Source organism: Cannabis sativa, chromosome 9 (assembly GCF_029168945.1).
Source record: "Cannabis sativa cultivar Pink pepper isolate KNU-18-1 chromosome 9, ASM2916894v1, whole genome shotgun sequence".
Taxonomy (NCBI): Eukaryota; Viridiplantae; Streptophyta; class Magnoliopsida; order Rosales; family Cannabaceae; genus Cannabis; species Cannabis sativa.
Window position 1 is genome coordinate 579398 of NC_083609.1, and position 143414 is coordinate 722811.

The window sequence follows — 143414 nt, forward strand, 5'->3', positions numbered from 1 at the left end:
TTGGTAAGAATTGACAAAGAAGTACTCTCAACTCCAAATAAAGTTTTTTTTTTATTTATTTAATTCTCTTCTTTCCAATCTGTCTGAGCTGCCTCATTTTTATATGTGTATATATATATATATATTATATATAAATATAACTCTTTGCCCAAGAAAACTGCCTATATTATATATATGGGTGACTAGTTACTATTGCCCATACTCTTCTTAATTAGATTATATACATTTTCTTCACATTCCCATGTGTGCCTCACTTACTAATTTATTGCTATGTTTCTACTCTTCCTCTTCTTCCTTTTTTTTTTTTTCAATTAAAAATCAAATTCACTTTATTCATTTATTTATGTATATATATTTTTATTCTGAGGTGTTATAAATATCAAGAGACACTTTAAGGTAGTAAGTACAAAAAAAAAAAAAAAGACTAATATTAAATTTCACATATATTTTAATTTAATAAATAATATTAATAATTATTAACTATTGGGATATCTTAATAACAATATTTTGAAGATATATATTTATATTATTAGTTTTATGACTTGAAGACCAAGACATTTGGTCATTGGACATATACATGAATTCAATCAAATACAATGTCCTTATTATATATATTTATATATAATTTAATAAATAAAACTAACATATATTCAAGATTTTTACAAGAAAAAAAAATTAAATCTTCACCAGTGTTTATAAGAAATATATTATATCAATAATATATATTCACGTAAGCATAAAAATGAAATGTGATTAAATAATTAATTTTTTAAAAATATTAATTTAATTAATATTTAGTCTACACTCTAGCTAGGCTCGGCATGAGAAAAGGAATAATAATCTAAAAAAAATAAAGTGAAAATTTGTATTCTTATTTTCACACTGTTCATATTCAAAAGAAAAAAAGGTTAATTATTGAATCCACTTTCTACAGAGGAATAATTATTGAAAGTACCTTAATTTCTCTCTCTCTGTATATATATATTGCATATATAATTAAGATTAATTAATTAAAGCATAATTCATCATGTTATAATAATATGTAATAATCACGTTAATATCTTAAAAAATATGACGTAGATAATTATAATAAGTACTAGAAAAATGTAGTAATAATAATTTAGAGACACATCACTCAAAATATCAATTAATATATATTATTCATATTAGTTAATTTATTTGTTTATATATATAATTTGGTTGGTTTGGTACTGATGCTTGAGCCAAACATTCTCAACTAATTAATTAATTGTTTAACCAATATTAATCAAAGGGGTTCCTTCCTTCATCTTTCGATCCATTTATATAATGCTGTGATTATTTACATACATAAATATGTCTATAGACTACACTACACACCTTCTAAAAGATTATTTCGGTAAATTTTTTTATCTCATGTTTTGGTATTTAATAGAATTTTTTAATCTATCTTTTTATGATCGTATACATATTATAATTATTTAGAACTATATATGAATTTTTAAAAAAATTTAAATAATTTACGATATGCTAAATTTTGTTATATGTATTATTAATTTACTAGAATAATCTTTTAATTAGGGTGTACTACGTGTACATAAATTTTCTTATATGTATTATTAATTAACATGATAAATTAATTATAATTAAAAGTAAAATAAAGTCAGCAAAAGTTGGGAAACTTTGGAGTTAAAGTTGGGAGAATAGTTTCTTAGAGCTAGGGTTAGAATTAATTCACATATGAGGCCTCAAACTTTGACTAAGTTTCTAATTATATATTTATATATATATATTTTTTTTAAAAAAAATTGATTTATATATGTATTTTATTTTTTCTTATCAAATATTTTTGTCTTTCTACAATTATAGTCAACACTCAAGAAAATGGAACCAAGCCCTTTCTATCTGTCGGTTCTAATATTAGTCATATAATTTTCTAAAGAAAATTATTATTGTACTATATATTAATTCTACTTATTAATTATTCCACACATATATTTGACTTCTTAAATAATTTGTTGAAATAAGAATCCAAACCCCTTCTTTCTATAAAGATTATATATATATATATATATATATATATATATATTTATAGTAGACCCACATGGATCTTCAACATATCATCATCATCATGATGAATAATCACATATATATATTTTATAAAAATCAATTAATTTTTTGTTATCGGTTTTTAAATTTATGATGAAGTGGTTATCAATGTAATTTTTTTTTACGTCAATAAATAATTGAAGCAAAAGTTCTACTTTTATTTTTTGTGAGTAGTGATATGATCCTCTCCAAAAACAAAAACAAAAAAATAAATAAAAAAACAATTTGTCATGTATGTATATTATTCATCTATATTTATAAAAAGAGTTATGATTTAATTTTAAGATATACATACAAACGATTAGGGTTAATTATGTAATTTGTTTTGTTCTTAGAATTTCTATCACTATTAGTCTTTATAATAAATATTTTGTAAATATTGTAAAAGAGATCATTTAATTTAAAGGATATATATTTTTTGGTTAAAATTAGGAAAAAAAAAATAAAATTGTGGGTTGCATGTGGGTTCAGAGTGAGAGACTTTTAGGTTTATTATTATGACTGAGAATAATGGATATGAATTCATTAAAAGTCAAGGTTTTATTTAATTCTTCTTGTTTATTATGTATGTGTTTGTTTTTTTTTTGGTGGTGGGAAAAATGGGTTGGTAGGGTTGGAAAATCATAAAAAAAGAAAAAGTATATATTTCTTAAAGAGAAAGGGTTAAAAGGTAGTGCCTTGTCATATCGTTATCAATGTAATTAAATATCGAATCTCATATAATTTAGTGTAATAATTTTAATTTAGAGAATATGGCTAATTAATTATACAATGTCACTCTAAAAAATATTAGACACTACTGATACCCAATAGCAATATTCTTTCTAGTATCTATATATAGCACTTTTACATGAGATTTGCTAAAAGGTACTATTGATATTTAGTAACCTTTTCAGTGCCATATCAATATTAGTATAATTAAGTATTGGACAGGACGTCACTTATAGAAGGTACTAGGCATAGTAATGCTCAATAACAATACTCATTTTACATATATAATCTGAGCATTTTAATTGTTTCTATAGATAAATGTATTTTTACTCTGACAAAATTTATTTATATGATGATATTTATTATAGATAGGTTAATTAGGCTTTTTTTAACTATGCTTTCTGAATTTTTTAGAAGATTAACAATTTCCTCTAATTGTTAAAATTGTTAAGGATTTTCGTCACATTTCTTTTAGTTTTATTAACGTAAAATGACAATTGTCAGGATTCGAAAAAAATTTCAAAGGTCTAAAAAATTTAAAAGTATGATTTGATATATGTCATAATTTAGGAGACAAATCTAAATTAAATAACTCATCAATTTTTAATAAATTCTAAGTAATTTAAAATATAAAAAATGATATTTGAAAAAATAGTTACACATATCTGCATTATATGCTAATGTGTTCACTATCATATATATATATTTATATTATTAAATTTGAATCTGTGTATGTATTAATTTATTATTTTTGTCTATTAATTAAGAATATTATTTGAAATAGAAGATTAGCATTACTCATCTAGCTAGTACTACATTTAATTCATATATAAAAAATAGAAAATAAAAAGTATAAGTGAGTCATAGTCAATAATGTGAGTGAAGAAACCAAGAGAAAAATGTCAAATTCTTAGTCGTTGGGATCAATACAAAATTCAATTTTTGACCACAAATTCCTACCATATGACCACCCCTTAAATTGAATTATTATTATATAATTTCTCTTTGAAATTGAACATGTTGACTATATATAACTTATTCAATTGGAAAATTCAAATTAAAGTACAACCTCATAAATACACATAGAAATCTCCTTAAACCAAACTACATTGTAGCCTAGTTTAATATTGTTTTAAATTCTATATTTGTAAAAATTATCAATGTTATCTATTTTGTTAAATGATCATAGAATAAATTTTATATTTTAAAAATAGTACAAATAAATTTTAAATTCAATTTTTGATAATTTTGTTTTTAAATATAACTAATTTGAAAATAATTTATACCACGAACAAATGGAAGAAACGTCAATAGTTTTGTCATAACATTTTTATATTGAGTTATTATTCAATTTTATTTTTTTAAAAAAATTAAATTTAGAGTCCTATTTAGTATTATTATTTTAGAAAATACAAGGTTAATTTTATTATTTTGGTATTTTTTTTTATAAAACGCAAGTCTAAAACAGTATTAATCTTTGTACAATTAGTATAGGACAAATCGAATTTAGTGAGCTAATTAAGCATGGCTTACTCTACTAAAAAAACTAAAGAAACAATTTGGTGCACACAAAAATAATATAAAACCCAAATAGAATGTGATAGTGTACACTCATTAAGTTATAATGAGAATTAATGTAGTTACATTTAATTAATCTTAAGATTTAATAAAAGAATAGTATTTCTTATTTCTTTCTTTCAATTATATCAATATCCCATTTGTATGATTTTTACTCATGAAAAACCTTTGTTGTTGCAGCACTCATCTAAGTGAAAAATAAATTTTATACTATTTATTTGTATTTGTTCTAACTAATGTTATATTAAACACCATTATACTTAATTTTTAATTATTGTATTGTAATTGAGCGAAATGTAATTGAGTGACATATTTATTATAATTACTATATAATTCATGAGAGATTTTTTATAAGATCAAAAAAAAAAAAAAAAAAAAAAGAGTGAAAATTCTATTTGTAAAATAATAATAATAAAAAAATTAAAACTCAACAACAAGTTTCCATGTTATAATATTTATGAGTAGAGAAGGATTGAATAAAATAAATAAATAAATAAATGGACCCATGAATAGTTGTAAAAGCAATGAATAAATATCTGCCATATTATTTTATTTTATGGATTATTAGGTTATTGGTCCCCTATAGGTATTGATATTGAGAACCAAAACCCCCCCAAAAAATATATAAATAAAAAATAAAGAAAAATAATGAAAACGTAAAGCCATTTTTAATGGCTTGTGGTAAAGACCTGCCCAAGTCCAGGCTAATACAACCTCTTTTTATAGTATTCCATACGTTTCACTTACATTTATTAAAAACACACTTGAAATAAATAATAAAATAAGAGACACTACAACTATCGAGAAAAATTGACAAAAAAAAAAAAATGAAAAAAATAAGTGGTTTTCATAGAATTTTACATATTTTAATCTAGTATCGAGTTATATTGTTATATAGAAATTTTTGATTGAGTCTCATAGATTTTGATTACATAAAAAGAAATAATAAAGTATTAAACACTATAAAAATGACATATCATTATTGGCCTCATAAACCATTTAGTTCCACAGCCACATATTTTGATTAAATAAATAATGTAAGAAACTCCTAATAGTTACAATAGTTAATATACATATAGTAACATTTTTTTTGAGAGAAAACAGAAATAACCATTAATATATAGGCAAATCATATAAAGTCTATATTACATAAAGATATAGCTAAAAGAGCAAAATTATCGAGAGTAGACTTATCAAGCCGTTTACAACAAAACGGAAGAAAACTTTAATATCAACCTCAACTAAGAATTCAATAAGCCACAAGCAGTCAAACATCGAAAAAGTATAAAGTAAACTGGTTTTCGAACCAAATGAATATCTAATATAATCCACTTACCAATGACTATAAGCTAATGTCTTCCAATAAAAATTGAGACATAATAACCCTAATTAAATCACAAATAAGAGAAATAAAATCACCAACCAATGCTAAATCGAAAAAGATTCGAGCACATAATAATATGAAAAAATATATCGATATAATATCGATCACCCTTATAAGATGCTTAATAACAATATTTTTAGATAAATTATATGAGAAATTATGCCATATCATGCTCATTAAATAAAATATATATATTAGGCAACACTAATAAGTAATAATAGAAAAATTTATAGTACACTCTAAATAGTCACTCATTTAATAAAATATTTAAACTTTTAAATTATTCAAAAATTTACTAATAATTTTAAATAATTACAACATCTAACCATAAAAAATAACTAAATTAAAAATCTTTTCTGGATAGATAGGGTATGAAAACAATCATCTTAGGTGGTTTAATATTAAATTAATTATTAAATATGAACAAAATAATTTATCGTGTGTAGAAAGATAAAAAGAAAACAAGAGTAGTCCTAACTCCTAATGCAAATCACCAACTACGTTCTCTGCCTTGTTCAGACTTACACTCATATAAAATTAATAATAATAATAAAAAAAAAAAAGTCTTTTTAATTATTAAATATATTTTTCAATATTATATTTAGTCATATCATGTCCCCCCCAACCCCTATTTAATCCTCCACACCTGGTTTTTTCTCACTTCTTCTTCTTCTTCTTCTTCTTCCTTTCTCAACACAACAACCCTTTTCTAATCTCACTTCACATCTCTTTTTCCCATCTGCCTTTCCCCAAATTCCCACTAAAAATCCAAACTTTCCTCTCATATATATACATACACATATACATATATATATATAACCAAGTTTGCATGAAAGTTTGTTCTTTTAAGATCCAAAAATCCAAACCCATATCACACATATATTTATATATATTATACATTGAAAGATTGTTCTTATAAGATCTAAGAACAATCCAAACCCAATACCCAAAAAAAAGATAGGAACTTTTCTCTCTTATATATATATATATGAAGTTTGCATGAAAGTTTGTTCTTTTAAGATCCAAAAACCCAAACCCAAAACTCAAAAAGATCGAAACTTTCTATGGATTTTGTAATCCATAACTCTGTTTCATCAATGACAAGCCCACAAAACTCACTACATTCCTCTTCTTCTTCAGATACAAGTTTTCCGATCATAGCAATTGCCGTGATCGGAATCTTAGCCACAGCTTTCTTATTAATCAGTTACTATATTTTCGTTATCAAATGCTGTTTAACATGGCATCAAATCGACATCCTCAGACGTTTTTCTCTTTCAAGAGACAGAACCCACGAAGAATTACTCATGGTTTACTCACCAGGAATCGAAACTCGTGGATTAGACGAATCTGTTATCAGATCAATCCCTGTTTTTCACTTCAAAAAAACACAACTTTCCGGCGAAAATGAAGAACAAGAAAAACAAATCTCCGATCATTGCGCAGTTTGTTTAAGCGAATTTAACGATGAAGAGAAGCTAAGAATCATTCCTAATTGTAATCACATCTTTCATATCGATTGTATCGATGTTTGGCTTCAAAACAATGCTAATTGCCCACTTTGCCGGAGAAGTATTTTGCCGGAAAATCGTTTCGCCGGTAAAAATCCAATCTTTGCAGCTCCAACTTCTTCACCTGTAGATCCCACCGGAAATCTCGCCGGCGCCGGAGAAGATGAAGAGGACTATCTCGTCATCGAAATCTCCAACCCCAACAACAACAACAACAACAACAATGTCAATAATCATAATTATCAAAATCGAAATCGAAATCGGAAAAAACAGAGTATGGGAGATGAGTGTATAGTAATGAGTAGAGAAAAAGATCACCATGAAGAATTTTCAATGATTCAACCCATTAGAAGATCTTTCTCCATGGATTCCTCCGGTGATCGGAAAATGTTTCTGGCCATTCAAGAAGCTCTTCAGTTACAAAGACAAAGATTAGAGGTTAGTAGTAGTAATAGTAATAGTAATAGTAATAGTCCTATTGTTGAAGGTAGATCAATTCGAAGGTCTTTTTTTTCTTTTGGTGGTCATGCTAGTAGAGGATCATCTAGGAGTAGTAGTGTTGTACTACCTATTTATTTGGAATAATGAAGAAAAAAGAACAAAAAGATTTTTGTTTCTTTCTTTATTTATTTTATTTAGTTGTAGAGAGATTTTTATAGTTTTGTATTATTTGTAATGTAATTATGAGTTGATTCAATTCAAAATTTTAAAGATAGCATTTTTATGTATGTTTATGTGTGTTCTTATGGGAAATTAGAAATTAAGTAGCTTTATTAGATTTGTTGTGGATGGTTAACGATTTTTATAGGGTATTAAGGGTGTGTAATAATCGGTTTGGTCGGTTTTTTACACACAAAAAAATTCAGAATTCAGTTTTCGGTTTTCATGGTTATAATTCGAGAACCGATCGACTATTATATAAATGTAAAAATACCCGACGATTTTAATCTACAGTTTGGTTGGTTTAAACCGACCAAATTGAGCTTTATCTTTTTTTTTTTTTTTTTATAATATTTAATAAATTAAAATAAGTGAGACCGATATTAAATTACATTATCGATAATATCTCTCCTAAGGGTGTTAGACACCATGATTATCTTCTAGCATTTCTCATTTTTTTACGATAGTATATTTGATATCGTTCGTTGGTGTCGTCTTTTATAATTAATTTCAAATACCATTTAGAGCATTATTATTAGATATTTATAGTGTCTAGCACTATAATAATGTGACACATTGAATAATTAGCAGTTTTTTATAAAATTTATTAAATTAAAATATGTGAGACTCAATATTAAATTGTACTTTCATCTCTTATGATGGGAAGGAATGAAAAGGAAAAAGAATTGGTTTTTAAGATGTTGTAACATAATAATGAGTTGATTCAAGTTAAATTATAAAAATAGCATTTTTTTATGTGTACCATTCTTGCAAATTAGAAATTGAATTGCTATTAGTCACACCATTAATATGTACATTCTTATTAGATTGATACTAAGTAGTGTTGGACATAATTTTATAATTTATCTTAGAAAATCTTTTTTTTTTGTATAAGCTATGATTAGGATGAGTATAACAGCCATTGTTGATCACTACTTTTTTTTTCTTTCCCACCAATATTGATTCTTTTTTCTTATTTCAGATTTAGAGATTCTAGTTTTGTATTATTGAGAGAGATTATAGGCTTTTGTAACATGATTATTATGAGATTCAATTGTAAAGACAGCATTTTTTTTTAAAAAAAAATTATATAGATAAATATTTATATATATGATGAGTATAACAATGATTGTTGAAATCACCAACTTATCTTTTTCTTTTCTTTCTTTCCCACCAAGATTGGTTCGAATAGCTTAATCTTTCATTTTTGCTTCTTTCTTAGAAGAGACACACTAACTAATAATAATAATAAGCCATCAAATATTTAATTAATGAAAAAGGAAAAGAAATTGTACTAACCCACCATGGTAGGAAAAAGGTCCCTCTTAGTATTGAAAATACTAGTTCATTAGAATCCAAAGGTTTAGAAGAAAAGAAAATCAATCTTTTTCCTATTCATAAAGTTGGTAGTGAGAGGGGGTCCTATTAAAGTTGAAAATATGCTTGGTTTTCTCACCAATTAGTTTGTGTCAATAAATGCTACTTCTATTCTTAATATAAAAATAAATTTTATATCTAATCTCGGTGTGAATATAGAATGGGTCATTGTTGTTCTAAACACTACCTAAACGTGTTATATCATTGCTAGCGTTATTTAATTTAAAAAAATCATTAATCACTTGTAAAAGCATCATTTTATAGTAATATTAAATAATACTGGTGTATGATAGCAATGCTCGATAATAGTAATAAAAAAAAATATATATTTTATGGTACTAAATATATGAGTACTTTTGTCTCATTCAGAGGACGACACAAATTAACGATGTGGCATTGCAAAAGTTGATCGAGATCGACTTCACAAGTAACTCCCAATTGAGAAGTGCTTGTGCTACATTAGGTTACTTGTGCCACATTTTCAAAAATATAATTAAGTTTTGACTAAACATGAAAATGAAATATTGAAATAACCTACACAATAAACTCGAAAATATAAAGTTTAGAAGTGATAGGATTGGGTAGTATATACTATTAGAGTTGAAAATATAAAATCAATCCTTGTCTTATTTATTAACCTATTATGTTAAGTTGAAAATAAGCTCACTAATGCTTTTTTTGTCAATACAAGCTATTTTTTTAAGTGTAGAATTGTAATGATAGGTGCATCAAAAATATGTACTTAAAAATTATACAATTTCGTTTTCAAAAATATTATACCATTTCAATCAACTACAATTACTGTTTTAGAAAAAAGTATCCCTTCATCACTACAGAAATTTTTGGAATGATTTTGAATAAAAAAATGATTAAGTGTGCAAACTCCTCTCCCTCCCTTTCTATATCCTACCAAATAATGGTTAAGTGTCAAGTCAATATTCACGTAATAATTTTTAATTGGTCCAGGTCATTAAATTTTTATTTTTATTTAAAAGTTAATTTAAATATATTAATAAGAAAATGACATGTGGAAAATAACTTAACACTTAACGGTTAGATTCCTATAGAAATTTCAGAAATATAACTTTAGGTATCATCCGTAAACAAATAAACTTAGGTATTTATCTGCAACTGAGAGTTAAACTTAAGTATTTATGTCGCAAATTATTCTTTTAGTCAGTGCATCACTATGTATAACATTTGAATGTATATTTTGGATGCACATATCTAACGTTTTGATACATATTTTGAATACACATATCATTACTCAATGTAGACCGTTTTGATGCATAACAAGCATAATATGGAATAATAAAAAAAAAAGAGTGCAACTGTTAGATTTTTTATTTGGGTTTACATTTTTTTTTGTTTTAATAAAATATTATTATTTTTTAAATAAAATATGAGTTAATTGGATAGTTCTTTATTGTATTAATCCATATTATTAGTGATCAATAATTAACGGGTCAGGCTTAGCATCTTTCGATATAAAATAGTTGAAGCAGACTTTGATGATCAGACCAAGTCTAACTGTCTAACTAGAGTTATGTAGCTAAGTCCCCTTCTAAACTCTAATACATATTGTCTCATCACACAATTGTATATTTTTGATAATTAGATAAATAAAGAAAATTGCTTCTCATTTAGATCTAGAAACAAAGAATTAATTGATAATATTACACTATCAAATTGAAATAATTACTATAAATCAATAGATATATATAGCTAATTATTATAATATACTTTATTATATACAAATTTGTTTACTTTTTGCACAAATACAAAGACTTAAAGTTTTGATAGCACAAAATGTTGAGCATTACACTACACACCAAACTCTGAAAATAGTTAGGTGTGTGTTGTAAGGTTGGCAATTATGGTTTAAATGAAAAGTTTGGTAATGTCATAGGGTTGGCAATGGCTGCTATAATAATTATTATTATTAATTTCCAATATGTTACATATTGTTTCATTTTATTATATGTATTTATTTATAGCTCAATTATTATCTTACCTAAACTTAATATGCTTAGACAAACAAAGTATTATTTTTATTTTGTCAAATTTTTGAGCTATTGCAACAACAAACTATACAATAGTGTAAAGTGAATAGTATTATTGCAGAAAGAATGAGTAGAGTGATTGGTGAGTTGGAAAAATTAGTGTATAAAATTGTTGCAGAAAGGAACAAATTCTCTTTTAAAACAGAAAAGTTTATGTGAATAGTGAGTGGTGTGACTGTTATGATGTTTCATAGAATTAGTGACAATATTTCTGGCCAAAATAGTGCAGAAAAAAGGACCATTTTACTGTGATAAACATTAATATAGTGAGGATGCATGTACTCTTATAATACATATATATATATTTAATAAAATTCAAATTAAATTGCATACTTTGGGATAAGTTTACAGTACATCTCTAAAAAGATATTTCGATAAAATGTATCTCTTATTTTTTTTTGATATTTTTTTAATCTACACGTTCTAGTTATCAAGAATTACCTATAAATTTTAAGAAAATTCTGAATAAACATAATTGTTTTTTCTTATATGTGTGCTAAGTACTGTTTAAATTTTATTTTTTGATACTATAAACTATTCAAAAAATTTAAATATTTACAGGTGTAACTAAATTACTACAATATACACAATTATAAAATAATAAAAAAACTACTAAAACTATTTTTTAAATGTTGAAACAGATTAAAGTATATCGAAACATTTTTTTAGGGAGTGTACAATAATTTTTTTCTATATTTCTAAATATTACTATTAGACACTATTAGTGTGCAATATAGTTACAAAATGTCATCTTTATTAAAATTAATTAAAATATGTAAGATTCAATCTTTATTAAAACAGCTTTTAATGATGTTGAATACTATTGGTGCACTTTTTAGTGATTGGAGAAATTGTTTCATCAACTCAATGATATGATAGTTGCCTTTTTGTTAAGTGTCAACTTCTCCACATGATGTTTAGATAAACATAATAATAAATAAGGATGTCAATGTTTGTTGAATACAATAATAAAATTAGCTATTGGGAACTTGATATTGATATTTCTTTTCTAATCAAAACCATGTGCCTTTATGTATGGGCAAAGGAGGACCACTGTTCTTCCCATCATGTGTCTCTACTTTCATCTAAATAAGCCAAGAACACTAATCAATGCTACATACCTATTATACATTAGTTTATGTTTAAAATTCTGACAACCATCTATGGTTTTACTTCAAGTTTTCTACAAAATGTTCTTGCATTTTCGCGATCCTAACTATGTCGGTCTTGCTAAGAGCATACCAGTTCTGGGTTTTCTTAATTCGAGGAGTAGAGAAGTTCATCGTTGTCGCTTTTGAATTTGAATTTGTTTGATACAACATTGCATTGTTTCCGAAACATGCATGGATATGGATATCGGTTAGGCTCAAACAATTAACATCTATTCAACACGCTTATAATCCATTTTTATGTTGGCAAATGCAGCAAGAAATTCGCGTAGCTTTAATGAAAACGTTGCGATTTAAACAAGCTTAAGATATTGTATTTCATTGAAAACGATATCTTTAAAAGATGATACCAAACAAGAGACATTTTGCCTAAAAAGCTCAAAAATGAAGGATGTTCTTCATGCTTAAGTGGATGACTTGTCAGGAATTTCGGCAAAAATAAAACTTTATGGTTAAAAAATTTGACTGGGATAGAAAAATTCTAGAAGAACCATAAAATAAAATCGAGTATAAGCAACACAAATGTCTTTTGACAGCTGAAAGTTTAGGTTGGCCCTGAGATTTGTGAGGATTTAGTAAAAAAAATATTATTAGACCCTTATTTAAAATATATGTACTATTTTCAAAAATCAATAATAAAATCCGTATTTTTAAAAGGGAAAAAAATTGCAGGGCCCTTGGGTTGAGTGGGCCCTAAGCGCAAGCCTAGCCTGTCTTAGTCCAAGACCGACCCTAGAAAGCATATGTGAGGGGAATGCATGCAATGCCCAACCGAAAACAAAGAACATTCATCGATATCTTAAATTTATCATGAAAATCAAGACATAAGTTGGAAGTTAAACTTGAGTACCCTCAATTTGCTAAGTTTCATATCACTTTATCTAAACCACCATACAAATCTAATTTCAAATTGTTCAAAAAATATATACACAAATATTAAGAGCAAATTTAGCTACTTTCAAACCAATAAAAAGAGTTACTAATAATCAAGGTAAACCAAGAATCATACTTTAGTTTCAAGTGATGTTGAATCTCTTCCTTTATATACAAAAATTGGAACCCGAAGAACTGTAGGTAAGCAGGCATTTTCGATTTTCAGTACTGACCCGCCAAGAGATAAGAAAATGGTATGCAAAATTTTCTTTAACAATGAGAAGGAAAACATGTAACTTACTTGATAACGATGAAAAAACTTGTTTCACAAAATTATTAGGCGAACTAGCTGACCGAGAAGCTTGAATGACTTCGATGCTTCTCTTAAGCATTTGTTTTTCACATCTCTAGACCAATGCTGTATTGAAAATTTTGATTGTATCATAAAAATTCTATCAATAAAGTATTCACAAGCACGAGAAAGAACGAAAGAACGTTTGTAATGAATACCTCTCCAAGCATGTTAAGCTTTTCCCGAACACCTTTCAACAACTCGGGTACCTCTGCTTCCCATTTGCAAAATTCGAGTTCCACTCCATCGAGAAGATTCTCAGAAACCTAAAGCAACAATTCATTATCAATTCTTGACATAGCATAGTGAAACCGAAAAAGAGAGTAATGCTTTAGAGACATACTTGCTTTGCTATGATTTGACCTCCCGAGATATGGGAGAAATATATGTTATAGAAATGACAGAGGAACATTGGAGCATTCTTCTCAGCTAGCTCTTCAAGATACTTTCCATAAGAAACTCCAACATTGGTAGGCTCGGGAATCGCCATTCCCTTTTGTCTAAACCACTCTAAATCTTTCAAAATCGCTTCTGATCTTTCTAACCCGGTTTTTCTAAAGTAAGAATCTGTTCAGTTATTAAGCAAAAAGCTAAGATTATAGAGTGAAAACCTACAAACAGAAAAGCACTAAGGAACATAAGATACTCACAAGAAACATCATCAGACTCATCAACAATGCGCTCAATGATGTTGAACACGAGCTGGCTATCAACCAAGTATTTGAGGAAACCTTCCATGCTAGGCTTCCATGTCCCCGACTCATCATCATCACCTTCTGATTCTGATTCACTAGCTCCACTTTCCTCGTTTTCACTATCACTGTTACCATTGTACTTCTTACCATTAATGTTGCGAAGTCTCATGGCCACGAACCTCATTTCCTCGGTGATGCCCACATTCTCTCCCGGGTACTGCCTCCTATACCTCAATCTCTTCTTAATTACCGGTGGAGCTGAGCCGCTGCTTGGCGTGACTGCTGAAGCCGATGATGATCCAGACGCTGCAGCAATGATGAAACTGCTGCGACGCAGAATTAAGGCTCCCCCGTGTCCTATCATAGACTGGTTCGTTGTAAGTGTGGATGGCCTAAACAAGTGAGGGGGAGGAAGAGAGAAAGGCCATGAAACCGAGGTATGTATAGGAGATTGTAGTACTGCTTTTGCCATTGATGACATCTTCAACAGAACAAGGAATGAGATTGACTCGGCCAAACTATGGTGGTTCTGATAAGGCAATTTGAAAGAGAAATTCAAGAAAACAAAATACTATTCTTCATTTATTGATAAACAATTTGTTGGATGACAATATACAGATTCCGAAATCAACACTGTAATGAAATGAAATGGGATCACTTCTTATGCACTCGTTGAGAACGATTCTGATCTAGTGATACATATACAATCCAACACATAACAAGAGTAGAGATTAGTACCTATATTCTCATAACAAGTTATTATAGTTAAAATATTCAAATCAAAAGTATTTTATGCAGCTACAGAAATTGAACATAGTATTAAATCTAGTTTTCCCAATCTTTGCTCTTATCCCCAATTGGGTTTATCACAAAAGTTCCTATACATTGTACAGTGATCTTAATTAGCTAAGCAGATACAAATTAGAGCAGTTTACAATATCAACGAATAAACCATTTTGAATTTGAGCAAATGGGGTGTTCAGTAGAGCATTTCTTTTCTCTAATCAAACAAATTCAATACTAAAAACTGTTAAAATTGGCACAATCAAGTTCTTAAACAATCAAATCAATAAAAACCCAAACTTGAAACAAACAGACAACATGAAAGATTTACTTCAAAAAATCAAAAATTTAGATTAAGGGCATGTTTGGAATGTAGTTAAAGAAACAATGGATAAAGATGAAAGGGCTAAGTAAACAGAAACCATATATCCATAATGAGAATGATAGTTAAATGGGTGAACTTTACATACTTGCGATACCGGCCGGCGGTGGAGCTGAGCTGAAAAGGAGTGAAAGGAACAGAGAAGCTAAAGGATGAGCTCTCTACAAAAGAATCATAGGAAAGAACAAACAGCTTCTTCTTGCCACGTAGGCTAGTGAGTTTTCCCATATAAACAAAAAAAAAAAAAAAGAGAGCATTTTTATCATTCCTTTGGATAAAGATGACATTTTTTCTTGTCAATATGAGAAAAGTGGTATTTTTCTCCATCTAAAATGATTAAAGATAGCATTTTTGAAAACATATTTACAGAATTTCTAAAACCCCTCACTCTCTCACACACACACACTTTGAGTTCCTAAGCCGCCGCCGACCCTTCTCTCTGCTCTTCATTTGGACACTCTCTTCTTCCTCAGGTCAGTCCCCTCAATCGTTCTCAGTATATAATTACATATATAATCATTTTTTGTTTTGTTTAATTTAGATTTTCTCCTATTTGTGTGGTTAAAGAAACCGTTTTGGGGTATTGATCTAATCTAATCTTTAATTAACTCAATTTCTTTAATCAGTGTTTAGTCCCTTTTATGATGATGTTTTTCATTTTTGGATATAGGCATTGACAGGAGGAAGATAAAGAAGATTTATATTCAATTGGGTTCAGAACAATGGCTGGTTTTTTAGCTTCAAAGTGTTCTCATGGTACCATCTTATTATCTCATGACACCCTTTTTGGTTTTCACTTTGATCCATTCAAAAATTATTAGACATTTAAAGATTTGATTTTTGAACTATCATGGCTTCCTTCCTTGGACATTGACCTAATGTGTTGAGTCAATGTGGAAGAAGATAATTTTGGTCCAATTTTTTTGGGTTTCTGAATGCATATTCATAGTTCTCACTTTCTTGGTTTTTGATGTAATAGTTGGCCGTTCATTGTTGGGAGGTCTTGGGAACAAGTTGTCTGCAACAGTAAGCACACAACATGAGATGGCAAACAACAGTTTCTTGTCTCAGGTTAGTGCATTTGTTTCGGTTTTGAATTTCGTGGATAGCTCAAATGGTTAGGCATGCGATTTGCTCTCTTGACTGAATGAGGTTTCGAGTAACTTATGTAATATAAGGTGTTTGATTGTGTTAGGATAGTGTTAAAAACTGTTGAATTTCTTTTGAATTGACTCATTGTGTTCATTGTTGTTATCATTGAGTTTACTGGATGATGATAGAATGTAGTACTTATATGGAAGTGAGGTTAATGCAATGGAATGGAAAAGAATCAATTTACATCCCATTCCTCTGTTTGGTAGTACTGAAATGTCATTCTCATTTTCATTCTTGTTTCTGTGTTTTTATTCTTCCCAACCAAACCTATCTTAACCGATTTTACATAGTAGAAAACATAATTCATAATCTGCTTATCAGTTGAGATTCATTTGTTTCATTCCCTTTTTATAGCAGATTAGGAGTTTTATACAGATGAGGACTGTACTGAAAGTTGTAGACAATTCCGGGGCGAAGAAAGTGATGTGCATACAAGCTTTGAAGGGAAAGAAAGGAGCAAGACTTGGAGACACTATAGTTGCATCGGTGAAAGAGGCCTATCCCAACGGTAAAGTGAAGAAAGGAAAGGTTGTGTACGGAGTTGTAGTTCGTGCTGCCATGCAAAAAGGCCGTTGCGATGGAAGTGAGGTCAAGTTTGATGATAATGCCGTCGTGCTTGTTGACAAGCAAGGTCAACCTATTGGAACTAGAGTTTTCGGTCCAGTTCCTCATGAGTTGAGGCGAAAAAAGCATGTCAAGATTCTTAGTTTGGCCGGTCATATTGCCTGAAACACCGATTTTCGAGTGGTGTGGTGTTTAATAGTTTTGATCATCCAAATGGCAAAGATTTTGGCTTGATGATAATGTCACTTGACTCTGTTGGAAATAAGGAGTTGAACTTGAATGTAAAAGCTTATCATGAACTGAGTGAGAAGAAGCTAAAGATCATAGAACTATTGTAGATTGGTATTGATTATAATTGTGAACAAGAAAGGTTTCTACATGTTCTAAATATGCCCGAACAAAATTTCTGAATCCGCCATTGAAATGTTATTTCAGTGTTTATGAATAATTTGCCATACCGAAAATAGAATTTAAACTGTCTATTTCTATTTTACATGCTAATAAAATAAAAGAAATTGTCGTACAATTTACTGCTTAAAACTTATTTTTAGCAAGTTAAATTATTTTAAATCTTTTTAAAATTTACAAAATAACTTAATAACTATGTAAATCTCTTTTTATATTAAGATTATAACTATTTGGGTAAATAGTGGCATAAGTACCAAAAATTTTATGTTTGTAAGCGACATAAATTCAATGTTTATTTTTAGCAGCATAAGTACCTAATGTTTGTAAAACTGTAATTTTTTTCCAATTTTATCAGTACAGATTCTGATTTGAATTTATTAAAAGAAAAGTTATATGTACCCCGACAATAATAAAATTAATTTTGGGTACTTATGCCGCTATTTACCTCAATTAAGATCTCAAAAATACGACCATATAATTTCCCTAAACATGTTGTTTGGATAAAAGTGGACAATTTTAATATGAAAAGTAGTATTTTGTTAAATTTCCCATCTTTAAGAAAAGATGGCATTTTTCATAAAACCAAGATGATCATTTGGATAAAGATGAGTTTTTTAAAAAATAAATAGGAAAGTTTTAACAAATTTGTACACTTTAATATGTACACGTCTGATTGAGTTGTAGAACTTAGCCAATTAATCTCCATTCTATATAAATAACTTACTCAAATTCTTTCTTTTCTCCTTCAATTTCAGAAAACAACGATGAAGATAATGGTGGCAATTAAGCGCGTAGTTGACTATGCCGTGAAAATCAGAGTCAAACCCAACAAGGTACGAACAATCAATCAAAACCCAATTATGAATTGTCTTTCAAATCGTTTAAGTTTCAATCTTTTGTTGTTTTTTTGTAGACTGGGGTTGAGACCCAGAATGTGAAAATGTCTATGAACCCCTTTTGTGAGATTGCACTGGAAGAAGCTTTGAGAATGAAAGAGTCAGGTTTGGCTTCTGAGGTGGTGGCTGTCAGCATGGGTCCAGCTCAGTGCATTGACACTCTTAGGACTGGTTTAGCCATGGGAGCTGATAGGGGTATTCATGTTGAGTCAACTGAAGCTTTATTCCCACTCTCTGTGGCAAAGCTTTTGAGGGCTCTTGTTGAGGTTGAGAAACCTGGGCTTCTCATTCTTGGCAAACAGGTTCGGTTTTCTTTTGTTCATTGGGATATTTGCAGTATAAATTTCAAAGTTTTGTGTTTGTAACTGTAACCGGCATAAATTTGATGATTTTTTTAGTAGCATAAGTATCTGATGTTAATAAAACTATAATTTTTTGTGTAGTTTATTTGGTACAAACATTAGTGTCTTAAAGAGGACACATTTTAGACCTAGATTCTAAATCATTCGGTCTAGATAGAAACATGTTCAACAAATTTGAAAACTAAGTCTGATTACAAATTTAAGACACTAATGCAGTCCATACTGACGGTGGACAAAAATTATAATTGTTGCGGCATAAGTTCCAAAGTTTTGTGTTTGTAATTGTAATCGGCATAATTTGATAATTTTTGTTAGTGGTATAAGTATCTGATCTTAATAAAACTGTAATTTTTCGTCTAGTTTCGTTGGTACAAACTTTGATGTTAGACCTAAATTCTAGTCGTTCGGTCTAAGATAGAAACATGTTCAACAAATTCGAAAACTAAGTTTTGTTACAAATTTAGGATACTAATGCAGTATTCCATACTGATGGAGAACTCGACAAAAAAATTACAGTTTTACTAATGAGTACTTATTCATCAATTATCGTTTGTTCATTCTTTTGGCTGCGTTCATTAACTTATTCTTTGTTGGAGAAAGCTAATTTGGTATTTAATGGGTTTTATTTAGGCAATTGATGATGATTGCAATCAAACTGGACAAATGGTTGCAGGGCTCCTAAATTGGCCACAAGGGACTTTTGCTTCTAAGGTTAGTTTTCTGATAAAATGTATGCACTTGTATTGAGTTTCCTGTTTTGTTTGAATTTTAGGATGTAATCATATGATTTTGACATGTTTGTTACTTAGCTTAAAACCGAAAATGATAAGGCTTCTTTGATAGTTAGAATGAGAATATGTTGAGATGTTAATACGAAATTGTAATTGTTAAGACTGATGATTCGTATATGAGTTCATACAAGTCTGCGTTTTTATGGATATTTCCTATGAACTAACTGCTTGTTTCCAGTAGGTTGTGCTCGATAAGGAGAAGCAAGTACTGACCGTCGATAGAGAGGTAGATGGCGGTCTTGAGACTTTGTTTTTAGACTTACCAGCCGTAATCACGTAAGTATTGCGTCTCTCTCGTGTTTTGTCTTTCGCTGTTTACAAAATAAGTTGTTGTTATGAATAGGCTGAGCCTAACTAACTTTTGTAAGACAGTTCTAAGCTTACCATACTTTTGGTTCAAGTCCTTATCGAGTCTGGCTCTAATCGAACTAGGCTTAAATACTGTTCGGTTTAGATCAGTTGGTACCAATTTGGCACTTAAGAACCTATTAAGGTAGAGGTTAAGGGTTCAAACTAGGGATGCACAATACATAAGCATAGCGAATTTGTGTTTACGAGCCACAAGTGTGTGGGCTAGGCCGAGTAGAGACTTTGAAGCGGGGTCGTTACAATAAGAGTATAAACACCATAGGAAACAGTTTCAACAGCTTTTAACTAAAATAACAGAATTCGAACGATTATCCAAGTCTTAACTACCTAGCAAAGCAAATGACTGATCCTTTGTACTAGGCCGGTCCAGGACTAAGGTGGGCTAGGACTGTGTATAGGAATCGAAGATTTCAACTTGTCTAACCTTTGAGTCTGTGTCATAATCCATGGTTCCATGATCATATCTTTGACAAGGCTTTTTTCGCTTTACCTATCATAACTCACCTCTTTTCCTGTTGCAGCACCGATTTGAGGCTGAACCAGCCGAGGTACGCCACACTCCCCAACATAATGAAAGCCAAATCGAAAACCATCAAGAAGTACACTCCAAAGGATTTAAACGTCGAAATCAAGCCAGACTTCGAGGTTGTTCAAGTGACCGAGCCTCCAAAGAGAAAGGGCGGGATTATTGTCTCTTCAGTCGACGAGCTAATCGACAAGCTAAAAAACGAAGCTCGTGTCATTTAGTTTTAACCAAAAAAAAAATCCATCTTCCCTAACCCATCCCACCTACTCTTTTGCTCAAAATAAAAGCCTTTGTGTACTTAATTATCATTCAATAATCACCATTGAATTGAATAATAATAATAGTATTAATACAATTTAGCATCTTAATCATAGTGACATCTTCAATATGTAATTTTCTTATGGTTGAAAATCTAATCTCAGACTCAGACAGAGTCAGCAAAGTTGAGCATCTAAATCTTCATATAGTATATACCATGTAGTAGTGGTTGATTATTATTCAAATTTAATTAATCTTTTTAAATAATGGTTTCTTGATTATAATTAATTAGTCATATTATAAGTGTGATTTTCATAAATTAGTTCATGAATTCTAATAAATTATTTTTTGATGCAAATAATTATTTTAAAAAAAAGAGAGATTTTAATCCAATAATCGATAATAAAATAAAATAAAAAAAAAAAATTTCAAGGGGTTGTTCAGTGCAGTGCTTATCATAATTAAAAAATTAAATAAATAAAAATTAATTAACCACAAGCGTCATAGAAATTTCAAATAAGAAATTGTATATATATTTATATATGAATGATGATATGAGGTAATGAAAATGAAGGAAGGGAAAGAAAATAATATTAATAACTTGACAATTATATTTAAGTCACACTAGTTATTTATATACAAAGTTAATTTTAGTTTTGGTCCCTAAACATTAATGAGTTTGGGTTTTAAGTCCTTTTTTTGTAATGTTAAAAAGGTCTAAGGAAAAATAAGTTCTAAAATTTTAGGACCAAGCCAATGTTTATTCTTTAATAAAAGTTGAATTTTTATTTTATTTATTAGTATCTTCTTGACTAAAGAAACATATAAGATAATAAATGAAAGAAAATAATAGTGATATGGAGTGTTACTGTTAATCTTCTATTATAATTTTTTAGTCAATTTTTGTGTTCGAAAATACATGTTAAATATTTTTTTATTAAACTTTTTATGGCAGCGTATGTTATGCTTACAACATGTAAATTTTTAAAAAAATTCGAATAGTTTACAGTGCAGAAAATATATTTGAAGTTTTTTGAATACACGTAAAAATTGAAATATCAGGAACTCTGTTTTTGGTACGATAAACTATTTAGAATTTTTCAAAAATTTATAGGGATGATACTATAACTATGACAAATATCGCTATGAAAAAAAATTTAAAATAAAGTATTTCGGCATGTGATTTCGGACGTAGAGGTTGACTAAAAAATTATAATTAGCCATCCTCAGTAATCGTTTATGTTAATTATAGCGCTTCACATAGGAGTTATTTCCAATGGAGTGCCAAATAAGTAGTGCAATGCTATATTTTAATATTTTTGTTCTCTAATAGTGTGCTAAAACTTGTGCTAAATTTAATACATGCTAAAAGTTAAACCAAATTTGACACAAGATATAACGCTATGTATAATTTTTTAATTTACATTATTAATACTCATTTTTTAATTTACATTGTTGCAATTTAGCATTAATGACTTACTTTAATTTTTTTTAATTATAATATTGCTATTAATTTTTTAAAAAACGTATTTAATTTATTAATTATCATTAGTGATAATGTCAATTTGCATCTTAATTGTCATGCACAATTACAAAAAAAATGTGCTATATAGTATTTACTAATTTTTTTGTGCTAAATTTAACATATTTTTTACTCCTACGAGATGGTCTAAGCTTCTTGCCCTTAGTTTTTTACTTTTCTCACTAATCACTTTATAATTTCATACTAAAAAAGACAATAAAATAGAGCATAAAAGTTTAAGTACCAACAATTTTATTGATGGAAATTGTCCCATTTGATGTGAAAAAAAATACCACATCAATTTTGTACAAATTTATATCATCCATACCATTTTATAAAATGTTTCTAGGTATCTCACATCTCATTAGGTTATACTTTAATTTGTAAATTTCTTTCACATATTAAAATATTTAGATTCTTCATTGTTCTTTATGTCATAGGTTATTTATTTCAAGAAAAATTCTTGAACCTTCGGATATACATATCTAAACATAAGAATATTCTTACCGTAATAAATGAAATACTTTCAAGAAGTGCAGAATGGAGAAGAAAAAGAAAGTAAGAATGATGAGTATAACTCATGAAAATTGTAATAAACTAAGCAACATATCCCATTTTCATGCGTCAAAGATGAACTTATTTATACAAGCCTAAATGAATACACAACTTTATCATGAATCTCAAATCTTGCAAAAGTTGAATTAACCTTGAGTAAAGTATTGTATTTATAGCAAAGTATTACAGAAAAGGAGAAATGGAGAAAAACTAGCTATAATAGAAAATTACAACTAACTACAAGTGGCTCATTAAATATTTACAACAACTAATAATCAAGTAACTAACCAACTAATAAAAAATAGTTTATTGGTTTTCATCCCCCGACACACACACAATTGAAAGGGTGAGGAGCACACTCTGTGCTTGCATTTTAAGTAGAGAAACAAATTAGTGTTAATGATTTGGTCAAGATATCATTGGTTTGATCAACTGATGGTACATATTTGACTTCTAATTATTTGGCCAAAAGTTGATCTCGAACAAAGTAAAAATCAATTTCGATATGCTTGGATCGAGCGTAAAAAACTAGATTGGTAGCTAGGGAAGCTGCTCCTTTATTGTCCACCCAAATTATTGGAGTTGTTGGAAGAGAAATGTGAAGTTCACGCAAGACAAAAGATAGCCACTTTACTTTAGCCACAATATTTGCTAAGGCACGAAATTCACTCTATGTGCTAGAGCAAGCAACAACTTGTTGTTTCTTTGTTGACCTTGAGATAACATTGTCACCTAAAAAGATATCATAACTTCCGGTTGAGCGCCTGTCATCAGGGAAGCTTGCCCAATGTATACGAATATCCTTGGAGATCCAATCAGACAGTTGGTTTAATGAACAAACCATCATGAATGGTTCCTTTTAAATATTTGAAGAGTCGCTTGGAAGCATCCCAATGTGTTTTGTAAGGAGCACGAATGAATTGGTTGGACTTGTTAACCATGAATGCTACATCAGGCCGAGTTAGGATGAGGTATTGTAAAGCCCCTAAAGTGCTCTTGTAAAGTGTTTGATCAGAAAATGGTTCACCATTGGTTGGAGAGATCTTGTGTGCCGAACTGGCGAGACTGGGACTTGGTTTACCATCTAGTTGAAGTTTTGAGAGTAAGTCATCAATGTATTTAGATTAAGAGAGATACATGCAAGCTTTCGTTCTTATGACTTCAACTCCCAAAAAAGTAATGAAGAGGCCTAAGGTGCTTGACATCAAATTTTATGTTTAACTCAACAATGAGCTTGGAAATTTGAAGTTGATTTGGACCAATTATTAAAATGTCATCGACATATACTAACAAGATAATAAGGTTTTCACTTGAGTTATCTGATCTTGAAAATATTGAATCCTTTTTTGTATAAGGTTTCCTTAAGCTTTTCATTCCATGTTCTTGGAGCTTGCTTTAAGCCATAAAAAGCCTTATTCATCTTACACTATCAATTTTTCTCTAATTTTAGTAAAAAAAAATCTAACATGGATGAAAATTTAGGAGACATGATTTAGTACGTGTCAAAATTCGAGGGGCATGATTTGGTATATATCAAAGTCTGGGGAGCATGGTTTAGTACATAAACAATCACCAAAATAGTAAAATTAAATGGAATTAGACAAAAGTTTTTAAATTTAACAATCTCAATAGTTCAGGGGGCATTTCTAACAACTTTAAAAATTTAAAAGTATAATTTAATACATATTAAAATTCAAGAATCAAAAATTATAATTATCTTTCAATTAATTTAAAGGATATCAATATTTTTCTAATAACAGACCACTTTCTATATAAAGAAAAATAATGAAATAAAACAAAAACTCTTTAAATAATATGGAATAATGGTATTCCACGTTTTTTTGTCATAGACTGTCATTATCATTATAATTATTATAAAATATAAAGCATAGCACTATCTATATGACAAAACACGTGCTCTTCTTATTAATATTTTTTTTTTAGAGAAAAGAAAAGAAATAAGAAATAAAGGTATACTTTTCCAATATTATATTGTTATCGGTATAATTAAATTTCGAATTTAATATAATTTAAAGTAATAATTTTTAAAAAAATATCATTAACCAATTGAAAATGTCACCTGATCTTCAATAACAATGCTCAAAAGAAATTTTTTTTGAAAAGAAATTGATTGAAGGAAAAGTTAAAGTTTCTTATCCAATAATTGCCTATTTACTCCATTACTTCCTTATATATATTTCCTTAATTTCTCTCTAGCTCTCCACACCATCTCTCCTCATCAATGTCATCTAATTTTCTTCACATGCCTATGACAATCACCATGTCCTCTCAAAATTTTCAACATCATGATCACTCATCTTATTTTGCCTCTATAACAAAAGATATAGAGGCCCATCTCAAGCAATCCATCATTGTCAAGCCTCCTTTCACAGTCTATGAGCCCATGTACAATTTGGCCTTTACAACGCCGCCAACTTCAGCACCTTTGCTATGTGTGGCGGCGTGTGAACTTGTTGGGGGCCACAGGAGGCAAGCCGTGGCAGCAGCCTCGAGCTTGCACCTCATGCATGTAGCTAGCTTTACTCACGAACACCTTCCTTTAACCGATAGATCCAATCCAAATCCAATGATTCACCACGCTTACAATCCAAATATTGAGCTTCTTATCCCAGATGCAATAGTCCCTTTCGGGTGTGAGTTGTTAACCCGTTTAGATAACCCGATCGAAGATGATCATGCAGATCGGGTTTTGAAGGTTATTGTGGAGATCACGCGAGCCTTTGGATCACAAGGGATTATTGATGGTCAATTCCATGAGAAGGTAGTCAATAGATCCAATGGTGAGGAAGAAAACAATAATGCTGATTGGATCGATTACACATGTCGAAAAAAGGAAGGGAAGTTGTATGCGTGCGCGGCTACATGTGGTGCCATTCTTGGAGGGGCAAATGAAGAAGAAGAAGAAAAATTGAGCAAGTTTGGTCTCTATGTGGGCATGATTCAAGGATATTCTAAAATTGGTAGAGGGAAAGAAGAGGAGAGACTAAAAAGAGTTGAGGAGCTCACCAAATTAGCTATAAAAGAATTAGAACATTTCAAGGGAAGAAGGGTTGAAGAAATTTCAAGCATTATTCTAGGCCCATAGATTTTTTTTATTATTATTTATCAAATGGCCAATCTTAGTGTATAATTTTTGTTGAAGAAAATTTGAAGAAGATACAATAAAGTGGGACATGGCTTGTCGTGTGATTGTGTTGTGACATGCACTATAATAATTTTTTCTTCAAGGGGATCATGCATGCACTGACATTAAAATATATAGAGAAACTTACAACATCAATTATTATTTTTGGTTTATTTAGAAATATATATATATATTTACGTTCATATAAAAAATTAGGGATAATTGCGGCAAAAGTCCTCAAAAACTTAAGATTGATGCAGATTAGTCCCCAACCTCAAAAATTGGCGGTAATAGTTCCCAAATCACATTTTTTGTGAGTCCGCTGGTCCCTCTTTTTAACTGCTCCATTAAACCCAAATAAAATGCCACGTGTCAAATTTTTATTGGTTCAAATAATAATTTTAATTAAAAAAATTTAAAATAATATAAAAAACAAAAAAAAATTATTTTAAATTCATAAAATAACTGTTTCTTTTTCTTTTTCCTCTTCGTCTTCTTCACACACCCGAGCCATGACCCTCACCCCACCCCATCCCCAGCCAAGTCGACCCTCACCACCGCCATTCCCAGCCACGGTCGTCGACGTTAAAGACAACCAGAAAACAAAACACCAACATTGTTTTGACCAAAAAAAAAAAAAGAAAATCCAACATATATATAAATAAATATGTATACATATACACAGATAAGAATAAATGAGAGAGGGAACCAATTAGATCTAATTGGACCACCACCAGGTTCTCCATTACACTTAAAAAAAGACAAATAAATAATTAGAAAAAGAGATATACTTGAAAATGGAGCTCCATCGTAGTCATCCATTCCTAGATCTCAGCCCCGTCGAACACGAACGGTCAAGAACCACTAGTCGTCGGAGGAGGGTAGGGCGCCGACGTTTGAAAGAACGGAGTAGGGAAAGAGAGAGGGGAACATTGCGCGACTATGGAGGCATTTCAAGTTGAGATCTGAAACTCCTTCCAAGTCACCCATTGCCTAGTGCTCCAGTCTGCCGTCTTCCTCATATTTGTTCGTCCCATTCTGTTCGACCCATGAGTGTTGAGAGAGGTGTTAAAAAGTATGAAAAAGGAAATTAGGGAGAGAGATTGGAATATGAAGATGGGTGGGTGGCTCGATGGTGGGTGACTGGGAATAGTGTACGAAGAAGACGAAGAAGAAAAAGAATAGAACAAAAAAAGAAAAAAAAAGTTATTTTATGATTTTAAAATAATTTATTTTAGTTTTTTATATTATTTTAAATTTTTTAATTAAAATTATTATTTGAGCCAATAAAAAATTGACACGTGGCATTTCATTTGAGTTTAATGGAGCAGTTAAAAAGAGGGACCAACGGACTCACAGAAAATGTGATTTGGGGACTATTACCGCCAATTTTTGAAGTTGGGGACTCATCTGCATCAACCCTAACTTTTTGGGAACTTTTGCCGCAATTATCCCAAAAAATTATTTGCGGTAAAACTTGTTGATCGTCATTGTTATACTCATGACTCAAATAAAAAAAAAAGTAATAACGGTGATAGTACCTTCTATTATAATTAATTTGTTAGTACAATGTAAAATAATTTAAGATATATTACAATTTGATTGTAAAAATAAAATAAATACGAGATTGATTAATATAATGTTACAATAGCATTTATACATTATAATACAATGGTAGAAGAAGAAGAACATTCATTCACAACCTTAAGTGTAGATTAATGAGGATCACCATGATGACTTGAATAAGGTATAAATACTTTTGTCCAAAAACTTATTTTCTCCTATCTGTTATCACTGAGGGAATTCTCATGGAAACAACTTTGAGAATTATCGAGCCTCGTGTTTTCTAGCAAGTGCTTGTTGATAGAAAATTTTATTATCTCTATATGAGCACCTTAGACCTCTTTATATAGTGTTTAGAATATCACTATTTAAAATTTTAACTCACAACTTCCCATGGATATTATGGAGTCAATATTAAGTGTAAATATGAGTAAAAGAGATGTAATTCATGCACACACCATAACTCCTATAGCATGAAGAATTTTAAATTAAGAGGTGTAACACATTTTTACACACTTAATATAGGTGATAATTGTGGAGGTTACACATAGTAACAAGTAACTTCACGGAGTAAGTATCTGTCAACCTGGGCGTTGTGCTCATCTTTAAGGCCCTCAGGTTTGTGGTTTTCTCTCTGAGTTTGCTTGAATCTTTATTATTTCTTATAACAAAAAAAAATTCCCATGACAATTTTTTTAAAAAAACTTATTAGAACTGGCCATGTTAACAATATGTCAACCTGGATGCTGGGTCCCAAATTGGCCCATTGGAATAGTTCCGTTTGGTCCCCAAAAATAGTTGAATCTTAATCTTTACTAAAACGTAGAATATGTCCAGAAGATTTCTCGAAAAACATCCTTGGAATTGGCTTAGGTTGACAAAGAGTAAACCTCGGCACTGGGCCTTGCTTTTGGCACCTAGAAAGTGCTATTTTTTTTCCTCAAAAGTACTTTCTTCCTCATTTTTTATGAAGATGAAGAAGATGCAAAAATTTGATCACCGATCTAATACTTGGAAGTTTTCCAAATTGACAAATTGTAAATTTGGGCGTTGGGTGTCCAAGCACCGGGTGCTCTGGGTGCTCAAAAATGAACTTTCTTCGAATTTGATTCTAATGCCTCAAATATATCTGTGGTATGTGTAGTTAATGTCTAAATGTAAAATTTGACCCATTTGTACTAAGACGGTCTCAAAAACTGAAACCCTAGTTAGGGATGTGAACTTGGGCGTTAGGTGAAACCCTAGGTGCCCAAGTTGACTTTCATGGTGCAAGTTCATGTAATTTCAGCTCCTAGGGCCTATATTTGATTGTTCCATGTCTTCATGGTACAAAATAATAAAAGATAGTGAGTTGAAAATGAGTTATCGAAACCCGAACTTCTATTCTAGAGTTCCTGAAGTCAATATGGGCGCAAGACTAGGGACCCTTCCCATGTCGACTGCTATGACTCGGGACTACTCAACTCCGAAATATCATCTTTCTTGCTACGCATCAAACATTGATGTCCATATCAGTAGAGAAAGTTTTCGAGTTAACAATAACATAATTTGTGTTTTTTATTTATTAATATATGAGGTGGATTAATAATATGCTGACACATTTCATCACTAGTTAGACTATTCAGCACTTAACATATTAGAAAGTTTCCTAACTAAAAATCAATTTATGAGATTAAATATTACACAAAAAAATATAACTCTATCTAAAATAATTAACTAATAAAAAGTCCAACAAAAGAGGACGAATATAAATCCATTTTAACAACAGCTGTTCAAATCTTAGAGTAAATAATAATAATATTAACAACATTTATTATTATTAATTTTTTTTTTAATTGCATTGTTAAATTATGTCACACAACTTGAACATAAAATATTCCAATTAAAAAAAAAAATTTGTTAGGCAAAAAATAAAAATAAAAACATTTAAAATAACCTGACAAGACTGGGTTTACGACCCTATTTTGATGCTTTGCTGACGTGTCACACTCTGAATGGTCAATAAAATATAACAGTCGTAACCCCTTTATTTAATTTTTTCTTACACTTTTACCCCAAACTAATTTCAAATTGCAAAAATACCACAATCTTCTCAACTAATCCTTTCGTTTTTAAATCTCTCAATTTTCGAAACCCTCCATTTTTGGTTTCCAAGATCAATTTTTTTTTTTCCCTTCAATTGTCTTCGTCGGCGGATAATGGATTCATTGGACAACGGGAATTGGGATTTTCTCGACTGTTCATTTATCGGAGAAACACAATCCTCCGATTTTCTATGGTCCAATAACAGGTTCGTCTTTTATTAAAGGTTGAAGCTTTTTGATGTTTTTTTGTCGAAATATATGAAATATATGAAATTTAATGTATTTATTGTTTGGGTTTTTTGCAGTATTATGGAGGTTGATTTCTCAGGTGGTGGTGGTGGTGGTGCTGGCAATAATGGCGAGGGTGAAGGTGATAGTAATTTGCAAGAAAGGGATGAGAAAGAATGCTCTCGTAAGAGGTGAGTAATGGGAATCTCATTTGTTTTGATTCTTTTTTATATATAATGAATGATTAAGTTTTGTTTGTGGGTTTTGATTCATTCTTTGTTAACAATCGATTTGGCTGGGAAAAATTGATGCTTTGTTTTCTTAACCTTTGTGATTGTGATATTGAATCTTGAAAAAAGGGGTTCTTTTTTGGGCTAATTAGGTTTCGTTTCACCGAATTGTGCCCCCGAACTCTTCATGCTCGTAAAAATTACTATGAACTATTAAGATTGTTGAATTCAATAATTTTTCGTTCGTTCAATTTTTACTAACAGCACTTCATGTGGATGGAAGTTCGAGGGGACACAATTGGTACATGTCAAAGTTTGGGTGACATGATTTGGTACATGAATTATTGCCACGTTAGGTGTTCGTTAGTAAAATTAAACAGAATTTAACGAAAGTCCTTAAATCTATCAAATTTTAATAGTTTGGGAGGAATTGTTCATGGTTCACGAGGGAGAAGAGAACATTTCCTTCTGTTATCTATTCTTTATGCTTTGTAGCTTTAGGTCATGATGAATGATTTTTTTACCTTCTTTGTTTTTCGGGTTTGAATTAAGTTTTGTGTTTTGTTCAGGGTACGCACTGACTCTTGTAGAAAGCAAGGAACAAAGGCTTGTCGTGAGAAGATGAGGAGAGAAAGATTGAATGACAGGCATGAATCTTCATTTAGCTCAGTTTATTTGTTTAAATTTTGATTGTTTATGTTATTTTGATCGAATTGCCATATGGGATCTTCAAACTTTGGGCTAAAACTTGATACTTTGTTTTTATCTTGGATTGACTAATTTGTTCTTTTCAGAGTTTTAAATCAAATCTCATCTTAGAATTGAACTTCTGATATTTAGTAACTGATATTCACAATATCCTTAGAGCTTGTTCCTTTCCTACTAATGTAGTCATGAATATTTTTCAGGTTTTTGGATTTGAGTGCTGTTTTAGAACCTGATAGGCCTGCAAAAACTGACAAAACTGCTATTCTTGATGATGCTGTAAGAGTTCTTAACCAACTGAAAAGTGAAAATCAAGAGCTTAAAGAAACAAACGAAAAACTACTCGAAGAAATAAAAAGCTTAAAGGTTAGCTACATCTCGTTTTCATTGATAACATGCCTTCATTTGCCTTGTTCAAATTCTTTTACTTGCTTTTTAATGATTAGTTGTTTCGTTCATCACTCTGCTAGTTGATTTGCTCAACTTAGAACTGGAATATGCCCTGTTTGTGTTCTCAACTTACCCCATAATAGCATGATTTATGATTAGAGTTCTCTTAAAGTATTTTAGATTTAGGCTTTGACAACATACTTAATAATCCCCATTATCAATAGGCGGAGAAAAACGAGCTTCGCGAAGAAAAACTCGTACTAAAATCAGATAAAGAAAAGATGGAGCTGCAATTGAAATCCATGGCAATGCCACATTCTGGATATATGCAGGCTCATCCAGCTGCTGCTGCATATCAAAATAAGATGGCGGTTTTTCCAGGCTATAGTCTAGTTCCAATGTGGAACTATTTACCACCGGCTACTCGTGATACATCTCGTGATCACGAGCTGAGGCCCCCGGCCGCTTAGTTTCTCAACTTCAAACACTCCAACAAGGTCTTTGTTTTTTACATTACCTTTCTTGTCTTAACAATTTATCTCAACTTTTATTGTGTTCTTCTCAAGACATGTAAATATCACTACTGTCTCAATTTGCCTCATATTTTTTTTAATCAATTCAATGGGGTGGCAAATTTAGTGAAAATGGCTAGGAATGTAATGATGATGACATGGGATTTTCTAATAAATTGTTGTTGTTGTTGTTGTTCTTATCCACTCTTTTGCCATTTTTCATGCATTTATTTCATCTTTTGTTTTAAGCTTAGTGACCTAAACAATAGTATATATATTTATATAAATTAAGTACACTTGTAAATTTGGGATTATTTTTTTTCTCCTTGTAGAACCTTACAAGATGAGACTGAATTGAATAATAATTTATACTTTTAGAAGCTATTAATATTGTTTGTTATTGGTTATTAGGTCATTTATTTTTTAAAAAATAATTTGTTATATTATGCTTTTGTGAATTAGAAAGCCATAATTTGAATGTGAAAAATAATATTTGGCCCACACACTAACACAATAAACAATGGTTTGTCTTCATCACAAAAGTTCAAGGGTAAATTACAATACCCACCCCAAAATAAAAAATTAAAAATATTTTTTAAATAAAATAATTGTAATATAAGTACTTAAAGTTGAGTTTATAACCAATATAAACTTAATAATTTTTTTAGTAACATAAAATAAGTATTTAATGTTGGTAAAATTATAATTTTTATCTAATTTTATCGTTACGGATTCTGTTAGTATTTTAAAGAGGATATATGTAAGACTTAAATTCTAAATTAGTGATTTTGGCTAAATATATGTATTATTAATTATTTATAAAAACTAAGTCTGGTTACAAATTTAAGACACTAAAGAAGTTTGTAATGACAAAATCGGATTAAAATTATAATTTTACTAATATTTGATACTTATGTCTTATAAATTTTAAAATTTTAAGTCTATGCTACTTATAAACTTTTAAATTTTAAGTAGTTATGCGACTGTTTATTCATTTTAGTTTTAAATATGCAGTTTGTAAAAATAATATAGTCCCTTCTTTCTTCTTCTTCAATGGCCAACCATCTCTTACTCACTCAACTCTGTCTTTCTTTCACTACTACTGACAATATCGACATATGCTGGCCAAATGTGTTTGTTGGTTGTTTAAACCCTAATCTCTAGTTTCGTACTCATCATCGTCGGTTGTTGTGGGCGAAAAATATTATGTTTCGCTCATATTTTTTACATAAGCTAACACTATGTTTGGTGAGAAAGACGGAAAGAGGGATTGACAAACTAGAAAGGGAAGAGAGGAAGAATGAAAGAAAAGAAAGTAACCATCTCTTATTTTGTTGAGTGTATTGCGAGGAAGAGAATGTATAGATCTATTTTTTATGTTTGGTTTTTTTTTTTTTTTTTTTTTCAAATCAAGAATGTAGAATTCCTCACATGTTTTATATGACTTGAAACACATGAATGGTCTTTCTCTTGCATAGTAGTACCCACTATGTAAGGTGTGTTCAAAACAAATATTGATCTTATCTCACATAAGTCCAATCTCTACCTTGCTATATTTTCACACTTCATCATCATTAAAATCCATTTATATTAATTGTGACATACAAGATATATATCAAGTAGAAATAATAATCAACATTGATCATCATAATATATGTATAGTCTTGTTTGTTCTTACAAAAGCTAGCTAAATTAGGGTTTAATTTATTATGATAGTAGTAGTGCAATTTCAAGGTTCAACAACATGTAATCCATTATTGTCTTTTATTTTAGGTGCATTAATATTATAATGATCAATATGGTTTGGCTCTTCTTCTTCTTCTTCTTCTGAGATTATCATTTCAACCTTCTCATCTCCATCTTTTCCCCATAGCAACATATATAGCCCAACAATCACAATAAGTGCTCCAAGTATGCTGTGATAAAAAAAAATCAAAAATAAAACTTAAATATAAATATTTATATACATATTATATCTACTAGCGAGAAAAATTATAATAATTCACTTCTACTTATAATATATGATCTGGCCATTCATTATTATATTATTGTACTAATTTGTACTAATGATTGATCGAAATTGTACACTACTAATAAATTTGTATGTTATAAAAATGTTATGACTTTTGAGAACGAATTACTTCTTAAAATATGTATATTTGTAAAAGAAAAATAATTTTTTTAACCTCAGGGCTAGGTGTGCCCTAAGTGCAGGACCAATCTAGACTATGTGGTAGTACTAAATAGGTCAGAATCGCTACAAAGTTGTGATCAACAACAACTCTTAACCAATCTCGTGCTGCCACGAAACTAGGAATAGAATTATCAACATTAAAATGTTATGCTTCTCGAGAATGAGTTTTATCCCAAGCTACATATAGAGTGATTCTGAGATTAGATAGGTTTTTATAAGATAAATAAAAAGTTATGGCTTTTTTTTTTATCAAAACACGTGTGGTACTAAAGGAAAATATCTTTCCAATCTCTCAGAGCTAGGTGAGCCCTAAATACAGACCCGAACAATGTGGTGATGTGGTAGTACTAAATTGGTCACTCTTGACCAATCACGTGGTGCCACGTAATTAGGGATATAAGTAAATAATGAGTATATATACAGTACCTGCCGGTGTAGAGTCTTTCCCCTAGGACAAAGTAAGCTAAAATGGCAACCAATATAGTACCAACTGGATTGAACATTGTCACAAAAACTGGTCCTTTTTGTTCAGTGCACCATAGTTGAATGAATATTATTAAACCTGAACAAACTACTCCCTGTGAAAATTTTAATAATTAAATTAATTAATTAGTGTTTATAATATTAATTAAGTAAAGTAATTATAAATTAATATGGAAATTAATTAATTTACTATATATATATACTTACTCCATATAGTATGGACCACAAGTCAATATCAAATCCAATAGTCCAAGCAGAAGGACTATGCTGTACAAACACTGTGAACACAGCTGATTGTGCTCCACCAATGAAACTCATCCACGTGGTCAATGATAATTGTGCTGGGTATCTTTTTAATGTGTATGCCTATCATTCACCAAATTATAAATGGAAATTCAGATAAATTTGTGTCATATATCAATTATTAGGGTAAATATTATTTTAGATTTTATGTTTTGTAAAAATTACTAATTAGATTTTTTGTTTTGTTAAATGATAAAATGGACTCAGTATTTTCTAAAATTGTATGAACTGATTTTTTGTCAAAATAAAACTGAATATGACAAAACTGATTACATTTTCTGTATCTATTCGTATTAGAATCTGTCTTAAAGTTGGTTATATTAAAAAATAAAACTGTTGAAAATTGAGCTCAGGGTCCTATTTTTACTATTTTGGAAAATACAGGGTCCATTTTGTCATTTAACAAAACAGTGGGTCCAATTGGTAACTTTTGCAAAATTAATATAGGGTCCAAAATAGTATTTACCCTAATTATTATGATTAATTTAGAGGGATCATAATATATAATTAAGAAGAATAATTAGTAGTAATTAACCTGCATTATGTACCAAATAGACCAAGTGATGCAGCTTGAGACAGTGAGAAGTGAACCCTTTAACCAATGCTCATGAGAGCCATTGCTACCTTGAATTTTGATCAATGGAGGCCATACATTTCTCACAATTGGTCCCTTGTACAATGTCATGGTCATCACACCACCTAATGAGATTAGGGTTCCAAGAACTTTGGCTATACCCCTCGAATTTCGGAGATTAATTATCTCTAATCTGTGATTATTAATTAGTTAATTAATCATCAACATAACAACAAGATCTTACTAATTAATTAATGTATTAATTACCTTAGAACAACAGCAATTATAAAAGTTAGGGAGGCAATGGTGTTGACCATTGAAGCAACAAAAGTTGGAGATGTGTATTTCAAGCTTGCAAAATATGTGTTTAGTGTTAAACCAACCCTGTCATTAATTATATATATAATTAGGTGATTAATTAATTAATAGAGATATTCTTGTAAAAAAAAATCTATTGGAAAGGAATATATGCATATATTCTATGTGTATTTAATTTTGTTACCCCAAGAGTGAAAGAATAAAAATCTCAACAAATAGAGGGAATGTTAGCTTTGGCCTTTGTTTTCTGCAACACAAAGAAGAATCAAATGAGTGTCATTATTAAAAATAATTTGGGAAATTTACAAAATATTTATATATATATATGCACTTAAAATATACCTTTTTTTATTTTTTCTTTTCAAATTATGTATATATTACATTAAATAGAATAAATCTATATATATCTTGTATTTTGTACACATAATAATAATAATAATAATAATAATAATAATAATAATAATAATAATAATAATAAATTTTTGATGAAAATAATAATAAAACAAAGCTATGTATAGTCATACAAAATTAGTATTTAATTTATCTTGTCTAATATATAAATAGGTATATAAATGAAAAGCTTATAAAGTATACATATTGATAAATCTAATATAGGTATATAAATAGATATATAGATATATAAATATGTATGTAATATATAGTACCTCTCAAGAAAAAAGGCAAAAGGAAAGATGAAGAGGGCAGCAACAATATGTCTATAAGTGATATAAACATGAGGATTCATTCCATTGTTGAAAGAAGCTTCTGTAATGAAATAAAGAAATGTATAACCAAGTTGTGTTGATATCATCAACACTTGAGGTTTCAACTTCTTCCAAATATTACTATAATTACCTAATAATAATTTCTTCTTATTCTTATTATTCATCTCTCCCATTTAATTATAATAAATATGCATGTCTTGCATATATAATTCTATATATTTATAGATAGAGAGAAAGAGAATATAGAAGAGAAGAGAAAGAGGGTGTGAGTAGTACTGTGTGATGATCTAGTTGAATAGTACATGCAATAACATATATATATTTATATATATATATAGATATTTTATTCGTGTGTACAATTTTGATCATGAGAATCATGTTCTCCCATTAACTTAGTAGTACATGACCTTAACGTTACTTACATAGTTGGTTGGTATTTTATATAAAAATGTAGTTATGTAATAGAATTTTTTGGTCGATATTTTTTGAGTTCTTATTTCGATTTTAATAGAATATATATCCTATTATTTAATAGAATATTTTTTATTAATTGTATAATATTATTATATATATTTAAAAATAAAAATTATATAGATATTTTATATAAAGAAATTTTTATTTAAATTTAAAATATTTAAAGTATTATAAATATTTTTAATTATATTTATAAATTTATTAGTTTAACTTTGAATTAAAATAAAAGGAAAAATTATGTATATATTTTATATAAAAAAAATTAAATTTAAAATATTATAAATATTTTTAACCATATTTTTAATTTTATTATTATTTATTTTATATTTTAAATTGAAATTATTGTAATAAGAAATTGATGCTTTCCATTTTAATTATGGTAAACTGATTTACATATTACATTTTTCGTAAAGTTTAAGAATAAAAAACTTTTATATTAAATTTACGAATCCAGCCTATATATATAGACACTCTCAAATTTTGTTATGTGAGTTTTGCTTAAGAATATAATAAATTACAATATATGTATTATCAAATACGTTACCTAATTAAAAAAAAAAAAATATAAAAAATATGTATATATATAATCACATTCAAATGACACAATAATGTAGCAATAGCTAAAAAAAATTCTTAAAGATCAAAATCTCAAATCCCATTTTAAAAATTAAAAAAGAAAAAAAAATTATTACCTATTTAAAAAAAATTAAACATATATGTATTACACTTAACATCACCTAATTGAACTAGATAAAAAGAAAACTAATTATACGTATATTGCACGTAATATCAATCTAGTAAATATATATATTTTTTATTTTGCATGATAATGAAATTAATTAGAATATTTTATTGAATATATACATATATTTGTTCAAATATTGCACTGTAATATATATATATATATATATATTTTTATATATTTTACACTGATTATTCTATATTTATATTGTAGTTCATTTTTGAAAAAATTAAAATAATTTACGATATTAAATAAAATTCAAATATATAATTTATTATTATATATATATTAATTTTAGCAAGTATAAATTAGTATATTTGAACTCGAATTTTAGTATTATAAATTATTTGGTTTTTTTTTTTAAAAAAAAGTGTAACATCCTCGTTTCAAACTTTTATTGAATCTTCTGCACGAACTAATGACTCTTATACACAAATGTTTTCAACGTGTTTTATCCTCACTCATATATTTCTTGAAAAAACTTTCCAGGAAGTCAGCTATCATGAAATTACCCCAGGTCAAGTACCTGTGAAGTTCTTTTGTGATGAGCTATCAGAAAATAAAATGCACCTTATTGATATAGGCAGTACCAACTAATCTATTTAAACTCTCTTCAATTGTGTATTCCCATAACTATACAGTTTTAGTTAAAATCATCACACTTGACATTTTTCAAGCGATGTTGAATAGCACAACTTATTCAATATTTTTCTGTATAGATCCCGAGACTACTTACTGTCACAAATTTAATGAAATCTGTACAGTATGTATAATCAGAATATACATATTACATAATTTTTTTTATAATTAAATATCAAAAACACAAAAGAATACACACAATTTATTTGAGTATATAGTGACAATTAAGTTGGCAATTGCCACACATGTATTTTTTATTTATAGAAATTGTAAGTGATCTAATTATTGACCAAAGAGTATTTGAGATGATGATCACTAGATAGAGTGAAACCATTACTAGACATTTTTGTTTTATATAAATATATAAATATAGTGCTTATTATTCAGTCTTTTTAGTGGCATTATTTTTCCAATTACAACTTTTTTATTATTATTATTTTAATATAAATTTTCTTGTCTTGCTTTTCACTTTTAATTAGTGGTCACAATCCAATTCTACCAAAATTTTAATATATATATATATATAAATATATATATATATATATATATACATATACATATGTGGCTGAAATTGTCACACCCCAATAATATTTGATAGAATTATCTTTTAAATATTTTATCTTGTATATTTTGTTCTAGAAAGACCAATATATAAGATAGAGGATTCAAACTTTTCCATATATATTTAGAGGTTGGGGTGTGATTACTATTATATACTAATTATAATAATAAGCTTAAAGTAGCATAAATATATATATTTTTTCATAAAATAAAAAATTCCAATTATAATCCATTCTCTCTACATTTTCCTTTCATGCATAATTAATTATATTAGAGTAATTGCTAGTTATTAGTTCTCTTGTGTTTTGTTAAGTCAAGTGCATTGTTGAGTGGTTTGGATACTAAGATATCACACTCTTGAGAAAGCCAAATTTTAATGCCTTATTTTTGGTGGATAAGAATTAGTATGATTATACATTAATCCATTAATACTATAATGCATGTTAATCCTATTTTCAACTAATTAGTTATGTCAAATTCATTGGCCAGGTTTTCAGCATGTCATGTTCAAAAAAATAGTTTAAAATATATTATATAATCATCACTAAAAAAGAATACAATATTAATTATAAGCATAGTGATTCCTTCATAATTATAATATATTAATCGAAAAATTCCATTAACACACTGTTATTATATATTAAGAGTGTGTTTGGAAGTAACTGTGTAATTACTAAGTAGGGTAATTACTAGGGTGGTAATTACACAGTTTAATAATTACACTATATTTTAAAATACAAGATGTGTTTGGATATGGGTTGGTAATTACATATGAATTCCTAATATCTTATTTGGCAAAATAGTTAGTAATTACATGGGAAAATAATATTTTTTTAGTAGCTAATGTTTAATATGGAAAGTTTTTAGTAATTACACAGTGTAATTACATCCAATTCTCATGGGAGGCCATGAGAATTGGAGAGTGTAATTGGAACCCCTCAATTACTTCTAATTACACAGTTACAGTGTAATTACATGGTCAGACAAACACGTCAAATTGTGTAATTACCTCCAATTACACACAAATCCAATTATATTGTGGCTTTCCAAACGCACCCTAAAGATTATTTATTTTAATACAAATTATTCTACAATCAATTAATAAATAAATGGATTAAATATAGGGGATTTTTCAATATTATACTTAAAATTGATTTTATTTATAAAAATACCTTTAAGAAAATTATTTGCACAAATACCGTTATGCCACGTCAGCTTACATACCAAAATTCAAAACAATTACCGAAAATAGAAAAAACTGGAAAAATCTCGTTTCCAAAAATTTTCGCTTTTTGGGAGTTTTGAAAAAAGCAACCATTTAGTTGCTTTTGATTTGAATAAGATATCAATTGGTTACTTTTTTATTAAAAAAATTATTTCAGAATCGTACACATATATAAATAATAAAATAATTATTTTAATATGTGAGAAACATAAAAGGACCACTAATATTAAGAGAAACTTTTTTGTTTCTTTTTTTATATTTTTAGACTATGTTATGTTATTTTATTGTTTAAGATACCTTAATGTTACTTTATTTTTTTTTAATGTAACTCATATAATGTTGTAGATATTATTTAATTTATTTTCAAATTATTTTATAAACTTATTAAAATATTTTTATCAAAATAAATTTATTTTTATATAATCTACAAATATAAAAATAAAAAAAAATTAGCAACTTATTTAATTTATAAAAGAAAAAAAAGGAAGAGAAATTATTTTTTTAATATCAACAATATAATGTACTAAATGTTGTAAAATTGAGAAGCTTCAGGAAAAAATAAAAGTTGAAAAAGAAAAAAAATGATGATGTGAGTGCGTGTGAATGGAGAAAAAGACAAAAAAAAAACATATTAATGATGTGCAGTGCGTGAATTGACAGAAAGAAAGAGAGAGAGAGAGAGAGACTGGAGAGAGAGAGAAAACACAAAACATTGAACAATAGTTTCGGTATGCCATTCCGGTATTAACATTAATAAAAAAACTGACAACAAATTCTTAAATAATTTGAGATAAACGTGTTGTTATGCAATTATTTCTTAAATATATGCCTATAAATAAACATAAAAAATAATATTTATATTATATTGTATTATTACACTATATAATTATATATATAGATACCTTGAATACTTCATCCTTTCACGATAATTTTAATAATAATAATAAAATATTGTCAACTTAAAAATTAAATTTGTGGACCAGACTTGTTAATGTTATTATTATACCACAACTTGAAATATATATAATAAAATATAATGTAAAGGAGATTATGCAGTTGATTTATAATATAATTAATTAACTAATATATAATATAACTACTCATTTCTTGTTAATTATAATTTCTTGCTAAAAGCTGCTTTTGGAAAAAATTGTGATAAAAAATGTGTTTGGTAAGCAGTTAAAAAATAACTTTTTAAAATTTTTTTGAAGAAGTTACAGCTAAAAGCTAAAGCTGCTCCAACCCAACTTTTAGAATAAGTTGTTTTGATTAAAAGTCTATAATAATTTTTTTTGTACTAAAATCATATTTACTTATTTATTATATATTAAAAAATTTTAAAAATAAAATAAATAATTATTAAATCTCTTATTTTTTTAAAAAAATAATTTATATTTTATTTTAATATTAAAAAGCAACATCAACCTAAAATTTTTCTTATACATTTGAGTTTTTAATATTTTTTACATTTGATAAAACATAATAAAAAGTACTATAATTTATTTTTATTAAATACCTATAAATTTATATTTGAAAAAAAATTAAAAATATATAGAAAATAAAATATTATATAAAATAAATTTTTACATATTTGTTATTATAATAAACTAGATTATAACATTATCATTATCATTATAATAGATTTTAACAACTCACAGTACTTTAAAATTTATAATTTACCAAACACTTAGCTTAATTTTTTTTCATAGTTTTGCTACAACTATTTTTTCCCACAGCACAGTTGTGCCAAACTGACCCTAAGTACGACCACACATATATAATAATTTATATTTCAACTTTCATCAATAATTTATTTACTTTTCATTTGATTCCACAATTACTGATGTTACTATTTTATATATATATATATATACTAGCAAAAAATTACGTGCGAGACACGTATATTTTATGCTAGGTTTTTTCTATGTTATTTGAAAGTGAGATTATTATTGAATACTGAATGCAATATATTAGTGTTTAAGAAAGCTTAATGATTTAAATATATTCTTAAACTATTACTTAAATGGGGGTAAGATAAAAAGAAAATTAAAAAAGTATAGATTGCAGAACGTAATAATCGTAATAATATGATCACATAATAAATAAAGAATAATATAAAATGTTTATTTAAAGCTAATACATATATGTATATATGAAGGAAAAAAAATATAATTAGAAATAATGGGAAAAGTAACCTTAATATCCTCGTTTGAAACACCATATTTCAAGATTGATATGTAAAGCTTTGTCCCTGTTTCAATTGGGTTTACCACAATTACAAAAAGAATAACAGCTTAGTAGAAACCTATGTTGGTTTATGAGAAATTGGGTTTACCAGCTACTAAGCTATGATTAAAGTCTGACGGCACGGATCAATTGGGTTTACCTCAAATACCAGGAGCAACTGAAAAGTTGCACGCATCCCATTATCTCTCAAAGTAAAACGAAATTCTATAACAATAAATTCCTCAGTGCATTCCAAGGACCAATTGGTTATGTTATATTGTATATGATGGCCATTACTTTTATTTTGAAGTGGGAAGAAAAAAGAAGGTAAATTTAATATGTGATTGATAATTTGATATCACAAAAGTCGGGGTTGACAGCGGCTTAAGGGTTTAATTTATATTTATATATAAGTTAACAGCTGGGTTAATCTCTGTTAAGTTTACCAAATGTGTTTTCATTTTAAATAGGATTAATAGGATTTATATGAATAAGATTTGTTTTATTATATATGTATATATTTATATTAATATATAAATATTTATAAATATATCAGTTCAAATATTTATATATTTATATTAATAGGATTTGTTTTATTATTATTTTATTAAATAAAAATTAAAATATCAGTTCAAATATTAATAAGATTTGTTTTATTATTATTTTATTATTTTATTAAATAAAAATTAAAAGTGACCCATAAATTTCTCATAAACCAAGAATTTTAGTTATATAGACACACTTTATATAGAATAGATATATATATATATATATATATTCAAGGGAGAAGATTCGAACTTATGATCTCTTTTTTGTGTCGATTAAATTACTTTGCAATCATGTAAAAATAAGCTAAAAAAATTAGTAAGTCCATAACAATTGAACCAAGTAATATAAAAATGATGACAATTGTGAGAAAGTAATTTTTTAAAATTAAACAAATAATTAAAAATAAAATGTGATCAAAAAGTGAAAAAGAAAAAGAAAAGTATACTCATTATGTATATTTTATATTTCATCAAAATATATTTGGTATTGTATGCTTTCAATAATATCTATATGGTGTCATACATTTTAAAATTGCACATATTAATTTAAACATTAATAAAATTTTATCATATAATCAAACTATTTTCAATTATATAAAATCAGAATTTATTTTTTATAATTTGATATATTACATATAAATGAGAAAAGTATGGTCAAATTGCTTAAATTTGAGTTTAAATAAAAAGGTAAATGATCAAATATGGTAACAATTAAAATTAAGTAATGAAAAGCTTTAACAATTAAACGAAAGACATATTTTTTCGTGTTGGGTCGTATTCGTATCGTGTCAAAAAGCCTGACCTATATTTATAACACTAGCTGAAGCCACTTATTACAATACAGTAGTCCATTTTATGTAAATATTTAAATTTACACCTTTCAAAAAAAATTCTCAAACTTTAAATCTACACCCAATATCATGAAGATTTTCTTGGTCCACCACTACCCACACAAACATCCATTTTAATAAATTAACTCTTTATCTTACCTTTCCCTTTCAATCACCATGTATTGTAGTAGCTTTTTGTTAGGTTTCCAATGTATATTGCATATGTTTGGGTTTTGTTATGGGACAAATATGGTTATGTATTTATGATGTTTTTGTATATAATTATTATATATTTATGTAATGGTAGGTGAGCTTGCATTTATTTAATTAAGAATTTGTTTGTTTGTTCATTTAGTTATTTATAATGTCTTCCATAAATTTATGATAACTATTTGATTAATGATCTAAATAATGACATATCTATACTAAGCCAAATAAATTTTAAATGAAAACTCATTTTTATTTTAAAAATACCATTCATTTTTGTGTTGATAAAAATTGGTTCAAAGCTTTGAAAATGCACTCTCACTTCACTTGTATTGTATCTAGTCATGACTCATGTCGATTTGTCTAGCACAATTTGGTCATTCTTATTATGACATTCATTCGATTATAATAAGCACTAAGTCACTTATAATGAATGAATAATTAAAGTCCAAGAAAAGAAATTGATTTGAGATTTCTTAAAGTACAAGTTTTATGGGTCCCAATATAAATAATTATGTTAATCTCATATGAAAACATGACTGTGAACACAACACCCTTGAAAACAAATGGATCTTTGTATGATAATTTTGAAAAATATCATAAAAATATATGTAAATACTATTTAGGGTTCTTAATTTATAAAAGTTATTGGATCTTCTGTTTTATTAAATGATAAATTGGACTATATATTTTCTAAAATGGTACAAAATAATATTTTAAGCTTAATTTTCATCAATTCTTTTTTTTTTTTTTTTAACATAATCAACCAAATCCAATTTCCAGTACAAACAAATGTAGTCATAAACACCTCCAAAATAGATTTTTATTAAATTTTATTATGATGAAAATTGAGCTTAGCATTTTATTTTGTATTATTTTAAAAAATATAAAATCTAATTCGTCATTTAACAAAATAAATAATCTAATCGGTAATTTTTACAAAATACAATATCTAAAATAATATTTACTATTTTTTTTTTTGGTCTGAACAAGTAGATCCTAGGCACAGGCCTAGTCTATTTTAACCCAAAGTCGGTCTTGCAATCAATTAGGAGTAAGTTGAAAAATACTACTTTTTTTAATCAATATATCAAATTTACCTCTAATTTTATATTTAATTGAAATATACCTCTTTTCATATGTATTATACCCAAAATACCCTAACATAAGAAAATTACATAGAGAGTATCTTGAAGTGACAAAGGCAAAATTTATACAATGTATAAAAAAAAAAGTAAAAATAATAGACTTTAAAAAAGAAGATAAAAATAAAAGAAAACAATATAAAAAGGGTATAGAGTGTAATTTACTCAATCAATTATGACTTTAGACATAGGTAGGCTATGTTCGTGCTTAGGATCCCAACTTAATGAGGCCACTAATTTTGATAAATACTACATACAAAAAATAAAACCCAACATACTATTTTACATACAAAAATTAGAAAGATAAAAAATTTAATCATTTAAACAACTGAGAATAAATCCTTCCACCTAAAAAGAGAAAAAAAAAATACTTCACTAGGCAAATGTATCACCATTCTATTAAAAAATTAATCCAACATTGTACTTCTTTTGTCTAAACTATTTTCCCAACTTTGACACTTTGATTGGAATAACATGAATATTGCAATGGTATGCTTCTTTTGCTATTGTTTCCTATTGACTCAAAATGAAAAAAAAAATGACAAAAATGATTTAAATATTTTCTACTAGAGAAAAATCTACAACAATACAAGTAGAATGAAACAAATACAATTTTTCTATATACAAAAACCAAAGACTTCTTCTTCTTATTCTTCTCTACCCTGCAGCCAAAAGCCAAAGCATGATTAGAGAAGAGGTAGCTATGGTGATCCAACTTAGATAGGCTAAACCAACTGACATTTGGTACTTTTGGCATTCATTTCCAAAATTACATCTTCCCAAATCACTAAAGTACAATACACTTATGCCGGCCGATGAAGAAGCAGCTGCAAGAGACAGTGTTGCTGTAACCTGTTGTACATTTCATTCATTGTTTTAATGTTAACAAAGGTTGAAAACAAATCACAAATACATTTTTTTGAGTAAAGTTTGTGACTTTTTAAGTGTTCATTACCTAATCTCAAAAGGGTAGAGAATAGTTTTTCGAAATGAAGGGAAAAATTTAAGGATAGTGAATAGAGTCTAACCCAATAATGACAACATTTGTTTTTTTGGACTAAAGATTGTGACTTTTTAAGTGTTTATTAGCTAATCTCAAAAGGGTAAAGACTAGTTTTTTGAAATGAATAAAAGAAAGGATAAAGAATATAGAGTTCTAACCCAATCTCCAACTACAAAGAGGCTAACCAAAACAGGGTTATGAAAGGCCTTCTTTCTCACTAAGGCATATGCATCTAATAATGCAAGAACAAAACTCCATATCACTTGAAGACCCATTGAAGCAATGAGATAGCTGAAAAAATGAAACAAAAACAAGATGAGTCAATGTCAACAATGGTTTTCGGTTTGACATGGTCTAACACTCTTAAACATCAGAAACATATGTTGTTAAAACTATGATCTGTCTCTCAATATCAATTGCAGATTAGACTTAATGATCTTCAAGAAAAAGGATAGCTAATCGCGCCCCTAAAACCTAATCACCAATTGAGAGTAATTAAACAAAACAAAAGAACAACCGATCGCACACAAAGTTTATAGCTGTCCAAATTGCAATCCTTGGTTAGACAGCTATGTTTCAAAACCGATTTTTAGATCATATCGTGATTTTAAGACCATGTTCATCAAGATTAGATTTTTATTTTAGCTTTACTCGAAATTATTCATTTACCATTATTCCTTGGAACCATGTTTTGGGATCCAAAACAAGGAATAAAGAGAAAACAGAAAAGATAAGAAGCCAAACAACTAGTTGTGGTCTGGTCCTCATAATCACAGAGTGGTTTATATCAACATGAGAATATCCCTAATTCAATCTATATCACAAACATGTTAATTTTACCAATATATACCACATTGGAACAAGTTACAAGCATCTTTCTAGTTTTATTCTTTTACTTTCCAACAACTAGGGCTACTACTAGCCATTCTTGGCTGAAAAGAACTAATAATGCTAACAATAAAAGTACTAAATCGTGTCCCCCGAACTTTTATCTAGTAACCTTCAACGACTTTGAAAGCTCGGTGACAAAAATCCTAATTAGCTAACTAATAAGACATAAGTGAAATGCAATGAACCTGAAGCCAAATCAAGTAAACAATAATTTGATTCCCTTAACAAAAATCCCAAGTCATATTTTTTTTGAGGTGATAGGTAATAAAACTCAACTAAAATATGATCTTTACACCAATTTAAGAACAATTAGGGAATATTATTATATACTGCAACTACAAAATTAGCTCATATGATCTAATCAAACTTTCCCAATATTTTTTTTATACCAGAGTATATTTCAAACCCCAAAACCAATCAAATCTAGCAATAAAAATATGATCTTTAAACATATAAAAGAAGAAAGGAAAGTATTAAAGTCATACCAGAAAGCAGTGAAATTGAAAAAGCTTGAAGTAGTAGCCATGGAAGCAATTGACCCAGCTGCAAAAACACATTGTGAAATCCTAAGAAGAAGCCCAGTCAAAGTCCCTGGTGTACCAGGAAAATCCTTCATTTTTTTTTTGTTAAGGGTTTTCAAATAAAAATGAGGAAGTTTCAGTTTTAGATTCTTAATGGGTCTAATAAAGTTCCCATCTTTACAAGTAAAAATGATAAAAAGAGTGAGAAAATAAACCAAATCATGAAAATAAAAAACACCCAATTCCCACTTTTTGCTTTTATTTAAGAATTATTATTAATTAATGAATTATTAAAATAAATAATTAAAATGAAGAAGAAGAACAGGGAAAGCTCAGATTTTTATTTTAAATCAGAAACTAAAAAATTGAAGTGAGATTTAGAAAGTGGATAGCTTGAAATTTGTGTTAGAAAAGCTCAGATTACAATAAAGAAAGAGAGAGAGAAAATAGATGAAATATTAATATTAATAATAATAATAATAATTAAGAACAAAACAAAGACAGCTAAACTGACATTGTGTTCTAATCAAAGTCATTAACCAACACAGTTATCAACTTGGCAGGTTTTTAACAAACATTATAGAAATAGAAATACTCACGCGCCTTTTAGTGGCGCGTAAATGGCACTCCTATAATTTACAAAAGTTTATCTTAGTGTTCGCGTGTGCGGGTGGTGCAGTTTTTTACTATTTTCTCAAACTAATATGTACATGTGGTTTATCCAATTTTCCAAACTGAACTCGCACTGCGAAATTAAAAATTATACTGCATAAAATAGTGTGATGCAGTACGTTTTTTTGCGGTTTTTACGGTTTGGACTATCACTAATAATTCAACTATCACAAATACAACAAAGTTTGAGCAACACTTGTCAAAAATACCACAAGGCTTAAAAATAAATATGAAAAAAAATTCAAGTTTCAGTAATATAATAATTAGTGGGCTTTAGGTTGAACATTCACATATTGGATCTAAATAAATATAAAATTAATATTTTTATAATGTGCAGTGCGGTGCGGTTTAAATCGTATATTAACAATTCAAAACTGCAAACTGCATTTTATCACGCGGTTTAGGAAACATTCAAACTGTAACTACACTATAAAAAATTTCAATCTCTATTTTTTTTTTACAATACGAGCAATTTGAGCGGTTTAATGAACACCCTTAAAATTGTCTGATGCTATGATTTATTGGCACGTGAGGTAGTGAGAGTGGGTTTGGTAAAGGTCTTTATCAACTAAGAAACGAGAATCTGAATGTGATGCTTTGTTTTGAAGAAATAAATAATTAATTCAAAACTTTCCTTTATTGTTAATGAAAACAATAATAATTAAAATTATGTCATTTATGTTAAAAAAAAATTATGTCAGTTTTTTGTGCACGCTTTTTTTTTTTATTTCAATTATTCTATTTTTAACTTTTTCATTAAGTTTGATATTTACATTTGTCTATGAGCATATTATATGAACTTTAAAATTGTTTCACATTATTATTAAATTCAATTTTGTTTGTAGTATTTGTTTTAGATTACTTATATTAATTTTTATCAATTTTATTAAAATTTAGATTGATTGAATAATTTTTTATTGTGTTAGTTATATTGTTAGTGATGAATTTTAATAGGTTTTAACTATGTATAAAGTTTAGTTGAAACAGAAATAACAGAAGTGTGAGTTTTTTTAACTAACTGAAACATTTGATGATAATGTTTGATAAAACTTTGTAAAACCTTGTAAACAGATTGATAATATTTTCTTTTCTCATATTAATCGGTCTGTTAACTGTATTGCTGATGCCTTAGTTGCTTGGGCCCGTTGTGCCAAGGTAAATGCGAAGGGTCGTCTTTGGGAGGTAGCCCCCGTTGAGGCTACTACTATGTTCTAATTTTCTTTCGTAATATATCGTTCTTAATTATCAAAAAAAAAAAAATTTAACATTTGATGTAGTTAAGTCTCATCCCTAACTTTATAAATATATATTGTTATCATAATTATATATTTGTTGATCATTAGATAAATAATATTGTAGTTTCGATTTAGAGATCTAAAAAGAAAATTTATTTGATAGTATTGCACTATTAAATTGTAATTATTAAGAATTAATTAAATTCGTATATTTAATTATTATCTAATTATTATTATATTTTAAATTATATATAAATTAATATCTTGGGTATATTTAATTTTTTAACATTTGTATCCAACTTATATTTGCAAAATTCATATAATTTTAAATTAGAGTTGATTTTTAGATTATGAGGTGAAATTAGTTTATGTTATGTGTAAAAAAGTATATATATAAGAGAGCTAATAAAATAAAATAATGGGCCACAATTTCAATTTTGATAATATTAAAAAAAATAAAAATAATTATGGTGTATAATATGATTTAATGTTAAAAATGGAGGATAAGGAAGAAAACCAAGAATGGGACGTAACATGGAAAAAGACAATGAAAGTTATTTTATTCTTTGTTAGGTTTCTATTGATTGATATTGAATTAGATCATAATATAATATGATCTTGGCCGTCCAAATTAATAAAATGGTTGGTTGGAAATTGTTGACCAATTTAACCAAATACATGGCAACACTAAATCATAAAGTTGAAATCCCACAATTTACCCTTTGAAAAATAAAAAGAAAACAATAATATTAGAGAATATTATTCCATATATCGAACAAAAAATACGAAGACAAATACAACTCTATTGCAATAAGATCACAAGAAAAATGTGATTTTTTTTTTGCTAAGAAACTGAAATTCATTAAGCCAAAACGCAAAGTGTAACATGCCCGCTTCAAGCCTCCATTGGGCCCTTACACCCACGAACTAATGGCTCTTATACACGAGTACGCCACTCTAGCTGCTTCCTGGATTGATGACTGAACCTACAGACCAACACGAGTGTTTTCAGCGTGCTTTGTCCTCACTCACACGCATCTTGGGAAAACTTCCCAGGAGGTCACCCATCCTTGAAATTGCTCCAGGCCAAGCACGCTTAACTGTAGAGTTCTTTCGAGATGAGCTACCGAAAAACAAGATGCACCTTGTTTATATATGTAGTATCGATCAATCTATTTAAGCTCTCTTCAACTGTGCAGTCCCATACCTACACAGTCTCAGAATCATCCCACTTGACCTTTCCCAGGCGGTGTGGGATTGCACAGCTTACCCGGTGTTTCTCCTTACAGATCACGAGACTACTGACTGTCACACAAAGTTTGGTGAGCACATGGGGACTCACCTCCCAAAAACGCAATAAACCATTACAAGAATGGGACAGACTTCATCTAGCAAGAGCATGCGCGGCCTTATTGAAAACACGAAAAATCCAACTAACAGTACAGTCGTATCTAAGCAACAGAAGCAAAAGTGAAATGAGAATGCCAGGAAGGAGAATTTCTGTCATTCAATCCCTTAACCAACATAGTGTTGTCCGTGTAGAAGTCCACCCCTTCAAGCTGCAGTTCAAGAGCCAAATAAAATTACAATACATGTGTATTAGTTACAAGTAAATAGATTATACATTTTATTTATCTATGACTCTGTTACTTTTATCTATTAACTGTATCCATACTTAAAAAATATAAGTAAATAAAATATGTAAAAAAAGATTGTAAATATTACAACACAGTGCTATAAAATACAAATAAATAAATTGTAAAAATAATAGTTTTAGTAATTCCTTATAATAGTAAAGCTTTTTAAAACTTGTAAGAGTTCATGTTCAATATTTTTATAACTACACAATAAATATTTTTTTAAAAAATATAAAGAAATAGAAGTTGAGAATTTATTCGTTGACCTCTTAGCTTGAAGCAAGATTTTTAACTACTACATCATAAAATATTTATTATATTTTTTTATTATTAAATATCTTATCTATATATTAATAATTTTTTTTTTCACAATTTTGAGGCTTGAGACGCACGCTCACTCACCTAACCTCGGGATCGACTGTAAGTATATAGCAGTGAGAATCATCAAACTTAAAGATATAAAATATTTGTCTGAAAGTTTATTTCCTCCACGTGTATCTGATATGTGTCTAAGATAGTGGAGACCTATGTCTTTAGCTATTGCAAAATAACCGAAGGCACATCTATGCAATTTTTTTTTCTTTTTCTTCTTACTTTTATCTTCGGTTTTTATTTTTTGTATAATAAAAAATTGAAAATATACACCATATTTCTAGTAGACATTCAAAAAGTCCCAAACCATTTCGCTAGCTTCGAGTGTCATAGGTAGTAAAATGAGGTGTACATTTAAAAATTACCAAAATTAATTTTATAGTATTACTCCTAAACAAATCCCTTGTGTAATAGACATTAAACCAACATGGAAATCATCAATAAAATGATATAATGTGTATATTTTTTGTATTTGACTTTATGAAGTACATCACAATCACATTACACAATATATTGTCACAAAATTGTAAGAGTACTAATTAATATATAGTATATAATCAAAGTAGAGTACTTATTTATACACACAAAGTGACCTTTTTTTTGTATTTTTTTCTTGGCATAAGTTTGACATCATATGAGTAGAAGTTAAGTTAATTAATATTAGAAATCCTTAAATGGTCAATGCTAGGTTTTTAATCAAGCCCTTTTAAATGCACATGAGAAACATAATCTTTCAAAGTGGTATTGTTATATAAATTGGGGAATTTTCTTGTGATAATAACTCTTTTAAGGTTCGTTTGGAACACCGTATTAGGTCATATTGTATTGTATTATATTATATTGAATTGTATTTTATGTAATATTTTTATGTAAAACTATATGTGGTATTAACTTTTATGAACACCTAAATATATAATATTTTAGTATAAATTAAAGTTTAACATAGTATTATATAAAAATATGATATATAATCCAATTCAATATAATACAATACAATACAATACGATCTAATACGGCGTTCCAAACAAGCCCTTATTGGTCCATAGAGTCTTGGGCTCATATTTCTGAAAAGAATGGCCACAAATATTCTTGGACCAACTTTTTGTGCCACCACTATGTGATATACACTTGCTCATGAGCTGAATCACAATAATCACAAATTAATTAATTAATACACTATATATTAATAGAACTTTATTATGAGAAATGCTAATTAAAGAACATCTTAAAATACATTTCGAATGAAAGATGTAAAATTTGTATTAAATTTCACATAAAAAATAAATTTGTACTATATTAGATTCATTATTTATAATTCAATATAAAGTAAAATTTTGAAAACAATACAGTAATGATCCAATTAATATTTTACAGTGATATCCAACTAACATTTTACATTTGTAAAAAAAAAAAAGTAAATATTAAAGGAGTTTTGTCACTAAAAAATATATAAGAGAATTATAAAATCATAACATAAAGAGTTTCGCCGTAAATAACCCTTATAAATTTGTATCTCCCTCAACTACAACAAAGTACACATAATTAAGTACATACCAACACTAAAACACACCTAAATTAATATTATAAGCCACCCAATTAAATTATTCTTCATAGCTTGAGATGCTCTAAGGCAGAGATTCCATTGAGGCCTTTCATATAGTAATGTGTAACAAAGTCTTTAACAGATGTTTCTTTGTAATGTGGAGGATTTTGTTCTGAAATCAACTCTTTAAGAGGTCCATAAACCCTAGAACTCATTTCTTGTTGACCATATGTTCTGAAAAAACTTGCTATTGATATTCTTGGCCCAACATTTTTGGCCACCACTCTATGAGTCACACTTATGAACTTGTCATTGGAAATCAGCTGCATAAATTAATATTATAGCTAGGGTTAATTAATATTTGTTTCAAGGGAATAATATAGCAAAGGATTTGATTTTATAAATGGAATAAAATTGTACAAAAAAACATGTATTCCATGCATAAAAAATCAATAAAAAGACTACTCATCTTAGGTAACCAGTTACCTTATATTGTTTTTCTAATTTTTTAAAAAAATTATAAAAAAAATTTCCTTAATTTTTTTCAAAAAAATGATATTTTTGCAAAAAAAAAAAAAAAAAGATAAAAACCATACAAATGAAAATTCCTCACAAACTAGTTTATATTGACTCAATCAATTTGACCTACATCACATTTGTGTACTCTTAGTAACAATAATATTAGGCTAATTAATAATTTTTCCCCCCGAATTTTGACATGTACTAAATCGTGCCCCCTGAACTTTTTTGGCCGTTAAAAATTCCCCTCAAACTATTGAGATTGTTAAATTTAAAGACTTTTGTCTAATTTTAGTAAAAAAAATTCTAACATGAAGAGGCATGATTTAGTACATATCAAAGTTTGAGGGGTATGATTTGATAGATATCAAAGTCTGGGGAGCAAGGTTTAGTACATAAACAATCACTGAAACAGTAAAATTGAATGAAATTAGACAAAAGTCCTTAAATTTAACAATCTCAATAGTTCAGGAGGAATTTTTAACGACCAAAAAAGTTCAAAGGGCACGATTTAGTACATGTCAAAGTTCGGAAGGTAAAATTACTAATTAGCCATAATATTACTTTGATAAATAAGTTCTCTCTAATAAAAAAAATTAATGTCTACTTATATTTTTTTTTCTTTCACACTAGTATGATATAGTTACCAAAAGTTCACAAGTTGTTATGTTTTTTTTTTCTCAGTCTATTCAAAAATGAACAAACAACATCTCATCAATAAAATATCAATAAAATATTATAAAAGTAGTGCATTGTTATATTTTAAATAAATCGATTATTGTTTGCTAGTATTACCTGCATTAAGTCTCCGAGATTGATGACTAGGGCACCAGGAATAGGAGTGACATTGTACCAATGATCTTGATGAAGAACTTGGAGACCACCAAGTTGGTCTTGTAGGAGGATAGTGAAGAAGCTACTATCAGTGTGTTCAGTAGTGCCTAACACCAACTCTGGTTGTGGACATGGTGGGTAGTAATGCCCAAATGATATGAGTCCATCCCCACAACCCATCTCTATAAGGTGGTTTGTGCTTAGTCCAAGTGCTTCCGATATCAGTTCAAATAGAATAAACCCTAATCTCTTTACTTTCTTCGAATATTCAATAATTATGTCCCTATATAACAATAGCAATGCAAAAATGTATTTTTGTGAAGTAATTTCAATAATTGATTGGAAAATCTTATGTCAATTATGTATAGAATTTAGGCTGTGTTAGCTTATAAAGTTTGGTTGTATGGAATACACTTTCTAAATTTCAAAAAAAAATAAAAATAATAAAATTAATTAAGGATACATTTTTGTGTTATATAAAATTTTACTTCATAAAAATATCGATGGTTAAATGAAATGAAATATTTTAATATTCTAATTTCAATATCAACTTAATATCAATTAAGATGTAGCTTAAGTTCAACTCTAAAACTAAGTTCTATATATATACAACCATCTATATTATATACTCAATTAAATTAATAATATATAATTATAAGAAATAATATGATCAAACACATTAGTTACTTCACTTAAATTAATATGCAATTAATTAAAAAAAGGGTAAATACCATTTTGGACCCTGTGTTTTGCAAAAGTTACAGATTGGACCCTGTGTTTTGTTAAATGACAAAATGGACCCTGTATTTTCTAAAATAGTAAAAATAGGACCCTGAGCTTAATTTTTGACAACTTTTTTTTTTGATACAACCAACTTGAAGACAATGCTTAATACGAACGGATACAAAAAATGTAAACAGTTTTGTCATAGCACTTTTAGATCGGATTATAATTAAACTTTATTTTGACAAAAAATCAATTCAGGGTCCTATTTGTACTATTTTAGAAAATACAGGGTCCATTTTGTCATTTAACAAAATACATGGTCCAATTGATAACTTTTACAAAACAGAGGGTCCAAAATAGTATTTACCCTTAAAAAAAACCTTCAATTAATTAAAAAAAAAAATACCTGCAAACCTGAGGAAACTCATCATTAGAATCATCATCATCAACATGAGGAGCAAAAGTCAAAGTATCTCTCCAGTTAGTAACCGGACCGGAATAAAGGTCAAAATTGGTATTATACAACACCTTGCGCGTGTAATCACGCGAGTACCATTCCTTCTTCACCTCACCATCAAGCTCGTGAAACTCACGCACCCCTTCTATCATCCTCTCCAAAACGTTGACCGGTATCCCATGGTTGACCACCTGAAAGAATCCCCACTCCTCACAACCACGGCGAACTTGGTCAACCACGTCGCCCCTTTTACTGCCGTAAGATTCCTCGAGGTCAATTATCGGGATGCTTTCGCCGGCGCCGGAGATGGGTTGATGATGGTGAATAAAGGTAGGATCTTTGGTGTTTTGGTGAAGGAATATTCGTGGGATGTTTTCTATGCCGGCGTCGACGAGTCCTTTGACGCCGGTTTTGGCATCGTCTAAAGCTTTGAGCTCGATTTTTCGGTCGTATGTGGCAGAATTTGCTTCCGTTGTAAGGTTGCCGGCGGTGGCGGTGGCGGTGGCGGTGGTGGTTAGTACCATTGTTATTATTATTATGTTATACAACTTTGTACTAGCTCTTTAGTGGACTCTTATTATGGAACTTATAAAGGTATTAATTAAACTAGAGTGGTTTATGTTACTAATTATATTAAATTATTCCCTAAAAAAATAGTAGTTGGATTAAATTATAATAAAGATTAAAGAGGTCTCCATCTTAAATTACACCTATATAATATGTGGTATAGATATGATTTATAATATGTAGGAATTTGGCTTGGTGAAATCCCAAATTTACCCTACACCACTCAAGAAAAGAGTCAAAACGACAGGGACAAATCTGTCCCAGAAAAATCAATTTAAACCTCAGTCAACGACCAAAGAACCCTGGTCGTTTAGCCTACACGACAATGGAAACTTGTCGTTCTTCACTCACACGACAAATCGTTTAAACCAAACGATTTGTCGTTCTGGATTGAACAAAACTAAGTTCAATCAGAGCTAACCCTAGCTCATTTGCACCTTCGAACATTCGAGAGTTTCTCAAACTCTCTCTCTTTCTCTCTGCCTTCTCTCTGGTTCTCAAACCCTAGAACCAGAGATCCTTCTCGATCTATTGATCGATCTTACCCAGAAACCTTCCCAGAAACAACCCAACACACACACACACAAATATCAAACATAGATCATTTGGTTAGGGTTAGAAAAATAACACCAGAGATTATAGAGGTTCGCCCTAAATCAGGGGTACATCCTCTTTGAGCTCGCCTTGAAGATCGACCTCAGATCTTTCACTATGAAGCATGAATATTACAACAGGTAAGAAATCCAAGTCACAGATCGACTGGTATTTCTAGGTTTTTCTCTCTTGTGTTTTCTGTGTTTATTTCTCTCTTGTTTTTCTGGTTTCTCACACTAACACTTTTCTGTTTCTTGTGCATGTACTTGAAAAACATCTGGAGCTGAAGAACTTTTTCAGATCTGGTAACCTAGGGCTTTTTGCATCTGGTATATTTTCATTTCTTCTCTTCTGTTCCTTTTATAGTTGTAGTTCTAGGGTTGATCACAGAACTAGGAGTTAGTTACAACTTCGGTTGTAACTAACAACTAGTTCTTGATTCACTAGAGGCGAAGCCACCTAGGATCTGATGGTCTGTTGTATTCTGTTTGCTTTTATTTGTAATTTTCACTTCATCTGTAAAACTGTAATAATAAAGGTTACAGTGAGGTCTAATTTTAACAATTTCCACCTTAGATCTCATCTGTAATCTTTATTATCATAGTTCTTCGTCCTCAAGGGTCTTAGCTCATAGTGGTAGTGGTCATCCACCACTACCAACCCCTAACAAGTCCAAGCAGTGCTTGAACTTGGTTAAGGGTAGCACCTTAGTACCGATATCAGAAGGATTCTCTTCAGTGGGAACTTTCTCTATCTGTACAACCTTCTGTGTCACTTTATCTCGTATAAAGTGATACTTTATTTCCACATGTTTGGTTCTGTCATGAAAGACAGGATTCTTACACAAGTGGATACAACTTTGGCTGTCTGAATAGATTGTAGGTTCTTCATCTAGGAGTTTAAGTTCATCTAGTAGTCCTTTAAGCCAAATGGCTTCTTTAATAGCTTCTGTAATGCCTACATACTCGGATTCTCGTTGTAGATAATGCTACAACAGTCGCAGCTTGTACTTTCCAGTGATACAATTTCCCCATAGTGTAAAGAAATAGGCAGAGGTAGATTTTCTACTATCTCTCGTCACTGCATAGTCCGCATCACTGTACCCGGTGATCATTCCGTTGTTGTCCCTTCTTTTGTAGTTTAATCCCACTTCTGTAGATCCCAGTAAGTATCTTAGTAACCATTTCATAGCCTCCCAGTGTTGTTTACCTGGGTTAGCCATGTACTTACTTAGTACACTAATGGCATAGGCTAAATCGGGTACGTGCATCGACCATTAGGTACATCACCGATCCCATCGCACTAGAATAGGGCACTTCACTCATAGATTCTTTCTCCGCTTTGTAGTTTTAGGACATTGCTCCTTGCTTAGGTAGTCTTGATTAGTCATAGGTTGCTTAGTTTGCTTTGCATTAGTCATAGAGAAATTCTCTAAGACTTTCTTAATGTAGTTTTTCGATGTAGCCTTAGTGTCCCATGTTCCCCGTCCACTAGAGATGTTAATGCCTAGGATCTTAGCAGCCTTGCCTAAGTCCTTCCTCTCAATCTCTTCCCTTAGCCAACCTTTCATTAGGTCAATCTGGTTCTTTCCTTGCTCACAATGAGCATGTCATCTACATACAGCAGTAAGGAGATGACTTCATCAATCTTAGTGCCTTTGTAGTATAGACAGGTGTCATAATAGCTCCTGAAAACCCTTTCTTGATCATGAACTCATCAAACCTTTTGTTCCATTGTCTTGGTGATTTGTTTAAGTCCATACAGGGACTTAATCAGTTTGCAGACCAAGTCTTCCTTGCCTTTTTCCTCATATCCTTTAGGTTGTTGCATGTAGATTTCTTCCTCAAGTTCCCCATGTAGAAATGCAGTAGTTACATCCATTTGATCAACTTCAGGTCAAATTGAGTAGCTATGGTAAGTATAATTCGATGGTTTTATACTTAGCCACGGTGAGAATATCTCATTAAAATCTATCCCTTCTTTACCGTGTAAATCCCTTAGCCACTAGTCTTGCCTTAAACTTCTTAGGATCCGTCTCGGTGAGTCCTTCTTTGTGTTTGAAAAGCCACTTGCATGAAACTATGCTCTTCCCTTTAGGTTTCTTCACTAGTATCCAGGTTTTGTTCTTTCTCAGAGATTCCATCTCTGTGTCCATTGCCTTGGACCATTTCTTGGCATCTTTATCAGTCATAGCTTCTTCATAGGACTTAGGTTCTGTCATTTCCACTCCCATAGCACAAAAGAATGCATAGGCTAGCACTTCTTCCCAAGCTGTGAAGCTGAATCTCTGTGTAGGTCTAGGAACTCTTCTAGTTCTGTCTCTGGTCAGTTGGTAATCTTGTATTGCCTCATTTTCTTGTATTTCTTCAGTAATAGGTTCCACCTGAATGTTGTCATCCTGAGCTTGGTCATTTCCTTCCAAGTTTTCATCTCCCTGAGTATTTTCCACCTGTTCTGGTTCCACCTGAACAGTATTAGGTTGAGTGCTCCTTGTTTGCATGTCCACAGATGTGCCTGCAAGGTTAGTGTCTAAAGTAGGACTAGATATAGCATTGTTATTAGTAATACAAGGAAATAAATCTTCCTTAAAAACAACATCCCTACTGTTTATAGCTTTAAAACCTTGTTTCTCTCTTACCCATAATCTGTAGCCTTTAGTACCTTCAGGATAGCCTAGGAACACACATTTTAGAGCTCTAGGCTCTAACTTACCAACACTCTGATGTGCATAGGCTGCACATCCAAATACTCTTAAGTTTGAGAGATCAGGAGGCTTACCTGACCAGATCTCCTCTGGTGTCTTGAATTCAATGGCACTGGATGGACTTCTGTTCACCAGGTAGGCTGCTGTTAACACAGCTTCTCCCCAAAATCCTTTAGTAAGCCCAGATTGCAATAACAGGCATCTGACCTTGTTCATCAAGGTCCTATTCATTCTCTCAGCTACCCCATTCCGTTGAGGAGTAATTCTCACGCTTCCGTGCCTTTGAATTCCAACGGAACCACAATACTCGTTAAATTCATCACCGCAAAACTCTAAGCCATTGTCACCCTGTGGTTTTAACCCTTTGATTAGTTAAATTTTCCATTAGGGTTTTCCATTGTATGAATTTAGATAAAGCCTCATTTTTATGTTTAAGTAAAAATACCCAAACTTTTCTAGAATGGTCATCAACAATAGACATAAAATACACATTTCCACCATGTGTTGGAGTTTTCTCTGGTCCCCAAAGATCAGAGTGAACATACTCCAATATGTGCTTAGTTTTGTGAATACCAGTTTTAAACTTTAACCTATGATGCTTACCTAGGACACAGGATTCACAGAAATCCACTTTACTTACTCTGTCCTTACCCAGTAGCCTTTGATCACTCATGATCTGTAGGCCTTTCTCACTGATGTGCCCCAGCCTTCTGTGCCATAGGACAGCTTTTAGGTCTTCTGGATTGCTGGTGACTGCATTGTTGCAGTGAGTCACTGGTTCTCCATCTAAGTAGTATAACCCTTCATGTTTGTGTCCTTTGATTATTGTCATAGCACCCTTACTTAGCTTCATTGAACCTGCTTCAATTTTGCTAACAATACCCATGTCATCTAGAACACTTATAGAAATTAAATTTCTAGCAAGATTAGGTACATACCTTACACCAGTTAGGGTTCTGACAATCCCATCAAACATTTTAAAACTTACATTACCTGAACCTTCTATGTTGCAAGTGTTGTTATTTCCCAGAATTACTTTGCCACCATTAGAGTTTCTGTAATCAGTTAGGATTTCCCTAGAATTTGTCATGTGAAAAGTACACCCAGAATCCAAAATCCAGTCATCTTTGAAAGATGTAGATGCAACATAAACTTCACCACTATCATAGCCATCTGAGTAGTTTGCTTCTTGTTGCTTGTCATTTTGTTGCCTGTTTTGATCTGATCTTTCTGGAAACCTTCCACCTTTCTTGTTCTTGTATTTGTTGTTGTAGAAATAGCAGTCTTTCTTGTAGTGTCCAGGTTTTCCACAATAGAAACAACCTGTAGAATCACCAGAATCTCTTGATGGTGATCTATTCTTTCCTTTGTTTGAGTTTCTATGATGATGTGCACTATTACTTCTACCCCTGTTCTGGTAGGATTTCTTGTGAGATGGCCTTCCCCTGCTTAGGTTCATTTCACCATGTCCAGAATTGGATTTTTCACTCTTCATCTCTAAGTCTTTAGATTTTAGGGCAGAGATGACTTCATCAAGTGTGATTGAAGTCCTTCCATACTTGATAGCTGTCTTTACCTCTCTGTATGAATCAGGCAATGAATTCAAAATGATTATTGCCTGATTTTCATCACTTAGAGCTTCATTCTCTCCTGAGTTTGCCAATTCAATGTGCATTCTGAGAAACTCATCAAGATTCTGATCTAAGGTTTTAGTGTGACTCATCTTAAACCCAAAGATCCTTTCTTTTAGGTAGATCTTGTTAGTTAGGGACTTCTGTTGAAACTGCTCTTCAAGTTTCTTCCAGATTTTAGCTGGTGTTTCTTCTTTATCAACCAATCTGATAATAGCATCAGAAAGGTTGAAAATTATGATTCCAGTGGCTGTTTCCAACAGTTCTTCTTGTTGAATCTTTGAAGTGTTTTCTGGCCATTCAATAGGGTCTTCAAGAACCCTAAGTAGTTTCTGTTGAGCCAGCAGGGATCTGATCTTTCTCCTCCAGATCCTGTAATCACCAGATCCATCAAAACGATCAATGTCAACCTTGATATTGCTCATGTTAGGAAAATCAAAATTAAATTGAGTAGAGTTTAGAAAGATTTGTTTATTATCAGTTTGTGGAATTTCCACAGGTTTCCCACTGTCCACAACTTCTTGTTGTGTTTCTTCTTCTTCTCCCAGTCTTGATCACTTTCTTGAATCTTTCTTGAGTTGATTTAAGCTTGAACCAAAGCTCTGATACCACTGTAGGAATTTGGCTTGGTGAAATCCCAAATTTACCCTACACCACTCAAGAAAAGAGTCAAAACGACAGGGACAAATGCGTCCTTAAAAATCAATTTAAACCTCAGTCAACGACCAAAGAACCCTGGTCGTTTAGCCTACACGACAATGGAAACTTGTCGTTCTTCACTCACACGACAAATCGTTTAAACCAAACGATTTGTCGTTCTGGATTGAACAAAACTAAGTTCAATCAGAGCTAACCCTAGCTCATTTGCACCTTCGAACATTCGAGAGTTTCTCAAACTCTCTCTCTTTCTCTCTGCCTTCTCTCTGGTTCTCAAACCCTAGAACCAGAGATCCTTCTCGATCTATTGATCGATCTTACCCAGAAACCTTCCCAGAAACAACCCAACACACACACACACAAATATCAAACATAGATCATTTGGTTAGGGTTAGAAAAATAACACCAGAGATTATAGAGGTTCGCCCTAAATCAGGGGTACATCCTCTTTGAGCTCGCCTTGAAGATCGACCTCAGATCTTTCACTATGAAGCATGAATATTACAACAGGTAAGAAATCCAAGTCACAGATCGACTGGTATTTCTAGGTTTTTCTCTCTTGTGTTTTCTGTGTTTATTTCTCTCTTGTTTTTCTGGTTTCTCACACTAACACTTTTCTGTTTCTTGTGCATGTACTTGAAAAACATCTGGAGCTGAAGAACTTTTTCAGATCTGGTAACCTAGGGCTTTTTGCATCTGGTATATTTTCATTTCTTCTCTTCTGTTCCTTTTATAGTTGTAGTTCTAGGGTTGATCACAGAACTAGGAGTTAGTTACAACTTCGGTTGTAACTAACAACTAGTTCTTGATTCACTAGAGGCGAAGCCACCTAGGATCTGATGGTCTGTTGTATTCTGTTTGCTTTTATTTGTAATTTTCACTTCATCTGTAAAACTGTAATAATAAAGGTTACAGTGAGGTCTAATTTTAACATAATAAATAGTTGAAATGAGTCTTAAGGAAATTCAAAAAATATTTTTAAAAATTATATATTTTTAAAAATATTTTTTCTTTTAATCGTAGTAAACAATTTATTTTCTTATTTTTTTTTTTTTGAGAAAAAACGTCTATATCATAGATTCAAATAAGTTAGATTTCTCGGTCGTTACACAAAATATTGTTAGGTACAACCGAAATCAGGATAGACCCAAATACTTGATGAGCAAACGTCCATCTAGCCACATTATGAGCGGCAAAATTACAGGTTCTACTTATAAAAGCAAAATTACAACTAATAAAGAGTGGAGAAGACTTAGAACAAAATGAGATATAGTTTTCAAGCGCCCAGCAAGAATCCTTCCCATTGAGAGCATTGATGACCACACTCGAGTCATTCTCCACAATCACAAACTTAGATCCGATATCTAAGGCCACCGAAATCGCCAAGCAGCAAGCCGCAGCTTTTCCGCAAAGAGCGTCCGAGAAAGCTTCCCGAGCCGTCTGAACTCTAATGACTCTGCCAAAATGATCCCTTGCAACCACAGCCAAGCACATACTACTGGCTCCCACCTTGACATCACAATTCAGCTTAATCCAATCCGGAGAGGAAGGGACCAAACTTCCTTTTGATCTGGAGTGGGAGTAGGAAGCAAAGTAACATGTAAATCTGCATAAGATGTACAAATATTATCAATACATTTTTTTAGATCAGGAGAACAGTTATTATGGATCTTCTCATTGCGCACTCTCCAAATAGTATCCACAACAATCGAAGCATATAAGAAAATATCATCAACACGAACCCCTCTATTGTTGAGATCCCAAATAAACTTGACCCAATTTTTTGACATTATACATTAATAAAAGTTAAAATAGTTAGTAATATTTTATTGAAAGAGCTCAATGCTAGAATAGGAGGAGCCGGCCTTTCTCGATTGTACAATATTGAATTTATTATTTTCAACTTGCTAGAAAATTAAATTTGGTGGTCCCATAATTTTTTAGATATGTTGGGCAAAATTTATTGAGTGCATGACACTCGATCAATTTATCTTTTTGAAATTCACGTCGTTAGTTTTTGATTTGGACGAACATATAACCATTATTATAGTTTTTCTTTAGATGATAATAATTATGAGCATTGCTATTAGGTACCCGTGGTGCTTAGCACCTTTGCGACATGTCGCGTTGCGATTGGCTAGCGATACTCCCTAAAAACTATTATATTAAATTATATGGGACCTGATACTTAGTTGTACCAATAGCGATATTGACACATAGGAAGGTGCTAGGCACCACTGATGCCCTTTAACATTTCTCAATAATTATAGTTTGTCAAAAATAAATAATAAATATGTATTGGGCAGGCAAGGTTGATTTTATTAAACAACTATACAAAGACTTATTATATATATAAAAAATGTTAAAAAAATATCATTAGTGTCTAGTACTTTTTTTTTTAGTGTTGTACTGTTATTGATATAATTAAGTATCCAATTTTATATAATTTTTAAAAAATATAACTAACTAATCATAAAACTATTTATAAAAAATTATAAAAAATGATGGACACCACTCATATTATGAGTAGGTACCATAATATGATATGATCACAAAATAATACAACTTTTTTTTTTTTTTTGATTTAAGCGTTTATATATTACAACCATGTTTTACCTGGGACTCGAACCAGGACCTCCAAGACACACACACCCACTTATGGCCACTTGAGCTAGCCTCAAGTGGTTCAAAATAATACAACTTGATATAGTAAGGTGGGAACCTAATAATTAGGCTTTCTATCTATATGAGCATATTTACTTTATTTCTATTAAGTTTAGCACTATGCCACCACAAGAAATATTAGATTTAGGCACTATGCCCTTTCAGCCAATATATTGGCGTGCCTAGAAATTAGAGATTTAAGGTCGATATACATAGAAAATATTGAGTAAATTCCACTTATAACCAGTCCCTTACAAACAAATATCCACATCAGCAAACTTACAACAGAAATAAACAACTTGACTCAACCTTAGGTGGCTTCGCCTCTACTGTATCAAGAAATAGGAGTTAGTTACAACTGTTATTGTAACTAACTCCTAAATCTGTGATCAACCGACTTCATACATGTATATAAACACGAAATCAAAGCAAATACAAGCAGAGAACACAAATCAGAAGAAAGAGAGAGAGAGAGAGAGAGAGAGAGAGAGAGAGAGAGAGAGAGAGAGAGAGAGAGAGAGAGAGAGAGAGAGAGAGAGAGAGAGAGAGAGAGAGGAGGAGTAAACCCTAGTTCTTTGAAGACCTCAGCTCCAAGATCCAGAGACGAGAATGGAGTTCTCGTGGTGAGGAAACAGAGGGAAGGAAGTACATGCACAACAACAAGAAATAGAGTTAGATCGAGAACAAAATCAGAAGAAAAACAAACACGGAAAATTGTACAAAAGAGAATCGGGTTTACCTGGTCGTTCTTATGTGACAGGAAGCTCCAAAACTTGTAAATCGACATTTTTTGATAGTGGATATCAAGCTAATCTCTGAGACGAGCTTGACAGAGACGTAGCCCTAATTTTTGGGTGAGCTCTTAAATATTTTCTGGTGTTTTCTCTCCTTTACTTTTGTTTTTCATTTACTAAACTTAAATCTCTGTGTGTGTGGGGTGAGGATCCTAGGGTTTCTACTGGGATCGAGCAAGTTCTTGTGAAGAACTTGCTCTGCTAGGGTTTCGTGGTTTTAGGGTTTGAGTGACTAAGTGAGGAGAGTGTTAGAGTCTTAGAGTTTCTAGACTCTTCTTAGAGAGTCTTTAAGCCAGGGATTAATACGGCATAAGTTTTGGTGTCGTAGGGTTAAAACGCTGCCGTTTGTTGTCTAAAATTAATTAGACAAAGGAAAAGTCAAAATTGACCTTGGATACTGATATTAAGTGTTTTGTTGGTGTAGGTCAATTTGGTCAAAAATCTTACAGGAAAATTGTTGAAAAGTATTATTGGTACTTAGTATCATTTTTAGTGTCATACTGCTATTAGCATAGTTAAGTATCGTGTTTCATATAATTTAACAAAATAACTTTTAGAGAATATAACTAACTAATCGTGGAACACCACTTATAAAAGTTATTGAATACCACTAGTTCCCAATACCAATATTCCACATAAAGTCGTGCCAAATATTTTTTCTTTTAAAATTAAAATGTGAGTCTAGCACGACATGGCCTTTTTAGGCACCAAAATTTTTTTCTTTTAATTTTTCAAAATTGCACTGTTAGATTTGGGCAAGAATTTTCCCGGGCTAAAAATTAGGCACGACCAAATTAAGTCGACCTCATTGCTCTGCCATGTCGTGTTAAGTCGGTCATGTTGTTCTAACATGTCATGCCATTTGATGCAATTGGCACGAAATTGCAGAGCAATGGGGCCGACATGTGTTGTGCCCACTTTGCACAGGTTTCAAACAAGAAATTTTCTTCTTCTCCATTCATTCAGCCTAATTTTTTTTTATCTTAGCAACAGTTTTTCTCCTCTTTTCTCGAGACCAAGAGAATCCAAACTTGCGATTACGCACCTAGCTAGGAAGTTGAAAACAAAAACAAAAAAATAATCATGTAAAAATATTAGAGTATGTTGTCCCACATTACAAATACTTAAGAATTTTAAAGTATTTGGCTCATTTATAGATAACATAATCACTCGACTATAATTGAATTGTAGACGTTACCTATATTTTATAACCGAAAAAAAAAACAAAATTACAATAAAAATTGATTAGATTTATATCACTACATAAAAATTAATAAACTAAAATGAAGCACAAGACATATGCGTAACAATATTTAATATTTAGTCTCTTAGTACAATATTATTTAATAAAATTTATAATATATATTTAGTAAATGGTAAGTATGACAATTACAATTAATTTTAACTATAAATCTATATAGCTAAAATTATTCTTGCTTTAACAGAAGAAAGTAGAAAAATTATGCTGACAAATACTCACTATGCTCAGTATGTTGTAAGCGTCAAATCACTTCGATCTTTTTTTTTTTTTTTGATTTAAGCGTTTATATATTACATCAGCATAACCTGGGACTCGAACCCAGGACCTCCAATACACACGCACCTCCTATGGCCACTTGAGCTAGCCTCAAGTGGTCTAATCACTTCGATCTTGATTAGAAATAATTTCACCTAACCAATATCAGAAGGTATCACTTAAATTATACATAAAAGAAAGCTTTATTAAAATATAATTTATAGACATAAACATATATAATAGCCTTAAGAAACATATAGCCATATATGACTCTCACATCTTGAAAGGAACTAAGAACGCCCGAGCTCCTAGGTTAGGTGGGCCGTAAGTACAGACTTAGTCTGCCTATACTAAAGACGAGGGCCTAATCCGTCTATGCCCAAGGCCTAACCTGACCTGAGCTTGAGAAGAAGCCACCAAGTTGGTTGAAAGATTATTTCCATTCAATTTGAACAATCATTAATAGTAGACAAAAGTCATTTTATTCTTTTTTTTTTGTGCTCGGTACTATTTTAGTATATAAATCCTTTTATATATTTAGGAGTTTATTTTATTTTCACACTTCAAAATAGTTTTTTTTTTAGTATTTTTACTGAAATCCACATAGCAACTAACAAAGTAATCTAAATCACAACCCAAAGCTACATATCAACTCATATAGAAACCACCGGAGCAATCCAAACCATAAAAATAATAAAAAAAGGTTTAAAAAAATATTATATGAAGTGATTCTCTTATAATTTATAATCTAAATGTGTGATCATATATACATTATTATAAAATAATATATATATATATATAATATCTCATCAGAGCCTAAAATGGGATAGAGCAGAAGTTGTTCCAAGGCCTTTCGAGTTGAAGTGAGCAACAAACTCTTTAATGGTGGTCTCTCTATACTTGGGAGGATTATCTTCGCTTAACAATTCCTTAATTGGACCATACTTTAAAGACGATTCCATATCTGTCCTAAAAAAGCAAGCAACAGATACTCGAGGACCGTCGTGATTTGCCACTACTCTATGCTCAACACTTTTCAACATGTCATTCGATACAAGCTACAAAACCCAACAATTGATTATTATTGCTTATAAGAATATAATTTTTTAGGCTAATTAGGATTTTTGTCCCCTGAACTTTGACATGTACTAAATCATGTCCCTTGAACTTTTAAGGTCGTTAAAAATGTCCCCTGAACTATTGAGATTGTTAGATTTAAAGCCTTTTTTTCCAATTTTAGTAAAAAAGTCTAACATGGATGAAAATCTAAGGGCCATGATTTAGAACATGTCAAAATTCGAGGGGCATGATTTGGTAGATATCAAAGTCTGGAGAGCATGACTTAGTATATAAACAATCACTGAAATAGTAAAATTGAATGAAATTAGACAAAAGTCCTTAAATCCAGTAATTTCAATAGTTCATGGGGCATTTTTAACAACCTAAAAAGTTTAGGAGGCATGATTTGGTACATGTCAAAGTTTATGGGACAAAAATCCTAATTAGCCAATTTTTTATTATGACATAGATCTAGTGTCGCGATCAAGTACCATTGTTGTTTTAATTCACAGTAGTGTACAAAATATTATTGTAAATTATTCTGAATGAAACAACACTAATACTAAAGTGACACTATATCTAAAACTCGAAATTTTATACATATATAGAAAGATGTCATAAGTCATTTTTTTATGACATACCTGTAGCAAGTCGCCAATGTTAATAACCAAAGCTCCGGGAATAGGAGGAACATCGATCCAACGATTCTGATGAAGAACTTGCAAACCACCAATTACGCGGTCAAGTAGAAGAATTGTAAAGAAATCACCATCGGCGTGCTTGCTTGTTCCCATAGTTAGTTCTGGCTCCGGACAAGGTGGATAATAATGGCACAAAACGTCCAATCCTTGAGCGCATTCCATGTCTTTTAAGTAATTTTTGTTGACTCCAAGAGCTTCAGATAGTAACTCCAACAACACAATTCCTAGTTTCATCACCTCATTTGAGTACTCCAATAGTATATCTCTATTAATTACAATATATAGGGTCACATAAGCATAATGTAAATAGGGATTATATATACTTTCCAATCAATTTAAGCCTAGCTAATTAATACAAAATGGTGTGATGAAATAAAATCTGTTAAGATCAATATAATTACTATATTACCCTCCTTATTTACAATACTAAAAAAAGTACCAGTGTCGCCTAGCATCATCTAATATATCATATCATTATTTTATAAAATATCATTAACTATTCATAAGACTCTAAGTATTACTGGTGTCTAATAGCAGTACTAAAAATAATAAACCCTTTTAAGTTCATAATAAAAAAAAATTAATTTTTTTATTTGTTTTGTCTAACTTCTGACTCTGTTTTGCCTCTTCTCCTTTCTTTATTTTTTTTCTTATTACATCACAAAGTACATTAAATCTTAACTTAAATACATCAAACCACTCAATTTAAACCAAAATAAATAAACAAATAAATAAAATATAGTGTAATACCTCAATGCCAATGGCAACTCCTCTGGCTTAGGAGGATTAGGAGCCATAATACAAAACACAGTGTCCCTCCAATTAGCTGCTGGGGCATTAAACAGATCGAAATTACTATTATACCGAAACTTCCTCGACGAATCGCGAGTGTAAAACTCTTTCTTCACCTCATTTTCTTGCTCAAAAAACCTCCTCACCGCGGTCTCCATTTCCTCAAGAACACTTAGAGGAATACCATGATTAACCACTTGAAAAAATCCCCATGACTCGGCCGCAACCCCGACTTCTTGCACGATCTCTTGGCGTCGAGTCAAATCATTTTCGACATTTTTGAGATCAACAACTGGAATACCGAGTTGGGTTTCCCCCGAATTTGAATCGGGTGATGGAATAATGTTGTTATTATTTTCTTTTGGCTCATAGAAAATTCTTGGGATTTTTGTGATGCCAGAATCAACTAGCCCTTTGACACCAGCTTTTGTGTCATCAAAAGCTTTTAGCTCACTTTTTCTATCATAGTTGAGCTCATCCATAGCTTAACAAACTCTAGAAAGAATTAGTGAGTATTTTTAAGCTATGAAAAAGTCAAAAAGAGAAGAAATAATTGTGAGTGAATGTTAGTTATTGCAACACATTTTGACCATTCATTCTACCAAACTATAGTGACTGTTAGTTATGGCATTGAAATTATTCAAATGCATTAATTGCTTTGGGTTGATCAGAGATTTGATGTAAATAAAATATGAGAAATGCTAAAGGGCACTACTGGTGCCTAGCACCCTCCTACATGTCAATATCGCTATTGGTGCAATTAAGTATCGGGTTCCATATAGTTTAATATAATAATTTTTATAGAGTATCGCTAGCCAATTGCAAGTCGACACATTTAGAAGGTGCTAGGCACCACTGGTGCCCAATAGCAATATTCCAAGTATTTATAGTTCATATTATTGAACTTTTCTACCAAAATCCTGTTTTCTGGAATGGACTCTCAGGGGTACCCGATCTTAGTGGGGCAGAAATTTTCCGTCTAACTGTGAAGGGTTGGTACCGAAGTAGCTCCATCATCAATTAAGGGGGCCAATTTTTTTTTTTTTTTTTCAAATATTTAGTATAATAATATACAACTATTTTTAATTTTATTAGATTTTTTTTTAAAAAAAAAAAAATGGGAGGGGCCAAGACTCCCTTTGCACTTGGCTCTATTCCTGCTTGATTCCCGCGTTTGATACTTTATTTATTTTTCTAATAACATTTCTCATTTTTAGTCACAACATATTGGAATAATACTTTATAATTAGTCATAATTTTTCTATTTTTAGTCACAAGTTTTGTTGTGACTAAAATAATTTTTTTTGTAGTGTTCTTATATTTTTTCTTGGTATATTAGTCTAAGATGGAATTCAATAAAGGGATGGAAGTTTAGATGAATGCGAATATTAATTAGAGAATAATTAGGAGAGTAGAATGTTAGACCTAGTACATATAGATTGGAGGAAATTTCTAACTTTTTATGCTTTTCTTGTTTTAATAAGTAGTACTTAAGAGCATTGCCTAGCACAACTTAAAAGTGACGTTTTGTCATTGGCTATATTTCATTATAATTATTAAGTTAAATTATATGAATTGTTCTGATTGGTAGATATCACTGGCTCCGCCATTCAAACCCCCAATGGTTTTACCTAACTGTCAGTTATGACAGTTAGGATCGGGTTATAACATCTAGGCTATAAATAGCCTACTGCTACAACAACTAAGCAGCAATCTTGGGAGAAATTTTTCAGAGTTTTGAGAGCTAGTTTAGTGTGCAAGAAAGAGAGTTTTTTGAGTGAAGTTGATTGTAAATGAAGTTATGCTTCTTGAGTGAATGTGTCAAGAACACTTTCATGATCAACATTGTAATTCTCTCTTCTAGCTCAATAAAGATTCAAGCCTTTGGGGCTGTTCTTAGGGGTGTTCGCGGTGCGGGTGGTGCGGTTTTTAACCATTTTTTCAAACCAACCCGCACATGCGGTTTTTCCAATTTTCCAAACCGCACCCGCACTGCGATACTAAAAAACCGCAAAAACCGCACCGCAAAAAATGATGCGGTGCGGTGCGGTTTCTGCGGTTTATGCGGTTTGAACTATCACATTTTTTTTTGAAGTCATCACAAAATAATTAAACAATCATTAATATTATTATTCCAAAACACTTAAGAAAATACAACAAACTTGAGACTAATAAAAGTTATAACAACAACAATAAGTTAATAATCTTTTTAAAGTTTCAACAACACACCTAAATCAAAATAATAAACTTGAAACTAATTAAATTCCAACAACAATATAAATGTACAAACACAAACTTCTAACTCCAAATTTTAATATACATGTATGGGCTTGGGTTTGTTGCTAAGAAGAGAGGGTTTGTAAAGAGTTATGGATTTTGTCCTAAGATTTATGGGCTTGGGTTAGGCTCATATGTATGGGCTTAATTAAATAAATATAAAAATTAAATTTTAAAACATGCGGTGCGGTGCGGTTTGAATCGCGGTTTAATAATTCCAAACCGCAAACCGCACCGCACCGTGCGGTTTAGGAAAAATTCAAACCGCAACCGCACCGCGAAAAATTTCAAACCGCATTTTTTTTGCGGTGTGGTGCGGTGCAGGCGGTTTGAGCGGTTTGATGTACACCCCTAGCTGTTCTGGCCGAGGAGTTGGCAAGTGATTCATCATCATTTGTTCGAACCTCGTAATTCTGGTTGTGTTTGATTCTTTCTCCCTACATTCTTGTCTATAATTGCTCATTAAATCTTTGTTCATTTTCTGGTTTTTCAATTACTGGTTTATTCATTGTTGATTCTCTGGTTTTAATTCTATTCGAATTGCATTGAAAACTGTTAGCATTGTTCTGGATCAATCTCTTGTTTTGTTTTGTGTATGAGGTGCATGATCAAGCATTGATCACATTATGAATTTTGATACTTAAATACACCAACAATAATATAATATATTTATGTAATATTAAGCATCATTAGTACTTTTTAGCTACGTTAATATAAAATTACCTGAAAAAGATCTCCAATGTTGACCATTAGAGATCCAAGTTGAGGGGAAACATCAATCCAACTATTGTCATTTAGAACTTGAATACCACCTATGTCATCTTGAAGCAACATAGTGAGGAAGTCCATATCAGCATGCTTGGTTACTCTCATAGTTAGTTCTGGTTGAGGGCACGGTGGATAGTAATGACATAATAACACTAATCCCTCTGTACAATCACTATAAGAAATATCACTTTTGCCAGCACATTTTTGTGCTGGCAAAAGTTAGTATTGCGCTGGTAAAATAGAATTTACTTGTGATGCGTGGCAAAAGGGGGTTGGCAAATCAATGTTGGTATTAGAACTTTTGCCAGCATAAAATGAAAAGCATTGGTAAAGATAATTTTTTCCAGCACGTAAATGCGCTGGTAAAAGTTAGATTTTAGCCACTACACATGTACGCTGGTAAAACTTTAACCTCTTTGACAGCACAGTTTGTGAAATGCGCTGGTAAAAGTTACTATTACCAGCGCAGTAGCGAACTGTGCTGGTAAAAGTTATATTTCTTGTAGTGAATCCATGTCGTACAAGTGATTTGAATTCAACCCAAGAGCCTAAGATCAACTCGAATTGAGAAATTCCTACTTTTATTAGTTGATTTGAGTACTGCAGAAGTATGTCTCTTCATTGGAGAGAAATCAAAATAACCACCATATTAGTTTCTTGAAAACTACTAGTATGTGCACAAATCTATGTACCAAGTTACTTTTAACAAGTATGATCCATCTTAAATAACGACAATTTGTTAATTTTTTTTTACAACATATAAGTGTGTGCCAAATATTTTTGTATAATTTATACGTGCACACATAATTTATCTTTGTAGCACCATACGATTAATAGAAATAAATAATAATACAGAAAGTATAAATTTACACTAAGAGAATTATATTTGATATAATTCATGGGACCACATTTAGAGAATGAAATCAATTAATAAAATATCAAAAATTACAAATGCCATTGACTTATACAAAGTTGGATTCCTCCAAATATTTCTCACAACCTTTTGTAATCCACTTTACTAATCTGATCTGTGAAACAAATCAGGTTGGTGAAATCCTTTCAACCCGTGTGCTCACTTCTTCCTGAAATGAATTTTAAAAAAAATCTTCTCCTAAAAATATGTACTCACTTCCTTCTAAAATGAGACTTAATTAGGAATCTCTTCTTCCTAAAATCCAGGCTTGTTCAAAATTTTTGTTCAAACTATTCTATGAACAATAAGAAAATAATAACAAAGATAAACCTGTAAGAAGACTTAATTGGTAAAAAAATAATTATCTTTTGAGTAGAGCTACACTCCATCTTTAATTTCTTTCATAACACTTTTTGAAATGTTATGGTTGACAATTTTGAAAAACTCTCCATTTTCACAATCTAGGGATCTTTTATGGCTTGAGGTCAACTTTTTAGATAGGTACGTAATTAAGATTTGTATTTTTAAAAAAAGGTTGATCAAATTTTCAGAAACTTGGTAATTAAGACAAGATTATTATAATAAAATGAATATATATATATATATATATATTTTACTTAAGATTATTAAGCTCATATGGCTTAGCACATGGCAAAGTTGTTCTCTTTAAGATCATTAAGCTGTTATAGCATAGCACATGATAGACTTATTATTATTATATTATGATTACCATTTTGGACCCTGCGCTTTGCAAAAGTTATTAATTGGACCATCTGTTTTGCTATTAAATGAAAAAATAGACTCTGTATTTTCTAAAATGGTACAAATATGACACTGAATTGATTTTTTGTCAAAATAAAATTTAATTATAATCCGATCTAAAAGTGTTATGATAAAATTGTTGACATTTTTTGTGTCTGTTCGTATTATGAATTATTTTCAAGTTGATTATATTAAAAAAAAAAGTTATCAAAAATTAAGCTCAGAGTCCTATTTTTACTATTTTGGAAAATATAGGGTCTATTTTGTCATTTAAGAAAACACAGGATACAAAATACAGAGCCCAAAATAATATTTACCCTTATTATTATTATTATTAAACAAAATCATCAATTAAATGTTTTTGGAAAACTCAAAGGAGTGCACATTTTTTGATGTGGTATAGAATGATTTGAAGCCTATATCAATATTAGAGCATTGTTAGTGGGCACTAGTAGTGTTCAATATTTTTTGTAGGTAGTGTCTTACAATATTAGAGCATTGTTAGTGGGCACTAGTAGTGTCCAATACTTTTTGTAGGTAGTGTCTTACAATATTAGAGTATTGTTATTGGGCTCTAATAGTGTCAAACACTTTTTGTAGGTAGTGTCTTATAATTAATTAACGATATTCTCTAAAAGTTATTTTCTTAAATTATATGAGACTCAATACTTAATTACACTATAGCAGTATAATATCGAGGAGGGTGCTAGAACCAATAATATCTTTTAACGATCTATTAATATTAATGTAAGTGTCATAAGTGCTCCATATACAAAATTGTAAAAATAAAAATTTCCTATATATTCTTATTGAGTTGTTTTTTTTTTCTTCCTATTATTGGATATTTGTGATGTTTTGAACTCAATTTTATTTTAAAACACATGTATTAATTGGATATTTTGGATGATACAAAAATACATAAATTATAACTATATTTTTGGAGAAAAAAATTGGTTTTATAAAATTTAACAACAATTTCATTATAAAAGTGTTGTAGAAAAATAAAAGATAAACATTAACAAAGATTTATATTACAAAATTATAACAATCATACAACATAGTTATAATATGTAATAAAAAATTGTACCATTGCATTTAAAAAACCGTAATTAAATGTAACATAAATAATTAGAAAGTTTAAATATATAATGCCATTTTTTACAATATATAACACTATAACAACATTATAATTGTCTATTTAATAACATGTAAAATGTATATAACACTAAACCAACACTATATAAGTCTATTATTACCTCAACTAGACTTAACACTTAATAAAGTGTTACAAATTGCATACGATAACTTAACACTTAACAAAGTAAAGAAGCAATTACTAATGAAAAAAAAAAACCAACAATATTATCAATCTATTATAGTTTATTGCCACAAAATATATTCATCATTTTATTTTGGGATCAACCCTAAAATGGTGAGAAGGTTTAGTCCCATCTAGGCCTTGCTTGGTGGAATGAGCAATATAGTCCTTTACTGTGGTTTCTCTATACTTTGGAGGGTTATTTTCTGATAACAATTCTTTGATCGGTCGGTACAATTTTGAAGTTTGCAGATTACCTGTGCAGAAGAAGCTTGAAATCGATACTCGAGGACCCATATCATTGGCCAAAACTACTCTATGCTCAACGCTTTTGAATCTATCATTTGTTATAAGCTAAACAAAAAAACAAACAAACAAAATTAATAACATTATATGATGAAGAAGAAAAAAGCAATAAGACCATATATATATATAATGAAAAAAAAATAGTTAAATTTCTATTTTTGCTTATAGTTAAAAGTACTACATCTAGCATAAGTGAAAGTTCTTGCTTTTTTCTTTTGTTTGGATAATAGGTTAATTCTGTTTTTGGAGAATCTAAGATTTTTAGTGTTTACTTAAATTTTAACGACGATGATGTGTCAAGAGTAGCAACACGTGTCACAAAAATACTGAGACTAAATTAATGAAGAATATGTAAAGTCATGATAGTTAATCATGAAGGGTGGCCTGACCGTTAGCATGAAAGTCAGACAGTCACCTTACCCCTAGATTGAGTAAGGTGGGTATCTCCGAGAAGGAAAAATGATGGACTAACACCTTTGTAAGCGGAATGAACAATCACCACACACCCATATGCCAAGTTAGTCTAGGGAATATATACTATTACCCCTTACCTTCCAAAGGATTGGTCTAGGGGTATACTCTCACCCCCTACACCCTCGTGATACAAGTCATGCATTTTAGATATAATGACATTCTCAGATGTATATGAGGATATCCACATTACAACATAACTACTGACAACGGACGAGGGATCACCCAACGAAGGTGGTGGTCACCCCCCTCAAGTCGGATCCCGAGGGAGTCACCCAACGATGGTGGTTGTCATCACCCCTCAAGTTCGGTCCCGAGGGGGTTCACCCGACGATGGTGGTTGTCACCCCCCTCAAGTCGGGTCCGGGGGGTCACCCAACGATGGTGGTTGTCACCCCCTTAAGTTGAGTCCTAGGGGTCACCCGACGATGGTAGTTGTCACCCCCCTCAAGTTGGGTCTCGGTCGGGGGTGTTGCCCCCGAGTATGGGCTTCATCACTAAAGGTGGTTGACGACCATGTCACACCCATAAGGGACCCTCATTGTCAGTAGTTCCTTCAAATGTTCAAATCTCACAAAAAGCTCAAAATCAGTTGTCAATCTACGAAAATAGCGGGATATTATCATAAAAATAAGATTTCAACTACTCCAAAAATCAAGGAGACTGATTTACATTAGTTATATTATTATTATTATTATTAAGTGATGATATTTAAATAATTAATAAGAAAGGTAATAAATGTGGAAAAGGTTGTTCTAACTTTTGAGGTTACCGAGAAATAAACGGACACTTAGAGCAGTTTGTTTGGAAAGATTAATAAATGAGATGAAAAAAATAAAAATAGATAGTAATTATTGATTGGAGAGACAGGGTTGGGACTGGAAAATTTGGGACATATGATTTTTTTTCTAAAGGCTAAGCCAAACAAGTATATTTACCTGAAGAAGATCTCCGATGTTCACAACTAAAGCTCCAGGATGAGGAGAAACCTCAATCCATTGATTGTTATTCAAAACTTGAAGACCACCAATGTCATCTTGAAGCAGCACAGTAAGAAAATCAATATCAACATGTTTGGTTATTCCCATAGTTAGTTCTGGTTGCGGACATGGTGGATAGTAATTGCATATAACCACTAATCCTTCTGTACAATCTATGTCATGTAAGTGATTCGGATTCAGCCCAAGAGCTTCTGAGATCAGCTCAAACAATAGAATTCCTACTTTCATCACTTGCTTCGAGTACTCTACAAGTATGTCTCTTCAAGTAGGAAAAAAAAAAAATATTTTAATATTTGATTTTGTTGCAAAAGCAATAATAATACTTATTCAAAAGTGTGTGTACCTGCATATAAGGGGTAAATCCTCTGGCTTAGGAGGGTCAGGAGCCATTCGAACAAGAAATGTATCCCTCCAATCAGCAGATGGAGAGGTATACAATCCATTGTTAGTGTTATAAACCACTGGTTTACTAAAATCTCTTGTATAAAAAGCTTTCTTCACCTCTGTTTCTTGCTCATAAAATCTTCTAACACCATCTTTCATTTCTTTCATAACACTTTCTGAAATGCTATGATTGACAATTTGGAAGAACCCTCCATTCTCTGAGGCTTCTTTTACTCTATCAACGATCTCTCTTCGCTTAACTCGATCTCCATCAAGACCTTCAAGGTCTATAATTGGAATACTAAATTGGGCATCTCTCAGAACAGGAATATCATCATGTTTTGATTTGTGGAAGAAACGAGGAATTTGAGTAATTCCAGCATCAACAAGGCCTTTCACTCCTATTTTGGACTCATCAAAAGCTTTAACCTCACTTGCTCTATCATATTCAGAGTTTGGAGAGACTTCATCTGAGTTTGTCTTCACCATTCTGAATATTTTATCTCAAAACCCCAAACTTGATATCAACTTTTATAGGTAAAAATTTATCATATTTTTAAAAGTGACAAATTGGAATATTTTATGATTGATTTTCCAGCTGTACTTGCATGGTAGACTCCTATAATTACGTATAAGCCATATACAAATCAATCAATCAATTACATGTTTCCGGATATATTTATATATGAGTATTGCTATTAGGCACCAGTAATGTTTAGCATGTTGCGTTGCGATTTGCTACCAATGCTCCCTAAAGTTATTATATTAAATTATATATGACCCGATATACTTAGTTGAACCAATAACGATTTTGACACATAGAATGGTGCTAAACACCACTGATACCTTTTAACATTTCTCTTTATATATAAGAGCAACTCCACCATAACTACTCCATCCACACATCAAATATAATATATGTAGTTCTTTCAAATATATATATATATATATATATATAGTATGTAGCTTGGACGCCCAGTCTTGACCATAAGCAGTCTAGGCCTCTACTTAATACTTACTCAGTCTATAAAAAAAATGGGATAATTTCACAAATACACAAAAATAACAAAAAAATTACAAAAATACGATATCACGGAATTTTAAATATTTTTACGAATTTTTTGATTTTATTTAAAGAATATATAGTTTTTTTTTTAATGTTGTATATTCATATTAATTTGTTTGTTGATTTTTTTGTTATTTGTATTATTGTTTTGATGATATTTAGATGTTATTTTCATGTTACTTTATTATGCAATTTTCTTATTGTTTTCGTGTGTTGTTTTTACGAAAAATCGTAAAAATGTAAAAAAAATTTATCAAACGTAAATAAAATGTATTTTTTTTTACAAATAAATGGTGATTTATATAATTATCTCTAAAAAAATTGTTCCTTTTTAAAAGTATACATTATCTGTTACCAATTTTAAAAATACCATATTTTTTTTTCTAAATAATGTCTAAATATATATATAATTTTTTTATGGCATACTAAATTTTAGGGCTGAGCTACACTATTCATTTTTATTGATATTATTATCATTATATTACTTTTGATAATGTTCAAATTTTTAGGAAATTTATAGTATAAATATTTAAATTAGTGAGTTTGTGTTGTTAATAAATACTCATTGTAAAAATTGCGGCAAAAATACTCATTAAAGGTCAATTTTTAAGATTTGGTTAGTACATATTCATTCCATCTCTTTTCATCAAACACTTCAAAAAAATGATCTATTTTTGTCTTTAAATTTAGGATGTTTTGTAAACATATACTATAACGTCCTCGCTTCAAGTGTCTATTGGGTCTTTACATCTACGGAATAATAACTCTTATACACGAGTACGTCACTCTGGCTGCTTCCTGGACTGATGACTGACCCTACAGACCAACACGAGTGATTCCAATGTATTTTGTCCTCACTCGCACGCTTCCTGAGACAAAGTCAACTAAAAGCATCTCTCCTAGTTAAAATCTTAATTAGCAACCTCTTAAATTGTTTATGCATTATAGATCAACTATATAGTAATATACATTAAAAATATCTTACTAAAATATAAGAGCCTATGCTAATTATGAACAACAATTTGTTAAAATTATAGTGGATAATTTGTTAGATGTACATTAAGTTTGGAAATTTAAGCATATATATATATATACTAGTATATTGTTACGTGCGATGCACGTATGCTATGTTTTATATTAAGTATTATATTATGAGTTTGGAAGGAAATAAATGAATAAAAAATAAATAATATTTAATTTAGAGAGATTTAAATAATAAATTTAAATTAAACTTTTATGTCCAGTAAAAACATATTGGAAACAATAATAATAATGTTATAATATATGTTGCATTTGTTCCAGTTCTTAAAATAATAGCAGCAAGAACATCTTTGACCTGGAAAAACAAATATTACAAAATTAAGAATTAGCAAAGCGTGTGTAAATTTTACCAAAAGCAATGAGAATTAACAATTGATGATTGCATTCTGTTTCAGTAGGTGAAATTGAGAGAGAGGCTTTTGTAAAAATTCTTAATTTTTTGGTTTAATTATTGGGTTTATTTTTTGAAATTTGAATGAAGCAGTGTAAAAAAATTTCAAAAATTGTAGTTTGTTAGAGAGATATGTAAGTTAATCATAAATATTATTTAATTTTTAACGTTAACAGTAATCATAAATATGTAAGTTAACAAAATTGTAGTTTGTTAGAGAGATATGTAAGTTAATCATAAATATTATTTAATTTTTTGGGTTTAATTATTGGGTTTATTTTTTAAAATTTGAATTTAGCCGTGTAAAAAAATTTCAAAAATGGTAGGATTTGTTAGAGATATGTGGGTAAGATATTTTTTTAATTTAGAAAAAGATTGTTTAATTTTTTGGTTTAATTATTGGGTTTATTTATTTATTAACGTTTAACGTTAACAGTAATCGTTAAACCAAGAATCGTTAAACCAAGAATTATCGTTAAATAGACACTTTTAATATATAAAGATATATACTTCACAATATTCGTGACACCTTTTAATAATTTAAGCTTATTAAAGATTTAGTTGGAATTGTTGTTAGGATTTTATTCATTTTTATTCAATGATCGTTATCTTGTTATCTTAATGTATTTGGGTCAACTTCTTGGAAAGGTAATAAGATTTGTATTTATTGAAAAAGGTTCACTAAGGAAACGTAGCAAGATTGGATACTAATAAAGTGAGTATATATATTTTAAGAGAAATGCTAAAGGACACCACTGGTGCCTAGCACCCTCCTACATGTCAATATCGCTATTGGTGCAATTAAGTATCAGGTCCCATATAGTTTAATATAATAATTTTTATAGAGTATCGCTAGCCAATTGCAAGTCGACACATTTAGAAGGTGCTAGGCACCACTGGTGCCCAATAGCAATGCTCATATTTTAACATGGCTTAACACATTGTACACTTTATTATTATTATTATTATTAAAAAAGTAATAAGCAGCATAACTATCGAAAGTTTGCTATTTGATACTCTAAACCTTCCTAAATTAAATTTTTGAGGACTAAACCTCTCAAACTTTACATTTATTTTGGTCTGTATTGTTTCGTTTATTATCTTCTGTTAATTGCCACCGTAGATTATTCTTTAGTACCTTTCTAATTATTTCTTTATCCTTTAATACGGTTGATAAGTATAATTTCGATCCAATTATTAAATTTGTGCACAACTTTTCAGGATTAATAATTATAGATCATTTTTTCAGCCATCCATATTATTATAGATTCCTAATAAAAATTGTAAGAATCATTTTTTCTGGAAAACTTTAACGAGTGAATCAAAAAAATTAATAATACGAACATGAGTTCATGATTACTAAGGATTCATGTTGATCTACTATTGATCATGTTTATGATGTGAATTAAGTCTTTGTAGTAAATAACATGTTTGATAAAAATAGCTTAATTACACTCCAAGTCAAATATAATCTCTATTATATACAATACCACCGAATAACATATAATGTGAATTAAGTCTTTGTAGTAAATAACATGTTTGATAAAAATAGCTTAATTACACTCCAAGTCAAATATAATCTCTATTATGTACAAGTCACAACCTCATATATCTATAACTACTATAAAAGTGAGAATATTGTTTTGGGCTTCCACATATTAAATTACTAAAAAGTCCTCACTTCTCACCTTTAATTTATTATGTTGAGGTTAATCATATACAAAATATGTGGTGATTAATTGCTTTTTTTTATTTTTTATTAATAACTACTATGACAATTTTGTTTTGGGCTTCCACATATTAAATTTATTATGTTGAGGTTAATCATATACAAAATATGTGGTGATTATATTGTTTTTTTTTTTGGACTAAATTATCATTTATATGTGAATGATTGAGTTTAATTGATTAATAAAACTAAATTTTACTCAATATATGTAAAAACATGTTTTATTGTTTTTTTTTATTCAATATAGTTGCATATATATATACATATTTGTAAGAATAATAGTATGCAAAAATAAATATTTAGAGTTTTTTTTTAGCAAACTTAGCCTTAACTTTATCACCCTATATAATTTACTAAGAATTACATATTATAATTTCACATTAAAAAAATAATTTTAATATTTTTAATTTTCTACTTTTTGTAAAGAATTACATAACATAATTTCACATTAAAAAAATAATTTTAATATTTTTATTTTTTTTACTTTTTATAGTATACATTCTTCTATTTTTTTTTTCTTTTGGTCTTTTTTTTAAGAAGAGAAAATAAGTGTTTATTAAAGATTTTTTAGGACCACTATTAAATTGTATTTTTTTTTAAGATTATCTTTGAACTAATCCTATTGTTAAATATAAATGAATTATGTTAGATTTTATCGCATATAGTTAATAAAATGTTCAGATCGTATTCAATGAGAAATATAAAAATTGTGTTATATTTTATACAAACATTTAATTTGTACATGACGCATGCTATACTAAATTAAAATTACCTTGACAGAAAGTGGAGTTGGAGTCAGATTGCTTAGTAGCAGTACAAGCTATTAAGGAAGAATCTTATCTTTTAACTGATTTAGCACATTAATAAAAATTATATATTTACTTCCAAAAAGATTACACGTGCGTAGCACGTGTTGTTGCAACTAGTATATATATATATGAATAAACCCTAACAGATAATTGGTGTGGGATGGCTATGATGGCGATCGATAGGATGAGTAATGTTTGGGAAACCAGGACAGATCATTTGAAGGGTCCTGATTGGAAATCATCTTCTATCTTCCTCTCTATTTTGAATCAACTTTCTTACTTTAAGTTTTAATGATTTTAAATTGTTGTAAAAAGAGATGAGTTGATGGCTGTGAACAATTTGGCTATTCAAGTGAGGAAGGATATATGGTATAGAAGGAATATGTTGGCTAATTAATATGTTTTTTCTAATTCCAGAAAGCTGTGAAGTTCTTTATAAAGAAAAAAAATCTCACAGATCTGACACACAATAGAGACCATGACATCGATAGATCTAATAACCTTCCCAAATGAACCACCAAAGCACGACAGTACTCAAATGATGGTGAGCCAAAATAAAGAAGAAACGAAACTTGCAAGCAAGCCCTTATTAGATCCATATATAAAAGCAATGAAGAAAACAAGTAAAATAATAACCATTAAAAATCATCTTATATATCAAACTCAACACCCCTTCCCCTCAACCATGGCCACACCCGAGCCCGCACGGATAGGTCGGTGAGCCCTGGCCAGAGAGGGAGCACAAAGAAAATGTAAATGCATGGTAACAGAGAATAGGAAACCCTAGAGAGAAACCCTAGAGAGAAACCCTAGGATTCTTTTTTTAGCACTTTTTTTCCCTTCCTCATCTTCATATATATTGTCATGTTTGGCTAGAAGGTTGGTAATTACACAATAAAATACATCGTGTAATAATGTCTATTATTTTGCAAAAAATATTTAAAATAATTTTACCTTTTAATAATATTTAACATAAATAGAAAAAAAAAATTGTCTAGAGGTGATGAATATAAATTGGAAAACTGAAATGAAAAGTGATTTTGGTATAAAATAGTACTACATGTGGCATATAATATACAAATATCATATATATATATATATATTGGGATATTTCCAAATAACTTTGATTGAGTGAAATTGGAAAATTAAATAAAAAAAGACAATTAAAAATCATATTGATAATTAAAATTATTTTTGTTAAGTAATTAAATTCTCTTAATTTTCTCTAATTACACAATTATTATATAATTACGTGACAAACAATCAATATTACACCTTGTTTACTCAAAATTTCATATTAACATAAATCATTTGAATAATTAATGAATCTGCTGTAATAAATATTTAATAATAATTAATAAGCAATGAAGGGGCAATAATGACAAAACAAAAAAAGACCATATTATTATTGATATGCTATAATTTATTTGGTGACACACTTGTAACAATAATAAGTAACAATTAATAATGTTCATCATTCTATTTTGGGATCAACCTTAAAATGATATGAGGGTTTATTCCCATCAAGACCTATTTTATTAGTGGAATAAACAATATAGTCCTTCACAGTTGTTTCTCTATACTTTGGGGGATTATTTTGTGATAACAATTCTTTGATTGGTCCATACAATTTTGAGTTTGACAATAGACCTGTACAGAAGAAGGCTGCAATAGATACTCTTGGACCCATATCACTAGCCAATACTCTATGCTCAACACTTTTCAATTTATCATTTGTTATAAGCTGATCAAAAAACAAAAACAATTAGTATATATATATATATATGATGAAAAAGAAAAAATAAAACTTGTTATGTATTAGTACATATATAGTTTTTTTTTTTTTTTAATTAAACTTTTATTAACAAGAACTAGAGTTTAATACAAATAAAGAAGAAAAGATGAAAAATTCTAAATCAAAGCTAATTCACCATCCACCCTAAGTATATGCACAACTAATTCATGTGAAACAGACGTGAATAGGGATGCCTCAGGAAAACTGGAAAGCAAACTAGCAAAAAAATTGAAAAACTAGCTCATTACAAAAAATCTAAAAAAATCTAGCTCAATACAAAAGAAAGAGCGTTTTTGAAAAGCAGAAACCAAAGCTAAACAATCAGACTCTACATAACTAAGAGGAAGAGCAATCAGACTCCATATAGTTATTACCATTTAAATAATATAATGAATAAAAGTTTATCTTAAGAGCACTATAGCACTCAATCATATAAGTTATTTTATTAGTTCAAACTTTAAAGAATGCTATAGTGGCTTTTTACTATTCATTCTTCTAATAATATTTTATTCATAGTACGTGTGTATATGGTATAATGTAAAAGTTTGAAGTAAAATAAAAAAAATAAAATTTAGAAAAAACTACTTCAGTTACTTAAGAATATTTACCTGAAGTAGATCTCCAATGTTTACAACTAAAGCTCCCGGGTGAGGTGAAACATCAATCCATTGATTGTTATTCAAAACTTGCAGACCACCAATGTCATCTTGGAGCAACACCGTTAGAAAATCAATATCGACATGTTTGGTTACTCCCATAGTTAGTTCTGGCTCTGGACATGGCGGATAGTAATGACATAGTAACACTAATCCTTCATCGCAATTTATGTCATGTAAGTGATTCGGATTCAACCCAAGAGCTTCTGAGATCAACTCGAACAACAAAGTTCCTACTTTCATTACTTGCTTCGAGTACTCTACAAGTATGTCTCTTCAAGTAGGAAAAAAAAAAGAAGACATATTTTAATATTTGGTTTTGTTTCAAAAGCAATAATAATACATATTCAAAAGTGTGTGTACCTGCATATAAGGGGCAAATCCTCTGGCTTAGGAGGGTCAGGAGCCATTCGAACAAGAAATGTGTCCCTCCAATCAGCAGATGGAGATGTATACAATCTATTGTTGGTGTTATAAACCACTGGCTTAGTGGAATCTCTTGTATAAAAAGCTTTCTTTACCTCTGTTTCTTGCTCATAAAATCTTCTAACACCATCTTTCATTTCTTTCATAACACTTTCTGAAATGCTATGATTGACAATTTGGAAGAACCCTCCATTCTCTGAGGCTTCTTTTACTCTATCAACGATCTCTCTTCGCTTAACTCGATCTCCATCAAGACCTTCAAGGTCTATAACTGGAATACTAAATTGGGCATCTCTTAAAACAGGAATATCATCAGATATCGATTTGTGAAAGAAACGAGGAATTTGAGTAATTTTGGCATCAACAAGGCCTTTCACTCCAATTTTGGACTCATCAAAAGCTTTAACCTCACTTGCTCTATCATATTCAGAAGAGATAACTTCATTTGAGTTTGTCTTCACCATTTTGGATTTGATCATAAGACCCCAAACTAGATATCAACTTCTCTTATAGGCAGACAAATCAATTTTGTATTATTTTTTATTGAAAAAGTTGATCAAACTTTTAAAACGTGACAAGATTGGAAATTATTATTATTATTGTCAAAAGTTTCCACTACTATACAACACATGGTAGACTTTTATAGCTATATACAAAATCAATCACATGTTTGTGTGGATAATTCAAAGGGGTTGTTTGGTTGAAAATGACAAATACATTAATACATGCATATATGTTAAATCCCATTGATGTTAACAAACATAGCAATATGCAAGTGGATTCCAAAACAGTAATATTCAAATCATTATTTTAGTCATGAATACAACAATAAATGATAAATTCTTCTAATTAGTTATTATTTCTTCAATGCAAATGTCATGTAGTGATGAAAATAACAAAATTACAACAAAATAATATATATAAATATAAACAATGGACAAAATGAATTTAGGTGACAGTCTATATATATATATTTATTGTATTACTTATATTAAATTTAAAAGGAATAATTTGTTTTTATAATAAATACTTATATTAAATTTATTGTATAATTTAATAAATATTAATCATTTTAATTATTATTTGTATATTTATGTATTAAATTTATTTTAAGATTTTTATTTTTATTATTCTATTTTCTATATTTTTTATAATTTAAAAATTTATAAACGATTTTTAAAAGTAAAAATATTTTAAGTAAATCTAGATAAGTTATTTTTTCTCCAAATTTTATTTGTCTAAAAGTTTAAAATAGGTTTTTTCTTTTATTTATAAAAATAATCAGATAAAAAGGAATTTTTTTTTAATAAATATATGTATATAAATATATATGAAGCTATAAGTTTAGGTTATCATATGCCATGCTAAAATATTTGAGCATATTCTATGATTTTTTTTTATGTTTCATTTTTTTTTTTTCATTATTTAAATTTTAAAAATAGAACATCACTATTTCTACAAATTGATTTGTCTATTTAAATATTTTTGTTATTATTTTAGCTTTTCATAAATTTAGTTTAATTATTTAATGAGCATGATTTCAAAGAGAATTTTTAACGAACTAAAAAAGTTCAAAAAAAATAATTTAGTAGAAGTCAAAGCTCGAAGCGAAAAAAATCTAGTCTTAATAAGGTCAGTTTAGCACAACTGTACTGTGAAAAAAAAGCAGTTGTAACTGTGTTGTGAGAAAAAGTACCTGTAACAAAACTGTAGAATAAAACTAAGTAGAGTATTTGGTAAATTATAAATTTTAAAGTATTGTGATTTGTTAAGATTTTTTTATATATGATAATGATAATTTTATAATCTAGTTAATTATAATCACAATATATAAAAACTTAAGTTATATAAAAATTTTATTTTTATATATTTTTAATTATTTTCTAAAAACGTATAAATTTATATGTATTTAATAAAAATAAATTATAATATTTTTAAATTATATTTATCACATGTAAAAAATTTAGAAAATTAAATATAAAAGAAACTCTAGGTTGATGTAGAATAGTAATATTAAAAATATAAAATATATAATATTTTTAAAGACAAAATAAAAAATAAGAAATTTAAATATTATTTATTTTAAATATTTTATTTTTTAATATATAATAAATAAGTATATATATTTTTACTACAAATAAATTTATTATAGTCTTTTAATTAAGGAATTATTACATAAAAATAAATATAAACTGACATTTTATTTACAAAAATATCTCTATAAGGTGCGGACAATATTTATACTTTTTACGTAATTTTAATTACCAAAATACCACTTACACTATTACTTACACAATCAGACTATGGTTGCAGGGTGGTTGCGCAGTGGTTGCATCAGACGAAGGTTTCAATCAGATGATAGTTGCAGGGTGGTTGCTGGGTAGTTGGCCGAAGGTTGCATCAGATGAAGATTTCAATCAGACAAAAGTTTCTGGGTAGTTGGCTGAAGGTTGCATGCATCAGACGAAAGTTTCAATCAGACGAAATAACTGTTAGCAAAATATTTATGCAACTGTAATGCAACTGTTGGGAAACATTAAAAACTAGAACAGTGTTTCCACGTACGTATAACTCTATCTACATGTCTCTTTATGATTTAATATGAACAAATTCACCATTAGAAATTTGGAAAACAACGAAAATATACCAGGATAAATATTTTACTATAGTATTGACGTAATATTTTTCGGATTATACTTGAGTTGGATTGTTTGGGAACTCCAGTTCAACTTTCTGAGATATGCCTTTCATGGATCTGAAAATTGAAGTCAGGACATTAGTTTTATGCAAATTAAACTAGATTTCCGGTTGAATTTTAGTTTCGTAGTAGTTTTTCTACAATTTTTTTCATGAATTCGAAACAACTCATGTTTTGATTAATTCTAGTTATCTTCTCAGGTTAAGTCACCGAAATGAATGGTGGTTCTCTTTCTGGTTGAATTTTCGTTTAGGTTGTGTTGCGTGATTGCGCGATGGTTGCGCGATAGTTCCAAGAAACATGGATCCTGGGTTGAAGGTGTGTGTAAGTGGTATTTGTGTAATTTTTTTTATTTGGACTGTATATTCGTTTATTTGGCCAACTTGAAGTATTTTTTTGTAATATTGTTACATTTTTTGGTTAAAACTGAAAAAAGCCCTTTAATTAAATTATTTTTTTACAAAAAGTTGAGTTGTAACAGTTTTAATTTTTAGTTGTATCTTCAACATAAATTTTTCTATAAAATGTTTTTGAACTATTTACCAAATACTTTCTATCACAGCTTTTTCAACTTTTAACTGCTTGAAAAATTGTGTCAAGCGGACCCTTAATTACTTTAATAACTATCAATCAAATAGTCCAAGGAGCATGATATATTATCATCAAAGCACACATTAATTTCATAAACAATATAATAGGAGATGAGTACCACACTTTTTGTTATGAATTTCTTGTTTTTTTTTGGCCTAGAAGCAAAGTTGCAACACTTAGTCTAAAATTTCATCATTATGTTTTTGATTGAGCTTGAAATGATCCAAGAGCCTAGTCCCATCAAGGCCTTTTGTACCAAAATAAGCAATATAATCCTTCACAGTGGTTTCTCTATACTTTGGGGGGTTATTTTCTGATAACAACTCCTTAATGGGTCCATAAATTTTCGAGGTTGGGATCACACCGGTGCAAAAAAAGCTCGCTATAGATATTCTAGGACCGACATGGCTCGCCAAAACTCTGTGCTCAACACTTTTGAATCTATCATTCGTTATAAGCTAAACAACAACCAAAAAACAAATATTGTATATAATTAGTACAAAACTACATTGAATAAACTCTTCTATATAAGATTCTTAAATAGGTAAAATTACCTGAAGAAGATCTCCAATGTTTACTACTAGAGCTCCGGGTTGAGGTGGAACATCGATCCATTTATTGTCAATGAGAACTTGGAGACCACCAATGTCATCTTGAAGCAAAACGGTGAGGAAGTCCATATCGGCATGTTTGGTTGCTCCCATAGTTAGTTCTGGTTGCGGACATGGTGGATAGTAATGACAAAAAAGTAGTTGACCCTCTGCGCAATCTATGTTGTTGAAGTGATTTTGATTCAACCCGAGAGCCTCAGAGATTAACTCGAATAGAAAAATTCCTACTTTCATTACTTGTTTCGAGTACTCCACAAGTATGTCTCTTCAAAATTGAAAAAATAGAGTAAAAAATGTTACTCAAAAGGCTGTGATTATTTCTAACATGTTATGAATATATGCATATGATGAACCAAACTAACACTGAATTATTTATATTTAAATTATATATGCTTTTGAATAGTTCATACAAAAATTTATATGAACACCAAAACAAAATAGGATTTTTTTTTCATAAATACCCAATAAAAATAAAAAATATTAAAAAAAAAAGTTTTTACACCATATACTAAAATTTCTAATTTTTTTATTTTTTTTACTGTGGGGCGGATTTTTTTTTTAAAATACTGTGTAAATTTTATATTATGCATTCTGTTAAGTTTTCACAGTTGTTTCATAGTTATTTTTTAATTGTTTCAGTGTTGTTTTAGTTATTTTATTTATTTTTTTTTATTTTACAATTATTTTATAAAAAAATAGTATTTTTGTAAAAAAAAATCTGTATGACAATACAATTATAAACTTTTGTCCAAAATTCAGTATTTTTCTAAAAACCCCTAAAAAATAAGAATCTACAATTCTTCAATATTTTTATGGATTTGGAGTTTTTTTTTTTTTTTTTTTAACGAAAATACAAATATTATTTTGGAATAATTACATAAGAACTATTTTTTGTAAAATATTTACATTTTTACGTTTAAAGAATGTTTTTTTTTTTTTACATTTTTACGGTTTTTCAAAAAATAACACGAAAACAACATAAAATCAACAAAAAAACAACATAAAAGTAACATGAAAATAACAACAAAAAATAACATATAGATAACAAAAAATTAACAACAAATGAACAAAATTTCAACATAAAAGACCGTATTTTATGTAAATAAAATAAAAAAAATCGTAAAAATGTTTAAAATTCCGTGAAACCGTATTTTTGTTGTTTTTGTGCATTTGTGAAATTATCCCTATTATTTTTACCTTATTTTCACAATATTATACTATGTTATTTACACATTACAAATACATAAAATTAAGATCAGATATTTACAAGAATATATATAAGACATGTTTACCTGCATACAAGAGGCAAATCTTCTGGATTTGGGGTATTAGGAGCCATTCTATAAGTAAAGGTATCCCTCCAATCAACAGATGGAGAAGAATACAAACTATTATTGCAATTATACACAAATGGCTTACTCAAATCTCTTGTATAAAAAGCTTTCTTCACCTCACTCTCTTGCTCAAAAAATCTTCTAACACCATCTTTCATTTCTTTCATAACACTTTCCGAAATGCTATGGTTGATAATTTGAAAGAACCCTCCATTTTCACAAGCTTTTCTCACCTTATCAACAACCTCTACTCTTCTCTCAAATGAATTTCCATTGAGATTTTTGAGGTCTATAATTGGAATACTGAATTGGGATTCTCTTAAAATAGGACTATCATCGCATATTGACTTGTGAAAAAAGCGAGGAATTTGAGTAATCTTGGCATCAACAAGCCCTTTCACTCCATTTTTAGTCTCATCAAAAGCTTTAACTTCACTTGCTCTATCATATTTAGCTGAATTTGATGAGCTTGTTATCACCATTTTTTCTTTTCTTGATCCCAATTGAGCTTTGATACCAACAACTTTGTTTGGAATACTTAAACTTTTATGTCACATCACTATCTTTATCATCTTCATTAATTTTTGGTCACATTTTAAGCATTAATCAAATTTAACTAGAAAGCCTTAATGGTCAACTTTGTTGTGCTGAATAGAAAATGAAGATAAGATTAAGAATCAAACAAAGAATAATAATTTGTCATAATGAATAAATGTAGATCTAAAACTTGAAATGACCCCACATTTTGACTTTGTCAACAATTACTTAGTGCTCATTCTAGTAATATTTTCCCATGGTTTTAAGGCTCCATTAACAATTAGTAAGATGTTCTTAACATTTTATAAGACAGTTGTTATACAATGTTTTAAATAGAGAAGTTTCAAAGTGATGATTAAAACTATATATTAAATAGAGAAGTTTCAAAGTGATGTTATTAATGATATTGTCCATATTTGAGATTATTTTAATAGTATATTCCTTACTCATTGTGAAAGGTTTAAGAACATTATTAAAAAATAGAAACTATTACCTATTATTAAATAGAATAGAAAAAATATAACAACATATTTCAAATTTTAAATAAAGCATCTTATCTTCCTAATAAATTTAACTACTCTTAAAGAGTAAAGAGTAAGACTTTCTTATTAATTGATTAAAATATATAAACTAAAAATAATTAGATACAACATTAATCAAAATAAATTCATACTACTAAAACATAAATATGAAGATTAGTTTTACATTAAATTTAGTTAAATGGCTCTCCAAATCAAATATTGAAAATGATTTTTAGGGTTAGTTTCAACAAGTTTTTTTTCTTATTCTTACACTTGTTAGTATTCAAAGTTAAATGGCTCTCCAAATCAAATATTGAAAATGATATATTGAGATTGTTAAATTTAAGGACTTTTGTCTAATTTTAGTAAAACAATTATGACATGGATGAAAGTTCAGGGGGCATGATTTAGTACATATCAAAGTTTGAGGGGCATGATTTGGTAGATATCAAAGTCTAGGGAGCATGTTTTAGTACATAAACAATCACTGAAAACATAAAAATTGAATGAAATTAGACAAAAGCCCTTAAATTTAACAATCTCAATAGTTCGGGGGGAATTTTTAACAGCCAAAAAAGTTCAGGGGGCACGATTTGGTACATATCAAAATTCAGGGGAAAAATTACTAATTAGCCACTTAAAATTTACTAAACTTAATCTAAAATTAATACTAAAAATAACATAAAAATCATAGTACTACAATATAAAAGCAACTTAAACATGGAAACAAATTTTTTTTTTTGAATAAAAACATGGAAAAAATAGATATAAATAAAGAAAACTACTAAAAATTTGATAAAATTCTTCTCGTATCTCTTTCCACATCTCTTTAAATTGAATAAATTTTATTATTTAGGTGCATAAATGAAGGACAATAAATTTGTGTTCGGAGAATCTTAAGATTATATGGTTTATAGTTTCTAGAAATTGCTCAAATTCATAAATGCCAAAAAGATTAATCAAAAAGGGTACATTGTTCTTGTTGTTCTTCATTAAATTTTGCTATTTATTATTTTCAACAATTTCTACTTTAGATTGCTATAAATAAAAGATAAAATAGGCTATTGGTACTTAATAATTAGTCTCCGTGGAAATGATATCGGTCTTACTACATGTAATAAACTATAAAAGTGATCTCGTATACTTACGTAACTCTAATTTTCACAATGTGTCTCTTGCTTATTAAGACAGCAACAGAGTTTAATGGCGAAACTAGATGAAAATTACAGTTCTACTAATATTAGGTACTTATGTCGTTAAAAAAAAATATTAGAATTATGTCAATAATAAACTCAAAATTTTTAGTACTTATGTTGCAAATATCTCTATAATAGAAGTATAAAATAATCATGCATCTGCTAATTTTGTACAATCAAAACTATAAATTAAAAAGTGTTACAATTTTATTTCCGTTATATATATGGTATCAAACATACCATAATTATTTCGTCTAGATGTTAATATTATAACACTATAATCTTCACTTTCACCCTTTCTTCATCATTTCTCAGCTTTGTCAAGCTTGAAATGTTCCAAAGCCGAAGTCTTTCCCCCAAGTCCTTTCGCATTATAATAAGCGCAATAATCAGTCACAGTAGTTTCCTTGTAAATTGGAGGATTGTTTTCTGATAGTAACTCTTTAATGGGTCCATACAATTTCGAGATTGGATTCATACCGGTGAAGAAGCTCGCCATAGATACTCTAGGTCCAACATGGCTTGACATAACTCTATGCACAACACTTTTGAATTTATCATTTGATATGAGCTGAAAAAAAAAAACATTATTAAACCATCAAAAAATTTCTTCAAAGCCAAGTATCCAAAGTATAGTAACATTAATATTTATATTACCTGTAGAAGATCACCAACATTGATCACTAGAGCGCCTTGTTGAGGGGAAACATCAATCCATTGATCGTTATTTAGAACTTGGAGACCGCCGATTTGATCTTGAAGAAGTACAGTGAAAAAAGAGTTGTCACAATGGGATGTTGCACCTATAGTTAGTTCTGGTTGTGGACATGGCGGATAATAATGGCCTAAAACGATTAATCCTTCCGCGCAATCTATGTTATACAAGTGATTTGGATTCAACCCGAGAGCCTCAGAAAATAGCTCTAACAACAAAATTCCCACTTTCATTACTTGCTTTGAGTACTCCACAAGTATTTGCCTGCAATTCTCATAAAATATATGTAAACACACAATGTTGAAAAAAGTGAGAGATTGTAATTAAACACCTCATTCATGTTATTAATATTTGAATAGTTATAATCTTGAAAAATATCCTGTAAAATTTTGAAAAATTTAAAGTAATTTACACTTATAAAAGTATGATTCAAATTGTCTATTTTATACGTGTGCAAGTATAAAATTAAAGAAACTTGTACAACAGACTATTTAAGATTTATTTTTGATATTTTAAATTATTCTAAATTTTTCAAATTTTACATATATTACATAAATATCAATAGTATAAAGAAAATGTATTGATATACCTACTTATATATAAAAAAAATTCCTTTAAATATTACCTGAATACTATGGGCAAGTCCTCTAATTTTGGAGGGTTAGGACCAATATGACAAGTAAAGGTATCCCTCCAATTGGTTGAAACACCACTATAAAGATCAAAATTGCTATTATAGGACAATGGCTTTGAGTAATCTCGAGCATAAAGCTCTTTCTTCACCTCATCTTCTTGCTCGAAAAATCGTCGAACACCTTCTTTCATCTCCTCCAAAACACTTTCACCAATTCCATGATTAATAATTTGGAAGAAGCCCCATGTTTCTGAAGCTTGGCCAACTTTTTCAACTATCACTTTTCGCGTAACATCGCCTTTTTCAAGATCTTTAAGGTCTATGATCGGAATAGTACTCAATGAAGTAGTACTATTCTTGGTGTAACGATGATCATCAAACTTCTGATGATGAAAAATACGAGGAACTTGAGTAATGCCGGCATCAACAAGTCCTTTAACGCCTGTTTTAGTTTCGTCGAAAGCCTTTAGTTCAGATGTTCCATCATATTCAGCCATGATTTTTCTTATTTCTTGATTTTTGATCAAAACTTATGTGAATTTATTAATTTGATCAAAGTTAGTTGCCCTATTTATAACTAGATGTTACACTAGACATGTTATCACTTTGGTCAACTTTGTGGGGTAAAAATGAATGACAAAAAGTTTTGACCAAAATCTTAGAAAGTTTTTTTTTTATTATTATTATTATTTGTATGGAATTTGAACAAAATCATAGAGTTGTCAATATTATCTGCATATTATTATTATATGCTAAGGCACAGAATTTTAGAAGCTCTTGCTTCAATGTTTAGTAATGAAAGTTATCTTTTGAGATGATTTCAATAGTCTTTTATTTATTTAATTATTGATTTATTTTTATAATTTTAAAATATTTTAATAATTAATATAGTAAAATATTAAATTATGATTAACTATAAATTATTATTCTTACTGTGACTAAAAAATCTGTGGCTAAAATGTATTAGTCACAAAAATTATAATTTATCATTTTATTGTAATTAAATGTATTTGTAGTCATATTGTGACTAAAACTAAATTAGTGACAACTTGTAACTAAATACTATGTTTTAATTTAAGTAACATTTTGTTGTGATTAAAAATCACATTAATTAGTTACAAAAAAATTATTTTTTTGACTAAAAAATTGTCACCAAAAGTAACAATTTTTTGTTGTGAATTAGGCAGTCCACTTAATACTTGACAGAATAGTATCAATGGAAAAGTAAAAACCAAAGTAGAATGGTAGTTTTGAGAGTTTTACTACCAAAAAATCGATTTGTCTGTCACAAATTGTACAGTTCAAATAGTATTGTCGTCAATATCCTTTTTGAAAATACAAGATCTAATTTATTATTTAACAAAACAAAAGTTTTAATAGATTAATTTTACAAAATACAAAATTTAAAATAAGATAATAAGAAAATTATTAATTAATTAAAAGGTCACAATATATAGGACAAACTATAGTACTGTAAAACTTATTAATTAGTCTATTTTGCTCAATATCCAAACAACAGTGATACATTCACTCTTGCTTGTTCATCATTTCTGTGTTTTGTCAAGCTTAAAATGATCCAAGACCGAAACCTTGCCGCCGAGGCCTTTCGCATTCAAACAACCAACACATTCAATGACTGTAGTTTCCTTGTAAATTGGAGGATTGTTTTCTGATAGTAACTCTTTGATGGGACCATAAAGTTTTGAGGTTGGAATCATACCAGTGCTGAAGAAGCTTGCTATAGAAATTCTAGGACCAACATGGCTTGACACAACTCTATGCACAACACTTTTGAATCTATCATTGGATATAAGCTGAAGAAATAAAATGTATTATGTAGGTAATTAGATATACATACATGAAATATAACTACTTTTTTTAAAAGATGACTTAGTTTGTGGCTATAACAAATATTCTACTCATTTATGAGAAATTTTGAATAATTTACAGCATAAAAAATAGAGCTCAAAACAGGCAATTGTAAATTAATTATTTAAACTCTATTTTCAGTATTGTAAATTTTTTAAATTTTTTTAAAATTAACACGATGTTCCAAAACGATGCCCCTACTACAAAATTTCCTATACATATTTATATCATGATTAGACAAACTCTTTGTTAGAGAAACTAATAGAAATTAGTGGTTTATAAATTACACTCCAAAAAATCTTACTTTTAGTCACAATAAAATTTGTAACTAAAAGTGAAAAAGTTGTGACTAATTATAAACCAACATTCCAATATGTTGTGACTAAAAGGTCCGTGGCTAAAAGTATTAGTCACAAAAATTATAATTTGTTGTGACTAAAACTAAATTAGTGACAACTTCTATCTAAATACTATGCTTTAGTCACAAGTAAGATTTTTTTGTGACTAAAAATCACATTTAGTCACAAAAAAATTATGTTGTGACTAAACAGTTATCACCAAAAGTAACAGTTTTTTGTAGTGAAGTACAATAACACAAATACTTGCCTGTAGAAGATCTCCAATGTTGACTACTAGGGCATCTAGCCGAGGCAATACATCAATCCATTGATTATTGTTTAAAATTTGAAGACCGCCAATTTGATCTTGAAGAAGTATAGTGAGAAAGTCAACGTCAGCATGCTCGGTTACTCCCATAGTTAGTTCTGGTTGCGGGCATGGTGGATAGTAATGACATAAAACAGACAATCCTTCTGCGCAATCTATGTCGTACAAGTGATTTGGATTCAACCCTAGAGCCTCGGATATCAACTCCAACAACAAAATTCCCACTTTCATTACTTGCTTTGAGTACTCCATTAGTATTTCACTTAAAGGAAAAAAATAAATAAATAAATAAAAACTCATTTATCATTTATGTGACATGATGATCTAATATAAAACCAAATTTGTAAGAATAGATAGAACTCTCTAATTTATGTTTGGCTATTGTGGCAAAAATAATATTTGGTAATTTAAATTACGAAATAAAATAAAAGAGAGATAAAAAAAATTAGAAGGAAAGAATAAAAAAATAAATATTTCTTAGTTTGGAATGGGAATGAAAAAAATTTGAGTAATAATTATAAAATTCAAGTGGCTATAAGAAGGTGTGTGTGTTGAATGTCCTGCATTCGAGTCCCAAATTATACATTATGTAATATATAAAAACACGTAAATCAAAAACTTTAAATTATTAGTATAATTTTTTTATGTAAAAATAAATCGGTATTTCACATTGACACTACTTTAAATGTAAAATTTTTCTCTTCAAATTCGAGGAGAAAAGTTTTTAACTTTTTATGGACCCACTATTTTTTCTTTCATTTTCTTTCTTACCAAACACTATTTTTTTTTCTTTTTTTCACTTTTCTCTATCATATTTTTTCTCTCATTTTTCTTCTCTACTAAATATTGGTAAGAAGCTAGACACATGCAACAAACATCGATCAAATACACACTAACATGTATTTTTTTAAAAAATAAATAAAAGAAAAACATAAAAACCACATAAATTTTCGCATAAATAAACTGCAAACAAGTTATTTTTTATAAAGAAAAATACTATATTTAAATTTCTAGAAAGAAAAAAAAATACCTGCATACTATGGGCAAGTCTTGTAGTTTTGGGGGATTAGGAGCCATATTACAAATAAAAGTATCCCTCCAATTGGTTGAAACACTACTATAAAGATCAAAGTTGCTATTGTAGTACACTGGCTTCGAGTAATCTCGAGTATAAAGCTCTTTCTTCACCTCATTTTCTTGCTCGAAAAATCGTCGAACACCTTCTTTCATTTCCTCTAAAACACTTTGAGGAATTCCATGATTGATAATTTGGAAGAAACCCCATGTCTCTGCAGCTTCTCCTATCATTTGGACGATTTTCGTTCGCTCTTGATCAACATCGTCGTTGTCAAGACCTTTAAGGTCTATAACTGGAATACTTGGTACAGTTTCTCTTGATGAAACACTAATCGTGTTCTTGACATAATGATCATGATCATCAGAAGACTTTTGATAATGAAAAATACTAGGAATCTTAGTGATTCCGGCATCAACAAGTCCTTTAACACCAGCTTTAGTTTCGTCGAAAGATTTGAGCTCGATTTCTCTATCATATTTGGCCATGATGAATGAGCTTAATATGAACTTTGATGATTCAAAATACTAAGTTATTCTTATAGTTTGGCCAGGAAAAAAATGACAAAAAATTTGGATCGAAAAAATGTATCAATTAATAATTTTTTTTTTCCTTTTTATATTGCTCATTGTACTTAACAAGTCCAAATTTGCTAGCTGGACTAAAATATTCATTAAGTATGGATTAATATAATTCAACTTGTCCAACTAAAATAATATAGAAAATTACATAAATATATATTTAATCTATTGTTTGATATACACACCATGTTAGTTTTACTAGATAGTGACAATTTCACATCTCTTAATTAATCACTATTTTAATTTATAGAGTTCAAGGCTACCTATTATTTTGATAATAAAAAAATTCATTTGAATTTTATTTTTTATTAAACAATTCATGCATTAAGGTAAGTTTGATTTAAAATGTTGAAAAAAGTTTAAGTAAGATTTGTTTGTGAATAATTATTTAGATCATTTTTATTTTTAAATTCAGAAAGGTAAGAATATGTTTAAAATAATAATGAAAATTTTGAAATTTCAAAATTTATTTAAATAGTACTTTTTTTTTTTTGAAAGCAAATTCATTCATTCTAAACGTCAATTACAAGGATTAGGCAAATCTCGCAAGATAGCTTGATTTGCACAGGGGGTTAATCCTAATCCACATAGCACTAGCTTTGTTCAACAAAGCATAATTGACTAAAACATGAGCGCTTCCCTATACAAACGACAGACCTTTTACATTAGCATAAGACAACAAATATCTAATATGATCAATGACCCCATCAACGTCTCTGCAGCCTTCCTCCTTTTGTTGGATTAATTGGATGGCTGTTCGATTCAAGACAAAAATGTTGTACACCCCAATGTATACCAGTCTGCAACGCAGCATGGATAGCCATAAGTTCCGCTTGAAGAGGTTGGTATTCTCGGTTAAGAACAGTAGAAGAAGCATAGGAGACACAACCATTGCTTTCACAACCATTGAGGTGTTCAAGATATTGAACGCACCACTCAAACACCTCTGCTGCCTTTGGCCTAATCTCACCATGTTTGGTATTATTTCGAATGTACCAAAGTTGCCACGACACCACCAGAAACATTTCAAATGTTTCCTTCTCCCAGGCTTTGGATAATCGCATTAAAAATGCAAGCACATCTTCTGTTCCCTTTCTTTTGATCTGGTGTTGAATTCCAAACATCCTTCTTGACTCTGCAGCTTCATAAAGCATGGAATTTATTTTTTTTCCCTTTTGCGAAATCATGCCTTTAACTTTTAATCTATGCTAATCAATCTCTCTCTAATGCATGTTAGTGAAGAAGTAATGGTAGAAGGTTTCTTACAGATTATATCAGAAGCAAGATTATCAGTAAAACAATTCTGTAAAACACTTGTGATTCAGATTGAAGAGACTGATACAATGCTTGTTGATAATCTCAACTTGCTTCTTCAAGATTTTGAGAACTGTGTGTTTCAGAAGAATGGCTCACCAAAGATTCTTGACCCTTATCAAGAAACTTGAGTTGGAATGAAGTGTTGAGGAAAGGTACTAAGTATCATAACAACACTGAATTGGACTAGGCCTTGGTCTGAACAGCTTCTTCAAGCGTTTTTTGTGGCTTCGAATTGCATTTCGTTGCTTCATTTGCTCGCCTTTTCGTTTAATCCTCCGTTGGGAATACTGAGGGTGGAAGAGAACACCAACTTTGATTCACATTACATGGATGATATGTTGATGGAAAGGCAGAGATTGAATGGCCCGAGTCGTGTTAAGATCACGGTTATGCCCGGGTTTTATGTTCAAGATCGGGTTTTGAGGTGTAAGGTTCTTTGTAGGTACAAGTCTGTAACATGAAATGATTTGATTTCGAAATTCTCTGGTTTTTTTTCCTAATAAGGCTACATTGATTACTGAAGTTTGTAGCTTTATTTTAAAGTTGTTTATATATGTTCAAAATGTTCATCACTTGAATTTCTTATTAGAAAATGAGTAAACTTCATTTCTTCATGTATGTATGTATGTATCGACCATTTCTTACTGTTAGATTTTCTTTACTTTTTGATCTTTAATTGATTTATTGAGGTATTTTAGCTCTTCATATGTGTTTGTTCTCTTTATTTAGGCTTGTTTTGTATTTTTTTTTAGCTTTTATGTTAAAGAAAAAACATGTTTGAAAGGCATGGAATAGCAATACTAGTATGCTAATTATATATAAAATTTAGATTTATCACTATTTTTAAGAACTGATGATTGTTGGAGTCTGTTAGTGTAACGTCTCCGCTTCAAGCCTCCATTGGGCCCTTACACCCACGGACTAATGGCTCTTATACACGAGTACGGCACTCTGGCTGCTTCATGGACTGATGACTGACCCTACAGACCAACACGAGTGTTTTCAGCGTGCTTTGTCCTCACTCACACGCATCCTGGGAAAACTTCCCAGGAGGTCACCCATCCTTGAAATTGCTCCTGGGTCAAGCACGCTTAACTGTGGAGTTCTTTCGTGATGGGCTACCGAAAAATAAGATGCACCTTGTTGATATAGGTAGTACCAATCAATCCATTTAAGCTCTCTTTAACTGTGTAGTCCCATACCTACAGAGCCTCAGAATCATCCCACTTGACATTCCCTAAGCGGTGTGGGACTGCACAGCTTACCCGGTATTTCCCCTTACGGATCACGGGACTACTGACTGTCACAATCACCCCCCCTTACGGGGTCCTACGTCCTCGTCGACCACACTTCCGGCTGGGTCAAGGCTCTGATACCATTTGTAACGTCCCCGCTTCAAGCCTCCATTGGGCCCTTACACCCACGGACTAATGGCTCTTATACACGAGTACGGCACTCTGGCTGCTTCATGGACTGATGACTGACCCTACAGACCAACACGAGTGTTTTCAGCGTGCTTTGTCCTCACTCACACGCATCCTGGGAAAACTTCCCAGGAGGTCACCCATCCTTGAAATTGCTCCCAGGTCAAGCACGCTTAACTGTGGAGTTCTTTCGTGATGGGCTACCGAAAAATAAGATGCACCTTGTTGATATAGGTAGTACCAATCAATCCATTTAAGCTCTCTTTAACTGTGTAGTCCCATACCTACACAGTCTCAGAATCATCCCACTTGACCTTCCCCAGGCGGTGTGGGATTGCACAGCTTACCTGGTATTTCCCCTTACGGATCACGGGACTACTGACTGTCACAGTTAGCTAGTTATTTTATGTGTTAATTCTTTTAAAATTTTTCAAAATGTAGTTAAATAATGATAGGGTAAATACTATTTTGGACCCTCTGTTTTGCAAAAGTTACAGATTGGACCCTGTGTTTTGTTAAATGATAAAATAGACCTTGTATTTTCTAAAATAGTAAAAATAGGACCATGAGCTTAATTTTTAACAACTTTTTTTAATACAACCAACTTGAAAACAATGCTTAATACGAATAGATACAAAAAAATATAATCAGTTTTGTCATAACACTTTTAGATCGGATTATAATTAAACTTTATTTTGACAAAAAATAAATTCAAGGTCCTATTTGTACTATTTTAAAAAATACAGGGTCCATTTTGTCATTTAACAAAACACAGAGTCTAATTGGTAACTTTTGTAAAATAAAAAGTCCAAATAGTATTTACCCATAATGATATGATGATCTTATATTTAAAAAATATATTTTTTTCATTAATAATTATTATTATTATTTTTGTTTAGCTTAGTATTTTCATTCAAAGAGTATGTGAGTATGTGACAATAGAATGAAACTGTATTTGACCGTTGGTCTTATTTATTTAAAAGGTGAGTACAGCTCAGCATTTACTTGCTCTTTTTTTTGACCGTTGTTAAAAAAAAAGGGTCAAAAATAAAAGACGACCGCCACCCCGGTGATCGGCAACGTTCGATTTCCCCAAAACCCAAGTCTCCTTCCTTTCTCTTCACCACCATAACCCAAACCCTAGCTGACCTTAATCGTTGAAGAATCAAGTGCTCTTTCTGTTCTCTCTCGAGTCTCGATTCAACAAGAGAGTGTTGTCTATGGGTGTTTGCCTCTGATTTTGGCAGGGAAGTGAATGGGAATGATGATCAGACTGTTGAGGCCATTGCAGACCTTTTTTTTCAAACAAAGGTGACACCTTTATTTCAGAGGACAATAGAATAGAATAGGGTTTTTCAAGTTTCTGTATAAAGGCTTAACCTTTGATGCTTACTGTCCCATTGCTTTATGAATTGTGTTCTTTCTTTCTTGACTTAGAATAGACTGTTGAGGCCATTGCAGACCTTTTTTTTTTCAAACAAAGGTGACACCTTTATGTCAGAGGACAATAGAATAGAATAGGTTTTTCAAGTTTCTGTATAAAGGCTTAACCTTTGATTGCTTTATGAATTGTGTTCTTTCTTTCTTGACTTGGAATAGACTGTTGAGGCCATTGCAGACCTTTTTCTTTTCAAATAAAGGTGACACCTTTATTTCAGAGGACAATAGAATAGAATAGGTTTTTCAAGTTTCTGTATAAAGGCTTAACCTTTGATTGCTTTATGAATTGTGTTCTTTCTTTCTTGACTTGGAATTTAATAATGCCTTCTTTCATATCACTTATTATTTTGTTTCTTCTCTGTTTGATTGCTGTTAGCTTTTGAAAATATAGAAAATAAGAGGGAAGACTTGTGGGTGGGATAAGATTAAATTTTGGGTTAATAGAACAAAACCTTTATTTTTATTATTATTATTATTTTTTACGATTGGATTAGATTATTGGGAGTTATTTTACAGAAAATCGGTAAACTAATTAGTGTATATATCCATTAAAAAAATAGTATATATATAGTATAAATATCATGATCATTACCTGTGGCTGTGGCCATGATCTTACTTATGCTTAAATGTTGTTAAAGTTGCTGTAGACTTTTGTTGTTATTTACTTGAATATTAGCTTTTCGTCTGATCAAACTAGAATTTATCGGACATTAAATTCTGTGCTGGTTGCACCAGAAAAGTAACTTCTACATAACAATGTCTCTGTTCTTGGCATTAGCTTTTTTAATGTTACTTAACCTTCTTAGAGAGTGGAATTACAGAAGCAAGATAGCTTATGCTTCCTTTAGTTATTATTAGATGTATATGATTATTTATGTGGACAACATAAACTTTGCTTAGACAACATCATTCATAACCACAAATAAGTTTGTTAAATGCATTTACTTATATACACATACTATACCTATGCCATGATCTGAGTTCCTGTTGTGAGACTTAGTTTAAGGCCTTTAATTAGCTATTTGTATACACATACCATGATCTAACTTCTTGTGTTGTGTTGTGTTCTGTTGTGAGAGTTATTCTAAGGCCTTTAATTAGCTATACATATACATACACATTACCATGACCTTTCTTACTTGGTAATTGCCTTCATTTCATACACTGTCAGTATTTATATATATGCATAAAAGAGATGTGTTTCAAATGTGGTTTCAGGGGTTAAAGTTTCAGTAAGGTCATCGTGGCAGTGGGGACGGGGTGGATGATCACTGCGAGCGAGGATGTTGGTCGGTCTAATTCAGATAAGTTTATCTAATTTCTTAAGGTTAAAACTACAACATTGTCTCTCTATATGCCTTAATTAGCTCTTATTGCTTTCTTTATTAGCTATTATTTTCATAATACTTGATTGAATCTACTGTTTTGTTGTGCTTTCTGTGATTTTTTCAATTAGGACCGAATTTTCATTACTTTTTTCGTTTCTAAATAAAAATATCGCTCCTTTAGGTTAATCTTTTTATTCTGTTAGTTAAATCATTTTCTCCTAATTCTAATCTTTTGAAAAAAAAAATTCATTCCGTTAGCCAAATTATGTGTTTTCTAAAAATAATCCTTTTATTCTGTTAGTTAAATCATTTTTTCCTAACTCTAATCATTTGAAATAAATTTTTCATTCCTTTTAGTCTAATCATCTATTTTCTCAAAATAATCTTTTTATTCCGTTTGTTAAATCATTTTCTCTTAAATCTACCTTTTTCAGTTCTCAATTCCTTTAATCAAATTCCCTATTTTTCCAAAATAATCTATTCTTTAGTGAAATCATTTTTTAACTCTATTTTTTACATATAAAATTTTCATTCATTTAGCCAAATTCTCTATTTTCACAAAATAATCATATTTATTCCTTTAATAATTTTCTCTCAACTCTACTTTTTCCAAATAAATTTTTTATTCCTATAGCCAATACCTTTATTGGGCTAAATAATCTTTTCATTAGTAATATAAATCTATTTTTCCAATTAAAATTCCATTCCTTTAATGAAATTCTCTATTTTCTTAAAATATTCATTTTATTCCTAACTTTTATCTTTTTCAAATAAATTTTCATTCTTGTAGCCAATAACTTTATTTTTTCAAAATAATATTTTTATTCCAAAAAAACATTTTCTACTAACTCTATTTTTTTTAAACTAAAACTGTCATCCTTTACCCAAATTCTTTATTTTCTCAAAATAATATTTTTATTCCTTTATTTTCTTCATTTATAATCACATAGTTTCTCTATCCTCCTTTTGAGAGGGATAACTATGCACTGTAGGGGCTTTCATTGTTAGACACGGAAGGTTCTCTAAGAATTTGCTGGCCCTACTGGCTGGTGGAAGAAATCTATCCTTAACACACCCATTGGTTTTGGATATAAAAATCGTTTAGGTGTTGATAGTTGTTGAGCACAACATAAGGTGTTCATGCTCACCTTAACAAAGCATGGATGATTGATTACATTATGCGAAAGTACTAGATTGATCGGCTACGAGATCACCATAACCATAAATGCAACAAATTGGTTATATGGAACCATGGAATGGACACGAAACTACGGACGATTGATAAAATGTGCAAAAAGTATGCACTATAGTGGTTTTCATTGTCCGAATGGACATGGAAGGTTCTCTAAGAATTTGCTGGCCCTACTAGCTAGTGGAAGAAACCTATCGTTAACACCCACTGGTTTTGGATATAAAAATCGTTTAGGTGTTGATAGTTGTTGAGCACAACATAAGGTGTTCATGCTCACCTTAACAAAGCATGGATGATTGATCACAATATGCGAACGTACTAGATTGATCAGCTACGAGATCACCATAACCATTGACGCAATAACTTGGTTATATGGAACAATATTGGAATGGACACAGACGTATGGAGGATTGATCAGAATATGCAAAAGTATGGACGGCTTTCATTGTCCTAATGGACATGGAAGGTTCTCTAAGAATTCGCTGGCCCTACTAGCTAGTGGAAGAAACCTATCCTTAACACCCACTGGTTTTGGATATAAAAATCGTTTAGGTGTTGATAGTTGTTGAGCACAACATAAGGTGCTCATGCTCACCTTAACAAAGCATGAATGATTGATTACAATATGCGAAAGTACTAGATTGATCGGCTACGAGATCACCATAACCATTGATGAAACAACTTGGTTATATGGAACAATGAAATGGACACGGAAGTATGGAGGATTGATCAGAATGTGCAAAAGTATGCACTGTAGGGGCTTTCATTGTTCGAATGGACATGGAAGGTTCTCTAAGAATTCGCTGGCCCTACTAGCTTATGGAAGAAACCTATCCTTAACACCCACTGGTTTTGGATATAAAAATCGTTTAGGTGTTGATAGTTGTTGAGCACAACATAAGGTGTTCATGCTCACCTTAACAAAGCATGGATGATTGATCACAATATGCGAACGTACTAGATTGATCGGCTACGAGATCACCATAACCATTCACGCAATAACTTTGTTATATGGAACAATAGAATGGACACGGAAGCATGGATGATTGATAAGTTAGTTCAAGAGTTGAGGCTTATGGATCCAAAAATAATCAACCAAAGGTTCACTTGGTCGAACTTCAAATCGGTACCCATTTGGAGCAGATTGGATCGATTCTTATTCAGTAATAATTGGAAGATCATGTTTCCTTTTGTTAGACAAGAAATGATGGTGAGATTAATCTCTGATCACAGTCCAATAATCCTGGACCCCAATTTTCCTAAATGGGGCCCCACGCCTTTTCAGTTTGATAACTAGTGGTTGGATCACATCTCCTCCAATTTTTTTGAGGTTTGGTGGAAAAATGCAGTGGCGTTGGGATGGTCGGGGACCAAGCTCATGTGTAAATTTAAGATGGTAAAAGAAATCATCAAGTTGTGGAGTAAGTCAACTTTCGGTAACAATCAGATGATAAAAAAATACTTTGCAGAGAAGGCTAGTCGAATTGGACGAATTGGTAGTGTTGGCGGGAATCAAGCTTTAATGGAGGAAAGAAGGAAGACAAAAAAAGGAACGGCCAAATTTAGCTTTTGCTGAAGAAAGAAGTCTATGGTTGAAAGCTAAATGCAAGTGGGCCAAAGAGGGTGATGCTAGCTCGAGATTTTTTCATAACATGTTGAATTCGAGAAAGGCAAGAAAACATCAAGTCGTGGAGTAAGTCGACTTTCGGTAACAATCAGATGATAAAAAATGCTTTGGAGAGAAGGCTAGTCGAATTGGACATATTAGTAGTGTTGGCAGGAATCAAGCTTTAATGGAGCAAAGAAGAAAGACAAAAAAAGGAATGGCAAAATTTAGCTTTTGCTGAAGAAAGAAGTGCATGGTTGAAAGCTAAATGCAAGTGGGCGAAAGAGGGTGATGCTAACTCGAGATTTTTTCATAACATGTTGAATTCGAGAAAGGCAAGAAAACATCAAGTCGTGGAGTATGTCAACTTTTGGAAACAATCAAATTAAAAAAAATGCTTTGGAGAGAAGGCTGGTCGAATTGGACAAATTGGTAGTCTTGGCGGTAATCAAGCTTTAATGGAGGAAAGAAGAAAGACAAAAAAAGGAATGGCAAATTTAGCTTTTGCCGAAGAAAGAAGTGAATGGTTGAAAGCAAAATGCAAGTGGGCGGAAGAGGGTGATGGTAACTCGTGATTTTTCATAACATGTTGAATTCGAGAAAGGCAAGAAAACATCAAGTATTGGAGTAAGCCGACTTTCGGTAACAATCAGATGATACAAAATGCTTTGGAAAGAAGGCTGGTCGAATTGGATAAATTGGTAGTGTGGGCAGGAATCAAGCTTTAATGGAGGAAAGAAGAAAGACAAAAAAAGGAATGGCAAAATTTAGCTTTTGCTGAAGAAAGAAGTTCATGGTTGAAAGCTAAATGCAAGTGGGCGAAAGAGGATGATGCTAACTCGAGATTTTTTCATAACATGTTGAATTCGAGAAAGGCAAGAAAACATCAAGTCGTCGAGTATGTCAACTTTTGGAAACAATCAGATTATAAAAAATGCTTTGGAGAGAAGGCTGGTCGAATTGGACAATTTGGTAGGGTTGGCGGGAATCAAGCTTTAATGGAGGAAAGAAGAAAGACAAAAAAAGGAATGGCAAAATTTAGCTTTTGCTGAAGAAAGAAGTGAATGGTTGAAAGCTAAATGCAAGTGGGCCGAAGAGGGTGATGGTAACTCGTGATTTTTCATAACATGTTGAATTCGAGAAAGGCAAGAAAACATCAAGTATTGGAGTAAGCCGACTTTCGGTAACAATCAGATGATAAAAAATGCTTTGGAAAGAAAGCTGGTCGAATTGGATAAATTGGTAGTGTGGGCAGGAATCAAGCTTTAATGGAGGAAAGAAGAAAGACAAAAAAAGGAATGGCAAAATTTAGCTTTTGCTGAAGAAAGCAGTTCATGGTTGAAAGCTAAATGCAAGTGGGCGAAAGAGGATGATGCTAACTCGAGATTTTTTCATAACATGTTGAATTCGAGAAAGGCAAGAAAACATCAAGTCGTCGAGTAAGTCAACTTTTGGAAACAATCAGATTATAAAAAATGCTTTGGAGAGAAGGCTGGTCGAATTGGACAATTTGGTAGGGTTGGCGGGAATCAAGCTTTAATGGAGGAAAGAAGAAAGACAAAAAAAGGAATGGCAAAATTTAGCATTTGCTGAAGAAAGAAGTGAATGGTTGAAAGCTAAATGCAAGTGGGCCGAAGAGGGTGATGGTAACTCGTGATTTTTCATAACATGTTGAATTCGAGAAAGGTAAGAAAACATCAAGGATTGGAGTAAGCCGACTTTCGGTAACAATCAGATGATAAAAAATGCTTTGGAAAGAAGGCTGGTCGAATTGGATAAATTCGTAGTGTTGGCAGGAATCAAGCTTTAATGGAGGAAAGAAGAAAGACAAAAAAAGGAATGGCAAAATTTAGCTTTTGCTGAAGAAAGAAGTGCATGGTTGAAAGCTAAATGCAAGTGAGCGAAAGAGGATGATGCTAACTCGAGATTTTTTCATAACATGTTGAATTCGAGAAAGGCAAGAAAACATCAAGTCGTGGAGTAAGTCAACTTTTGGAAACAATCAGATTATAAAAAATGCTTTGGAGAGAAGGCTGGTCGAATTGGTCAAATTGGTAGGGTTGGCGGGAATCAAGCTTTAATGGAGGAAAGAAAAAAGACAAAAAAAGGAATGACAAAATTAAGCTTTTGTTGAAGAAAGAAGTGCATGGTTGAAAGCTAAATGCAAGTGGGCCGAAGAGGGTGATGGTAACTCGAGATTTTTTCATAACATGTTGAATTCGAGAAAGGCAAGAAAACATCAAGTATTGGAGTAAGCCGACTTTCGATAACAATCAGATGATAAAAAATGCTTTGGAAAGAAGGCTGGTCGAATTGGATAAATTGGTAGTGTGGGCAGGAATCAAGCTTTAATGGAGGAAAGAAGAAAGACAAAAAAAGGAATGGCAAAATTTAGCTTTTCCTGAAGAAAGAAGTGCATGGTTGAAAGCTAAATGCAAGTGGGCGAAAGAGGGTGATGCTAACTCGAGATTTTTTCATAACATGTTGAATTCAAGAAAGGCAAGAAAACATCAAGTCGTGGAGTAAGTCAACTTTTGGAAACAATTAGATTATTAAAAATGCTTTGGAGAGAAGGCTGGTCGAATTGGACAAATTGGTAGTGTTGGCGGGAATCAAGCTTTAATGGAGGAAAGAAGAAAGACAAAAAAAAAAGGAATGGCAAAATTTAGTTTTTGCTGAAGAAAGAAGTGCATGGTTGAAAGCTAAATGCAAGTGGGCCGAAGAGGGTGATGGTAACTCGAGATTTTTTCATAACATGTTGAATTCGAGAAAGGCAAGAAAATATCAAGTATTGGAGTAAGCCGACTTTCGGTAACAATCAGATGAAAAAAAATGCTTTAGAATGAAGGTTGTTCGAATTGGATAAATTGGAAGAAAGTGTTGGCGGGAATCAAGCTTTGATGGAGGAAAGAAGAAAGACAATAAAAGAATGGAAAAATTTAGCCTTTGCTGAAGAAAGAAGTGCATGGAAAAATTTAGCCTTTGCTGGCCCTACTAGCTAGTGGAAGAAACCTATCGTTAACACCCACTGGTTTTGGATATAAAAATCGTTTAGGTGTTGATAGTTGTTGAGCACAACATAAGGTGTTCATGCTCACCTTAACAAAGCATGGATGATTGATCACAATATGCGAACGTACTAGATTGATCAGCTACGAGATCACCATAACCATTGACGCAATAACTTGGTTATATGGAACAATGGAATGGACACAGACGTATGGAGGATTGATCAGAATATGCAAAAGTATGGACGGCTTTCATTGTCCGAATGGACATGGAAGGTTCTCTAAGAATTCGCTGGCCCTACTAGCTAGTGGAAGAAACCTATCCTTTACACCCGTTGGTTTTGGATATAAAAATCGTTTAGGTGTTGATAGTTGTTGAGCACAACATAAGGTGTTCATGCTCACCTTAACAAAGCATGGATGATTGATCACAATATGCGATCAATCACCTACTAGCTAGTGGAGAAACCTATCCAGAATATAAGGTGTTCATGCTCACCTTAACAAAGCATGGATGATTGATCACAATATGCGAAAGTACTAGATTGATATTAGGGGCAGTGGGGATAGAGAGAAACGAAGAGTTGGATTTAATTATTTTACAAGTAATTAATGTGGCGAATCATGGTGTTTAGGGGGGGATTTTAATGTGGTCAGAAGAGTTGAAGAAAAAATGAATAGTACCTCTAGTACTAAAAGTATGAGAATGTTTGATAAGTTAGTTCAAGAGTTGAGGCTTATGGATCCAAAAATAATCAACGAAAGGTTCACTTGGTCGAACTTCAGATCGGTACCCATTTGGAGCAGATTGGATCGATTCTTATTCAGTAATAATTGGAAGATCGTGTTTCCTTTTGTCAGACAAGAAATGATGGTGAGATTAATCTCTGATCACAGCCCTATAATCCTGGACTCTAATTTACCTAAATGAGATCCCACGCCTTTTCGGTTTGATAACTAGTGGTTGGATCACAACTCCTAAAATTTTTGAGGTTTGGTGGAAAAATGCAGTGGCGTTGGGATGGTCGGGGACCAAGCTCATGTGTAAATTGAAGATGGTTAAAGAAATCATCAAGTTGTGGAGTAAGTCGACTTTCGGTAACAATCAGATGATAAAAAATGCTTTGGAGAGAAGGCTGGTCGAATTGGACAAATTGGTAGTGTTGGCGGGAATCAAGCTTTAATGGAGGAAAGAAGGAAGACAAAAAAAGGAACGGAAAAATTTGGCTTTTGCTGAAGAAAGAAGTGCATGGTTGAAAGCTAAATGCAAGTGGGCCAAAGAGGGTGATGCTAACTTGAGATTTTTTCATAACATGTTGAATTCGAGAAAGGGAAGAAAACATCAAGTCGTGGAGTAAGTCAACTTTCGGAAACAATCAGATTATAAAAAATGCTTTGGAGAGAAGGCTGGTCGAATTGGACAAATTCGTAGTGTTGGCGGGAATCAAGGTTTAATGGAGGAAAGAAGAAAGACAAAAAAAGGAATGGCAAAATGTAGCTTTTGCTGAAGAAAGAAGTGCATGGTTGAAAGCTAAATGCAAGTAGGCCGAAGAGGGTGATGGTAACTCGAGATTTTTTTATAACATGTTGAATTCGAGAAAGGCAAGAAAACATCAAGTATTGGAGTAAGCCGACTTTCGGTAACAATCAGATGATAAAAAATGCTTTGGAAAGAAGGTTGGTCGAATTGGATAAATTGGAAGGAAGTGTTGGCGGGAATCAAGCTTTAAAGGAGGAAAGAAGAAAGACAAAAAATGAATGGAAAAATTTAGCTTTTGCTGAAGAAAGAAGTGCATGGTTGAAAGCTAAATGCAAGTGGGCGAAAGAGGATGATGCTAACTCGAGATTTTTTCATAACATGTTGAATTTGAGAAAGCCAAGAACACATCAAGTCGTGCAGCAAGTTGACTTTTGGTAACAATCAGATGATAAAAAGTGCTTTGGAAAGACGGCTGGTCGAATTGGATAAATTGGAAGGAAGTGTTGGCGGGAATCAAGCTTTAATGGAGGAAAGAAGAAAGACAAAAAGGGAATGGCAAAATTTAGCTTTTGCTGAAGAAAGAAGTGCATGGTTGAAAGCTAATAGCAAGTGGGCCAAAGAGGTTGATGCTAACTCGAGATTTTTTCATGACATGTTGAATGCGAGAAAGGCAAGAAACACAATTTCATGAATTGAAAGGGAGGATGGATCGTTTATCGATGAAGAAGAAGATGTGGTTGAGGATATTTTTTTTAATAGATTATACACTTTTGAGAAAACAAGAGGGAGAAGTATTGAAGGAATAAAGTGGTAAAAATTTTTGGATTTCTTGGCGGGACAACTATAAAGGCCTTTTGAAGAAGATGAAGTTTAAAGTACGGTCTTTAGTTGTGAAAGTAGTAAGGCTCTAGGTCTTGATAGTTTTAGTATTGCAGTCTTTCAAGTTAGGTGGGAAGTTATTGAAGAGGATTTGATGGATGTCTTCAAATCTTTTGAGGAAGATGGAACAATTCACCATAACCATTGATACAACAACTTGGTTATATGGAACATTGGAATGGACACAGAAGTATGGAGGATTGATCAGAATATGCAAAAGTACTCATTATAGGTGCTTTCATTGTCCGAATGGACAAGGAAGGTTCTCTAAGAATTCGCTGACCCTACAAGCTAGTGGAAGAAACCTATCCTTAACACCCACTAGTTTTGGATATAAAAATCGTTTAGGTGTTGATAGTTGTTAAGCACAACATAAGGTGTTCATGCTCACCTTAACAATGCATAGATGATTGATCACAATATGCGAAAGTACTAGATTGATCGGCTACGAGATAACCATAACCATTGACGCAACAACTTGGTTATATGGAACAATGGAATGGACACAAAAGTATGGAGGATTGATCAGAATATGCAAAAGTATGCACTGTAGGGGCTTTCATTGTCCAAAAGGACATGGAATGTATTCTAAGAATTCGCTGGCCCTATTAGCTAGTGGAAGAAACCTATCCTTAACATCCACTGGTTTTGGATATAAAAATCTTTTAGGTGTTGATAGTTGTTGAGCGCAACATCAGGTGATCATGCTCACCTTAACAAAGCATGGATGATTGATTACAATATGCCAAAGTACTAGATTGATCGGCTACGAGATCACCATAACCATTGATGCAACAACTTGGTTATATGGAACAATGGAAGAATTTCAGCAGAACATGGAGCAGTTTGGGAAGAAAGGGAGTGTTCGTAGTTCGTAAAATAAAAAAAATGACAACTATTATTATACCTGAAGAAAGAGACTCAAAGGGATGGAAGAGTTTTGTTAGTGAGGCAGAACAACAACATAAACTGCCTATAAAAGATTGATAGAAGAAATGATGGAGTTGATAAAGGGGAATCTAAATTGAGCAAGTTCTCTAGGCATAATAGTGGCAACTTTGACGAACATGGGAATGACAATAGTATCTAATGAGGAAGCAGAGGTAGTGGAGGAGGGTAATGAGAAGGAAGTGAAAAAGAAAAGCAAAGAATTAAAAATTTGAAATTAATATAAACTATGATAAAAGTCAGAAGAAGTCCAGAGTTCTAAAAAAAGATTACAACGAAGATTCTTACATGGATATTAGGGGCAGTGGGGATAGAGAGAAACGAAGTGCCGGATTTAATTATTTTACAAGTAAAAAGAGAAGTAGTGGACAAAAGCTTTACTGGGAGTATTTGGAGGTCTTGTTTCAAAGCTTGGATTCTTATCCCAGCTATAGGGATTCTTTCCCAGCATCACGATTTTAGACTCAATGGTAGGTGATTTTTTGATTTCAACTTTGATTCAAGTTGATGGCAAAGACCCTTAGTGGTTTTGAGGGGTCTATGGGCCTTGTTCTTATAAGATTAGAGCTGATTTTTGGGATGAATTGGGGGGATGGAGTTCAATATGTTACGAATCATGGTGTTTAGGGGGGGGGGGATATTAATGTGGTCAGAAGAGTTGAAGAAAAAATGAATAGTACCTCTAGTACTAAAAGTATGAGAATGTTTGATGAGTTAGTTCAAGAGTTGAGGCTTATGGATCCAAAAGTAAATGACGAAAGGTTCACTTGGTCGAACTTCAGATCGGTACCCATTTGGAGCAGATTGGATCGATTCTTATTCAGTAATAATTGGAAGATCATGTTTCCTTTTATAAGACAAGAAATGATGGTGAGATTAGTCTCTGATCACAGCTTAATAATCCTGGACTCCAATTTACCTAAATGGGGCCCCGTGCCTTTTCGGTTTGATAACTAGTGGTTGGATCACAACTTCTCCAATTTTTTTGAGGTTTGGTGGAAAGATGCAGTGACGTTGGGATAGTCGGGGACCAAGCTCGTGTGTAAATTGAAGATGGTTAAAGAAATAATTAAGTTGTGGAGTAAGTCGACTTTCGGTAACAATCAGATGATAAAAAATGCTTTGGAGAGAAGGCTGGTCGAATTGGACAAATTGGTAGTGTTGGCGGGAATCAAGCTTTAATGGAGGAAAGAAGAAAGGCAAAAAAAGGAATGACAAAATTTAGCTTTTGCTGAAGAAAGAAGTGCATGGTTCAAAGCTACAAGTGGCCCAAAGAGGGTGATGCTAACTTGAGATTTTTTCATAGCATGTTGAATTCGAGAAAGGCAAGAAAACATCAAGTCGTGGAGTAAGTCGACTTTCGATAACAATCAGATGATTAAAATTGCTTTGGAAAGAGGGCTGGATAAATTGGATAAATTGGAAGGAAGTGTTGGCGGGAATCAAGCTTTAATGGAGGAAAGAACAAAGACAAAAAAGGAATGGCAAAATTTAGCTTTTGGTGAAGAAAGAAGTGCATGGTTGAAAGCTAATAGCAAGTGGGCCAAAGAGGGTTTTGTTAACTCGAGATTTTTTCATGACATGTTGATGCGAGAAAGGCAAGAATAACAATATCATGAATTGATGCAACAACTTGGTTATATGGAACAATGGAATTGACACGGAAGTATGGAGGATTGATTAGAATATGCAAAAGTATGCACTGTAGGGGCTTTCATTGTCCGAATGGGCATGGAAGGTTCTCTAAGAATTTGCTGACCCTACTAGCTAGTGGAAGAAACCTTTCATTAACACCCATTGGTTTTGGATATAAAAATTATTTAAGTGTTGATAGTTGGTGAGCACAACATAAGGTGTTCATGCTCACCTTAACAAAGCATAGATGATTGATCACAATATGTTAAAGTACTAGATTGATCGGCTACGAGATCAACATAACCATTGATGCAACAACTTGGTTATATTGAACAATAGAATGGACACAGAAGTATGGAGGATTGATCAAAATATGCAAAAGTATGCACTGTAGGGGCTTTCATTGTCCGAATGGACATGGAAGGTTCTCTAAGAATTCGCTGGCCCTACTAGCTAGTGGAAGAAACCTATCCTTAAAAGCCGTTGGTTTTGTATATAAAAAACGTTTAGGTGTTGATAGTTGTTGAGCACAACATAAGGCGTTCATGCTCACCTTAACAAAGCATGGATGATTGATCACAATATGCGATCAATCACCTACTAGCTAGTGGAGAAACCTATCCATAACACCCACTTATTTTGGATATAAAAATCGTTTAGGTGTTGATAGGTTTTGAGCACAACATAAGGTGTTCATGCTCACCTTAACAAAGCATGGATAATTGATCACAATATGCGAAAGTACTAGATTGATCGTCTACGAGATTACCATAACCATTGACGCAACAACTTGGTTATATGGAACAATGGAATGGACACGGAAGTATGGAGGATTGATCAGAATATGCAAAAGTATGCACTGTAGGGGCTTTCATTGTCCGAATGGACATGGAAGGTTCTCTAAGAATTCGCTGGCCCTCCTAGCTAGTGGAAGAAACGTATCCTTAACACCCATTGGTTTTGGATATAAAAATTGTTTAGGTATTGATAGTTGTTGAGCCCAACATAAGGTGTTCATGCTCACTTTAACAAAGCATGGATGATTGATCACAATATGTGAAAGTACTAGATTCATCGGCTACGAGATCACCATAATCATTGATGCAACATCTTGGTTATATGGAACAATGGAAGAATTTCAGCAGAACATGGAGCAGCTAGTAAAGAAAGGCAGAGTTCGTAGTTCATAAAATAAACAAAATGACAACGATTATTATACCTGAGGAAAGAGACTCGAAGGGAGGATTAGTGGATTAAAAATTACAGTGCAAAAATCTGGTTGAAAAAGGAAGGAGGATTCACAAACTTGGGCAAACTTGGTGAAAAAATCATTGAAACCACAAAAGAAAAAAAAAGGATTGCAATTAAAGTTATCAGGGGGAAGAAATGTCAGTAAGTAGCTCAACCAGTGATGATATGGAAGAGTTGGGAGGGGTCGAAGAGAAAGAAGTCAGTGAAGAAATGGAAGATATTCTATGTAAAATAAAAGTTTTGTGGCATGAGGATAACATCATGGTGAATCGAGTGGATGAATTGTGGCATGAAGAAAGAGGAAAAGAATGTGTTAGTGAGGCAGAACAGTAACATAAACTACCTATAAAGATTGATAGAAGAAATGATGGAGTTGATAAAGGGGAATCTAAATTGAGCAAGTTCTCTTGGCATAATAGTGGCAACTTTGACAAACATGGGAATGACAATAGTATCTAATGAGGAAGCAGAGGTAGTGGAGGAGTCCAGGGTTCCAAAAAAAGATTACAATGAAGATTGTTACATGGATATTAGGGGCAGTGAGGATAGAGAGAAACGAAGAGCCGGATTTAATTATTTTACAAGTAATTAATGTGGCGAATCATGGTGTTTAGGCGGGGGGATTTTAATGTGGTCAGAAGATTTGAAGAAAAAATGAATAGTACCTCTAGTACTAAAAGTATGTGAATGTTGGATAAGTTAGTTCAAGAGTTGAGGCTTATGGATCCAAAAGTAATCAACGAAAGGTTTACTTGGTCGAACTTCAGATCGGTACCCATTTGGAGCTGATTGGATCCATTCTTATTCAGTAATAATTGGAAGACCATGTTTCCTTTTGCCAGAAAAGAAATGATGGTGAGATTAATCTCTGATCACAGCCCAATAATCCTGGACCCCAATTTACCTAAATGGGGCCCCACGCCTTTTCGGTTTAATAACTAGTGGTTGGATCACATCTCCTCCAATTTTTTTGAGGTTTGGTGGAGAAATGCAGTGGCGTTGGGATGGTCGGGGACCAAGCTCATGTGTAAATTTAAGATGGTTAAAGAAATCATCAAGTTGTGGAGTAAGTCGACTTTCGGTAACAATCAGATGATAAAAAATGCTTTGCAGAGAAGGCTGGTCGAATTGGACAAATTGGTAGTGTTGGCGTGAATTAAGCTTTAATGGAGGAAAGAAGGAAGACAAAAAAAAGGAACGGCAAAATTTAGCTTTTGCTGAAGAAAGAAGTGCATGGTTGAAAGCTAAATGCAAGTGGGCCAAAGAGGGTGGTGCTAACTCGAGATTTTTTCATAACATGTTGAATTCGAGAAAGGCAAGAAAATATCAAGTCGTGGAGTAAGTCGACTTTCGGATACAATCAGATGATTAAAAGTGCTTTGGAAAGAGGGTTGGTCGAATTGGATAAATTGGAAGGAAGTGTTGGGGGGAATCAAGCTTTAATGGAGGAAAGAACAAAGACAAAAAAGGAATGACAAAATTTAGCTTTTGGTGAAGAAAGAAGTGCATGGTTGAAAGCTAATAGCAAGTGGGCCGAAGAGGGTGATGCTAACTCGAGATTTTTTCATGACATGTTGAATGCGAGAAAGGCAAGAATAACAATATCATGAATTGAAAGGGGGAATGGATCGTTTATCGATAAAGAAGAAGATGTGGTTGAAGGGATTTTTTTTTAAGAGATTATACACTTCTGAGAAGACAAGAGGGAGAAGTATTGAAGGAAATGAGTGGTAAAAAATTTTGGATTTCTTGGCGGGACAACTAGAAAGGCCGTTTGAAGAAGATGAAGTTTAAAGTACGGTCTTTAGTTGTGAAGGCAGTAAGGCTCTAGATCTTGATGGTTTTAGTATTGCAGTCTTTCAAGCTAGCCGTGAAGTTATTAAAGAGGATTTGATGGATGTCTTCAAATCTTTTGAGGAAGATGGAACGATTCACCATAACAATTGATGCAACAACTTGGTTATATGGAACAATGGAATTGACACGGAAATATGGACGATTGATTAGAATATGAAAAAGTATGCACTGTAGGGGCTTCCATTGTCCGAATGGGCATGGAAGGTTCTCTAAGAATTTGCTGACCCTACTAGCTAGTGGAAGAAACCTATCCTTAATACCCACTGGTTTTGGATATAAAAATCATTTAAGTGTTGATAGTTGGTGAGCACAACATAAGGTGTTCATGCTCACCTTAACAAAGCATAGATGATTGATCACAATATGTTAAAGTACTAGATTGATCGGCTTCGAGATCAACATAACCATTGATGCAACAACTTGGTTATATTGAACAATAGAATGGACACGGAAGTATGGAGGATTGAACAAAATATGCAAAAGTATGCACTGTAGGGGCTTTCATTGTCCGAATGGACATGGAAGGTTCTCTAAGAATTCGCTGGCCCTACTAGCTAGTGGAATAAACCTATCATTAACACCCAGTGGTTTTGGATTAAAAAATCGTTTAGGTGTTGATAGGTGTTGAGCACAACATAAGGTGTTCATGCTCACCTTAACAAAGCATGGATGATTGATCACAATATGCTAAACTACTAGATTGATCGGCTACGAGATCAACATAACCATTGACGCAACAACTTGGTTATATGGAACAATGGAATGGACACAGCAGTATGGAGGATTGATCAGAATATGCAAAAGTATGCATTGTAGGGCCTTCATTGTCCGAATGGACATGGAAGGTTCTCTAAGAATTCGCTGGCCCTACTAGCTAGTGGAAGAAACCTATCCTTAACACCCGTTGGTTTTGGATATAAAAATTGTTTAGGTGTTGATAGTTTTTGAGCACAACATAAGGTGTTCATGCTCACCTTAACAAAGCATGGATGATTGATCACAATATGCGATCAATCACCTACTAGCTAGTGGAGAAACCTATCCATAACATCCACTTATTTTGGATATAAAAATTGTTTAGGTGTTGATAGTTGTTGAGCACAACATAAGGTGTTCATGCTCACCTTAACAAAGCATGGATGATTGATCACAATATGCGAAAGTACTAGATTGATATTAGGGGCAGTGGGGATAGAGAGAAACGAAGAGTCGGATTTAATTATTTTACAAGTAATTAATGTGGTGAATCATGGTGTTTAGGGGGGGATTTTAATGTGGTCAGAAGAGTTGAAGAAAAAATGAATAGTACCTGTAGTACTAAAAGTATTAGAATGTTTGATAAGTTAGTTCAAGAGTTGAGGCTTATGGATCCAAAAATAATCAACGAAAGGTTCACTTGGTCGAACTTCAGATCGGTACCCATTTGGAGTAGATTGGATCGATTCTTATTCAGTAATAATTGGAAGATCACGTTTCCTTTTGTCAGACAAGAAATGATGGTGAGATTAATCTCTGATCACAGCCCTATAATCCTGGACTCTAATTTACCTAAATGGGGCCCCACGCCTTTTCGGTTTGATAACTAGTGGTTGGATCACAACTCCTCCAATTTTTGAGGTTTGGTGGAAAAATCCAGTGGCGTTGGGATGGTCGGGGACCAAGCTCATGTGTAAATTGAAGATGGTTAAAGAAATTATCAAGTTGTGGAGTAAGTGGACTTTCGGTAACAATCAGATGATAAAAAATGCTTTGGAGAGAAGGCTGGTCGAATTGGACAAATTGGTAGTGTTGGCGGGAATCAAGCTGTAATGGAGGAAAGAAGGAAGACAAAAAAAGGAACGGAAAAATTTGGCTTTTGCTGAAGAAAGAAGTGCATGGTTGAAAGCTAAATGCAAGTGGGCCAAAGTGGGTGATGCTAACTCGAGATTTTTTCATAACATGTTGAATTCGAGAAAGGGAAGAAAACATCAAGTCGTGGAGTAAGTCAACTTTCGGAAAACAATCAGATTATAAAAAATGCTTTGGAGAGAAGGCTGGTCGAATTGGACAAATTCGTGGTGTTGGCGGGAATCAAGGTTTAATGGAGGAAAGAAGAAAGACAAAAAAAGGAATGGCAAAATTTAGCTTTTGCTGAAGAAAGAAGTGCATGGTTATAAGCTAAATGCAAGTAGGCCGAAGAGGGTGATGGTAACTCGAGATTTTTTCATAACATGTTGAATTCGAGAAAGGCAAGAAAACTTCAAGTATTGGAGTAAGCCGATTTTCGGTAACAATCAGATGATAAAAAATGCTTTGGAAAGAAGGTTGGTCAAATTGGATAAATTGGAAGGAAGTGTTGGCGGGAATCAAGCTTTAAAGGAGGAAAGAAGAAAGACAAAAAATGAATGGAAAAATTTAGCTTTTGCTAAAGAAAGAAGTGCATGGTTGAAAGCTAAATGCAAGTGGGCCAAAGAGGGTGATGCTAACTCGAGATTTTTTCATAACATGTTGAATTTGAGAAAGTCAAGAAAACATCAAGCTTTAATGGAGGAAAGAAGAAAGACAAAAGGAATGGCAAAATTTAGCTTTTGCTGAAGAAAGAAGTGTATGGTTGAAAGCTAAATGCAAGTTGGCCTAAGAGGGTGATGGTAACTTGAGATTTTTTCATAGCATGTTGAATTCGAGAAAGACAAGAAAACATCAAGTCGTGGAGTAAGTCGACTTTCGGTAACAATCATATGATTAAAACTGCTTTGGAAAGAGGGTTGGTCGAATTGGATAAATTGGAAGGAAGTGTTGGCGGGAATCAAGCTTTAATGGAAGAAAGAACAAAGACAAAAAAGGAATGGCAAAATTTAGCTTTTTGTGAAGAAAGAAGTGCATGGTTGAAAGCTAATAGCAAGTGGGCCAAAGAGGTTGATACTAACTCGAGATTTTTTTCATGACATGTTGAATGCGAGAAAGGCAAGAATAACAATATCATGAATTGAAAGGGGGAATGGATCGTTTATCGATAAAGAAGAAGATGTGGTTGAAGGGATTTTTTTTAAGAGATTCTACACTTCTGAGAAGACAAGAGGGAGAAGTATTGAAGGAAATGAGTGGTAAAAAATTTGTGATTTCTTGGCGGGACAACTAGAAAGGCCGTTTGAAGAAGATGAAGTTTAAAGTACGGTCTTTAGTTGTGAAGGCAGTAAGGCTCTAGGTCTTGATGGTTTTAGTATTGCAGTCTTTCAAGCTAGCCGTGAAGTTATTAAAGAGGATTTGATGGATGTCTTCAAATCTTTTGAGGAAGATGGAACGATTCACCATAACAATTGATGCAACAACTTGGTTATATGGAACAATGGAATTGACACGGAAATATGGACGATTGATTAGAATATGAAAAAGTATGCACTGTAGGGGCTTCCATTGTCCGAATGGGCATGGAAGGTTCTCTAAGAATTTGCTGACCCTACTAGCTAGTGGAAGAAACCTATCCTTAATACCCACTGGTTTTAGATATAAAATTCATTTAAGTGTTGATAGTTGGTGAGCACAACATAAGGTGTTCATGCTCACCTTAACAAAGCATAGATGATTGATCACAATATGTTAAAGTACTAGATTGATCAGCTACGAGATCAACATAACCATTGATACAACAACTTGGTTATATTGAACAATAGAATGGACACGGAAGTATGGAGGATTGAACAAAATATGCAAAAGTATGCACTGTAGGGGCTTTCATTGTCCGAATGGACATGGAAGGTTCTCTAAGAATTCGCTGGCCCTACTAGCTAGTGGAAGAAACCTATCATTAACACCCAGTGGTTTTGGATAAAAAAATCGTTTAGGTGTTGATAGTGTTGAGCACAACATAAGGTGTTCATGCTCACCTTAACAAAGCATGGATGATTGATCACAATATGCTAAACTACTAGATTGATCGGTTACGAGATCACCATAACCATTGACGCAACAATTTGGTTATATGGAACAATAGAATGGACACAGAAGTATGGAGGATTGATCAGAATATGTAAAAGTATGCATTGTAGGGCCTTCATTGTCCGAATGGACATGGAAGGTTCTCTAAGAATTTGCTGGCCCTACTAGCTAGTGGAAGAAACCTATCCTTAACACCCGTTGGTTTTGGATATAAAAATCGTTTAGGTGTTGATAGTTGTTGAGCACAACATAAGGTGTTCATGCTCACCTTAACAAAGCATGGATGATTGATCACAATATGCGATCAATCACCTACTAGCTAGTGGAGAAACCTATCCATAACATCCACTTATTTTGGATATAAAAATTGTTTAGGTGTTGATAGTTATTGAACAGAACATAAGGTGTTCATGCTCACCTTAACAAAGCATGGATGATTGATCACAATATGCGAAAGTACTAGATTGATCGGCTACGAGATCACCGTAACCATTGACGCAACAACTTGGTTATATGGAACAATGGAATGGACACGGAAGTATGGAGGATTGATCAGAATATGCAAAAGTATGCACTGTAGGGGCTTTCATTGTCCGAATGGACATGGAAGGTTCTCTAAGAATTCGCTGGCCCTACTAGCTAGTGGAAGAAACCTATTCTTAACACCCATTGGTTTTGGATATAAAAATCGTTTAGGTATTGATAGTTGTTGAGCCCAACATAAGGTGTTCATGCTCACCTTAACAAAGCATGGATGACAATATGTGAAAGTACTAGATTGATTGTCTACGAGATCACCATAATTATTGATGCAACAACTTGGTTATATGGAACAATTGAAGAATTTCAGCAGAACATGGAGTAGCTAGTAAAGAAAGGCAGAGTTCGTAGTTCGTAAAATAAACAAAATGACAACGATTATTATACCTGAGGAAAGAGACTCGAAGGGAGGATTAGTGGATTAAAAATTACAAAGCAAAAATCTGGTTGAAAAAGGAAGGAGGATTCACAAACTTGGGCAAACTTGGTGAAAAAATCATTGAAACCACAAAAGAAAAAAAAAAGATTGCAATTAAAGTTATCAGGGGGAAGAAATGTCAGTAAGTAGCTGAGCTAGTGATGATATGGAAGAGTTGGGATGGGTCGAAGAGAAAGAAGATATTCTATGTAAAATAAAAGTTTTGTGGCATGAGGATAACATCATGGTGAATCGAGTGGATGAATTGTGGCATGAAGAAAGAGGAAAAGAATGTGTTAGTGAGGAAGAACAGTAACATAAACTACCTATAAAGATTGATAGAAGAAATGATGGAGTTGATATAGGGGAATCTAAATTGAGCAAGTTCTCTTGGCATAATAGTGGCAACTTTGACAAACATGGGAATGACAATAGTATTTAATGAGGAAGCAGACGTAGTGGAGGAGTCCAGGGTTCCAAAAAAAGATTACAATGAAGATTGTTACATGGATATTAGGGGCAGTGAGGATAGAGAGAAACGAAGAGCCGGATTTAATTATTTTACAAGTAATTAATGTGGCGAATCATGGTGTTTAGGCGGGGGGATTTTAATGTGGTCAGAAGATTTGAAGAAAAAATGAATAGTACCTCTAGTACTAAAAGTATGTGAATGTTGGATAAGTTTGTTCAAGAGTTGAGGCTTATGGATCCAAAAGTAATCAACGAAAGGTTTACTTGGTCGAACTTCAGATCGGTACCCATTTGGAGCTGATTGGATCCATTCTTATTCAGTATTAATTGGAAGATCATGTTTCCTTTTGCCAGACAAGAAATGATGGTGAGATTAATCTCTGATCACAGCCCAATAATCCTGGACCCCAATTTACCTAAATGGGGCCCCACGCCTTTTCGGATTGATAACTAGTGGTTGGATCACATCTCCTCCAATTTTTTTGAGGTTTGGTGGAGAAATGCAGTGGCGTTGGGATGGTCGGGGACCAAGCTCATGTGTAAATTTAAGATGGTTGAAGAAATCATCAAGTTGTGGAGTAAGTCGACTTTCGGTAACAATCAGATGATAAAAAATGCTTTGCAGAGAAGGCTGGTCGAATTGGACAAATTGGTAGTGTTGGCGGGAATTAAGCTTTAATGGAGGAAAGAAGGAAGACAAAAAAAAAAGGAACGACAAAATTTAGCTTTTGCTGAAGAAAGAAGTGCATGGTTGAAAGCTAAATGCAAGTGGGCCAAAGAGGGTGGTGCTAACTCGAAATTTTTTCATAACATGTTGAATTTGAGAAAGGCAAGAAAACATCAAGTCGTGGAGTAAGTCGACTTTCGGTAACAATCAGATTATAAAAAATGCTTTGGAGAGAAGGCTGGTCAAATTGGACAAATTGGTAGTGTTGGCGGGAATCAAGCTTTAATGTAGGAAAGAAGAAAGACAAAAAAAAGAATGGCAAAATTTAGCTTTTGCTGAAGAAAGAAGTGCATGGTTGAAAGCTAAATGCAAGTTGGCCAAAGAGGGTGATGGTAACTCGAGATTTTTTCATAACATGTTGAATTCGAGAAAGGCAAGCAAACATCAAGTATTGGAGTAAGTCGACTTTCGGTAACAATCAGATGATAAAAAATGCTTTGGAAAAGAGGCTGGTCGAATTTGATAAATTGGAAGGAAGTGTTGGCGGGAATCAAGCTTTAAAGGAGGAAAGAAGAAAGACAAAAAATGAATGGAAAAATTTAGCTTTTGCTCAAGAAAGAAGTGCATGGTTGAAAGCTAAATGCAAGTGGGCCAAAGAGGGTGATGCTAACTCGAGATTTTTTCATAACATGTTTAATTTGAGAAAGCCAAGAAAACATCAAGCTTTAATGGAAGAAAGAAGAAAGACAAAAAAGGAATGGCAAAATTTAGCTTTTGCTGAAGAAAGAAGTATATGGTTAAAAGCTAAATGGAAGTTGGCCTAAGAGGGTGATGGTAACTCGAGATTTTTTCATAACATGTTGAATTCGAGAAAGGTAAGAAAACATCAACTATTGGAGTAAGTCGACTTTCGGTAACAATCAAAGGATAAAAAATTCTTTGGAAAAGAGGCTGGTCGAATTGGATAAATTGGAAGGAAGTGTTGGCGGGATTTAAGCATTAATGGAGGAAAGAAGAAAGACAAAAAGGGAATGGCAAAATTTAGCTTTTGCTGAAGAATGATTTGCATGGTTGAAAGCTAAATGCAAGTGGGCCAAAGTGGGTGATGCTAACTCGAGATTTTTTCATAACATGTTGAATTTGAGAAAGCCAAGAAAACATCAAGAATGGAGGAAAGAAGAAAGACAAAAAAGGAATGGCAAAATTTTGCTTTTGCTGAAGAAAGAAGTGCATGGTTGAAAGCTAGATGCAAGTGGGCCAAAGAGGGTGATGCTAACTCCAGATTTTTTCATAACATGTTGAATTTGAGAAAGCCAAGAAAACATCAAGTCGTGGAGCAAGTTGACTTTCGGTGACAATCAGATGATAAAAAGTGCTTTGGAAAGACGGCTGATCGAATTGTATAAATTTAGCTTTTGCTGAAGAAAGAAGTGCATGGTTGAAAGCTAATAGCAAGTGGGCCAAAGAGGTTGATACTAACTCGAGATTTTTTCATGACATGTTGAATGCGAGAAAGGCAAGAATAACAATATCATGAATTGAAAGGGGGAATGGATCGTTTATCGATAAAGAAGAAGATGTGGTTGAAGGGATTTTTTTTAAGAGATTATACACTTCTGAGAAGACAAGAGGGAGAAGTATTGAAGGAAATGAGTGGTAAAAAATTTTGGATTTCTTGGCGGGACAACTAGAAAGGCCGTTTGAAGAAGATGAAGTTTAAAGTACGGTCTTTAGTTGTGAAGGCAGTAAGGCTCTAGGTCTTGATGGTTTTAGTATTGCAGTCTTTCAAGCTAGCTAGTTGAAGAAACCTATCCTTAACACCCACTGGTTTTGGATATAAAATCATTTAGGTGTTGATAGTTTTTGAGCGCAACATAAGGTGTTCATGCACACCTTAACGAAGCATGGTTGATTGATCACAATATGCGGAAGTACTAGATTGATCGGCTATGAGATCATCATAACCATTGATGCGACAATTTAGTTATATGGAACAATTTAATGAACACAAAATTATGGAGGATTGATCAGAATATGCAAAAGTATTTACTGTAGGGCTTCCATTGTTCGAATGGACATGGAAGGTTCTCTAAGAATTCGCTGGCCCTACTAGCTAGTGGAAGAAACCTATCTTTAACATCCACTAGTTTTGGATATAAAAATTGTTTAGGTGTTGATAGTTGTTGAGCACAACATAAGGTGTTCTTGCACACCTTAACAAAGCATGGATGATTGATCACAATATGAGAAAGTATTAGATTGATCGGCTACGAGATCACCATAACCATTGATGCAACAATTTGGTTATAGGGAACAATTTAATGGACACAAAAGTATGGAGGATTGATCACAAAATGCGAAAGTACTTACTGTAAGGGCTTCCATTGTTCGAATGGACATGGAAGGTTCTCTAAGAATTTGCTGGCCCTACTAGCTAGTGGAAGAAACCTAACCTTAACATCCACTGGTTTTGGATGTAAAATTATTTAGGTGTTGATAGTTGTCGAGCGCAACATAAGGTGTTCATGCTCACCTTAACAAAGTATGGATGATTGATCACAATATGCGAAAGTACTAGATTGATCCGCTACGAGATCAGCATAACTATTGATGCAACAACTTGGTTATATGGAACAATTTAATGGACACAAAACTATGGAGGATTGATCACAAAATGCGAAAGTACTTACTGTAAGGGCTTCCATTGTTCGAATGGACATGGAAGGTTCTCTAAGAATTTGCTGGCCCTACTAGCTAGTGGAAGAAACCTAACCTTAACATCCACTGGTTTTGGATATAAAATTATTTAGGTGTTTATAGTTGTTGAGCGCAACATAAGGTGTTCATGCTCACCATAACAAAGCATGGATTGATCACAATATGCGAAAGTACTAGATTGATCGGCTACGAGATCAGCATAACCATTGATGCAACAACTTGGTTATATGGAACAATGGAATGGACACGAAAGTAAGGAGGATTGATCAGAATATGCAAAAGTAGGCACTGTCGGGTCTTTTATTGTCCGAATGGACATGGAAGGTTCTCTAAGAATTCGATTGCCCTACTAGCTATAAAAATCGTTTAGGTGTTGATAGTCGTTAAGCGCAACATAAGGTGTTCATGCTCACCTTAACAAAGCATGGATGATTGATCACAATATGCGAAAGTACTTGATTGATCGGCTATGAGATCACCATAACCATTAATGCAATAACTTGGTTATATGGAACAATGAAATGGACACGGAAGTTTTGAGGATTGATCAGAATATGCAAAGGTATGCACCGTAGGGGCTTTTATTATCCGAATGCGCATGGAAGGTTCTCTATGAATTCGCTGGCCCTAGTAGTTAGTGGAAGAAACCTATCCTTAACACCCACTGGTTTCGGATATAAAAATCGTTTAGGTGTTGATAGTTGTTTAGCGCAACGTAAGGTGTTCATGGTCAACCTTAACAAACCATGGATGATTGATCACAATATGCGAAAGTACTACATTGATCCGCTACGAGATCACCATAACCATTGATGCAACAACTTGGTTATATGGAACAATGGAAGAATTTCAGGAGAACATGGAGCAGCTTTGGAAGAAAGGGAGTGTTCGTAGTTCGTAAAATAAACAAAATGACAACGATTATTATACCTGAAGAAAGAGACTCAAAGGGATGGAAGAGTTTTGTTAATTGTTTGTTTGGATTAGTGGATTAGAAATTACAATGCGAAAATCAGGTTGCAAAAGGAAGGAGGATTGACAAACTTGGGCAAACTTGGTGAAAAAATCATTGAAACTACAGAAGGAAAAAAAAAAAGGATTGCAATTAAAGTTATCACGGGGAAGAAATGTCGGTAAGTAGCTCAAACAGTGATGATATAGAAGAGTTGGGAGGGGTCAAAGAGAAAGAAGTCATTGAAGAAATGGAAGATATTATATGTGAAATAAAAGTTTTATGGCATTAGGATAACATCATGGTGAATCGACGGGATGAATTGTGGCATGAAGAAAGAGGAAAAGAATGTGTTAGTGAGGCAGAAAAGCAACATAAATTGCCTATAAAGATAGATAGCATAAATGATGGAGTTGATAAAGGGGAATGTAAATTGAGCAAGTCCTCTTGGCATAATAGTGGCAACTTTGACGAACATGGAAATGACAATAGCATCCAATGAGGAAGCAGAGGTAGTGGAGGAGGGTAATGAGAAGGCAGTGAAAGAAAATTAGGGAATTAAAAATTTGAATTTTAACATAAACTACGATAAAAGTCAGAAGAAGTCCATGGTTCCAAAAAAAGATTACAATGAAGATTCTTACATGGATATTAGGGGCAGTGGGGATAGAGAGAAACGAAGAGCCGAATTAATTATTTTACAAGTAAAAAGAGAAGTAGTGGACAGAAGCTTTATTAGGATTATTTGGAGGTCTCGTTTCAAAGCTTGGATTCTTATCCCAGCTATAGGGAGCTCGGGTGGTACGTTGATAGTGTGGGACAATAAAAGCATCACGATTTTCGACTCGATGGTAGGTGATTTTTCGATTTCAACTTTGATACAAGTTGATGGAAAAGACCCTTGGTGGATTTGAAGGGTCTATGGGCCTTGTTCATATAAGATTAGAGCTAATTTTTGGGATGAATTGGCGGGATTGAGTTCAATATGTGGCGAATTGTTTAGGGGGGGGGGGGGGTTTAATGTGGTCTGAAGAGTTGAAGAAAAAATGAATAATACCTCTAGTACTAAAAGGGTGAGAATGTTTGATGAGTTTGTTAAAGAGTTGAGGCTTATGGATCCAAAAATTAACAACGAAAGGTTCACTTGGTAAAACTTCAGACCGGTACCCATTTGGAGCAGATTGGATCGATTCTTATTCAATAAAAAATGGAAGATCATGTTTCCTTTTGTCAGACAAGAAATGATGGCGAGATTAGTCTCTGATCACAGCCCAATAATCCTGGATTCCAATCTACCTAAATGGGGCCCCGCGCCTTTTCGATTTAATAACCAGTGGTTGGATCACAACTCCAATTTTTTTGAGGTTTGGTAGAAAAATGCAGTGGCGTTGTGATGGTCGAGGACCAAGCTCGTGTAAATTGAAGATGGTTAAAGAAATCATCAAGTTGTGGAGTAAGTCGACTTTCGATAACAATCAGATGATAAAAAAGGCTTTAGAGAGAAGGCTGGTTGAATTGGACAAATTGGTAGTGTTGGCGGGAATCAAGCTTTAATGGAGGAAAGAAGAAAGACAAAAAAAGGAATGGCAAAATTTAGCTTTTGCTGAAGAAAGAAGTGCATGGTTGAAAGGTAAATCCAAGTTGGCAAAGAGGGTGATGCAAAGCTAAATCCAACTTGGTTTTGTGGAACCATGGAATGGACACGGAAGTATGGAGGATTGATAAAAATGTGCAAAAGGATGCGCTGTAGCGGCTTTTATTGTCTGAATGGACATGGTTCTCTAAGAATTCGCTGGCCCTACTAGCTAGTGGAAGAAGCCTATCCTTAACACCCACTTGTTTTGGATATGAAAATCGTTTAGGTGTTGATAGTTACTGAGCACAACATAAGGTGTTATGCTCACCTTAACAAAGCATGGATGATTGATCACAATATGCGAAAGTACTAGATTGATCGGCTACGAGATCACCATAACCGTTGATGCAACAACTTGGTTATATGGAACAATTTAATGGACACAAAAGTATGGCGGATTGATCAGAATATGCAAAAGTATGCACTGTAGGTGCTTCCATTGGTCGAATGGACATGGAAGGTTCTCTAAGATTTCGCTGGCCCTTCTAGCTAGTGGAAGAAACCTATCCTTAACATCCATTGGTTTTGGATATAAAAAACGTTTAGGTGTTGATAGTTGTTGAGCACAACATAAGGTGTTCTTGCTCACCTTAACGAAGCATGGATGATTTATCACAATATGCGAAAATACTAGATTGATCAGCTACAAGATCACCATAACCATTAACGCAACAACTTGGTTATATGGAACAATGGAATGGACGCGAAAGTATGGAGGATTGATCAGAATATTCAAAAGTATGCACTGTAGGGGCTTCCATTGTTCGAATGGACATGGAACGTTCTCTAAGAATTCACTGGCCCTTCTAGCTAGTGGAAGAAACCTATCCTTAACACCCACTTGATTTGGATATAAAAATCGTTTAGGTGTTGATAGTTGTTGAGCACAACATAAGGTGTTCTTGCTTACCTTAACGAAGCATGGATGATTAATCACAATATGCGAAAATACTAGATTGATCGGCTTCGAGATCACCATAACCATTAACGCAACAACTTGGTTATATGGAACAATGGAATGGACACGGAAGTATGGAGGATTGATCGGAATGTGCAACAGTATCCACTATAGGGGCATTCATTTGTCTGAATTGACATGGAAGGTTCTCCAAGAATTCGCTGGCCCTACTAGATAGTGGAAGAAACCTATCCTTAACACCCACTTGTTTTTGATATAAAAATCGTTTAGGTATTGATAGTTGTTGAGCCCAACATAAGGTTTTCATGCTCACCTTAATAAAGTATGGATGATTTATCATAATATGCAACAATATGAGATTTATCGGCTACGAGATCACCATAACCATTGATGCAACAACTAGGTTATATGGAACAATGGGATGGACACGAAAGTATGGAGGATTTATAAGAATATGCAAAAGTATCCACTGTAGGGGCTTTCATTGTCTGAATCGACATGGAAGGTTCTTTAAGAATTTGATGGTCCTACTAGCTAGTGGAAGAAACCTATCGTTTAGGTGTTGATAGTTGCTGAGCACAACATAAGGTGTTCTTGCTCACCTTAACAAAGCATGGATGATTGATCACAATATGCGAAAGTACTAGATTGATCGGCTTCGAGATCACCATAACCATTGACGCAACAACTTGGTTATATGGAACAATGGAATGGACATGGAAGTATGGAGGATTTATCAGAATATGCAAAAGAATGCACTGTAGGGTATTGTCCGAATGGACATGGAAGGTTCTCTAAGAATTCGCTGGCCCTACTAGCTAGTGGAAGAAACCTATCGTTAACACCCACTGGTTTTGGATATTAAAATCGATTAGGTATTGATACTTGTTGAGCACAACATAAGGTGTTCATACTCACCTTAACAAAGCATGGATGATTGATCACAATATGCGAGAGTACTAGATTGATCGGCTACATGATCACCATAACCCTTGATGCAACAACTTGGTTATATGGAACAATGGAATGGACACGAAAGTATGGAGGATTGATCAGAATATGCAAAAGTACTCATTATAGGGCTTTTCATTGTCCGAATGGACATGGAAGATTCTCTAAGAATTCGCTGACTCTGCTAGCTAGTGGAAGAAACCGTCTCACTGGTTTTGGATATTAAAATCGTTTAGGTGTTGATAGTTGTTGAGCACAACATAAGGTGTTCATGCTCACCTTAACAAAGCATAGATGATTGATCACAATATGTGAAAGTATTAGATTAATCAACTACGAGATTACCATAACTAATGATGCAACAACTTGGTTTTGTGGAACCATGGAATGGACATGGAAGTTTGGAGGATTGATAAAAATGTGCAAAAGGATGCACTGTAGCGGCTTTTATTGTCTGAATGGACATGGAATGTTCTCTAAGAATTTGCTGGCCTTACTAGCTAGTGGAAGAAACCTATCCTTAACACCCACTTGTTTTGGATATGAAAATCGTTTAGGTGTTGATAGTTGCTGAGCACAACATAAGGTGTTCATGCTCACCTTAACAAAGCATGGATGATTGATCACAATATGCGAAAGTACTAGATTGATCGGCTACGAGATCACCATAACCATTGATGCAACAACTTGGTTGTATAGAACAATTTAATGGACACAAAAGTATGGAGGATTGATCACAATATGCAAAAGTATGCACTGTAGGGGCTTCCATTGGTCGAATGGACATGGAAGGTTCTCTAAGAATTCGCTGGCCCTTCTAGCTAGTGGAAGAAACATATCCTTAACACCCACTGGATTTGGATATAAAAAACGTTTAGGTGTTGATAGTTGTTGAGCTTAACATAAGGTGTTCTTGTATGCGAAACTACTAGATTTGTCGGCTTCGAGATCACCATAACCATTGACGCAACAACTTGGTTATATGGAACAATGGAATGGACACGAAAGTATGGAGAATTGATCAGAATATTGAAAAGTATGCACTGTAGGGGCTTCCATTGTTCGAATGGACAGGAAGGTTCTCTAAGAATTCGCTGGCCCTTCTAGTTAGTGGAAGAAACCTATCCTTAACACCCATTGGATTTGGATATAAAAATCGTTTAGGTGTTGATAGTTGTTGAGCACAACATAAGGTGTTCTTGCTCACCTTAACGAAGCATGGATGATTAATCACAATATGCGAAAATACTAGATTGATTGGCTTCAAGATCACCATAACCATTAACACAATAACTTGGTTATATGGAACAATGAAATGGACACGGAAGTATGGAGGATTTATCAGAATGTGCAATAGTATCCACTATAGGGGCATTCATTTGTCTGAATTGACATGGAAGGTTCCCCAAGAATTCGGTGGCCCTACTAGCTAGTGGAAGAAACCTATCCTTAACACCCACTTGTTTTTGATATAAAAATCGTTTAGGTATTGATAGTTGTTGAGCCCAACATAAGGTTTTCATGCTCACCTTAATAAAGCATGGATGATTGATCATAATATGCGACAATACTAGATTTATCGGCTACGAGATCAACACAACCATTGATGCAACAACTAGGTTATATGGAACAATGGAATGGACACGAAAGTATGGAGGATTTATAAGAATATGCAAAAGTATCCACTGTAGGGGCTTTCATTGTCTGAATCGACATGGAAGGTTCTCTAAGAATGTGATGGCCCTACTAGCTAGTGGAAGAAACCTATCGTTTAGGTGTTGATAGTTGTTGAGCACAACATAAGGTGTTCTTGCTCACCTTAACAAAGCATGGATGATTGATCACAATATGCGAAAGTACTAGATTGATCGGCTTCGAGATATCCATAATCATTGACGCAACAACTTGGTTATATGGAACAATGGAATGGACACGAAAGTATGGAGGATTTGTCAGAATATGCAAAAGTATGCACTGTAGGGGCTTTCATTGTCCAAATGGACATGGAAAGTTCTGTAAGAATTCGCTGGCCCTACTAGCTAGTGGAAGAAACCTATCGTTTACACCCACTGGTTTTGGATATTAAAATCGATTATGTATTGATTGTTGTTGAGCACAACATAAGGTGGTCATACTCACCTTAACAAAGCATGGATGATTGATCACAATATGCGAGAGTACTAGATTAATCGGCTACATGATCCCCATAACCATCACTTCAACCACTTGGTTATATGGAACAATGGAATGGAAACGGAAGTATGGAGGATTGACCAAAATATGAAAAAGTATGCACTGTAGGGGATTTCATTGTCCGAATGGACATGGAAAGCTCTTTAAGAATTCGCTGGCCCTACTAGCTAGTGGAAGAAACCTATCCATAACATCGACTGGTTTTGGATATAAAAAACGTTTAGGTGTTGATAGTTGTTGAGCACAACATAAGGTGTTCCTGCTCACCTTAACGAAGCATGGATGATTTATCACAATATGCGAAAATACTAGATTGATTGGCTTCAAGATCACCATAACCATTAACGCAACAACTTGGTTATATGGAACAATGGAATGGACACGAAAGTATGGAGTATTGATCAGAATATTCAAAAGTATGCACTGTGGGGGCTTCCATTGTTCGAATAGACATGGAATGTTCTCTAAGAATTCGCTGGCCCTTCTAGCTAGTGGAAGAAATCTATCCTTAATATCTACTGGTTTTGGATATAAAAAACGTTTAGGTGTTGATAGTTGTTGAGCACAACATAAGGTGTTCTTGCTCACCTTAACGAAGCATGGATGATTTATCACAATATGCGAAAATACTAGATTAATCGGCTTCGAGATCACCATAACCATTAACCCAACAACTTGGTTATATGGAACAATGGAATGGACACGGAAGTATGGAGGATTGATCAGAGTATTCAAAAGTATGCACTGTAGGGGCTTCCATTGTTCGAATGGACATGGAAGGTTCTCTAAGAATTCCCTGGTCCTTCTAGCTAGTGGAAGAAACCTATCATTAAGACCCACTGGATTTGGATATAAAAATCGTTTAGGTGTTGATAGTTGTTGAGCACAACATAAGGTGTTCTTGTTCACCTTAACGAAGCATGGATGATTAATAACAATATGCGAAAATACTAGATTGATCGGCTTCGAGATCACCATAACCATTAACACAGCGACTTGGTTATATGGAACAATGGAATGGACACGGAAGTATGGAGCATTGATCGGAATGTGCAACAGTATCCACTATAGGGGCATTCATTTGTCTGAATTGACATGGAAGGTTCTCTAAGAATTCGTTGGCCCTACTAGCTAGTGGAAGAAACATATCCTTAACACCCACTTGTTTTTGATATAAAAATCGTTTAGGTATTGATAGTTGTTAAGCCCAACATAAGGTTTTCATGCTCACCTTAATAATGCATGGATGATTGATCATAATATGCGACAATACTAGAATTATCGGCTACGAGATCACCACAATTATTGATGCAACAACTAGGTTATATGGAACAATAGAATGGACACGAAAGTATGGAGGATTTATATGAATATGCAAAAGTATCCACTGTAGGGGATTTCATTGTCTGAATCGACATGGAAGGTTCTCTAAGAATTTTATGGCCCTACTAGCTAGTGGAAGAAATCGTTTAGGTGTTGATAGTTGTTGAGCACAAGATAAGGTGTTCTTGCTCACCTTAACAAAGCATGGATGATTGATCACAATATGCGAAAGTACTAGATTGATCGGCTTCGAGATCACCATAACCACTGACGCAACAACTTGGTTATATGGAACAATGGAATGGACATGGAAGTATGTAGGATTTATCAGAATATGGAAAAGTATGCATTGTAGGAGATTTTCCGAATGGACATGGAAGGTACTCTAAGAATTCGCTGGCCCTACTAGCTAGTGGAAGAAACCTATCGTTAACACCCACTGGTTTTGGATATAAAAAACGTTTAGGTGTTGATAGTTGTTGAGCACAACATAAGGTGTTCTTGCTCACCTTAACGAAGCATGGATGATTTATCACAATATGCGAAAATACTAGATTGATCGGCTACAAGATCACCATAACCATTAACGCAACAACTTGGTTATATGGAACAATCGAATGGACGCGAAAGTATGGAGGATTGATCAGAATATTCAAAAGTATGCACTGTAGGGGCTTCCATTGTTCGAATGGACATGGAACGTTCTCTAAGAATTCACTGGCCCTTCTAGCTAGTGGAAGAAACCTATCCTTAACACCCACTTGATTTGGATATAAAAATCGTTTAGGTGTTGATAGTTGTTGAGCACAACATAAGGTGTTCTTGCTTACCTTAACGAAGCATGGATGATTAATCACAATATGCGAAAATACTAGATTGATCGGCTTCGAGATCACCATAACCATTAACGCAACAACTTGGTTATATGGAACAATGGAATGGACACGGAAGTATGGAGGATTGATCGGAATGTGCAACAGTATCCACTATAGGGGCATTCATTTGTCTGAATTGACATGGAAGGTTCTCCAAGAATTCGCTGGCCCTACTAGATAGTGGAAGAAACCTATCCTTAACACCCACTTGTTTTTGATATAAAAATCGTTTAGGTATTGATAGTTGTTGAGCCCAACATAAGGTTTTCATGCTCACCTTAATAAAGCATGGATGATTTATCATAATATGCAACAATATGAGATTTATCGGCTACGAGATCACCATAACCATTGATGCAACAACTAGGTTATATGGAACAATGGGATGGACACGAAAGTATGGAGGATTTATAAGAATATGCAAAAGTATCCACTGTAGGGGCTTTCATTGTCTGAATCGACATGGAAGGTTCTTTAAGAATTTGATGGTCCTACTAGCTAGTGGAAGAAACCTATCGTTTAGGTGTTGATAGTTGCTGAGCACAACATAAGGTGTTCTTGCTCACCTTAACAAAGCATGGATGATTGATCACAATATGCGAAAGTACTAGATTGATCGGCTTCGAGATCACCATAACCATTGACGCAACAACTTGGTTATATGGAACAATGGAATGGACATGGAAGTATGGAGGATTTATCAGAATATGCAAAAGAATGCACTGTAGGGTATTGTCCGAATGGACATGGAAGGTTCTCTAAGAATTCGCTGGCCCTACTAGCTAGTGGAAGAAACCTATCGTTAACACCCACTGGTTTTGGATATTAAAATCGATTAGGTATTGATAGTTGTTGAGTACAACATAAGGTGTTCATACTCACCTTAACAAAGCATGGATGATTGATCACAATATGCGAGAGTACTAGATTGATCGGCTACATGATCACCATAACCCTTGATGCAACAACTTGGTTATATGGAACAATGGAATGGACACGAAAGTATGGAGGATTGATCAGAATATGCAAAAGTACTCATTATAGGGGTTTTCATTGTCCGAATGGACATGGAAGATTCTCTAAGAATTCGCTGACTCTGCTAGCTAGTGGAAGAAACCGTCCCACTGGTTTTGGATATTAAAATCGTTTAGGTGTTGATAGTTGTTGAGCACAACATAAGGTGTTCATGCTCACCTTAACAAGGCATAGATGATTGATCACAATATGTGAAAGTACTAGATTAATCGGCAACGAGATTACCATAACTAATGATGCAACAATTTGGTTTTGTGGAACCATGGAATGGACACGGAAGTATGGAGGATTGATAAAAATGTGCAAAAGGATGCACTGTAGCGGCTTTTATTGTCTGAATGGACATGGAATGTTCTCTAAGAATTTGCTGGCCATACTAGCTAGTGGAACAAACCTATCCTTAACACCCACTTGTTTTGGATATGAAAATCGTTTAGGTGTTGATAGTTGCTGAGCACAACATAAGGTGTTCATGCTAACCTTAACAAAGCATGGATGATTGATCACAATATGTGAAAGTACTAGATTGATCGGCTACGAGATCACCATAACCGTTGATGCAACAACTTGGTTGTATGGAACTATTTAATGGACACAAAAATATGGAGGATTGATCAGAATATGCCAAAGTATGCACTTTAGGGGCTTCCATTGGTCGAATGGACATGGAAGGTTCTCTAAGAATTCGCTGGCCCTACTAGCTAGTGGAAGAAACCTATCCTTCACACCCACTGGATTTGGATATAAAAAACGTTTAGGTGTTAATAGTTGTTGAGCACAGCATAAGGTGTTCTTGCTCACCTTAGCGAAGCATGGATGATTTATCACAATATGCGAAAATACTAGAGTGATCGGCTTCGAGATCACCATAACCATTGACGCAACAACTTGGTTATATGGAACAATGGAATGGACACGGAAGTATGGAGGATTGATCGGAATGTGCAACAGTATCCACTATAGGGGCATTCATTTGTCTGAATTGACATGGAAGGTTTTCCAAGAATTCGCGGGCCCTACTAGCTAGTGGAAGAAACGTATCCTTAACACCGACTGGATTTGGAGATAAAAATCGTTTAGGTAATGATAGTTGTTGAGCACAACATAAGGTGTTTATGCTCACCTTAACAAAGCATGTATGATTGATCACAATATGCGAGAGTACTAGATTGATCGGCTACGAGATCACCATAATCATTGACGCAACAACTTGGTTATATGGAACAATGAAATTGACACAGAAGTATGAAGGATTGATCAGAATATGCAAAAGTATGCACTGTAGGGGCTTTCATTGTCCGAATAGACATGGAAGGTTCTCTAAGAATTCCCTGGCCCTACTAGCTAGTGTAAGAAACCTATCGTTATCACCCACGGTTTTTCATATAAAAAATCGTTTAGGTATTGATAGTTGTTAAGCCCAACATAAGGTGTTCATGCTCACCATAACAAAGCATGAATGATTGATCATAAAATGCGACAATACTAGATTTATCGGTTAGGAGATCACCATAACCATTGATGAAACAACTAGGTTACATGGAACAATGGAATGGACACGAAAGTATGGAGGATTTATAAGAATATGCAAAAGTATGCCCTGTAGGGGCTTTCATTGTTTGAATGAACATGGAAGGTTCTCTAAGAATTTGATGGCACTACTTGCTAGTGGAAGAAACCTATCCTTAACATCTACTGGTTTTGGGAAAAAAAAATTGTTTAGGTGTTGATAGTTGTTGAGCACAACATAAGGTGTTCTTGCTCACCTTAACAAAGCATGGAAAAGCATGGATGATTGATCACAATATGCGAAACTACTAGATTTGTCGGCTTCGAGATCACCATAAGCATTGACGCAACAACTTGTTATATGGAATAATGGAATGGACACGGAAGTATGAAGGATTGATCAGAATATGCAAAAGTATGCACTGTAGGGGCTTTCATTGTCTGAATGGACATGGAAGGTTCTCTAAGAATTCGCTGGCCCTACTAGCTAGTGGATGAAACCTATCCTTAACACCCACTGGTTTTTGATATAAAAATCGTTTAGGTATTGATAGTTGTTGAGCCCAACATAAGGTGTTCATGCTCACCGTAACAAAGCATGGTGATTGATTATAATATGCGACAATACTAGATTTATCTGCTACGATATCACCATAACTATTGGTGCAACAACTAGGTTATATGGAACAATGGAATGGACACGAAAGTATGGAGGATTTATCAGAATATGCAAAAGTATGCACTGTAGGGGCTTTCATTGTCTGAATGGACATGGAAGGTTCTTTAAGAATTTGATGACCCTACTAGCTAGTGGAAGAAACCTATCCTTAACACCCACTGGTTTTCGAAATAAAAATTGTTTAGGTGTTGATAGTTGTTGAGCACAACATAAGGGATTCTTGCTCACCTTAACAAAGCATGGATGATTGATCACAATATGCGAAAGTACTAGATTGATCGGCTTCGAGATCACCATAACCATTGACGCAAAAACTTGGTTATATGGAACAATGGAATGGACACGGAAGTATGGAGGATTTATCAGAATATGCAAAAGTATGCACTGTAGGGGCTTTCATTGTCCGAATGGACATGGAAGGTTCTCTAAGAATTCGCTGGCCCTACTAGCTACTGGAAGAAACTTATCCTTAACACCCAGTGGTTTTGGATATAAAAATCGTTTAGGTGTTAATAGTTGTTGAGCATAACATAAGGTGTTCTTGCTCACCTTAACAAAGCATGGAAAAGCATGGATGATTGATCACAATATGCGAAACTACTAGATTTGTCGGCTTCGAGATCACCATAAGCATTGACGCAACAACTTGTTATATGGAATAATGGAATGGACACGGAAGTATGAAGGATTGATCAGAATATGCAAAAGTATGCACTGTAGGGGCTTTCATTGTCTGAATGGACATGGAAGGTTCTTTAAGAATTTGATGACCCTACTAGCTAGTGGAAGAAACCTATCCTTAACACCCACTGGTTTTCGAAATAAAAATTGTTTAGGTGTTGATAGTTGTTGAGCACAACATAAGGGATTCTTGCTCACCTTAACAAAGCATGGATGATTGATCACAATATGCGAAAGTACTAGATTGATCGGCTTCGAGATCACCATAACCATTGACGCAAAAACTTGGTTATATGGAACAATGGAATGGACACGGAAGTATGGAGGATTTATCAGAATATGCAAAAGTATGCACTGTAGGGGCTTTCATTGTCCGAATGGACATGGAAGGTTCTCTAAGAATTCGCTGGCCCTACTAGCTACTGGAAGAAACTTATCCTTAACACCCAGTGGTTTTGGATATAAAAATCGTTTAGGTGTTAATAGTTGTTGAGCATAACATAAGGTGTTCGTGCTAACCTTAACAACGCATGGATGATTGATCACAATATGCGAGAGTACTAGCAGTGATTTCAAAAGAAAGGAACGCTCCTATAAAGGAATTGATAGTTGACGAGGGGTTACCAAGTGGATGGGTGGAGAGCTGGAACTTCAAATTCAGAAGGAACTTAATGGATAGAGAGCTACCAAGCCTTATTTCATTGATGCAAAAAGTGGAACATGTAAAAGTGTCTAGTATCTCAGAGGATAGTCGTATTTGGAGACCAGATCCTTCTGGTGTTTTCTCTTGTAAATCAGCTTTTTCCTGGCTGACAAATTCATCAATTAGGGGCTTGGATTGGACAAAGTCCCTATGAAAAAGTTGTGTTCCATCAAAAGTTAAAGTGTTTGGCTGGCTTGTGGCTTTGGAAAAAGTAAATGTCCATGATAAGGTGCAAAAAAGGAAGCATTTTCCTTGTATTTCCCTTGGGTGGTGCGCCTGCTGCAAAGGCAGCGGAGAAAATGTTGGCCACCTTTTCTTGGAATGAAAATATATTCGACGATTATGGAAATATGTGTTGGGAGAATTTGAATTGTCTTGGGTTATGCCAAGGTCTGTATCACATTTGATAGCGTCCAAGCTAACCGGAAGTAAACGCAAAACAAAGCTATGGAAAACAGTGATATTAGCAACAATTTGGGCCGTATGGCTAGAAAGAAATGCCAGAATCTTTGAAGGGACTACTAAATCAGAAGCGGATGTGTGGGAGCAAGTTAAATTTTGGACAGCTACTTAGGTCATTAGAACTAAACATTTTGAGGACCTATCCTTTTTAGATTTGTGTAGAGAATGGAAAACATTTGTATAGGGTCAGTAGGTGGTTGTATTTATTTCTTTTTTTCTTCTGAGGCAAAGTGGGGGAGTACTCTTGCCTTAGAATTTTTGCTTTGTTATTATTTGTAACCATGGTTTTCTTCCACCACAAGGGAGGCTTTTAATATATCGGGGAGGATCCTGTCGAAGACAAAAGGATCTTTTCTCTTTTTCAAAAAAAAAAAAAGTATGGATCCGAAAGTAAACAATGAAAGGTTCACTTGGTCGAACTTCAGATCGGTGCCCATTTGGAGCAGATTGGATCGATTCTTATTCAGTAATAAATGGAAGATCATGTTTCCTTTTGTCAGACAAGAAATGATGGTGAGATTAGTAGGGGCATTGATAATTTGGGATACTAGAAGCATCACTGTGATTGACTCCTTGGTTGGGGATTTCTCGGTCTCGCTTCTAATAGAGGTATAAGGCTGTAGCGCGTGGTGGTTTTCTGGGGTTTAGGGTCCATGTTCGCACAAACTAAGGCTTGTTTTTGGGACGAACTGGCTGGTCTAAGTACGATTTGTGGAGGTTCATGGTGTCTAGGAGAGAATTTTAATGTCGTTAGAAAGGTACAAGAATAATTAAATAGTGCCTCTTACACTAAGATTATGAAAATGTTTGATCAGTTGATTAGAGAATTGAAACTTGTAGAGCCAAAATTGAATAGTGGCAGCTTTACATGGTCAAATTTCAGAGAGAAGCCTATTTGTTGTAGGCTGGATAGATTTTTGTTTTCTAATAGCTGGAGCGAGTTGTTTCCCATTTGTGAGACAGGAAATGGTGGTAAGAATGGTTTTGGACCACAGTCCTGCAGTCCTTCACTCAAATTCGTGTAAGTGGGGACCTGGACCATTTTGATTTGATAATATATGGCTGGAGCATAAGATGTTTGCTAAGTGTTTCGGGGCTTGGTGGAGAATTGTTGTTGGGTCTGGATTGGCAGGGACAAAGTTCATGAGCAAGTTGAAAGAAGTAAAAGAAAAAGTCAAGGAATGGATTAAGGTAAATTATGGCAACAACCATGCAATCAAGAGTGCACTAGAAAAAAGACTACTCACTTTGGATCAGTTGGAAGCAAAAAATGAGTGGAATCCCTCTTTAGTGGAGGAGAGGAAAAAGGTTAAAAACAAGCAAAGACTTACATTCGAAGAGGAATGAAGTGTGTGGCTGAAATCAAAGTGAAAGTGAGCTAATTAAGGAGATGCAAACTCGAGGATTTTCCACAATATGTTAAATGCAAGAAAAGTTAAGAACACAATCTCAAGAATTGAAAGAGAAGCTGGGACGATTCTGGAAAATGAGGAAGATATAGTGAAAGAAACCATCTCCTTCTTCTCAAAATTGTACACTTCAGAGAGGAGAAGAGGTAAGTGCATAGAAGGCATGGATTGGCTAGCTATCCCGTTAGAAGAAGATGAATCAAGGATGCAAATTTTTAGTTGCGAAGGTAGCAAGGCTTTGGGGCCAAATGGATTCAGCTTGGCAGTTTCCAGTCTCAATGGAAAGTTATTAAGGAAGATTTGATGGATATCTTCAGAGCTTTTGAAAAGGAAGGTATCATTCAAGGAAGCATTAATCAGACATTTATTTGTCTGATCCCTAAGAAACTCAATAGTTGCAAAGTTAGAGATTACAGACCAATCAGGTGGTAACAAGTGTGTATAAGTTAATATCAAAGGTGTTTTCTCTTAGATTAAGGGGAAGTGTTGGAGGAGATGATCATGGAATCACAATCAACTTTTGTGGAAGAGCGAGAAATCTTGGACTCGGTGCTGATAGCAAACTAGATTGTGGAGGATTATAGAAGCAAAGGCAAGAGTGGTATGGTATTCAAAATTGATTTTTAAAAGCCTATGATAGGGTGGAGTGGGTTTTTTTAGATATGGTTCTGTGCAATAAAGGGTTTTGACGAAGAGCCTATGGAAAAGTTGTGTTCCATCAAAAGTTAAAGTATTTGGTTGGCTTTTCGCTTTAGACAAAGTGAATGTCCATGACAAGGTGCAAAAAAGGAAGCCTTTCCTTTATATTTCCCCTGGCTGGTGTGTCTGCTGCAAAGGCAGCGGAGAAGACGTTGGACATTTGTTTCTGGAATGTAATTTTATTCGGTGTTTATGGAGACATGTGCTAGAGGAGTTTGAATTGGCTTGGGTTATGCCAAGATCCGTACTACAAATGATAGCTTCCAAGTTAACTAGCAGTAAATCCAGAACAAAGCTATGGAAAACAGTTATCTTAGCAACACTTTGGGCTGTGTGGCTGGAAAGAATTGCCAGAATTTTTGAAGGGGATGCTAAATCAGAAGCGGATGTGTGGGAGAGTTAAATTTTGGACAGCTACTTGGGTCTTTAAAACCAAACATATTGAAGATTTGTCTTTTTTAAATTTATGCAGAGAATGGAAAAAAAATTTATAAGCTTTGGAGAGTGATTTTGTCTTAGGACTTTTTGTGTGATGTCAATTGTAACCATGGTTTTTCTCCGCCATAAGCGAGGCTTTCTAATAAATAACAGGGAGGATCCTGGACAAGTGGATCTCTATTCTTTTTCAATAAAGGGTTTGGAGTTACATGGAGGAAATTGATTAAAGGTTGCATCTCGTCAACGTCCTCAGTTTTCATCAATGGAAGACCAAGGGGGAAATTTATTTGTTCGCGGGGATCCATTATTCCCTTTCCTGTTTTCATTGGTCGTTGATGTCCTCAGGAGAATGATGAAAAAAGCGGTAGCATTAGGTAATTTTTCGGGCTTTGTGGTTGGAAAAGACAAGATACAAGTCAATCATTTTCAATATGCAGATGACACTCTCTTGTTTGTTAACATTGAGGACTCATTGCTGAAAATGGAAAGGTTAGTGGAAGCTTTTTGTGATATTTCTGGCTTGAAAGTAAATCTGAAGAAAAT

The 143414-nt window shown here is 32.0% G+C and overlaps 16 protein-coding genes across 22 annotated transcripts in view; 6 read left to right on the forward strand and 10 right to left on the reverse strand.

Annotated features, from left to right (window-relative positions):
• Positions 1-6408: 6408 nt before the first annotated feature.
• On the forward strand, positions 6409-8000 carry LOC115723279 (RING-H2 finger protein ATL16). Its single transcript, XM_030652721.2, has one exon. It carries the CDS (start codon positions 6826-6828, stop codon positions 7855-7857), a length of 1032 nt encoding a protein of 343 aa, XP_030508581.2. The 5' UTR covers positions 6409-6825; the 3' UTR covers positions 7858-8000.
• Positions 8001-13370: 5370 nt separating this feature from the next.
• LOC115724161 (probable inactive heme oxygenase 2, chloroplastic) lies at positions 13371-15847 on the reverse strand. 4 transcript variants are annotated; one of them, XM_030653626.2, is made up of 6 exons: positions 15715-15847; positions 14417-14990; positions 14110-14333; positions 13925-14032; positions 13716-13832; positions 13371-13609 (listed from the first exon to the last, which is right to left on the reverse strand). In XM_030653626.2, exons 2-5 carry the CDS (start codon positions 14940-14942, stop codon positions 13740-13742), a joined length of 951 nt encoding a protein of 316 aa, XP_030509486.2. In that variant the 5' UTR covers positions 14943-14990; positions 15715-15847; the 3' UTR covers positions 13371-13609; positions 13716-13739. The 4 variants fall into 4 exon arrangements, with proteins under 4 accessions (XP_030509486.2, XP_060960500.1, XP_060960499.1 ...); XM_061104517.1 differs by having other exon boundaries at positions 14417-14942; positions 15715-15830; XM_061104516.1 differs by having other exon boundaries at positions 14417-15150; positions 15715-15825.
• Positions 15848-15938: 91 nt separating this feature from the next.
• On the forward strand, positions 15939-17733 carry LOC115723390 (large ribosomal subunit protein uL14mz). 2 transcript variants are annotated; one of them, XM_030652863.2, is made up of 4 exons: positions 15939-16099; positions 16297-16382; positions 16606-16697; positions 17136-17733. In XM_030652863.2, exons 2-4 carry the CDS (start codon positions 16349-16351, stop codon positions 17508-17510), a joined length of 501 nt encoding a protein of 166 aa, XP_030508723.2. In that variant the 5' UTR covers positions 15939-16099; positions 16297-16348; the 3' UTR covers positions 17511-17733. The 2 variants fall into 2 exon arrangements, with proteins under 2 accessions (XP_030508723.2, XP_030508724.2); XM_030652864.2 differs by having other exon boundaries at positions 15962-16099; positions 17139-17733.
• A 592-nt stretch (positions 17734-18325) lies between these two features.
• Positions 18326-21153, forward strand: LOC115723785 (electron transfer flavoprotein subunit beta, mitochondrial). Of its 2 annotated transcripts, XM_030653255.2 has the most exons (5): positions 18326-18586; positions 18667-18951; positions 19642-19722; positions 19984-20078; positions 20693-21153. In XM_030653255.2, the coding sequence occupies exons 1-5, from the start codon at positions 18518-18520 to the stop codon at positions 20916-20918; spliced, it is 756 nt and encodes a 251-aa protein (XP_030509115.2). In that variant the 5' UTR covers positions 18326-18517; the 3' UTR covers positions 20919-21153. The 2 variants fall into 2 exon arrangements, with proteins under 2 accessions (XP_030509115.2, XP_030509116.2); XM_030653256.2 differs by lacking the exon at positions 19984-20078 and having other exon boundaries at positions 18426-18586.
• A 4004-nt stretch (positions 21154-25157) lies between these two features.
• On the forward strand, positions 25158-26242 carry LOC115721984 (heterodimeric geranylgeranyl pyrophosphate synthase small subunit, chloroplastic). Its single transcript, XM_030651101.2, has one exon. It carries the CDS (start codon positions 25275-25277, stop codon positions 26136-26138), a length of 864 nt encoding a protein of 287 aa, XP_030506961.1. The 5' UTR covers positions 25158-25274; the 3' UTR covers positions 26139-26242.
• A 3559-nt stretch (positions 26243-29801) lies between these two features.
• On the forward strand, positions 29802-32089 carry LOC115724074 (transcription factor bHLH104). Its single transcript, XM_030653531.2, has 5 exons — positions 29802-30030; positions 30130-30243; positions 30852-30929; positions 31191-31353; positions 31602-32089. Exons 1-5 carry the CDS (start codon positions 29939-29941, stop codon positions 31845-31847), a joined length of 693 nt encoding a protein of 230 aa, XP_030509391.1. The 5' UTR covers positions 29802-29938; the 3' UTR covers positions 31848-32089.
• A 1330-nt stretch (positions 32090-33419) lies between these two features.
• Positions 33420-36795, reverse strand: LOC115721916 (WAT1-related protein At4g08300). Its single transcript, XM_030651021.2, has 7 exons — positions 36427-36795; positions 35946-36008; positions 35711-35827; positions 35405-35636; positions 34774-34932; positions 34510-34661; positions 33420-33805 (listed from the first exon to the last, which is right to left on the reverse strand). The coding sequence occupies exons 1-7, from the start codon at positions 36657-36659 to the stop codon at positions 33619-33621; spliced, it is 1143 nt and encodes a 380-aa protein (XP_030506881.2). The 5' UTR covers positions 36660-36795; the 3' UTR covers positions 33420-33618.
• An 8664-nt stretch (positions 36796-45459) lies between these two features.
• LOC115721702 (CASP-like protein 5B3) lies at positions 45460-47915 on the reverse strand. Its single transcript, XM_030650769.2, has 3 exons — positions 47463-47915; positions 46245-46377; positions 45460-45935 (listed from the first exon to the last, which is right to left on the reverse strand). The coding sequence occupies exons 1-3, from the start codon at positions 47591-47593 to the stop codon at positions 45741-45743; spliced, it is 459 nt and encodes a 152-aa protein (XP_030506629.1). The 5' UTR covers positions 47594-47915; the 3' UTR covers positions 45460-45740.
• A 4845-nt stretch (positions 47916-52760) lies between these two features.
• LOC115722335 (1-aminocyclopropane-1-carboxylate oxidase homolog 1) lies at positions 52761-56205 on the reverse strand. Its single transcript, XM_030651528.2, has 3 exons — positions 55443-56205; positions 54272-54593; positions 52761-53280 (listed from the first exon to the last, which is right to left on the reverse strand). The coding sequence occupies exons 1-3, from the start codon at positions 56015-56017 to the stop codon at positions 53023-53025; spliced, it is 1155 nt and encodes a 384-aa protein (XP_030507388.2). The 5' UTR covers positions 56018-56205; the 3' UTR covers positions 52761-53022.
• Positions 56206-67244: 11039 nt separating this feature from the next.
• Positions 67245-69702, reverse strand: LOC115722336 (1-aminocyclopropane-1-carboxylate oxidase homolog 1). Its single transcript, XM_030651529.2, has 3 exons — positions 69131-69702; positions 68321-68645; positions 67245-67678 (listed from the first exon to the last, which is right to left on the reverse strand). Exons 1-3 carry the CDS (start codon positions 69652-69654, stop codon positions 67430-67432), a joined length of 1098 nt encoding a protein of 365 aa, XP_030507389.2. The 5' UTR covers positions 69655-69702; the 3' UTR covers positions 67245-67429.
• Positions 69703-75112: 5410 nt separating this feature from the next.
• Positions 75113-77933, reverse strand: LOC115722327 (1-aminocyclopropane-1-carboxylate oxidase homolog 1). 2 transcript variants are annotated; one of them, XR_009684410.1, is made up of 4 exons: positions 77332-77933; positions 76926-77247; positions 75937-76587; positions 75437-75564 (listed from the first exon to the last, which is right to left on the reverse strand). XR_009684410.1 is itself a non-coding variant. In XM_030651519.2 (3 exons), exons 1-3 carry the CDS (start codon positions 77859-77861, stop codon positions 75295-75297), a joined length of 1122 nt encoding a protein of 373 aa, XP_030507379.2. In that variant the 5' UTR covers positions 77862-77920; the 3' UTR covers positions 75113-75294. The 2 variants fall into 2 exon arrangements, 1 of the variants encoding a protein (XP_030507379.2); XM_030651519.2 differs by lacking the exon at positions 75937-76587 and having other exon boundaries at positions 75113-75564; positions 77332-77920.
• A 5854-nt stretch (positions 77934-83787) lies between these two features.
• LOC115722328 (1-aminocyclopropane-1-carboxylate oxidase homolog 1) lies at positions 83788-85902 on the reverse strand. Its single transcript, XM_030651520.2, has 3 exons — positions 85223-85902; positions 84812-85133; positions 83788-84152 (listed from the first exon to the last, which is right to left on the reverse strand). The coding sequence occupies exons 1-3, from the start codon at positions 85762-85764 to the stop codon at positions 83883-83885; spliced, it is 1134 nt and encodes a 377-aa protein (XP_030507380.2). The 5' UTR covers positions 85765-85902; the 3' UTR covers positions 83788-83882.
• Positions 85903-88642: 2740 nt separating this feature from the next.
• LOC115722326 (1-aminocyclopropane-1-carboxylate oxidase homolog 12) lies at positions 88643-91090 on the reverse strand. Its single transcript, XM_030651518.2, has 3 exons — positions 90478-91090; positions 89129-89450; positions 88643-89032 (listed from the first exon to the last, which is right to left on the reverse strand). Exons 1-3 carry the CDS (start codon positions 90999-91001, stop codon positions 88751-88753), a joined length of 1128 nt encoding a protein of 375 aa, XP_030507378.2. The 5' UTR covers positions 91002-91090; the 3' UTR covers positions 88643-88750.
• A 1952-nt stretch (positions 91091-93042) lies between these two features.
• On the reverse strand, positions 93043-94646 carry LOC133031051 (1-aminocyclopropane-1-carboxylate oxidase homolog 3-like). The gene is made up of 3 exons (XM_061104274.1): positions 94114-94646; positions 93431-93752; positions 93043-93344 (listed from the first exon to the last, which is right to left on the reverse strand). The coding sequence occupies exons 1-3, from the start codon at positions 94617-94619 to the stop codon at positions 93078-93080; spliced, it is 1095 nt and encodes a 364-aa protein (XP_060960257.1). The 5' UTR covers positions 94620-94646; the 3' UTR covers positions 93043-93077.
• A 976-nt stretch (positions 94647-95622) lies between these two features.
• Positions 95623-98336, reverse strand: LOC133031050 (1-aminocyclopropane-1-carboxylate oxidase homolog 1-like). Its single transcript, XM_061104273.1, has 3 exons — positions 97688-98336; positions 96598-96919; positions 95623-95936 (listed from the first exon to the last, which is right to left on the reverse strand). The coding sequence occupies exons 1-3, from the start codon at positions 98218-98220 to the stop codon at positions 95667-95669; spliced, it is 1125 nt and encodes a 374-aa protein (XP_060960256.1). The 5' UTR covers positions 98221-98336; the 3' UTR covers positions 95623-95666.
• A 41397-nt stretch (positions 98337-139733) lies between these two features.
• Positions 139734-143414, forward strand: part of LOC115723446 (putative disease resistance protein At3g14460) — an 11128-nt gene continuing 7447 nt past the window's right edge. The window contains exon 1 of the mRNA XM_030652934.2: positions 139734-143414. This exon is cut by the window's right edge and continues 7160 nt beyond it. The gene's annotated coding sequence lies outside the window, so the exon portion shown is untranslated.

Bases quoted from the DNA above. Each gene is read 5' to 3' on its own strand.
- LOC115723279 (XM_030652721.2), top strand. From the start codon at position 6,826: ATGGATTTTGTAATCCATAACTCTGTTTCATCAATGACAAGCCCACAA.
- LOC115724161 (XM_030653626.2), bottom strand. From the start codon at position 14,942: ATGTCATCAATGGCAAAAGCAGTACTACAATCTCCTATACATACCTCG. The intron at 14,334-14,416 runs GTGAGTATCTTA...ATAACTGAACAG, and splicing joins TGAGTCTGATGATGTTTCTT to ATTCTTACTTTAGAAAAACC. The intron at 14,033-14,109 runs GTATGTCTCTAA...TTGTTGCTTTAG, and splicing joins GTCAAATCATAGCAAAGCAA to GTTTCTGAGAATCTTCTCGA.
- LOC115723390 (XM_030652863.2), top strand. From the start codon at position 16,349: ATGGCTGGTTTTTTAGCTTCAAAGTGTTCTCATG. The intron at 16,383-16,605 runs GTACCATCTTAT...TTGATGTAATAG, and splicing joins AGCTTCAAAGTGTTCTCATG to TTGGCCGTTCATTGTTGGGA. The intron at 16,698-17,135 runs GTTAGTGCATTT...CCCTTTTTATAG, and splicing joins ACAACAGTTTCTTGTCTCAG to CAGATTAGGAGTTTTATACA.
- LOC115723785 (XM_030653255.2), top strand. From the start codon at position 18,518: ATGAAGATAATGGTGGCAATTAAGCGCGTAGTTGACTATGCCGTGAAA. The intron at 18,952-19,641 runs GTTCGGTTTTCT...GGTTTTATTTAG, and splicing joins TTCTCATTCTTGGCAAACAG to GCAATTGATGATGATTGCAA. The intron at 19,723-19,983 runs GTTAGTTTTCTG...TGTTTCCAGTAG, and splicing joins AAGGGACTTTTGCTTCTAAG to GTTGTGCTCGATAAGGAGAA.
- LOC115721984 (XM_030651101.2), top strand. From the start codon at position 25,275: ATGTCATCTAATTTTCTTCACATGCCTATGACAATCACCATGTCCTCT.
- LOC115724074 (XM_030653531.2), top strand. From the start codon at position 29,939: ATGGATTCATTGGACAACGGGAATTGGGATTTTCTCGACTGTTCATTT. The intron at 30,930-31,190 runs GCATGAATCTTC...AATATTTTTCAG, and splicing joins AGAGAAAGATTGAATGACAG to GTTTTTGGATTTGAGTGCTG. The intron at 31,354-31,601 runs GTTAGCTACATC...CATTATCAATAG, and splicing joins AAGAAATAAAAAGCTTAAAG to GCGGAGAAAAACGAGCTTCG.
- LOC115721916 (XM_030651021.2), bottom strand. From the start codon at position 36,659: ATGGGAGAGATGAATAATAAGAATAAGAAGAAATTATTATTAGGTAAT. The intron at 36,009-36,426 runs GTACTATATATT...TTTGTGTTGCAG, and splicing joins TTTGCCTTTTTTCTTGAGAG to AAAACAAAGGCCAAAGCTAA. The intron at 35,828-35,945 runs GTAACAAAATTA...AATTAATGACAG, and splicing joins TTTATTCTTTCACTCTTGGG to GGTTGGTTTAACACTAAACA.
- LOC115721702 (XM_030650769.2), bottom strand. From the start codon at position 47,593: ATGAAGGATTTTCCTGGTACACCAGGGACTTTGACTGGGCTTCTTCTT. The intron at 46,378-47,462 runs GTATGACTTTAA...TCATTTTTTCAG, and splicing joins TTCAATTTCACTGCTTTCTG to CTATCTCATTGCTTCAATGG. The intron at 45,936-46,244 runs GTTAGAACTCTA...AATGTACAACAG, and splicing joins TCTTTGTAGTTGGAGATTGG to GTTACAGCAACACTGTCTCT.
- LOC115722335 (XM_030651528.2), bottom strand. From the start codon at position 56,017: ATGGTACTAACCACCACCGCCACCGCCACCGCCACCGCCGGCAACCTT. The intron at 54,594-55,442 runs GTATTTTTTTTT...ATTGTTATATAG, and splicing joins GAGTTTCCTCAGGTTTGCAG to GGACATAATTATTGAATATT. The intron at 53,281-54,271 runs GTAATACTAGCA...TAATTTATGCAG, and splicing joins ATCTCGGAGACTTAATGCAG to CTGATTTCCAATGACAAGTT.
- LOC115722336 (XM_030651529.2), bottom strand. From the start codon at position 69,654: ATGGATGAGCTCAACTATGATAGAAAAAGTGAGCTAAAAGCTTTTGAT. The intron at 68,646-69,130 runs GTATTACACTAT...TGTAATTAATAG, and splicing joins GAGTTGCCATTGGCATTGAG to AGATATACTATTGGAGTACT. The intron at 67,679-68,320 runs GTATGTCATAAA...TGGGTTTTGTAG, and splicing joins ACATTGGCGACTTGCTACAG to CTTGTATCGAATGACATGTT.
- LOC115722327 (XM_030651519.2), bottom strand. From the start codon at position 77,861: ATGGTGAAGACAAACTCAGATGAAGTCTCTCCAAACTCTGAATATGAT. The intron at 77,248-77,331 runs GTACACACACTT...TCCTACTTGAAG, and splicing joins GATTTACCCCTTATATGCAG to AGACATACTTGTAGAGTACT. The intron at 75,565-76,925 runs GTAAATATACTT...TTTTTTGTTTAG, and splicing joins ACATCGGAGATCTTCTTCAG to CTTATAACAAATGATAGATT.
- LOC115722328 (XM_030651520.2), bottom strand. From the start codon at position 85,764: ATGATCAAATCCAAAATGGTGAAGACAAACTCAAATGAAGTTATCTCT. The intron at 85,134-85,222 runs GTACACACACTT...TCCTACTTGAAG, and splicing joins GATTTGCCCCTTATATGCAG to AGACATACTTGTAGAGTACT. The intron at 84,153-84,811 runs GTAAATATTCTT...TTTTTTGATCAG, and splicing joins ACATTGGAGATCTACTTCAG to CTTATAACAAATGATAAATT.
- LOC115722326 (XM_030651518.2), bottom strand. From the start codon at position 91,001: ATGGTGATAACAAGCTCATCAAATTCAGCTAAATATGATAGAGCAAGT. The intron at 89,451-90,477 runs GTAAACATGTCT...TCAATTTTGAAG, and splicing joins GATTTGCCTCTTGTATGCAG to AGACATACTTGTGGAGTACT. The intron at 89,033-89,128 runs GTAATTTTACCT...GTTGTTGTTTAG, and splicing joins ACATTGGAGATCTTCTTCAG to CTTATAACGAATGATAGATT.
- LOC133031051 (XM_061104274.1), bottom strand. From the start codon at position 94,619: ATGGCTGAATATGATGGAACATCTGAACTAAAGGCTTTCGACGAAACT. The intron at 93,753-94,113 runs GTAATATTTAAA...TGAGAATTGCAG, and splicing joins GACTTGCCCATAGTATTCAG to GCAAATACTTGTGGAGTACT. The intron at 93,345-93,430 runs GTAATATAAATA...TTTTTTTTTCAG, and splicing joins ATGTTGGTGATCTTCTACAG to CTCATATCAAATGATAAATT.
- LOC133031050 (XM_061104273.1), bottom strand. From the start codon at position 98,220: ATGGCCAAATATGATAGAGAAATCGAGCTCAAATCTTTCGACGAAACT. The intron at 96,920-97,687 runs GTATTTTTTTTT...TTTTCCTTTAAG, and splicing joins GACTTGCCCATAGTATGCAG to TGAAATACTAATGGAGTACT. The intron at 95,937-96,597 runs GCAAGTATTTGT...TTATTTCTTCAG, and splicing joins ACATTGGAGATCTTCTACAG to CTTATATCCAATGATAGATT.